The following is a 144179-nucleotide window of genomic DNA, read 5'->3' on the forward strand; positions in this document are numbered from 1 at the left end:
TGTAAAGGGAGGAACTAATGAGGGAAGTGACAACAGGTGAGGTGGCTGCAGAACTGATGGGACAGGTGAATGCAATCAGGCCAGGAAGTGAAGTGGGCAGCAAGGAGAGGAGAGGAGAGTGACAAAATAAAACAGGAAACAGATCAAAACACAACCAGATCGTGACAATAATACCAATAATATGAGTGTATTCTAATCTATATCTGCAACTGTGTGAAATACCGGGTTTCTGGGTCAGGTCGTGCATGCTGAGAGAGTTACCGGAGCGAAAAAGGAGCTGGAGATAAGGCGACGCTTCGATCCGTAAGGGACCTTAAAGCTCATTTTCATGTGCAGTGATATGCTAATATCACAGGTTGTGATCTGATGACAGAGATGCTTTTCAAGTAAACAAAATTCTAAGTTTTGAACAAAACACTTCTCTGTGCTCAGCTTTGAAATTAAAACATGATTTTCCTCTTCGGCGCTCATGTGGTAACAGACGAAGGCTGAATTGATATTTGTGTTAAACCCCGGCCTGGAAATGCTCATGCTGAACAGCAGTGTTCACTTGCAGATGACAGTGAACTAAACGTCTTGAGGTGGATCATTACATGCTGGCATCTGAACACACCACACCGTAATGACCCCCCCCAGGATACACATCTGATACTGTTGGTTGGTGCATGTTTCCCTCACAGTGAACTGAGGATGTTTTCCAATAAGAAATCTTGTGGAAATCAGCAGATCCTGAGGGTTGTGCAATTCACTGCAAGGCTGGAGCTAATTCTGAAATCACATTCAATTTATGTTTTCGGTCTAAATAAGCTCTTTCAGAGGTACTGGCAACAAACAAAACAAAACAAAGGAATCTGTTATCAGTTGTTTTATTGAGAAGCCACTGTTTTCCGTCAGGGTTCCCGTAAACCTCATTATATACTCCAATCGTCCAAAAAAAGCAATTTATCTCAAACTGATGGACACGTGGAATTTGGTTTTAAATTCCTGGAAGTATGACATTCTCTAGATCAGTGCTTCCCAAACTTTCTGTGGCCAAGGCACACCAAAGACCAAGCCAAAATCTCAAGGCACACCAAAGACAGAGCCAAAATCTCAAGGCACACCAAAGACCAAGCTAAAATCTCAAGGCACACCAAAGACAGAGCCAAAATCTCAAGGCACACCAAAGACAGAGCCAAAATCTCAAGGCACACCAAAGACAGAGCCAAAATCTCAAGGCACACCAAAGACAGAGCCAAAATCTCAAGGCACATCAAAGACAGAGCCAAAATCTCAAGGCACACCAAAGACAGAGACAAAATCTCAAGGCACACCAAAGACAGAGCTAAAATCTCAAGGCACACCAAAGACAGAGACAAAATCTCAAGGCACACCAAAGACAGAGCCAAAATCTCAAGGCACACCAAAGACAGAGCCAAAATCTCAAGGCACATCAAAGACAGAGCCAAAATCTCAAGGCACACCAAAGACAGAGACAAAATCTCAAGGCACACCAAAGACAGAGCTAAAATCTCAAGGCACACCAAAGACCAAGGCAAAATCTCAAGGCACATCAAAGACAGAGACAAAATCTCAAGGCACATCAAAGACAGAGCCAAAATCTCAAGGCACACCAAATACCAAGCTAAAATCTCAAGGCACACCTGAGTTCATATCCGGGCAAAATCCCCTCTGTAACACATAGTACCTCTGTTATCACTCTGTGAACATTTATTTAGCTTAGTCCTTGTAAACTAGCTATTCTCCTTCACACTAGCAGAGAGCCTTTGATGTGTCACACTCTAATATTTCCCACCATGCGCAAATGGCAGATTTCTTTTTTTAATGATTGTTTATTTATATTTAGGCCAAAGCATATACGATCTATTGTTTCTATATTGTGAAATAAGTGTGTAGGACAAAGTACCGATAAAGTACAGTGTTTCCCTGCGCTTTATATACATATATATATATATTCACAACTCACTTTTCACATTGAACAGGTGCTCTTTTATTAAATAAACTAAACACTTATGTCATTTATCTCAGTTATGTGCACGTTTCAGTTGCTTTGCGTATTTACATTCTCTCCTCTGTCAGAGACAGAGCGGAGGAAAGGTAAGGAGAGAATTTTAAAAATATGCGCCACGCACGGACCTGATCCAGCCCAGGCAGCACACCGCAGAGCAGTAAACCTAGGGGAAACACTGAAGTAAATAAAAAATCATTCATAACCTTGTGTACAGTTAAATGGCCTAATTGTTTCAAAATCTCACGGCACACCAGGATTTGTCTCACGGCATTAACAAAACATTAATGTAGCATTCCTGAGTTACTAATTCATCCCAGGACATCCATTGCACCAATGAGCACACCCTATGTGATAGATGCCTGCATCAACCCAAATGAGCTGTTATCCAAGCTGTGTATGTAGGAGAGCAGAGGATTAGCATTGGAAAGACGCTATTGCCTTTTATGGTTTTGAACAAGACTCGATTTGCTCTGGACTCAGGCTTGACTGCCTTTCACTTGGTCTGGACTCGGACTCGATTGGACCTGGTCTTGGACGTGATGAAGTTGGTCTCGACTGCTCCGAGTCCCACCTGTCAGTCACGGTTGAGAATGGCTGCTCTGGAGGTGATTTGTCACTTTTTAAAAGGCACTTGCTGAAACGTGATTTTGAAGATTACAGAACTCAAATGATACTTTCCAACACACCTGTATCTGAGATCATTGGATGTGGGAATATTCCCTTTCAAACGATTACAAACAAAAACATATCTTTTAAAGTTCAATGTGACATGTTCAGCTGCATTGTGGGAAAACTGGAGCGCTTTAGGATGATCAGCTCTCTCACAACCTCTTAGCCTTAAAACAAAAAAACGTGTCCTAACACCACAGGAAGTTAGATCTCCCATCATTAAAGGTTTTATGGGTATAAATAGAGAATTTTTGGAATTTCTGTCACCATATTTTTGGATAACCGCACTGAGGTTCCACCGCGGCCTGGTGTTTAATTCCCAGAGACAGAGGTTCATGATATTCCAGGAAGTTACAGTGTAGTATGAAAGGAATTATAATTACCAAATTTTATCATGGTATGCACGCAGAGCTTGGAAAATTCAAACATGTTTGTTTCCTGTTGAGGGGAGCCTACGAAAGACACCATTTTTGTGTGGAGGACATGAAAGGCCGTGTGGCAAGTGGGGGGTTAATCGTGTGGCCCCTGTACTATTCAGGGACCAAATTGAGTCACAGATCCTGTTGTTAGTCCTGATTGCTGCTGTTTTTCAGAATCCATAATGAACAATTCCCTGTAGTCACGTCTCAGGTTCAGCTCATTTATTTATTTGTGCTCAAGAGACGTAAGGATACAAGGAAAGGGAAGGCGGAGGAGGAGGCAGAAAGAGATCTGGTTCAATTACAGAACACCGTGTTTCGTTAACACGTCCGGACTTAAGTGATCCGCTGCTAAGTGGCTGCACACTGGTAGCCCAGCTGTGAAGTGCACTGTGGATGAAAAACATAAAGGCTGCATTTGATCAGGCTATTTATCCTCTCACCGGTGCTCCCACATACTTCAGGCCTCTGTGTCGGTTCTCGTGTACGCGCCGGCTTCTCCTGTTCCACGCATTGTTTCCACAGGGAAGGATAAGGCCCAGAGTAATTACTGCAATTTATGATCAAAGCCAGAACAATGTCCAAGACAAATATAATCGTGGCATCGGATAGCAGTGCATCTGATGATACGGGGGAACTTGAGAGTGCCTGAGTGAGCCGTGCCAGGGAGAAGCTGAAACCACACCACACGGTTTCGCAGGCAAAAGCGGCTGGAAGTCAATCACAGGTGCTCATTATGTCTTCATGTGTGAGTCGACCTCATGAACTCACAGCGAACTGCATTATGATTTATGATTCACATAATAAAAGAGGGGTCAACAGCATATGATAAAAACCGGCTGCCATCTAATGTTTGATTATAGAAAATATGAATAGAAACTGTGGTACGCTACTGATCTGTCTGCTTGTTAAGTCTGTGTTTTTATTTATTTTAAAAACAGAAATGTCCTTAAAATACTTACATTTTATAAATATTCCGTAAGTGGTAGTAATATCTTTGCTTAGCATGACCCTGCATGTTATGTCTATATTACAGTCATCAGTAGACAAGAAATGCAACAACACATGTATCACATACTGTACCTTTAAGACAGGTGCATATGAAGAATTACGTTTTTGCTGCACTTCTATGTAGTTAGCTCAAAATATACTTTTCAATCACAGAAAGAAACACATAAAGAAGAATATAAAGAGTAAAGAATATACTGAACACCTGAAATAAGTGAAAGAAGAGGAAGGGCATCCCAAAATATATCTATAACTGGAAAAGTGCCCTCAGCACAGTGCAGATCTCCACCTTCTCTTCATCATTTTAAACAACCGTCCTTTATTCTTACTGCTTTTTATGAACAGGCTATGTTGTTAAACCAAATAAAAGTTAGTTTATGTAATGAATTCATAAATAACATGTTAAAGGCTGGTCTTTAGCGTTGTTTCAGTAAATCTACGTAAAAACAAAAGTAATGTTTGTGTGGATAAAACAGCAGATTTGCCTTTGTGTCTTATTTACTCTGATCCCAGCACGATACCATGTGATGAGGTCAGAAATCATAATTTGTGTTTTCTTTCAATAAATAGCTGATAAAAGCATTAGCTGTATGCACGGACATATTAAAACAACAACATAAGAAACAAAATGAATCACAAATTGGGTTCAGTAGCGAATATATTTCCCAAAAGGAGACGCCAGTTTGTTTTGACTTATGTGCTTACTTTTGGAACAATACGGCACAAAGACATGGAATACATAACAACACCATAAACAACACGCAGGGAGCATGTAAATCTAGAGATAAACACAGTCTAAGGTTTATGCAACTGAGGAAAACAAAAGCAGGTGGAGGCTGTGGTGAAGGAGGCTCCTGCCAACAGCAACGAGCAAACATCATTATACAGAGTTAGACAGTGTGAGGTCTGCCAGATCACCACCGTGACATTTGACGGGTGTGGCAGGCTAGCTGTCAGCTGACTCAGCACAATGTGATGCTCGAATTTATTTCCTGCCAAAACTAATTAATTTAGTGCTGATTCACTCATAAAATGCCCCCCCCCCCCCCTCCCTCCCTGACAATCACTGTATAATTTAAACATTGGAATTTACAATGTATGTAGTATTTGTGTGTAACATTTTCAAAAGTGGTACATAAAAACGAATTTCAGAGCATATCTAAGAGGGATCGCCTCCACACGGCTCTTAGCTAGCAGCTAACGGAGCTAACAGCAGTGATTGTGCAAACAATGGCAACAGAGCTGACAGAGCTAACAGTGTTAACCTCAGGGGGAACCGGAGGGTGTTCGTTACGTTACAAGCCAGTGGGGCGGGACGTCGTTATCAAAGTAACGGTGCACATCGGCGGCCTTAGCTAGCCGGTGGGACACACACACACACGCACGCGCGGCCGGCCCAGCTAGCGACACAGCTTAAATCTACCCAGTGGTCTGACCTCCTCATGCCTCTCTGCCTTGACATACGTTCAGGCTAATTATTATTTATTATTGTTTGTTGGTTTCTCCTTTACTGGCTCGTTTATACAACCACAAGTTCCATTATGTAATTTGTTCAGAAACCCTTTTGGTACAACCTGAAGTATTCATCCCACACTCTGTAAGCCCTGGGTAGGAGGCGCAGCCCTCCCTGAAGCTTTTTGGGAAAACGTGCACTGGTTTCCATGTCCAGATGCTGCCATGCACTCCCTGCGCATTGTGATTCATCTGCTGAGCAGCTCACCCTCGTTTCACTTGTTTTCAAAAGGACAAAACAACTTTTTATCTGTTGCATCCTGAAATAGGGCGGTTATTTTAAGTTTGCCGTCGCCCACATCAATCAGACAAAATAATTATCTCAACGTTATAATTAAACTTTCTTTATTGTGTGGACACTATTTGCCCATGTGCTATGTGAAGAGACTGTTTTGATGCACAAGAGGAAACTGTAAAAGCAATATGTTTGGCAAAACCTCACTGTAACCTGACAACTAAGCACATAGGAGGACCGTCTATTGTCATATGGATGTTATATGATATATATCATAAATCTGTCATATGTAAAGAGCAGCGAGACTTCTGGGATCTTTAAGGAGATCTCTAAGAATCTTAAATCCCTTAATAATAATACTACGTTTCCTCACCTGAAGCTTCCACAATAATCTCTGACGACCACATGGAATATGTTTTTATAAGATTGTTAGGGGACTAGTTGCTTATAGTGTAATTAGTTGTTATTCAATAAAGTTAATTGAATATTAAATCTGCTCTATAAGGCATTTCGTTGTTCGGATCCCTGTAACTTTTCAGTGCCAGCAGGGTCACTGAGTAATGATAATGTGATCCACAGCAAAGAAAAATCCACATTTTTTCAATGTGCCTGTGGTGGATTCGCACTGCATGTTTCCCAAATTTCATTCACTTTGAGACATGACAGGCTCACCGCATGTCTCAAAGTGCACATCTCCTTTCCTTCCATGCACCTAAACCTCCGGTTTGGCTCTGCTACCTCGTACCCCTGGCAGTGGTCGGGGGGTTACACTCTCTGTCAACTTATGAGGACTTTGCAGTCTCAAATCGAGAAATGCTCTGCTGCATATCCAACAATCCCAGAGCCGACAATGTGATCTGCAGAGTGGGATGTTTCATGCCAGCTGTGATCTCCTTCTTCCATTGAATTCAACCTGTGGACACACATATCACAGAGCATTGGATGGAAAACAAGATTGGTATATAGCAGAAACATGCTGACTGTTGTAAACTGTCCAGGATCAATAAACTGTTGAATGCAACCATTGGATTCCAATTAGGAATTGGCATGAATGACTAAATAAGAGAGACTCATGTTGAAAGGGCCTGCAGAGGGTTAGTCAGTTTTAAATATATCCAAAAAACCACCTAAAACGGAAAGTTTCTCCAATATTCAATCCCATCAAGTCTGTTCCAATGTTTGTTAAATGTTAAACACAGTGTCCCAAAGATAGAAACCAGAGTAACTGAGATGACAGTCTGTGACACAGTCAAGAGACGAAACCTTGAACTGCTTCATAACAATGAACTTGGAAAACAGATTGAAATGTCTGGATACATAAATAAAGAAATATGTGACTCTGACTCTAATGCAAAGATTATTGATTGATGTTTAATCACTTAAAGTCTGAATCGTCTTTAAAGGTAATCTGCTATGTATCAACCATGATGCAAAAAGAAAACATTGCAATAATATATTTTAATAAACAGTTAAAGATTCAGTTATCTATAATTTTATATAGACGTTTTTATGTGCTTCAAAGACTTCTTCTTCTTCTTCTTCTTCTTCTTCTTCTTCTTCTTCTTCTTCTTCTTCACACAGTGTAAACAGTTTTTTAAACGTTTTTTTGTTTCGTATTAAAAAGAAAATGCTGGACACTGAAAGAAAAGAAAAGGTTATTCCGATGCAAAACATATATAATAATATTGATATAATAGACATGACAAAAATGGACAAAAAAAAGGCTACAGCAATAACTGCTTTTATTTGTTTGTTTACAATCTGTGCATATACAAATAAATACTCATAGAGAACATGGGACATGCATTCATATACTGCACATATATTGTTTTACCTCTTGCAGCTTTCGTCCTGATTGGCCTGATTTCTGCTCGTTTATTTAAATCTTGGTAAATTGGTCCTATGATCAAGAAATTCACTTTTCTTTTGTTTCTATTTTTCACGTTTTGTCAACTTTTGCACATGTAATAAATCTATTTATTTGTTGTATCTACATTCCCCTACATTTAAAAAATAAATAAGCTAAGTAATTAAGCTCTGTCTTAAAAAAAACTACTTAGAACAACTCTTAAAGAATCCTATACAAGCTACAAAGTACATTTCATTTTGAGATATGTATATATATATATATATATATATATCGAACTTTGGATTGTACTCCACTAAATGTATTATAGTTACTTGTTACTCAGCAGATTAGGATTTTAAATGGATTACATGGATTAATGGGAAACCCCTCTTGTTCTTCAACATAAGTTCCTTGCGGAGTTCCTCAAGGTGCACATTTAGACCCCCTCCTGTTTTCCATTTAACATGCCTCCAGTTGGATACAACCTTAAACCACACTCAAATGTAGTTGCCAGTTTATTTCTGACTCCTCTGTTCCCAAGTTTCCCACTAAATCAATTGTTTTTAACGTCTACTTATCACACTGGTAACAAAAGAAGAAGAATTTTAAAATCCTCTTTACTCATGGCCGGTCAAGCAGTCTGTCATTTCTATCTGTTGACGTTGTACATATCCAGCCTCTTTGTTGGTGACAGGTACAGATATACTGTTTCCTCTTTCTCAGCAGTTGTATCCCGTACTGTAGGTGGGACCCTCACGGAGGATGCTATGAGTTTACAGCCCACCGTTTGTGCCTGTCAGTGTGTCTGTTTGATAAGAGCCTGGAGTTCTTCCTTTCCAGACTCCTCCAAGTTTACGAAACACATGCTCTCCTTTGATGTGCTCACAAATCATCATTTGGTGCATAATCTCTCTCTGTCTGCGTGATCTCTTTATGTTGAGCCTCTGGCTCTTGAGGTAATGTTCCCGAGGCGGTCTAGCCTCATTCTGACATGGTGCATTGACAAGAGAATCAAAAAGCAGAAGGATTTATCAGGCTCTGGTAATCTTGTAGTAATGAGTGTCTCCTAAATCCTATATCAAAGGCATGTGTGATTAGGAAGTACAACATTATGATGGTGGCATGATGAGAAGCTCTTCTCTGGCTACCATCATGTGCTATATGTAAACATCAAAGGAGTGTTTGTCCTGTGTACTCTCACCATCACAACATGAGCCAACCATATTATCAGATTGTTAGAATTTATTGATTTGACCACATTTTATAATAATGAAAATGTCATTTTATGGTAATTCAGTAAATGATACTAAATGTATTTTTATAAGCAACTAAAATAATATATTTCATAATTTGGGTCAAGATTTCGGCGTAGGATTCATTCACCAGATGGGATTTTTTTTTACCAATCTAAAGAAAATACCCAGACAGAGGCTGCATTTCTTCTTCATAGGAGCAATGTATTTCAAGGATACAATTGTCCCTAACAGTACAGTACGTTAACCATATGTCAGACCTTAAAAACACCAAATCTTCACTGCTGATGAGCACTGACTCAGAGCCTTCACTGAGGGACACAGTTGTCCTTTGGATGGTTGGATGTCCCGTATAACTGTATTGCATTTTGCAAAGTAAATCCTGTTTTTATCATGACTGGCTTTGAATGAAACTCAAACCAGATGGAAGGAAATTGGAGATAAATGCAGCTGGAGTCCATGTAAGAGCAGAACGTTTCGGTGCTGCGGGATGAGACAGCGATGATATCATTACATGTACGACGTAGCATGCATGTAGAGCGGCGTGTGTGTGTGTGTGTGTAGAGGAGAGACGCTTCACTTTGGTTATACTTTACAATGAATCTTGCAATAATGTCAAGAGTATTTCCCATAAAGGATTTTGTTATTTGGTGCTAATTGTACAAAAGATAGAGGAAATATTCTGAGTCCGTACACATAGTAAGTCAAGTGCAACCTCTGGGTTTTTAAGTAAGAACCAGGAAATGATTGGAATTATGACAAATTTCAATTTCACATTGAGTTACGAAGAATTCATAAACTGTTCGTAAACAAAAACAGGTTTAAAACTATGCATTGGTGTAATTAAAACTACTGAAAATATGATCGACCTAAGTCACAACTCTTACATTACATTACAGGTCATTTAGCAGACGCTCTTATCCAGAGCGACTTACAGTGAGCTAACTACAGGGACAGTCTCCCTGGAGCAGCTCAGGGTTAAGTACCTTGCTCAGGGGTACAATGGTGGCAGCCTGGTATTGCACTCACCTGGTAGCGTACCACCAGACCACTAGGCTATCACCACCGTGATTCTTTGCACCTTCAAGCTTCTCCCCGTGGCAGGGAGCCACCGTGTAACAACACTCTCCGACAGAAGAAGACTTTCAAAGCGAGATCAGAAGAAGCTGAAAAAGGACCCAGAAGTACTTTGTGCATGCAACACGTGAGATAACATCAAGAGGTTAAGGATAAACATAGTAACAGACACCTGCATTACCCACAGAGCATCGGATCTCCTCCAGACAGTTTAAAGAACAACAGGAATCACAAGGAAACCTCTACCAAACTCATTTGATCATTTTCTGCGTGAATTCTTCTTTTGAAGTTGTGCTTGAAGACCCAGCTCGATTACCATTTGAGATTGAACACGATCTGGGGAAAAGGTAGAAATATTGCTGCTGGCAGGACCTCTTCAATACATCTTGGGGGTTGGATTAGATTAAGTATCCTGGGTATTTCTCTTCTTTTAACCCTGAACGTTCCACTTTCACTGCAGCGCTGCATCTGGGAGCCAGCTGCGGCTCTCTCTCTCTCTCTCTCTGTATACAGTGTGCGAGTGTGTCTGAGTCTGATTGGGGTCACTAGAGTGTCTGTCTCATTCAATATGCAGCTGATTGACCAACTGGGAGGTCACAAAAGCTCCAACAGGCAGAGGCTACGAAATCCTAGAGAGTTTGAAGTGCGCTCTTTTCATCTAGATGACAAAATGCACTTGAAACAAAGTAAGTCACAAAGACATGAAGAGATTTGGAGCTATTAAGTTCTCACAGGCAGCTAGAAGTTGATGACGTCTCATCAATGTTGTCGAGCTTGCTAGAATACATGAAATTCATCGTTGACATTTAAAATCAAGTGGGATTGCCGGAGAATATGTTATGTATTTAAAACTCTTTGGTGTGCTGAAGAAGAAGAAGATTACAGAAAGAGGAAAAGTAAACATTGTTCTTTTTTTTTCTAAAAATGGTTTATTGGACAAGGAAGATTACAAATCTGATCCCTTGGTGGTAACCATCAACCATCTGATTATACAGGCCAACTCTTAAAAGAGAATTACCATATGGAAAATATTAGCAACCCATGAGAGGGGAAAAAAAAAAAAAACACAATCATGATGATGAAAACGTAACAAATTATCAGGACTGTTGAGAGACGAGTATAAAAGCACAAAAGCTACATGCACAACAGTTAAAAAGGAGAGAACAGAATGTTAGGACAGAATAAATAAGGACTAAAATATGAGAAATTAAAATGTTTTCTAGAAGTTTGGGAAGCGTCGGGTTGCAAATCCCAATTAAAACATCTTTAATATTGAAATGTTTTGCAGGACATTTCTTTCAGTGTAGCATAAAGACAGGGGAGACGAGAAGCAGGTGTGTGTGTGTGTGTGTGTGTGTGTGAGTGTGTCCCAATTCAAACAAGACATCATGTGAATTCACTTTCAGAAAACCAAGGCACTCGACTTTTACATCAAATACACCAAATCTGGAGCAATCGCCAGCGCCACATGCAAACATACAGTACAAAGTCACCTGTTTGGGTTTCAGTCGTGACTTAAGTAACTTTCTTTCTTTCTTTTTTTATTCATGAATACGCAACATTCATCCGCACCTATTCAAATACTGGTCAACAGTACTTTCCATATCTTGATCGTTACATTTTAGTTTTTTTTTTACACAATACTTTTGTAACCAGTGATCAGAATATACAGTTAGAAAGTGAGTGGGAAACTCACACATCTATTTTAAAAGAAATGTTTTTGTTCGTTTGCTTGAAATATCAACTCAACGGTTTACTGGCCTCTATATTTCATACTCAGAGGGAGTTTACAGTTAAAACACTAAAATGTCGTAAGACTAAAAACCAACTGAGACCAGATTCATGATTGACAGTTGAGCGTGAAAGTGACAGACAGAAGCCAGAGCGTGGTTTTTTTTTTTTTTTTTTGACAGAAGAAAGAGTGGTCCCCACATTAATCCTGTTACACATCGCTGTGTTTCCATGTTTCATCCGGGACTCCACCTTTAATCCTTCTCCAGTGACTTGTAGTATTCCTTCAGCACAGCCCAAGCCTTCTGTGCCATGAAGCCGTCAGGAGGATTCTCTCCCTCGCGAGCCATCTTACGCATTCGTGTGCCGGAGATGAACTCGTAGTCTCGATGGCTGCAGTTTAAAAAGAAAAAGAAAAAGTTTTGAGTAACAGACATATTTCAATCAATGCTCATCGTAGCACAGGAAACGTGGGCCAACAATAACTGCGAGCTGCTTTGGGAATTAAGTGCAACAAGGCGTAGGAGCTTTTCTGCAAACACAATCCTTTAATCTTTGCTATGATATAAATAAAAGTTTAACTGTGACACGAGATCGCTCTATTGGAAGCACAAAGACCCTCCCGGTTGTACAGTAGTGTTACTCTTTAGTTCATCAGGTCCCTCACAGAGTAACTGTGATTGGCAGCAGATCACTAGCAGACGGAGATAAAACAGTAAAGATCGTCGTGACTGTCGCTCATACTGATCCTTTAAAACATGCCCAGATTTAAAAGATACCGGCTCGGGAGACCTCTACATCCTACCCAGTAGAGTGAGACCTGGTGACCGTTTGAGTGTGAGAATATCTACAGTTCCTATGCTGAGCATTTGTGGCAGCTGCTTTATGAGTAATTCTTCCCAGCTGACCCTCGACACTTGTGAAATCTTCAAGTTCAGAAGAAGTTGGGAGTGGATGTCTGAATTTTATGCCTGTGTTTAATATAATTTATGGGTCTTTATTACGCATTGCTTTCTGCCGCAGAATGTTTTAGTTACTACCACTGCGAGCAGACAAAGACAGAATGTTGGAAACGCACATGCAGAGGCTTCGAGTAACGCACGAGCAACGCACGTGTTGAATACGCAGCGGCGCAGGAGGACGAGTCGGAACGCCTCGGTGGAGTTTGGTTTTTGATATTGGAGCAGGAATGTTTACGTGTGTGCAGTCGGTGATACAACCAACCGTAAATAAACAAATGATATCAGGAGTCTCTTACACTCACTGGTGCTCTTAGAGGAGGAAAGAAGTCATTTTAAAAATAAATGTTTTATGACATTATCCCTTATCTATTAAAGTGTTTTCTATTTTTAAAACCATCTGGAAATACAATATATATGCTTCTCCCTACTTATAATAATAATAATAATAATAATAATAATAATAATAATAATAATAAGCTTTATTTGTATAGCACCTTTCATACAAGAATTGCAGCCCAAAGTGCTTCACAGCAAAAACATAACAATTAGTACAAAATTAGACAGAATAAGAGCATTTACAGTACAATAATCAGTGTTGATGTAAATGTGAAATAGTATTAAAAATAGTATTAAATAGTATTAAAAATAGTATTAAATAGCAGAATAAAAAAATAGTAAATAGTATTAAAAATAGTATTAAATAGCAGAATAAAAAAATAGTAAATAGTATTAAATAGTATTAAATAGCAGAATAAAAATAGTAAATAGTATTAATAATAGTATTAAATAGCAGAATAAAAACATAGTAAATAGTATTAAATAGTATTAAAAATAGTATTAAATAGCAGAATAAAAATAGTAAATAGTATTAAATAGTATTAAATAGTATTAAAAATAGTATTAAATAGCAGAATAAAAATAGTAAATAGTATTAAAAATAGTATTAAATAGCAGAATAAAAATAGTAAATAGTATTAAAATAGTATTAAATAGCAGAATAAAAATAGTAAATAGTATTAAATAGTATTAAAAATAGTATTAAATAGCAGAATAAAAATAGTAAATAGTATTAAAAATAGTATTAAATAGCAGAATAAAAATAGTCAATAGCATTAAAAAATAGTATTAAATAGCAGAATAAGCTTTAATAAAAGCATTTAAATGAGTTTAAAGTGGCAGCATTAAAGATTGTATAAAGTATCACCATTAAAAGGCTAAAGTGAAGAGATATATCTTTAGTTTACTTTTGAAGACACAGAGCTTGCCTCCCTGATGTCTGCAGGTAAAGTGTTCCATAGCTTTGGTGCATAATTGTAAAAGTCTGCAAAATAACCTGCATCATCACTTTTGCGTATCACACACTCTACTGTCAGACATCCCCACCCCCGAGCTCTCCGTCTGCGTGGAGGAATGTAGTCGCGTTACGCTTCAAATTAAATACCGATCGGAAAATCAAATACTGTCAGAAAGCTTCCTTTCAGAAATCCGATCGTAGATTTCCCTTCGTCCAAACATTTTTCAAACGGTCTGATGGCTACTCCATCGTCCCTCTATGACAGACTGCTTCTCGCTGCACGTTCACTTCAGACAATATATGAACATCTTCGTTTGAAGTGAGCAGCCAAGGACAGTCTGCAGAGTGCTGAGCAGAATACTGGCACAGTGTCATCACATCTTCACTGGCTTCGTTGATACCAGACATTTACGCTCGTCTCCACTGAGCCGACAGTCAGAGAGGGTCTCGCCATCTGCGAAGTCACATTTCTAACCGCCGTCACATGACAGAGCTCATCGTGTTGCGCAGGGGGGGGGGGTAACAAGACCTAGCAGTCCACATGGGCGTGAGGTAGAAGAGCTGCGGGCAAATTCCTCCGAGAACATTTTCATACAGTGTCAAATTAGAAACAGCTTGCTGTGATCTGAGCCATCTCACGTCGGAGGAAGACTGAGGGGTATCGATGGTGATTAGGATAAGCAGCCATGGTCCTCCTGAAATTTGGCAAAGCGCTGTCAGCGTGCATGAGAGAAAGGAATGCCATAAATCTAACAGAGTGATGACTACAGACATTGGAAATCCAGTAACCATCTCGCATTTCTTTCTCGAGCTTTAGCCTTCAGATGATATCAAGCCATTGGATCAATGAGACTCTATTAAAAAGAAAAAGAAAAATACAGAAGAGTGTATTTTACTGGAGGTAGAGCGGGTACACCAATCGACGGGTTCGGTCTCCGGGCACGATACTGAACCCCAAATTGCTCCAGTGTGAGTACATGTGTGAACGAGAACTTGATGAGCCCGTTGGCACTCACATTCATCAGTGTATGGGTGAACGCTGACATGTACCGTGTTGAACGCTTCGAGTGGTCAGAAGACTAGAAACGTTCAAACTCAGAGCAGGAAACGTTTTTTTTTTTTCCCTTATCTGGACATTTCAAAATGTCAAAGTGAAGGAAAGCTAAACAAACGGACGCCCATCTTTCAAACCGTACCATTTGTAGCAGCACCAAAAGAACTAGATGTTCCCGATCAACAGTTCAGTTTGGACTCAACGTCATGAATTATGCATCATGGAAAACTAAGCAAATCTTTTGATTAGTCTGGCCATATTTAGTTTTAACATTCCTCTCCAAAACACATCCTCCCTGCATGTTGCATACCCTGCATCAAATCCGGACAAGAGGCAGTGAGATTGCATGATTTGTGTTAGTCATCATGTGCAGTGTCTGTATACAGACTTTAATGAATGGCAGGTCTTTGTAATTTTTGAGCAACATCAAAGCTCGCACTAATTCACAAAACCTTTAAACTGAATGAGAAAGGAAAACAATTCCTGTTATTCTTGGCTCGGTGTTTTACTGTTGATAGAAGAAGGAAAGAAAATGAATGAAAGGTTCTTACAAGCCTAATGAGTATTTCATTTAGAGAATGTAATCTGGAGTTTAGGCTGCTGGTTCTAATTGGCCTAAATGTGAGGTATTCCTCTAAATCTACAAATAAGCCGTTTCATGTAGTGCGAGTGAGCGGAGCCGCTTCAGCCTCGAACCGTTTCTGTATTCCGTCACGCCTGATGAACTTAAAGAACATGGGAAACAATTACAACACAGACAGGTACTCACTTTTTGGAGTCATAAAAGTCCATCGCTTTTTTGACCTTGTTGTAAGCGGCGACCTTGAAGGGTACAATCTCCAGGGTGATGAGGCCTGGAGCCATGGTGAGGACCTTGGCGCCATGACTGGGCTCGTACAGGTCCTTCCCTGTGTCGGGGTGGGGCATGCCTGCAGGGTCACGGCCCACGATGTAGAAGTTGGCTCCGGCCACCATTCGAGCTCTGCAGTGCCACTGAACCTAAAGTATAAGAGAAACAAACACGTTGGAAAACGTTTGGCATTTGGCAGATTTTCAAGTTAATGTCAGAAAACCTTCAGGGGAAATCTACGATGGGAACTGTGGAAATGTCGACTTCTCGGTACAAATGGAACGCACCATTACTTAAGTAAGTAAATTGTGTTTGGTAAAAGTCTTTCAGCTGAAAACGAAAAATGTAATGGCAGTTTAAAAAAACTAACTCGCAGCTACCTTTCCCATTTTCAGCAGACCTCAGCTACCTGCAGCCAGCCTCTCTTAGGAATTTGCACTCCCTAAAAAGCGCTTTCTCGTCTTCAGTAACTGCAGAAATCGCCACATTACTCCTGGACAGTTACTAATACTACTGGCATTAGGTTCTTACCCGTGTAGTTTGTATATTTTACGATCAAAGAGTTTCAGATTAAGCTGAAGTGGAAGGTATTCAGTGTCTCGCTAAAGAACTTTCTGGCAAGATGTGACTGGAGAGGTAGTTTTATTCTTTGAGTAGCTTTTGGCGGGCAGACTGAGGGTGATAAATGTTGTCTTTATTGGGTAACCAGGGTCAGAACAACGATACCAAGGCTGAGTCTGGCTCTCGAAACCTCCTATTCAGAATAAAAAACGGAATAAATCCACTGTCTGACATCCACCAGCCTCCAATCTGCTCTCAATAATTTGCGCTGTAACTTTCCAATTATCCTAAGTGAATGATTAAAAGATTCCCAACTACACAGCTCCGCTCAGTCACACGAAGAGGTTTCTTTTTTGTATGGCAAGGAAACACTTAACAGAGCGCCTCGAGAGAATTGCAAATCCCATTTCCTGCCATATTTCACTCTCAAAAATGTACAGACACCAAGTAAACGACAGCCCGTCCTCGCCGTGTGTTGTCATAATCAGCGCTGCAGTCAGTTTGGAGGAAGGCATTATGACTTCTTCCTTTTCTTTTTTCTTTTTTAAGCATGCAACCGCAAATACAACATTCTTGATCATCTTTACCTCAGTCGGCCCGGCGTACATCATAGGCGAAGGGAAGATGGCCACGATGGTAGAGTCTGGATTCAGGATGCCCTCGTCCAGCACGGCGGCGTGCTGCTTCATTCGCCAGGGCAGCGGCACGTCGTCGTCCTTGGTCCAACCTCCCAGCGGATGGAGCAGCAGAACGGGCCGGCGGTAGCCTCGCTCGAGGAGACGCTTGTGGGTGTCCTGCATCAGAAGAGCGTGGCCGTTGTGGACCGGGTTGCGGAGCTGGAAGGCAAATACGGCATCTAAATAGAGAGAGAGAGGGAGAGAGAGAGAGGAGGGTGAAGAAGGGGTTTCGTTAAACTGTGAGCAAACACATCTGCAGAAAACAAACAAAAGGCCACAATGCACCCAGAGATAATCAAGCAGTTCAACGCCTACTGAACTACTGAAACCACATACAGTGAAGGACTAAATGACACCAGAGATACTCTACCACCACTTTCCTCCTCTGTGTCCCTTCTGTCCCCAAGAAACTAAACTAAACTGTTGCATGTTATACATATCGTGGCACTACTGTATCTCTACAAGTTCTGAGAGAAGATAAACAACCACCAACAGATCTTGGGCCCGTACCTGCATTCATTTCTTTGAACTTCTGTTTTAGCTCAGTGGGCGTCAGTCGGTACTTATCCAGTTCGTCGTTCCAGTAGATCTTGTCCAGAACCTGCAGGTCTCCCCCGACCAGCCATTCCCCACTTTCCATCACCATCTGAAATAGGAGTCCCAATGATCATGTCAGGGAGTACGACTCAAAACACAAACCAGACTTAAAGTCACTGTGGTCCGTGAAAAGCTTCACTGTGCTGGAACCAGGCCATCGTGAATTCTAATAAAACAACCTCCCGAGTTATAACTCAGTTGCGGCGAGGACACGCCGGCATAAATCAACGTCGCTTTGTGTCGTTAAACAGTCAACAAAACTCTGGCGTGCCCGCTCTGCTGCGCTCGGCCACGTCGTCTACCTTCATTTCAATAACAGAGCGGAGACAAAATCAGATTGTATTCCACAATAAATAGAAACCTGGTGATGAGCCTCGCGGCCACACTGGAGAGGTTCCCCCCCCCCCCCCCTCGAGATGAATCCGACAATGTCACAGATGTGCTCAGGAAGGCTGCCATTGTTTCAGGCCATATCTCTCTTATGGCATTTATGAGAGTGTAGCTAGAGTTACTGAAAAGAGCGGCCTGCGCGATGTTAATGTGATGCAAAGTGACAATTCTTTACAGGCTGGGTAATAAAACAAGCACAGCTCCAGCACTGAGACGGAGGAGAGAACTCAAAACAAATGCCACAAATGAAACATGAAGTGTGTAAGCATTACGAGAAACAAAAAAAAAATGTTTTGTAAGTTGATAAATGACATGTTAAATGAAATAAGTGACAACTAAAAAGAAAAGACCTCTTTGATATCCACGCTTGGATCCAAAGATGCGGACAGAATGATTCCAGTTTGATCTGGCGAGCTTTACATTAAAGAAAAAGAAAAATTTGTCAGCAGCAGAGGTGTCCATGTGATGCGATCAATAACAACTTGGCTCCGTCGTAATACGTTTTCAGCAACGTGCAGTGATTTGTTTTCCACACTCCAATTAATCCAGCCTGTCCACTGCTGGCCTGAGAAGAGTCGTGAAAGATGCTTATCAGTCTTATTCTTTGGCGTGATTTTCAGCATAGACAAGCTGCAATATATCCCCCCCCCCCCCGACGTAAGTGAATGGAAAATATAATGGAGCGTGGATACATCAAAAGAGCAGGTCTACACGTCACACATGTGCTCTGTTTAACCGTTAGAAGTGCCCCGGGACTTCACATGTGAAAATAAACACACTACACCAAGGTTTACGATGAAGGGGGCTCCTGTCTGACTGACAGACAGGTAAACAGGAAAAAGTGGATTAACTACATGTAATATGGAGCAGGTCGTTTCTGGGCGGAAAGAGACGGGATAAAAAGAATTAAAAAAAAAAAAAGTTGTAGCTTCCAGGGCAGACGTGTGCTGACAGACTGGCTCCGGCGCAGGGAGTTAGACACACACTTATATACACACACACACACACACACACACACACACACACACACTCTTTAATGAGTGACACCTTAATCATGACAAGCTGAACACACATGTTCAGCTGTGACAGGTTAAGAGCCGATAAAGATTGAAAGTTGTGGAGCTACAGAGTTTAAAGCCAGCGCTGAAGCATCAGGTGTTGACGCTGGAGAGTTATGCTCCCAATTTATGAAACTGGCAGCCTCCTGCATCCTACAACACATTACCGCGCTGGATTTAATCACAAACAAGGTGAGACACAGGACATGTGCTGAGGTGAAAATTAACTACCAAGCACGCTGAAATATTGAGACAGCTGCAGCCTGGTGCTCCAGTTAATCTCCATTCAGGATTTCTAGCAGCACAGGGCTTTAAAGTGAGCCAATGAGGTTAACAGTAAATCTGACTGCAGGGAGTGAAATCACTGAATACCACAAAGGCTGCCATCAGTGTCGTCTTGCACTTCTGCCAGTATGCAACTGACAAGCCGACTGCATTGATCCTGTAAAACAATGAGATTTAAAATTAGCCAGACAGACGAGCAACTTTTAAAAAGTAACCTTCAAACTCCCGGCCCGTCGAGATGGATTATATAAAAAGTCAATGTGACAACTATATTTGTCTGTAACGCCACACTGTTCCGTTCTTTTCCGGCTACGAGCCAGTGACACTTTCCGCAGGCTGAGCAGGATCATTTCAGGACGTTGTTTCGCCACAGAGTCCACCTGAGCCCCCGCGGCAGTCGATAGGAGACAGATGGAAACAATTCCCCGGGTATATATTTGGAGAGGGGTCGGGTGAGCGGAAAGGTGGAAGCTGGCAGGGATTGCACGGCCCGTTGAGCTGAGCAGAACAATCTCAAAACACTTTTGGTGGAGGCCGAGCGAGAGACGAAGCATCCAAATATAACACCTGCAAAATGAGGGTGGACCAAAAAGATCAAGTGATCACACTGGGCGTCCTGACAGACTGTGAGAAAAGCTCCACTTCTCCCACCTATTCAGTCTTTCCATAAGCAACGTGAAGAGGCCAGCTCGGATCTGTGTTCTATCAGTGTCGAAGCCAGGGAGGCACTTTGCTTTCGCGTGCAGAGTGTTCATCACAGAGCTCCCCGAGACAGACCGTCTGCAGCTCTGCGATGCAGCTCTGCGATGCAGCTCTGCGATGCAGCTCTGCGATGCAGCTCTGCGATGCAGCTCTGCGATGCAGCTCTGCGATGCAGCTCTGCGATGCAGCTCTGCGATGCAGCTCTGCGATGCAGCTCTGCGATGCAGCTCTGCGATGCAGCTCTGCGATGCAGCTCTGCGATGCAGCTCTGCGATGCAGCTCTGCGATGCAGCTCTGCGATGCAGCTCTGCGATGCAGCTCTGCGATGCAGCTCTGCGATGCAGCTCTGCGATGCAGCTCTGCGATGCAGCTCTGCGATGCAGCTCATTGCTTTGAACCGCGGTTCACACATTAGCCTGTATTGTAAACTTAAAGGTTTTTCAGAGAATTAAAATTGACCTTGATGTAGGGGTGGTCCTTGCAGGTGGTGCCCCACTGGCGAGCACATCGTTCTTCTTTGCGGTGTTCATAAAACTCGGGGTTGCGAAGGATGGCGACTCGTCTGCGCTCGTAGACCAAGGCCATAGCCGTCACGCCATCTAAACGCTCTTTATCTGCAGCGGACACGGGCAGCACCACCGGCACCGACAGGTTGATGACGCCACCTATGAATACGGAACATGTTTATGAGGGGGGGGGAAGGAGACAGAATACGTTAGGTCTGCAATTTACTATCGTTTTCATTATCAAGTCATCTGCACGTCATTTGTTTGAATAATCAATTCACCGTTTGATCTAAAAACTAAAAAAAAAGGTCATTAGTGCCAAAGCTCATGGTAACAAACGTGAAAACCCAAAAGATATTCAGATTACTAATCAAGGATATCAGGCTTAAGTATGAAGTATGTAAAGCCCTCACGTATACGGACATTTCTTTCACAGTTTAAAATACTTTCAAAGAATCGGCTTCGTGGAAATGTGAGGAAGGAAATTCATTCAAAGCAATTGTTTGACCTTAAGAAGGATGGAAACAATGTGTTTTAATTGGAAACACTGAATGTAAACAGCACTTTTGTTTATTTACAAGAAACCTCAGCAGGGCACCTTTTATAGTGGATAACCAGCCAAGAAAAACTCTGCAAAAAAAAAGAAAAGGATCCCAATGCAAAGCACCGGGAACACTAACAACACATATCCTATAGAAGAAGGCAGGTCAGGACGCTGGAAAGGTCAGTTTACTCAACTATTCTGATCGAGTTTCCATCCTGTACCCCTTCAGGCTACAAGGGGGATGTACAGCTAAACCACGGGTTGAAGTGAGTCTTCAAGGCTGCAATTTAAGAAGCAAGAGGAGAAAAGAATCCCCTCTTAAGCTAAGCTGGAGCTTGACCCTTTCTCTTTCTATCATTTGAGCTGTGCAGTGACAGCGTTCTGCTGGAGGGTTCATTTTGCCTTCCAGGTTAATGAAAACGTTTGGACGGGCACGCTTTTCACATCACATCACATCAAATCCCCTCTGCCACAGCGTCGAGCTTACAGCTGCTTCCAATAAAGCACATGCGCGAGGCTGCCAAACGTCCGAGCGAGAGAGAGACACGAGCTTGTATTTGGTTCTGTGTTTATTTTTGCAGACTATTTGATTAGTCAAACATGCAGCGTTCTGCTTCCCAACCCCGTTGCAGTGTTATAGTTTGGCCGATCAATCCCTTTCACTGCGATATCGTTCTGTCACTGTCCAATCCCTGCGAGGAAGTGAAAGTGGACAAATGGTGGTGTACGGTGTCAATCAATACAGAAGCCTCTTCCTCCGTGTCCCTCTCCCTCCGGACAAACTGGAAAAGTGGAATCAAGACTTTTCACGTCGATATATATTTTTGCCTCGGTCTGTCTACACGGCTCAGTTTCAGTCTCAGTTGAAAAGGAAATGTAGGCTGTGTGTGTGTGTGTGTGTGTGTGTGTGTGTGTGTGTGTGTGTGTGTCGTTCCAACACACGACTGAGGTTTGAGTGGCAATAAAAGTAAATAAGACTTTCTCTTGGCATTTCAAACAATACAAAGGAAATTGCTGTAATTACACTAAGAGACTCAATCGCACCGAGTGTACCAATGTGTCATTCTGCCACCTAATGGAGCACATCTTGAGCACGTCAGCCAGCGACAAGAAAAACAACTAATTCAAGCCTCTTGGCACATCCAACAGTACAACATATGCATTGCACTTTGCAGGGACACATGGACGGATTATTTGTTAAATCTAATTTAACGCTGCAGTTAATCAAGCGTGGTGAAGTTTAATGGGAGTAAAGTACAAAATGTGCAAAGGGAACGCAAAGAGCTACAGCTGACAGACGTTTGAGGTTCAACTGAGGAAAATGAAATACTGAACTCACAGAGTGAATGAAGCCCTGTGGGTTAGAGCTCAAACTAAAAAGGACAGGTGAACAGAGAGTCTTCAGTGTTCAATTTCTAGTACATATGAAGGTATAGTAGTGTGTGTGCTGGTGTCGCCATTCGCTATTTCTGAGTAATCCATTTTGTGAGCACTCATCTCCATCTAGTGCCTCTCTCCAGTATAGCAATACTGCATTTTTACAATGCAATATCAACATGTTTAAAACACAAATGACATCTTACCATCCAGCAGACAGTCAAAGTGAAGACACTGCAAATACTCTCTCTCTCTCATGAAGCCGTTGAGAGGAGTGGCCCAGCCTTCGGCCAGCACCTGCACCCACTGCATGTCCACCTGAAGATCACACACACCGTCACACACACACACACACACACACACACACACACACACACACACACACAACTTATTATATGCAATTCAAAGGAAAAGGGTCAAAAAAGGTAAATGTATCGGTGGATATTTACAGTACATATAAAGGCTATCAATAGTAATTTAGCTTCGTTAATTCATTAAGTCAAAAAAAGAAAATCAAAAAGCACCTTCCCAATCTGCACATCAGGCAGAGTCTCTGCATCAGCCTTAGCCAGGTCCAGTTTGTTCTCCTGAACATACAGCTCTTTCACTTCGTAAGATGCATCAATGGGAACTATATCCTGCAGAAGACAATGTGAAATCAATAACAACAAATAAATCATCCTGCCTAATCAAGACTTTGCTAAACATTTACTATTTCACCCAAGAAATATTGATTTACATGATGCTGTGTGGACGCAGGCACGTCAACATTGATTCAAATATGAGGCTTTACTGCCCCCTGGTGGCTAACAGAGTAATGACGGGGCACTTTTATGAATCATGTCTGAACTTCAAGCCTGTAGTTGTCTCTGTGATGGTCCAAAAATATTCTTTAAAAGGGGGACAGTCAATAAGAACTAACAGCAGCTTATTCTAAACTTGATTCATATATTTTTTACTTTTCAAAGCAGGATGTTTCCTCCCCTCACCTTCTCCTGAAGCAGGTCAACAAGCTGTTGTATGCACTCGTTCACATTGCAGGAGTCGGTCTTCAGCACCAGATCTGGGGCCTCCGGCTTCTCGTACTCCGAGTCAATCCCTGTGAAACCTGATCAAACAAAGAGAAATAAATGCACAGCCTGAGCTTTGTCTTCTATGCAAAAATGTACAACACATGTACACATTGTAGTTTTCCATTATTGTACGGATTTGAAATAAACACTGTATGGAATAGATATCCTATCACAATGCTTAAACAACAAACCTTTCCTCCTAACATACCCTTTAATCAAGCACATCATCATGATGAATAGCAGCTTCTCTCCATACTCTAGTAGCCGTGGGATTTGGAAACAATTAGGCCTATGTATGCTTTTGGCCTGAATATAAATAAAACAATCATAAAAAAAGAAATCTGTCAAAGCGAACCCCGTTTTAGCCATTTGCGCATGGTGAGAAATATTAGAGTGTGACACATCAAAGGCTCTCTGCTCGTGTGAAGGAGAATAGAAGGACTAGGCTACATAAACATCTCTCACAAGAAGTTTGAAAACCACTGCTCTAGTATCAAGAACTACGACACGAGTGGGTTTCGCAGAGTGCGGTGCCAGGAAATAACCATCGATTACAAAACAGTTATTCATGTTCGTAGGGGATTAAAGTGGAGTTACAGAGAACAGATTAGGGCGGAATTCCATCTCAATAACAAACAATGTCTCAACTATACCGAGGACGGACGAGAGGCCAATCTGATCGACAGATACGACACAACACTCAGGAAATTAGCTTGAGATCTGCCCGCCTGCAGAAAAGCCAACACGCTGCACCACAATGTGATAAGAAACACTTCCTCCGACAGTGATGCGTCAGTTTTATTGTCACCGTCATGTCGTTTATGTGTAATTTGACTCGATAAGCATTCGGAAGGTGTATGTTACAAACAATAGCAGAAGTCCCTCTGATGAAAATGTAAAAGCATTGTAGATGTGACAACAGAGTAATCTTCTACATTTACTTTGCTTTCTCAACAAAGTATCATAAGGAATTACAATTAGACTGAGTCTCTTTAAGGTCAAAGTACCATGTAACAGATGTCAAAGTGTGAACTCTGACTTGATCAGACACAATAATCAACTGTATTAAACCACACTACACCTCTTATCTCCCCCGCTCTGGCTCTCTTGTACAGCCCCTTCACGTCCCTCTGCTCACAGACATCCAGTGGAGCGTCGACAAACACCTCAAAGAAAGGCAGCCCCGCTACCTCGTGGATCTTCCTGGCGTTGAGGCGATCCTGACAGACAACAATTAAATACACAGAGAGGTACATGCATGATTTAATCAAACAGTTAGTGAAAGGGAGCATGTTGATGAGGCTCGTCAGGTTTGGTTTTTACAACAACAACAAAACAAGGATGTTTGTTTTTCTGCTCCAAGAGCACATCACAGTAAATTAACTTGTACTGAAGCAAGCACACAAGGACAATTAAACTGTTGTTGCACTGCAGGATTATTATCATATATTATTTATTCAAATGTAACGTTGATTAATTCTACTTATTCTATAATTCTAATACTGAGCCTGGCATGTTTAAAAACCAGAGCAGGAGCGTATGATATCCTGCCTTTAAAAGCTCTTCCAGATCTATTGTTAGAACTGGCATCCCCCGATTCAGCAGGATGATGATGCTGATCAGTGATATCAACATTATTAATATCAGCGAGGTCATCAGTTTCTCTCATTCAATCGCTGATGCTCTCTCTGGAGAGTCACTCACTCTGCCGTAGGGAGAGATGAAGCTGGCGATGCAGACCAGCCCAGCATCAGCAAAAAGCCGAGCCACCTCAGCGATGCGTCTGATGTTCTCTTCACGGTCCACCGGGGTGAAGCCTAGGTTTTTGTTCAAACCCTGACGGATGTTGTCCCCGTCGAGTGTGTAGCAGGGGATACCGTGACACACCAGGTACTCCTCCAGAGCCATGCTCACTGTGGTCTTCCCTGCACCGGACAAACCTTGGCATAGAAGAAAACATCAGCATTACAAAACATGCTATGGAGATGATATACAGGCGCAGAAAGAACAGCTTGATAATAAGACAACTTACCACTCAGCCAGACGGTGCATCCTCTGAACCCTCCTCTCGTGCCAACAACCTGCCCACGCTTGTTTCGACTGACATGATGAGCTTGATAGGTGACATTAGTTGCGCGTTGCATTCCCTGAAATGATACAGATTTAAGTGTTAATTCAGCCGTCCAATTATACAAGTCTAGAATAAATTTGGTTAATCGACTAATTGTTTTGTCTGGTGTTATAGTTTGTGTGCTTTGGGTTATGTTTGAGGACCACAATGTATGAATGTTACATGTTTTTTCTGTAAAAAACATGTAACATTTCAGTGTACTTCTCAAGTTTTAAGTAATTGAATTGAAGTCATATAAAGAAGCTGAAGCAGTCGTTCAGGCTAACTCTCAATATGCATCAAAGAAAATCACACAAGTTAAAAACAAAATCACAATCTAAGACGTAAAAATAGTGCAGAAGTTAACATCCTGTACATACAATATGTGCAAGACTGTATACGTAATATATATATATATATATATATATATATATATATATATATATATATATATATATATATATATATAACACAACGTTTTACATTTCTATCCTTGATGACTTTAAATACTGCGGTTCAGAGAGATAACCTAGCATAACAGTGTACTGTTAATCACTAAACAGGAATGCAGCAGTAGGTTAAAGTTATCTGGAATAAGCAATAAAAAACACACAAAAAAAGTGTTGACACCGATACGGGAACCACAAAGTGTAGTTGATGTTATCAGCATTAAATTAAATTAAACTAGCAGTTGATGCCTTCCCCTTAACTGTATTAGCTAGCAGTTAGCCACTTTACAGTCTCAGCGTTGCTAGCAACAAGGCTTTAAATGTAGCGCTAGCATTACTGTAACTATAGCAGTTTATCGTTAAGCAAGTTAACTAGCTAGTTGTCTGACCAGTTAGCCTGTTAACTTATTAATAGTTGGTTAGTGAATCGCTGTGTTCAACTTGGCAAAGCAGAATAAACTCACCCAGCTCTCGGCAGCGTTGCCTAGCTTCTGCTTCTTGTTCGTGTTACTACACGTCTCCATGGCTGGCAGCAGTCAACGGCTGATTCTACCGGATACTTATTTCTTTTAAAACACACACAAAACGACAAAGTGCTCGACTCTTTAATGGCAAGCACGGGGATTTGTTTTATTTTTTTGTCACAGGTATCTCCAGTGAATGGAGGAGCCCGGTGGAGTTTAGCACAACTACCGGGAAGCGCTTCCCCGGGAGCCACGTCAACGTCGACGGAGTGACGTATTTTCCTCAGGTCATGACGCGGGGGAGGGAAAACTGATCTGGCGTCAGTTTTGCTGCGTGATCGTCTCTCGGCACAGCAACTGGCTAAAGAACTCAACTGATCTACAATCAGTAGTTACAAAGCAAAGAGCCCGTACATACAAGGGAGGGAATCACATTCTCATTTAGATATATTAAGATTTAATTATTTAGAATATATATATTTTATATGAAGTGAAAACTGGATATTTATTATTACTAATATGGTTAGAAATATGTGAAGTGAATAAAAAAATTAATGGGAATGACTCATGGCTAAACAAGCAAGGACACATTTTATTTAATTAATTTTAATGGATAAAATAATCCCTATTTTACGCTTACATTTCATAAAATGGTAACAAATAATAATCTTAAATCCCGACAATTAAAATACGACAATTCTAAAAACAACAACAAAAACACCGTGCTTACTCCACCTAACTGCTTTAAGATGTGGAACTTGCAGAGTTACAGGGCGATGCTTGTGCTGATTACAGGACTCTTGCACTGAATTAAAGGGGATGCGAGGCAGGAGGCTGAGTACAGAGGCTGGGTGGATGTGAGGATATGTGGGGCTTCGGGGAGGAGCGCTCCCTCAAAAGCAAGCGGCACCGTCGGGTTATGTAGCAGTCCAGCCCGAGCAGAGCAGAGCAGCGACCAGGCAAGCAGGGCGCAGCATCAGTGATTCAAGGAACTGCAACTACAGGAAGAGGCGCTAGGAGGCCCGAGCAAAGCAGGTAGGATGCTATAAACTGTGCAACATGTGAATCTAAACACAGATCGTTCTCTTCTCCTCGGCATGAGTATGGATGTCATGTCTTTAAATGCGGCATTAATGTGTGATCTTCAATAGGATGGTATAGCCGGACTGTATTTCATAGGCTACGAGCTCCTGACATTCAACTTTTTTTTTTTGTATCAGTGTTGCTTACAGATAGAGAAATACACTGTGGATATGAATTCTAGGAGACATAATCAATCTTTGCATTTGCATTTGTAGAATAAGACTCACGTGTCACGCATAAATTCATGCAAAAAGTTTTATTCGGGGGATCAGTAGACATGAGCTGGGTGACTCGCCTACGTCTACGATGATGTCAATACACTGAATTTTATCTGGATATTTTTCAGCAGCATCTCTTGACACACAGAGATAAACAGGCAAGTTGTCGCATAAACTTAAAAACATTATTTCTGATATAAATGCTACCCAGCACTGTGTATGCGTGTGATGCATCTGTTTAAATCCTAATTTAATAATACAGTTGTCAGTTTCCAATTGCTTTGACTGAAAAGGAGAGGGCTTAATTACAGGATACGCAATGACCTGTTGCCCCACCCAGTAGCCTCATATGGAACATGGTGTTTAACACTGTCTGTGGGGCCACTGTGCTACACCCCAAAAGTAAACTTCAAAACTGGCTGTGCTGAACACATCACATGTGACAGACTGCTGCCCTGTAATAACTGGGAGTCATGGGAGACACCCAGTCCTGGACCTCACATTACCACCAGTATCCACCCCAACATGTGGTTATGGCAGCCAGAGAAGTAGGGACGGCTCTAAGCTCAGAGTGACCATTTTGGCTTGTACGCTGTAAAAGTGGATGTCTTTTTTAGAAATACAACAAATTTGATTTGTTCTGTCTGCAAAGAATATGTAATTTGGTGTTTTGATGAGCATCTTTGCACAGGGAACTCAAGTTATACAGTAGCCATGGCATCCAGTACAGGAAGTGAACAACCTACTACTACTATTACTGCTAATTAGTACACACTAAAAGTACTTTTACTTAAACACTCTACTTAAGTTGAACTTTGACATACTTTCACTTATTTCCATTGGATGCTACTTTATTCTTTATTCTACTACTTTTTGGAGGGAAACATTGTACTATTGCTGTAGGCTACATTTAGTTGGCAGCTATAAATACTTTTGAGATTAAGAGTAGATCCAGTATGAAGTAGTGAGAAGCTCAACCTGAACCAGCTACAACAGTGAAAGACTGATTAGTACATCAGTATTAACAATCCAATAATATAATACATAATATTACAAGACTTTTGCTCCCAAATACTATCTTTACTTATAGTAAGTAACATTTTCAAAGCCGGGGTTGTACTTTAAGTTCAGTATTGTATTATTGTACAGTTTTTACTGAAGTATATGATCTGAACTACTGATAAAAACATTTTTTAAAGCACATCTATCTTGTAACTTCTTAAAGCACAAATAAAGATTTTCTTTAGTTTTCTTTTTTTTTTTAATAAAATGAATAGATGTATAGAATAAAATGTAAAAATTTGTCAAATACTTTTAATTGAAGCATCCGTTTCTGAAATGAAACAAAACATGTGGTGACGAAACTAAAACCTAAACATGCAGTTTCCAGGCTTGATTTACAGCAAGTACATTTGAGAACATTATAGTGGACTCCTCTCTGTATGTTACCAGATCCCAGAGGGCTGGGCCACCTCTGGTGAGACTTATTTTTAACACTCCCTTTGATGAAGACAATCCTCCCGATGTAAAGAAGAAAATGAGTGGACAGCAATAGTAGCATGTTATTATGGAGGTCCCAAAATGGAGTCAAACCCTTGGTTCCCCTGGAGTAAAATACAGCCTTCAAGGCAGCTGGGTGGCTTCTCTTGAAATAGCTTGAGCGAGGGGAGGCAGCCAAGTTATCCATTTGGTCCTGTGACCATGTGGAATAGGTTTTTCTGCCAGTTTTCCGTCACCACCCATCCCTTTAGACTACCGGGTGCTCTGGCTGGTGGGAAAACAGTGTGTACACTGGGGATGAAGGGACTACTGGAAAAGTATCTGATGGAGACACTCTGCTGACCTCCCCTGTGCAGTACACATAGTGCAATCTCACAGTGAGCACTGGAAAATACTTCTTTGTAGTGACTGTCACACTGATTTGTATGCACAGATGCAAAAAAACAGAAAAAGTCCTCGCCGACACAGAAAGTATTGTGCCTCTCCAACCATTTTGGACAGTAAAGTCAATATTTACAACAACTACGCCCTCCATAAACCGAAAATTAGAGGCCAATCCTCACCATAAAAACACCATTGGTCATCTGTTCAAATATTAAATCTAAAATATCCTTATGTTTTCCTAACAAGTGCCCTCATGCAGCTGGATGAATAATAACCACAACTGACCTTGACACCAGAGACCGCTTTATATTTCGTCTCCTGCCAACATTCAAAGTTGGCTTCTGTTAACCATAACCACAGTCTTTTAGTAACCATAACACATTATGCAAAAAGTTTATTCTTGACCTTTGAAATTGTAGTCAAGGTCCGCTCACTGGTTTTTTCCAGACCTTTCAATCTTATCACACAGTGGTGAGGCGTCAAGTGCGTTGCACCTCTCACCACGACCAAAAGTGCTGTCAGGCACTGATGTCATGCGCCGTCATAGCGTTTCATTAATCACAGTCTGTGGAGCAGCAGCAGGATTTGTCTCTAGATGACATTGTCCCCACAGTCTGGGTCTCTGATGTTTATCTTAAGTACAGACGTCTTCAAATTCACAAGTTTAAACTGAGCTGGTTAAGATTAGAGAAGTAGTTCTTTCAAAAACACAAAAAGGACACATTCACAATTTCTTACATTCATGTACCATTTTTTATTGTAGATATTTTAAGCAGCACCAGACTGACTGCATGAATACATAAACGTCTTTGACATATAGGATCACAATTTACAGGATAACTAACCGCAGAGCTGCAACATAATCTCACAAATAGCATGCGGATCATGGCATTGTAATTGGCTTATATTGTCTGTCTGCTCTTGTTGATCTTATTTGCCATCTTGGTCAGTATTTATAAATCTTATGACCTCTTTAACTCCCTCAAAGTCTGTCAGAATTTGTGTTCTGTAGCTATACATCAGTTGCAAAACAGAGGCTGGATCTGCTATGGGTTAGTCAGAGGCCATTCTGCAAAAATCCTTTCTCCGCTGTAATAATATTTTCCCAAAAATTGATTCAGAGTAAACTGATACTTTCAGCAGCTATCTTGTATCAAAGCATACTCCATTTATATCTCCTCTTTTGTCCTAGTGCCAGGATTGTTTCCAAGTAAGCTTGCCGTTTCGTATGTATCCCCGATGACATTTATTGTGATGCATTTCAGGGCTGATGGGAGAATCCTCAAATCCATTAATGGGGCTGTTAAAGGGACTAGAAGCCTTTTAGACATGAAAGAATGAAAATGGTCATTGCTGTAGTGCTCTCTCAAGTCATTAACTGAAAAGAGCTCAACAACAAACATTTCACTAGCTACTCCAACCGTGTTTGTGTAAATACAAATAATTCACCTCTGGCTCCCAATAATTCACTCGTTATTTTTATTTAATTGTATTTAATTGTATTTAATTGTATTTAATTTTATTTAATTTTATTTAATTTTATTTAATTTTATTTATTTTATTATTTTATTATTTTATTATTATTATTATTATTATTATTATTTTTATTTTTTTAATTTATTATCGTTATTTTTTTATTGTCGTAACAATCTCACCACAAGGCCCATTTAATAGCTGGAGCTTTCAATCGTATCACAATCTTCTTCAGCAGATGGAGTTTGCCCTGTTGCTGGACTTTTAAACCACCATGGACAACAAGTCCTTAAAGTGCTCAGAAATATGTTTGGTTTTAATGCATGACACCTGAGCAAACTCCTGTGCAGAGACACATGGCGTGGCGTGATTGAGAGCTCCAGAACAGCTACTAAATGCAGATTGTTTTGCAAACCACAGTTTCCAAAGTCAAGAATGAACTGGTTCATTAAGTTTTGCATTCATACGACTTGAAACTTTTAGAATGAGAATGCAAATTCCTCTGTTGTTTCACCATTAAAACCGCTGAAGTGACCATAGTAGCTGCTGGTTGAGAAAACCAAAGCGGTGTGGCGGAAAGGCTTTGGAAGGCCCAAAAATAAGATTTTGACTTGAACGTCCAAACTGAAAACTGTCACAGTGGTTCTGGTGAATGTCCAGGGAAAGGAAAATGTATCTCACGGCGTGAACTCATATAACCACTTCTTTAATAGTTGGATGCTATTAACTCAAAAATAGTTTTTCAGTGGAATCAAGAACTGTGCATCAATAAAAGCTCCATTTCTTGCTAATCCTTAGGATTAAGGAAGCGTGGAAACAAAAGTAAACCAGCGTTCATCTCCTCCCTGTTTCTCATCATGGGATTTAACATCCTTAGTTAAGGAGTACCTGTTATGGTACTGTTCTATCTTACAATTAACAATAATGTGCTTGATCTAGTCAGTTTCCAACCTTTTGTTTTCTTTTATAGCCGTTAAAAAGCCTCCACCAAGAGAAGCGGTGCCTGTGGATGGACAGTGCAGGCACCCATGGCGTCACAGGAGCTTGTAGGTGCGAGAGACTCTTCCGCTGATAATCTGAACCTGGGAATGGAGGGTGGTGCTGCGCCCAGCAACGGTAAAAACTGTCCTCTCCACACACCGGGCGGAGAGGATACGAAGAGGGGCTTTCGTAAAGGCATAGGGAGGCATAATGACTACGTGAAGATTTCCGTGCCGGAGTCCAAGGCCAATCGCCTGCCCATGGAGTGGTGGAAGACAGCAATAACCTTCTTTTACGCCGGCTTTAACTTGGTCCTGACGACAGTTGTCATCACTATAGTCCACGAGAGGGTCCCGCCCAAAGAAAGCAGTCCGCCTCTTCCCGATAAGTTTTTTGACTATATTGACAGGGTCAAATGGGCATTTACAGTGACAGAGATAAATGGCATGGTGCTGCTGGCAATATGGATGATCCAGTTGTTCTTCTTCAGATACAGGTAAGAACCTTTGGTACTCTCGAGTGCACACGTAGTTTTCTTTCTTATTGTCAACAATGAACTCGTCCTAATTATAGGTATTGTAATAATAAGTAAAAACCCGACTAAGCTTTTATTTTCCTTCATTGTTGTCCAAAAACTTTGAAAAAACACAGAATTGTTTTTTCCACAAGATTTGTTGACAAAAAATAAAAATACAGAACAACACGGAGCTCATGTCAGAGTGAAGGGAAGATTCAAAGAGGAACATTTAACTGCAGGAAAGGTTATATACAGTAGGCTGGTTATTTGCGCAATGAAATAGTTAATTGTTGTGTGGTTAGGTGTTGTAACAGATCTGTAAGTCTCTTCCTGTTTCTCAGAACATGCACAGAACATTATAGTCTATTAATGCAGCCAGCATTTCTTTCTTTACCACCAATGAGCTTTCCCTGCATGTTCAACATGAATAGTTTAGAAAGCAGCCTTTGCTCTAAAAACCAGACCCTTACTAATGAAGGTTTACTGTCAACAGCTGAAAATGTTTAATTTAATTCAACTTTCGACGTTATGTTTTCCACATTTGGCCAAGATACAGAAACCTACATCTGACAATAAAATGGGCTCAGCAGTGCAAGAAAAAAGTCAATAAGATACTTAACACTGTTACAGCATCGAGGATTAACATTGTCATTATGTGGTCTGGTTAATACAACTCAATGTGACTTGCTGAGCAGGAAGTTGAGTCATCATCACACTTCTCAGATCAAATCTCCAGAATTGAGTAGATTTAAGAAGATGTTTTAAAAATAAAAACCAATATTTCTGCACTCACTCCATTGTGGCTCTTACATTGTGTATTTGCAGGGCAATAGCATGCAGGCGGTTCTTTTTCCTCATTGGCACCCTGTACTTGTACCGATGTGTCACCATGTACATCACCACCCTGCCTGTGCCTGGCATGCATATGACTTGTGCTCCTAAGGTGAGTAGCATGAAAACATCAGAACGGGCATCAGCTGTCGTTGCTCAGCTGCGTACTCTCGTGCAATCTCTGGGACTCATTGTGCACAGCCACACAAGCGAGGCAGCTATAAAAAAAATAACATTTTGACTTTTTACTGCCTCAGGACATCAACAATATTGAGATGCATCAGTGTTTGATCAAAAACAGGTGCTCCAGGCTGCTGTTTGGTATGTTGTGTTGTGCAAAATGGATCAGAGGTTGGACAGTTTCAAAGTTGTTTTGTTCTCAAGAATTTGAAAATGTTTTGGACAGTGTTTAAAAGAAACCTTCAGCTACTAAGAAGTGAGTTATCCACAGTAATGTGAGCAGCAGAAGCATAAGATGTAGTTGAACTATCTTGTTTGACCACATGTTTCTCGTCCCTGTCAACGAGCAATTCCAATTATGTTGCCTCAAGTTGATCGACAGACCTTTTGGGAAATACTTATTGGCTTATAGTGAATTAGAAGAGAAGATTGATACCACTGAGGTGTCTGTACGGAAAATATGACGCTAAGCATAGCTTGACTTAGCTTAACTTAGCTTAGCTTAATTTAGCTGGATTTAGTTTGATTTAGCTTGACTTAGTTTAGCTTGATTTAGCTTAACTTAGCTTAGCTTAGCTTGATTTAGCTTAACTTAGCTTAGCTTAGCTTGATTTAGCTTGACTTAGCTTAGCTTAGCATAAAGACTGGAAACAAAAAGAGCTAGCCTGGCTCTGTCCCAGTGCGTTTTTACTGGGGGTTTTCAGCAAAACTATGGTTTTTATCTGGGCTATTCCTTTAAGTTTGATGAAGCATGATTCTTACAATTTATTGGCTTGTACCCACATGGTTGACTGCACTTATTGTAAGTTTCATGTAATGTAATCTATTATTAATTGACAACTGTTTTGATAATCAATTAGGCCTAATTGTTAGGATTAGTAGATGTGCTTCTTTACTTTGTTTTACATCACTGTAGATTTAAAGTAGTTGACTTTTTAACTTGTTTTGACATTTTGTGGAGTAAACAAATTGCTTATTTAGAAAAGAGTATAGTGAAAATACTCTGAAAATAATCATTAGTTTCCATCTTAAGGTGTTTGTCTGCTTCTCCCTGTTCTCTATCAGCTCCACGGAGACTCCCAGGCAAAAATCCAGCGAATTCTGCGGCTGATTTCAGGTGGAGGTCTGTCCATTACAAACTCCCAACTCTTGTGTGGAGACTTCCTCTACAGTGGACACACTGTGATGCTTACCCTCACCTACCTATTCATCAAGGAGTGTGAGTACTCAAAGCATCACTTGTTTGTGAGCTTTGTTTTGAATAATTTATTGGAATTTCCCATGAATAATATATGATTTTTATATTGTCTGTTTCCATTCTCATCCTATAGTGCGCACAGTATTTTCTCATACAGCTACACATAGACCTTCCAGGAACTAACGGGATACAAATAACTGACATGTGCTGCCTCTCTTATTATTTTTCTTTTAACATTCAATTATTCAAAGTTTGACAGCAGATATGTCTATGTATGTTGTCATGTAAAGCTATATATTTCTTGATTTATGTTTTAGAAAAAAGGCCAAAGTGCATATGAAAGAGTTGCAAAAATATTTTGTGAGGCTGAGATATTCTTTGCAGTAGCCCGGCTTGTATGTGTTTTACAGTGAACACATAAAAGAACAGACCACACATGGATGTTGTCATAAATAATGCCAACACCCTTTCCTTCCCTCTCTCCAAAGACTCGCCGCGGTCGTTTTGGTGGTACCATCTGATGTGCTGGCTGCTGAGTGCCGTGGGTGTGGTGTGCATCTTGGTGGCACATGAGCACTACAGTGTGGACGTAGTCGTGGCCTATTTTATCACCTCCCGCCTGTTCTGGTGGTACCACACCATGGCCAACTTACAGGTCTGAACACAGAGCTGAACTGGGTGGCTGCTTATTTGCATGTTGGAGTGACAGTTCAAAATGCTGATGGTTTCCCTCTCATTGAACCTTGTCCCACATTAATCATTATGCTTGGAGGGCTTTACTGTCACATGGCTGTATTTTGTTTACAGAGTTTACCTCAAGTGTACCAGATAAGAGTTACATGCCAGCACAATAATCTATTACAGTTTATGTTTAAAGGAAACGGTCAATACATTACATGTAATTATATATTTAGAGTAATTACACTTATATTTTTAGGCTGTTTGTCAGAACTGGATGTCTAACAGTCAGTATCTGGCTTCTCAACATGGTGAGTTACGCCCTCTACTGGGCAGAACATAGACTTATTTTTCAAGGTACATTTTAAATATTAATCACATGGTTTACATGCCTCACATATAATTAAAAAGATAATTACAACCTTGACTGCTGACTTCAATACAAATATATGGTGTTATTTTTCAGTTGATTTATTCAGATTATTTTAGTTTTTATGTATCTATGTATGTTTTAAACAAATGTGTTTATATAGATAAAGCGGTTAGTAGGTAGAATTAGAAAAACTAAAGAATACTACGAAAAAGAAAGAAGTCTGGAGAGAGAGGCATTCTAATGAAAACCCCTATATGACATAATTGATGGATTAACATACAACTTTAGTCGCATAAAGAGAAAGTCATGAACAAATGGCAATAGGAACTTTAGATATTAACTTCAAATAAACTTCAGAATATATTTTTGCAGGACTGTGAAGTTTGTGCCCCATCTCTAATGGACGCATGTTAGGAAGATATCTTCTAATTGTCAGTATAAACAGGAGGAATGATTTTTACTGTTACAGTTTTAAGACAAACTAGAAACATATCCTTTGATATTAGTAACAAAATTATCAGATGTTCTTTTCTGGTGTAACTTTTACACTCAAAGATTCACATGCAATCACACCAAAAGTAACTTTTTACTTATAATAAGTCACGTTATGTATAAAGAAATAGTGTTTGGTCTGTTCATCAGCAGCACTTGTATAGAAAGTATTATATAACCAACAACTTTTAATATTTCTGACATTATTCTAAAGGATGACTTTTATTTTCTTGACAGACTCTGAAATGCTCGCCCAACAACTACCTCACCAACACCTGGTGGAACCCACTGTTCAACTTCATGGAGAGGAACGTCCAAACCTCGGTGCCATGCTCTTACAGCTGGCCCTTCACCTGGCCTCCTGCCTGCCTTAAGAACCCCTGCAAGAAGTACTCCATGGTACAGAGCACACGAGAGGAGTGACACGACCCCGATGCCCCCTGTCTACCGGACAGGAACACAATGATACCAAATGCATAGCCATGAAAGAAAGTGTTTCCGCAAAAATTAAGGATAATCATAATGTCTCTGTTTGTTCTTTATAATTTATTTATGAGATAAAGTCAGTTTGTTTGCAACAGACTCACATGTTTGTTGCAGTATTTGCAAGACTTGATTTTAGGAATGCTACCTAAGCTCTTTAATAATGTGTTGACGGGGTTTACCTCAATATGATATCAATGTCCTCAAGTCACAAGGTGCCTTAGTGTGTTTACCATAATAGGTGTACCAAAACTTCCACTATGAGTCTTGGTGTATTTGTTTTTTTCTATAGTATTTTATTATTATTATTATTATTATTATTATTATTATTATTATTATTATTATTCATTTTGTATTAATTTGATTAGCCTTTAGCGTGTATATCCAAGCTGTAGTATAAACATTGTACAATTGTATTAAAGTTAAACCATACTAAGGCTTGTGTTTCTTTTATTTAATTAAATCATCAGTCAAAGTCATAATTATGCTGTATACTACAATTGTCTCAAGAATTAATTTTATACATGAAAATAAAGTGACATTACCCGCCATACGGACAATAATACAGGGCTGTGTATAGCTCTGAATGTGTATAGTAGCCTATAGATCAAACTTTTCATTATCAGGCATCCTGCATATGGTGCAATCAAAGTAAAGCAAGATTTTAAAAATTAACAAATTAATAAATACAATAAAAAATCAATATGAAGGATGATGTGTGTTGAATGTAATGGAATGAAGTTAAGTGTAAATCGTTACTTACATTACTTATATTTTAGTGTTGGTGGGGGGGTTTGGAGGATTGTGGAGAGGTGTGTTCATTGCTATTGTTCTGTATGTATTTCTTTCTCTCTGGGATGGTGTTGAATCCGGACACACTGTGGGGTTAACGGGTGCTGATGTCCTGTGGAAGTCGGTATGCCATTTTTAAAGCCTTGTTTTGGCTGATCGCTCTTTAAGGGCGGAGCAGTCTGTGTCGTCACTGTCGAAGTGCACCAATCACAGCAGGTCACAGCGCTGTCAGCCAATAGGAAGCCTATGACAGTGCAACGTTGACACCAGCAGTTTCCCAACAACACAGGAAGCGCGTGAAATCAGCATTTAAAACACACGTTTCGTCAAGTTGGCATTGTATTAATGATTGTCCTCGGACTTTATGAATACTCCTAAACATGGGATAGCATGGTGAACTGATTTCACTTTACTTTAACCTTGACGCCATGATTTCGCTGTCATGGATGGAGCATCTGAGCAGCTGCTGTGTCCTGTCGCATGTAAACATTGCAGCTTTGCTAGTGTTCTCGCTCGTGTTTTATTTAGTTCATGTTTATCACAAACGACGGGACCTCTTTGCAAATATCCCACCAGGTCCGAAGCCGTGGCCGGTCGTCGGCAACTTCGGCCACTTGCTCATCCCCTCTTTCATCCGGAGGAGGTTTGGACAGCAACAGGACAGCACCGACAGAAACGCTATGGCTGTGTTAACGGAACAAGCCAACACTTATGGGAACGTGTATAGCATCTTTGTAGGGACTCAGTTGATGGTTGTGCTTAATGGCTATGAAGTGGTGAAGGATGCACTCTCAAACCATCCCGAGGTGTTCTCCGACAGACCAGATATCCCCGCTATCACCATCATGACGAAACGCAAAGGTAAACAGCTGTTTTCATTAGACTACACTTTTATTGATTTTCATCTTGTTGAGTTATTAAGCATGCACTAATGTATTACATAGGTACATCTAGATGAAACAAATGCAGTCTAATACGTCCTGCAATAAATTGTTTTGTTTTTTATTCAACTTTATTGCCCTATGTCTAATATTAGTCTAGTTTAATTGATTTAACAAATAGGGTGCACATAATGTTACAGACACATCAGTATAACCACAGCCAGATTAAAGGATCTTAATACAATAATCAAATGTGTGTATTTACAATTATGTTTGAAAGAGTTTTAGGTTGCTCTAGCTCAGATCTTTAAACCTCCAAGGGCAAACTTGAGTTGCAGGCCCTATATAATACTGTGTTAGACTGGTGTACAGTAGTGATACAATACATATATAAGTAGTGTGCAGGTATAAACAGGGTAGTAAAAGTCGCCTACTGTAACTGTGTTTATGGTTAAGTTATAGTTTGACAGGTTCATATAGATAAAAATGAAAACGGACTAAATATGCCATCCCCCTTTCTGGTTTAATTTAACTTTAGGAATAGTCTTTGCACCTTATGGGCCAGTGTGGAGAAAGCAGCGCAAGTTCTGCCACAGCACACTCCGAAAGTTTGGCCTGGGGAAGCTGAGCCTGGAGCCTTGCATCCTGCAGGGCCTGGCTACCATCAAAACAGAGCTGCTGCAACTGAACAAGGAGTCCGGTGCTGATGCCGCTGTGGACCTGGCCCCGCTGATCAGCAACGCCGTGTCAAATGTCATCTGCTCGCTCATCCTGGGACAGCGTTTCAATCACGAAGACCGCGAGTTCCGCAACCTGCTGGACCTGATGGATCGTGGGCTGGAGATCTGTGTGAACAGCTCTGCAGTGCTCATCAACATCTTCCCACTGCTGTACTACTGGCCTTTTGGGGTCTTCAAGGAGTTACGGCAGGTGGAAGGAGACATCACAGGTGTTCCTGAAGAGGATTATCGCAAAGCACCATGAAACATTAGATCCGGACCACCCGAGGGATCTTGTAGACATATACTTGCTGGAGATGTTGGCCCAGCAAGCTGCTGGAGAGCAGGACAGCAGCTTCACAGAAGACTATCTCTTTTATATAGTAGGAGATCTCTTCATCGCGGGCACTGACACCACCACTAATTCTGTTTTGTGGATTCTGCTCTACATGGCCTTACACCCTGATGTCCAAGGTAAAAGTAACAATAGTCCTTTTCAGACTGCTTACGTGCACTTTGTAGGAGAGGGAAGCTGTGGGATCGTCACCTGCGATATCTCAAATATCTCCAGTCTGTCTGATTTTAATAAAGTTATAAAGTAATGAAGTAATTATCTCTTTCTAGAAAACAACCTCTGCTCAGAATTCACATGGTAGATTTACAATGGAATATTAATATCATATTATTAATATGATAAATATGATATGCACACACAAATCAACACAATTTTTATATATATATATATATATATATATATATATATATATATATATATATATATATATTAGTGTGTGTGTATGTGTGTGTGTGTGTATATATATATATATATATATATATATAGTGTGTGTGTGTGTGTGTGTGTGTATGTGTGTGTGTGTGTGTGTGTGTGTGTGTGTGTGTGTGTGTGTGTGTGTATATATATATATATATGTTTTCTACATAAATGAAAAACTCTTTAGGAAGAAAAAGGAATTGTAAATCTGCTGTGGGAACCCACATCTCAAACACTTCCTGGTTTTAGGACAACAAAATGTTTGTGGTCGATTATTATGCATTCAAACACTTCTCCAACTCTTTCACAACCACATTTAACAGCACATCAAAACATGCATTTGACTACTGCTTTCTACACACTTTACTTGCTTAATTTTGCTTAACTTTTACCATTTTGATTACAGACAAGGTCCAGGCAGAGATTGATGAAGTGGTCGGCACACATCGCGTCTTGTCTTTGACTGATAAGGGAACTTTGCCTTTTACTGAAGCCACCATCATGGAGGTGCAGAGACTGACTGTGGCGGTTCCTCTGGCCATTCCTCACATGGCCTCCGAGACAACGGGTAAACTTAAATACCGCCTATGACCCCTCGTCTATCAGTGAATCCTCTGTTTGTAATTAACTTCTTTCAGAGTCTCAGACAATAATTGTATTTAATAAAGACATACAGAGCTGAATTTATTTAGTTTTTTTACTGAGGTTGTGGCTTTGAAATGTGTTTTTTTGCCCCTTTTTCAGAGTTCAGAGGCTACACTATTCCCAAAGGAACTGTTATTGTGCCCAACCTGTGGTCTGTCCATAGAGATCCCACTCAGTGGGACGACCCAGACAGGTTCAACCCAGCACGCTTCTTGGACGATGAGGGGAATTTGCTCAGGAAAGAGTGCTTTATACCATTCGGGATTGGTATATGCCTTTCTCATTTGGACCAAATAACTGAAACACTCATCTATAAATGTGTTTTTATTGTCCGTACACCAGGCGCTAATGATTTACCTCTCTGTGTCCTGCAGGTCGCAGGGTGTGCATGGGGGAACAGCTGGCGAAGATGGAGCTGTTCCTGACAGGTGACCAGTTTACTGCAGGCCTTCAAATTCAGACTCCCAGAGGGAACGCCTCCTCCTTCCCTGCGTGGACGATTCGGCCTGACGCTGGCACCCTGCCCATACACTGTGTGTGTGAGCCCTCGTAGATGAAACAGTGGAATATTTTTGTAAATCCAATTACCTTTACCGACGAAGCTGTGGGTAAAGGTCGCCTGGAGAGACAATGTGTCAACACTTCCTTAACAACTGGTTGCTTTCCAAACACTCTTAAAGAGGCAGGAGAGAACCCTCTTCTAAAGACACCCACACTCGACCCTGAACAACCCGCTCCTGCAGACACACTCTGTACAACATCAGGAGGATACGTCCCGTATTGACTCAGAAGGCGACGCAGGTTCTTGTCCAGGCTCTCTTTGGATTATTTGAATCTGTTGTACTGCACTTAAGATGATTTCATCTATTTGAAGCTAATGTACTTGCAAGACATTTCGGAGTAATATCCTTGTGATTGTTTGCACCCTTTTGAAAGTCGCTTTGGAGAAAAGCTTAATGAAATGTAATCTAAAAGCTGGAACCAGAAAATGTTTCATATATTTACTTGATAATCAAGTAATTATTATCAAAATGATTTTTTCTAATCAGCTCAACTCTGGTTAATAAGGTCAGTATTATATGCTAGATGGCTTTAATTTTGAAAGATACCTCCTCGAAATCTGTATTTTATGACGCATGCTTTATGGAAGTTAGCACATTGCATAATGTTCATGAATATATACATATATTTTTGATTTTATGTTTTTACTTTTTTCAATGTTTTTGTTTAAAATTGTTGACATTGTAGCCCTGTAAAAAAAAAGTATTATTTTTATCACGACAGTGGAAGGAATGTTAGAAACTTGAATACTGACACAAATGTTAAACTATCATAATTTAAATCACTTTTTCTTTTATTCTGAAAGAACAAACTAATTACAAAATCAAGATAATTTTGTCATTTGTAATTCTGAAAAAGATATTTGGAAAAAAATACACACACAGTCCAAATGGTTTTATGATATATAATAATATAACTATGGCATGAGCCATTCAACATGAATATGTACTAGTTTCCCTAGGTAATAATTAAAATATTATATTAAATGCAGGACTTTTTTTATTTTTACATGGACTCTATTCTTCTCCGGAGTTGCCCAAGGTGTGAGGCGTCGGGCGGGTGTGGGGATACTCACAAGTCCCCCGGCTGAGCTGTTCTAACATTTTGTTTTGTTTTAGGGAGAAGGAGACTGAGGCAGAAGAGAGAAGAGGATGGACAGACTCTTCTCTCTGCTGGAGAAACTTGTTGACAAATGAAATGTACATTAATTTAAATAAATAATATATATAATGATGAATATATTGTGTATTTAATTTAAATGAAAATGAATGAAAATTTAATTGATTTCAAGGTTCAAAAATGATTTATTTTGTACATATGATTTATTAATTTAGAAAAGGGATTATTTAATTCAGATTACAAACAACTACATACAATTAATGATCGAACAAAGAAAAATATTATAAAACAATATAACATTTACAGTATATACAGATAAAGTTTGCTGCTGGACTTGGATGGGCTGCCGGTGATAAAGCATGTCTTCAATCAAGAGGAAAAATAAAAAAATAAAAGTATTATCTGTTTTTAAAAGTTAAAGTAAGTCGTCAACTGCGCTTGATAACTTCTGAGAGTTGCTAGGCGACGGGAGCGGCAAAACGTAGGGGCGTGAACAGCTGATGACGTACCAGGAAGTAGACTGGACCGTCTCATTTTGCAGACTGCTCGGTTCAGACTACAAAGGCTACGTCCTCCGAAGGCTTCAGGACTTTAGAAACAGCTACTACTGTTTCTGAAGTCCTGAAGCAGACTGACACAACATGGCTTTCTTCACTCACCACGTCTGCAGGGCTCTGTCGTCTTCGGCTGTGAGGAATGTTGTCATTAAGCATGTAACGATCATCGGAGGGGGGCAGATGGGTGCAGGCATTGCACAGGTAAGGAACATTAGTTGTCCTTGGTTTACATACAGCTAGCATGTAGCTTCCTTATAGTTAGTGAAGGCGCAGCTGCTAATGCATGAGGGACGGTGATCCAGGCGTGCGTTTGACAAACTAACCAGTTCATCTTCATCATTGAAGTCTTCTCTCTTGTTAAACTGGAAAAAGAAACTCTTACAGTAAAGCACATGTGTGTCGACGCTTGAATTAGCTTCCGATTCAGAGGAAAGTTAAGGGGATTTGAATATCCATATCATATACAAATGAACCAAAGTCAATTGCATTCAATCTTCTAAAACTGTATTTCTCATCATGTCAGATGTATATTTAAATATAAATTATTATATAATTTATATGCAGTGTTTCTCCTACCATTGTCTTGGAGGGGCTTCATTTTTACTTTTTTTGATTCACAACTAACTTTTCACATTGACAGGTGCTCTTTTATTAAATAAACTAAACGCTTATGCTATCGATCTAATTTATGTGCACGTTTCACAGACCTCACCCAGAATGACTCACAATTCCCACAACACACACTTTCTGCAGTTCTTATACAAACACAGAATGTTGTTGCTGTTGATCTTGAAAACGAGTTTTGCAACAGCACACAGATAGAAATGAAGACGATAGTAAAAAGATCTTTCTTCAGCTGGTAGTGACTTTTCTAGTGTGAACACACTGCATCTTTTTTTTTTTTGGGATATATTTGACAGGACAACTGAACATAACATTCAAAAGACATGTTCACTGTCCCTCCTTCAAACATTTCTCAATAAATAACCATGGACAACACAAAATAACTCCAGTAAAGACAAAAAAACTAACAAAAACAACGTACCTTGATTGGACCAGTTACATCTGAATGTATCAATTCATTACATCAGGTGCAAGTCACCAAGAGTCAAACGTTCCCTCTCTTAGGGACAGAGAAGAGCCTCAGGTTAATAGCTTCTCTCCCTTTTACTCTGTATGTTACCACACTGCATCCTAAACAACACATAGAGTGAAATGTGTAGTACGGGCTTTACAGTTTCTCTGTACATTTGCTCCCACCTCAACATCACCGACATTGACGGTTGTGTGTTTCCAGTAATCCTGAACTAATTTCTTTCCCGCAGGTTGCTGCATCCACTGGCCATTCGGTGACGCTGGTGGACACAAATACCGACATCCTTAAGGCGGCCGTCAAAGGAATCGAAGGGAACCTTAAAAGAATGGTGAAGAAAAAGTTTGCTGATAAACCAGAGGTGAGACGAAGTAGATTACAAGACGCAAAACCGTGAGAGTGATGTCATTAAATAATGAGATTTTGCGTTTTTGTTTTGTGTCAGGCAGGGGAAGAGTTCATCCAGAAAGCCTTGCAGAACGTGTCCACCTCGACAGATGCTGGATCTGTCGTCCAGGGCTCGGATCTTGTGTTGGAGGCCATTGTGGAAAACCTAAAAGTCAAACAGGATCTCTTTAGTGGGCTCGACAAGCTGGCACCAGCGTAAGCATCGTCCCCTTTTCTGTATATACCGTTCTATTCTTTTATCTTTAACTGCTGTCCATATTCTGTTCTTTGTACTATCTATGTTTTTTTTAGACACACCATCTTTGCCAGCAACACATCCTCCCTGTCCATCGCTGACATCGCCAGCTCCACCAACAGGCTGGATAGATTCGGCGGCCTTCACTTCTTCAACCCAGTCCCCTTGATGAGGCTTGTGGAGGTAAAAATCATTGTGTCTTTGTTTCCTAGAGAATAGGGTTTAAAAAAAAAAAGGGTTGTTCTAAGAGTGCATGTGCACGGCAAAGACCTGAGGAGAGGAGAAAGCAACAGTTCAGTGGGATGAAAACATGATCTAGGCTTAGATGTGCATTAGGTTTGGGTGATTTGATGAAAATATCGCAGACTGGCTGAGTGCATCACATTTATTTTGTCATTTTTGTCATTTTATTTTGATAATTTCATGCTTTTAGCCCGTTATTTGGGGGACATTATCCAGCAGTGTACGGAGGAGGTTATAGAATATACGGATTCAATTTGTGAGTTGGGCTATTGTCTCCATTTTTCTCTTTCAGCTTTATGAGGGAAGGGAAATACAGAGAATTGAAATATGCCCTCCCCCACATAATAATGAAATAATGTGTTGCAGTCCATCCATCCATCATCTACCACTTATCCGGGGTCGGGTCACGGGGGCAGCAGTAAGGAACCCCAATCTTCCCTTCTCCGGGCCACATCCGCCAGCTCCGACTGGAGGATCCCGAGGCGTTCCCAGGCCAGTGAGGAGATATAATCTCTTCCCCGGGGTCTCTTCCCAGCTGGACGTGCCTGGAACACCTCCCTAGGGAGGCGGCCAGGTGACATCCTTACTATCCGGCATTGTTCCTCTTCAATCAGAGGTTGGACTATCGGTCGAACCCTCCTTTCTAGCACCTTGGAGTAGACTTTACCAGGGAGGCTGAGAAGTGTGATACCCCTGTAGTTGGTAAACACTCTCTGGTCCCCCTTTTTAAATAGGGGAACCACCACCCCGGTCTGCCACCCCCTAGGCACTGTCCCAGACTTCCACGCAATGTTAGCGAAGGCGTGTTAACCAAGACAGCCCCTCAACACCCAAAGCCTTCAGCATTTCTGGACGGATCTCATCAACCCGGCTTTGCCACTGTGGAGTTGTTTGACTACCTCAGTGACTTCCATCAGGGAAATTGACGATGATCCCCCATCAGCTTCCAGCTCTGCCTCAACCATAGAGGGCGTGTTAGTCAGATTCAGGAGTTCCTCAAAGTGCTCCTTCCACCGCCCGATAACCTTCTCCATAGCTTCTCCGAACTTCTCCCACACCTGCTGCTTTGCCTCTGCCACGGTAGATTCTGCCGCCCTTCTAGTCCTTCGGTACCCTGCAACTGTTTCCAGAGTCCTCCCGGATAACATAACCCAGAAGGACTCCTTCTTCAGTCGGACGGCTTCCCTGACCACCGGGGTCCACCACGGTGTTCGAGGGTTACCGCCCCTGGAGGCACTTAAGACCTTGAGACCACAGCTCCTCACCGCAGCTTCAGCAATAGAGGTTTTGAACATCGCCCACTCAGGTTCAATGCCCCCAACCTCCACAGGGATGTCTGAAATGCTCCGCCGGAGGTGTGAGTTGAAGATCTCCCGGACAGGGTCTTCCTCCAGACGTTCCCAGTTACACCCGCACTACCCGTTTGGGCTTACCTGGTCTGTCCAGAGTCTTCCCCCACGCCTTGATCCAACTCACTACCAGATGGTGATCAGTCGACAGCTCCGCCCCTCTCTTCACCCGAGTGTCCAAAACATGCGGCCTCAGATCAGATGATACGATCACAAAATCGATCATTGACCTTTGGCCTAGCGTGCTCTGGTACCACGTGCACTTATGAGCATCCTTATGTTCGAACATGGTGTTTGTTATGGCCATTCCATGACTAACACAGGAGTCCAACAACAAACGACCGTTCGGGTTTAGATCAGGGAGGCCGTTCCTCCCAATCACGCCTCTCCAGGTGTCTCCATCGTTTCCCACGTGCGCATTAAAGTCTCCCAGCAAAACTACGGAGTCCCCCTGCAGGGCTCCATTCAGTGTCTCCAAGAAGGCTGGATACTCCAAACAGCTGTTTGGGGCATAGGCACAAACAACAGTAAGAGTTTTCCCCCCCCATAACCCGAAGGCGTAGAACTCCAAACTCAGCCGGGGGCTTGTGAGTACTAGATGCTAGTAAGACTTTATTAGAATCAAAGTTGCTTAAGTGTTAATCTTTCGCAGGTCATTGCAACCTCGGCAACAAGCCAAGAGACGTTCGATTCCCTCATGAACTTCAGCAAAATGCTCGGCAAAACATCGGTGTCCTGCAAGGTGAGATGTTCTGTCCGATGACATTATAGCCGGAGTTTATTAAAACACGTATTTAACAGCTTCCGACGTGTCTTTTACTCAGGACACACCAGGATTCATTGTGAACCGCCTGCTTCTGCCTTACATCATGGAGGCCTTCCGGATGTATGAGAGAGGTTTGTATGCTGCGCCTGCAAACGTCTGTAACTGTGTTTCGTTGGGATGTTAAGTGGAAACACAAGACGGTAAAGGAATTGAAAGGAAGCTTTTCTTTGGTGTAATGTAGCAGAAATCAAATATTACATCAGAGACTTGAGTTTTAAATGAACACGCCAGCAGTTTATAACAAAACATACACTTACTGCGCTGGCTTACAGACGGCATCAAACATGGAGGTTCTGACTCAGCATCCTTAAACACGATGTTCTAGTTTGTGATGTCTGCAGCTTTGTTACCGTTTGTTTCCTCTGTCCCGCAGGGGACGGATCTAAAGAGGACATCGATGTTGCCATGAAACTTGGCTGTGGTTATCCCATGGGACCCTTTGAGCTGTCGGACTACGTAGGACTGGACACCATGAAGTTCATCATGGACGGTGAGTGAACTGTGTGGAAAATAATCAAATGTATTGTACTACAGGTTTAAGGTACTTGTTCTTTACTGGGGTCACGCCACTTACAACTTCAACACTACATTTCAGAGGGAAAAACTACTTTTAGTTATTCAAATGTTGTATACAAAACATATGTAAGTTGTTTAGTCGATTGATTAACTAATTAATCGTTTAAGTTCATGTTTCAGCTTCACGATTTTGCTGCTTTTCCTTTTTAATTTAAATTTAAATGTAATCATTTTGAGGTGTGGACTGAAACAAAGCCTTGTCAAGGTGTTATTTTGAGTAATTTTGACGCATTTTCACTATTTTCAGATTAATTTTTTTACAAACAATCAATCGGTTAATGGATAAAATAATCCATAATGAAAATAATCATTAGTTGCTGTCCTGTACAAAATAATTAGAACTGAGCTCCATCAACTACAACAGTCAAATCCTGCTTCTACATAAATGCATGAGTCACAATAATCTAATATATAATGATGTATAATAATAGACAGCATTGTCTGCATAGAGTACATGTTCCTGGTTATATTTACAACATTTTCAACAGAGTACTTTTACATTGTGGTGTTAATACTTTTACTTAATTTAGCGAAAGAGAAACGAAGCTGATTGAGACAAACTGATATATGGAATGTAAAACAATCCCTTTGTGTCATTGCGTATCTTCAGGTTGGTCTGCAGATAATCCCGACAACCCGATCTTTGCTCAGAGCGAGATGCTGAACAAGATGATCGCAGAGGGGAAACTGGGCAAAAAGACCGGAGAAGGATTCTACAAGTACAAGTGATTCCCTCACGCCACCGGGGAAACTAGTCAGAACTTAATAAAGCTGAACAATGACTCAATTATAAAAGGTGCCTGTGCCTTCTGTAATGAAGGGGGACTTTAGTCTGTCGGTCTCTTATGGACGTCCACTGAATGACATCTTTGCGTGTGTGTGTGTGTGTGTGTGTGTGTGTGGTGTGTGTGTGTGTGTGTGTGTGTGTGTGAAGAGATCAAATCTGATTAAAATAGATATTTTCATTACTTGGTGTCTTTTCTTAAAGTGATTTCCTCTCATATCTGCGAGCGTTAGTCAAATGAATAACTGCGATATTCTTCTTTTTTTTATTAAACATTTTAAAACCTTTTTATAGGAAATATCCAGCAGCTGGCAGTCTTCTTCTTCTTCCCGGCCTTTGCCGGCACACTGCTGCTCCTTTTAGCGCGTTACTGCCACCTGTTGGTTTATCTGAAGCTGATAAATCAGGTGAATATCAAGTTTGTCTTTTCAGTGCAAAGTTCTTAGTTTTTGTTGCCGTCCTTTCACTGCAGCAGGCACAGAGTGAGAGTTATGTACAGCTGAAGCCTCGTGTTAGTTTAATATAAACTTTTGAAATACATTTTTGCACAAAACAAGGATTTTGTCCCTCGTCATTTACATTTAAAGCCAAAGTGATCTTTTTAATGGCCGGTATGAACAGAAACACTTACAGCAAGCAAGTTGTGAACATATCCTTTAAAGTTCCTTTCCAGACGTTTCTTAAATCACGTAACAACAATAATAACGTGTCTTATTGTTGGCCTTCAAAACAGTTTGATTGCCTTCTTAACATTCTTAAGATTATATCTGCCAATGTTATTTGTTACTGTGTACCTGCCCTCCTGGTCCGTATTCTGAATTTCTATCTGAATTTTTATCAAGTTTAGTCCTTAAAACAGATAAAGTAATTATTGTAGGTGACTTTAATATTCATGTGGATGTTGATAGTGACAGCCTTAATCATGCATTTATCTCAATATTAGATTCAATTGGGTTCAGTCAGAATGTACATGAACCAACTCACTGTTTAAACCACACTCTGGACCTTGTTCTGGGATATGGTGTTGAAATTGAAAGTTTATCAGTGTGTCCACATAATCCTCTTTTATCAGACCATTTTTTAATAACTTTTGAAGTCCTGTTACTGGACTACAAGCAAAATATCCTACGCTCGATGTTTATCTGAAAGTGCTGTGACTAAATTTATGGAAACTGGGAACGCCTCGGGATCCCCCAGTCGGAGCTGGAGGATGTGGCCCGGAGAAGGGAAATTTGGTGGTCCTTACTGGATCTGCTGCCCCCGCGACCCGACCCTGGATAAGCGGTAGACGATGGATGGATGAAGCTAATGTACTTCAAAAACATTTCGGAGTAATATCCTCGTGATTGTTTGCACCCTTTTGAAAGTCAGCTTTGGCCAAAAGCTTAATGAAATATAATCTAAGCTGGAACCAGAAAATGTTTCATATAATTACTTGATAATCAAGTAATTATTATCAAAATGAAGTTGATCTATTTTTTTCTAATCAGCTCAACTCTGGTTAATAAGGTCAGTATTATATGCTAGATGGCTTTAATTTTGAAAGATACCTCCTCGATATCTGTATTTTATGACGCATGCTAATGCTTTATGGAAGGTAGCACATTACATAATGTTCATGAATATATACATATATTTTTGATTCTATGTTTTTACTTTTTTCAGTGTTTTTGTTTAAAATTATTGACATAGGATTGGCTTGTTTTAGCCCTGTAAAATAGTATTATTTTTATCACGACAGTGGAAGGAATGTTAGAAACTAGTTAAAAGCATGCAAATATTTAATTTAAAGATTTAGAGGACTGCTGACTGCCACTACTTTTACAGGGAGAAATATTGTACTTTTTATGGCACTACATGTTTTAATTTACTAGTTACTTTTTACATTGCTCTTACATGCATGTGTTAGTGATGAAAAGAAAGAATATTATAATATTCTATAATAATAATAATAATAATAATAACACTGTGAAAAGTGCCATTCTTCATAACAAGTACTTTTACTTTTGATAGTAAGTTAGTACATTTTGCTGATAATACTTCTAATACTTACTTCTACTTAAGTAACATTTTTAATTCAGTATTTTTACTTGTAATTGAGTATTTTATACTGTGGTATTTCTACTTATTCCACCACTAGTTAAGTGGTTTTATAATATATAATAATATAACTATTCAACATGCATATGTCATTTTAATACATACATTTTGCTGACAGTGTTATAGTTTATAGTGAGGTAATAATTCAAATAATATTCTAAATGCAGGACTTTTTTTATTTTTACATTCTGTATTGCAAACTCAAAATATTTGCACGTAAATACTGTAGAGGGATTTTCAACATTGCAACACTTAAAGTAACATTTGTAGGCTACACGTGTACTTTTCTTAGTCGATATGTAATGACACCTTTAGTAACTGTGCGAAAGTTCGTGGAAGTGCGAGCGTCGTCACGTGACCGTCCCTGCTGACCTTCCTGCTACTGCTGTTTCTGAAGTCCTGAAGCAGACTGACACAACATGGCTTTCTTCACTCACCACGTCTGCAGGGCTCTGTCGTCTTCGGCTGTGAGGAATGTTGTCATTAAGCATGTAACGATCATCGGAGGGGGGCAGATGGGTGCAGGCATTGCACAGGTAAGGAACATTAGTTGTCCTTGGTTTACATACAGCTAGCATGTAGCTTCCTTATAGTTAGTGAAGGCGCAGCTGCTAATGCATGAGGGACGGTGATCCAGGCGTGCGTTTGACAAACTAACCAGTTCATCTTCATCATTGAAGTCTTCTCTCTTGTTAAACTGGAAAAAGAAAGTCTTACAGTAAAGCACATGTGTGTCGACGCTTGAATTAGCTTCCGATTCAGAGGAAGTTAAGGGGAAAGTTAAGGGCATCTTCTCATCATGTCAGATGTATATTTGAAAAGTATAAACAAATACCGTATGCATACTTTTCCTACTGTAAGTAATACATATACATAACTGTTTCTTTCATTTGCCAGGTATTAAAAATGATTAATAATTTAAAGAGAGGGCAAAGACTTTGCTGTCCAGACTTATGCATGCAGGCAGTAAGAGTCAGCTTTTTGGAAATCTTTGCAAAAGTCCAAGCTCACATATCACATATTCCTGCATCGATACACTGCGAGCTGTTTCTGAAACTGCAAGCCTCAAAAGGTCAAAACAGATTTCAGTTGGCCGATGATCCAAGCAGCTGTTCAGGCCTTCAACCCCCCCCCCCCATCAGTGTTCAGAAATACTTGCTGTCAGGTGTGCAAAGAGACAGTGAGACACCAGTTAGTGTAGCTGCATCCCATGTAGCTTTACACATCTGCCATGTGTAGTAGTAGTACTATGAGCGGGGCCTGGGTACGTTTTTAAATGAATGGCTATTACCTGTACTTATAAATGACTGTTCTTACAACCTTTGTGTTTTCTTTCTAAAATGTAAATAACCTCCAATAGATTTATCTAAATGTACATTAAAGTTTTATGCCGTCCTTGGTAGTTTGTGGTACGCTGTATCTCGCTTTTACGAACCATTTAAAACACTTATTACAAATACAGTGATGAAATATGACACAACTTTAAATGCAATTAGACCAAATTTAGTTAAATGTTACGTCAGATACACAATTCAGACAGCATTATAGTTATATTACACAACAGTAAGGTGCAAAAAAGGAAGCCCCTTACTGTCCCAATCAGAAGCTTCACTAACCAGATGAACATTTGTCAAACCAGTTAGTTTTCATTCTTCAATCTCTTTTTGCCACCAAGCACTTTAGTGTTACGAGCAAGTTGTTCTGTATCAGATTTCAAAATAAAAGCCTGTAGTTGCCATTAAGGTTTGTTTTTCTTGTCTTACAGCACAATCGCTCATTCATCCCATAAGGAAGTTGTGAAGTAGTTCAGTTGTCATTCATTAAACAGTTGTTTTCTCTGTGGTGTGACTGAACTCGGCTGAACTGCAAGAAACACATTTTGCCACAAGGTGTCGCTCTCTGTGTTTGGTCTCCAGTAAACTGCAATTGGAAGTACAAGCCAGGCCTACACACTGAATTTAAACAGTCTCACAATACACACTTTCTGCAGTTCTGATACAAAAACTGAATGTTGTTGCTGTTCAACATAAACACGAGTTTTGCCCTCATAACATAACATTCAAAAGACATGTTCACTGTCCCCCTTTAAAAAGTAATAAACAATAATATACACAACCAAAACCCTTTGAAACAAACCAGAGGGGAGTATAACGTCTACAAATGCAAACATGTATCTCACTCACGTACCTTGATTGGACCAGTTACGTCTGAATGTATCAATTCATTACATCAGGTGCAAGTCACCAAGAGTCAAACGTTCCCTCTCTTAGGGACAGAGAAGAGCCTCAGGTTAATAGCTTCTCTCCCTTTTACTCTGTATGTTACCACACTGCATCCTAAACAACACATAGAGTGAAATGTGTAGTACGGGCTTTACAGTTTCTCTGTACATTTGCTCCCACCTCAACATCACCGACATTGACGGTTGTGTGTTTCCAGTAATCCTGAACTCATTTCTTTCCCGCAGGTTGCTGCATCCACTGGCCATTCGGTGACGCTGGTGGACACAAATACCGACATCCTTAAGGCGGCCGTCAAAGGAATCGAAGGGAACCTTAAAAGAATGGTGAAGAAGAAGTTTGCTGATAAACCAGAGGTGAGACGAAGTAGATTACAAGACGCAAAACCGTGAGAGTGAAATGTGTGTCATTAAATAAGGAGATTTTGCGTTTTTGTTTTGTGTCAGGCAGGGGAAGAGTTCATCCAGAAAGCCTTGCAGAACGTGTCCACCTCGACAGATGCTGGATCTGTCGTCCAGGGCTCGGATCTTGTGTTGGAGGCCATTGTGGAAAACCTAAAAGTCAAACAGGATCTCTTTAGTGGGCTCGACAAGCTGGCACCAGCGTAAGCATCGTCCCCTTTTCTGTATATACCGTTCTATTCTTTTATCTTTAACTGCTGTCCATATTCTGTTCTTTGTACTATCTATGTTTTTTTTAGACACACCATCTTTGCCAGCAACACATCCTCCCTGTCCATCACTGACATCGCCAGCTCCACCAACAGGCTGGATAGATTCGGCGGCCTTCACTTCTTCAACCCAGTCCCCTTGATGAGGCTTGTGGAGGTAAAAATCATTGTGTCTTTGTTTCCTAGAGAATAGGGTTTAAAAAAAAGGGTTGTTCTAAGAGTGCATGTGCACGGCAAAGACCTGAGGAGAGGAGAAAGCAACAGTTCAGTGGGATGAAAACATGATCTAGGCTTAGATGTGCATTAGGTTTGGGTGATTTGATGAAAATATCGCAGACTGGCTGAGTGCATCACATTTATTTTGTCATTTTATTTTGATAATTTCATGCTTTTAGCCCGTTATTTGGGGGACATTATCCAGCAGTGTACGGAGGAGGTTTATAGAATATACGGATTCAATTTGTGAGTTGGGCTATTGTCTCCATTTTTCTCTTTCAGCTTTATGAGGGAAGGGAAATACAGAGAATTGAAATATGCCCTCCCCCACATAATAATGAAATAATGTGTTACAGTGAGGTTCTTAATTATTTTAGTCTGACTTAATACTAGTAAGACTTTATTGGAGTCAAAGTTGCTTAAGTGTTAATCTTTCGCAGGTCATTGCAACCTCGGCAACAAGCCAGGAGACGTTCGATTCCCTCATGAACTTCAGCAAAATGCTCGGCAAAACATCGGTGTCCTGCAAGGTGAGATGTTCTGTCCGATGACATTATAGCCGGAGTTTATTAAAACACGTATTTAACAGCTTCCGACGTGTCTTTTACTCAGGACACACCAGGATTCATTGTGAACCGCCTGCTTCTGCCTTACATCATGGAGGCCTTCCGGATGTATGAGAGAGGTTTGTATGCTGCGCCTGCAAACGTCTGTAACTGTGTTTCGTTGGGATGTTAAGTGGAAACACAAGACGGTAAAGGAATTGAAAGGAAGCTTTTCTTTGGTGTAATGTAGCAGAAATCAAATATTACACCAGAGACTTGAGTTTTAAATGAACACGCCAGCAGTTTATAACAAAACATACACTTACTAGCGCTGGCTTACAGACGGCATCAAACATGGAGGTTCTGACTCAGCATCCTTAAACACGATGTTCTAGTTTGTGATGTCTGCAGCTTTGTTACCGTTTGTTTCCTCTGTCTGTCCCGCAGGGGACGGATCTAAAGAGGACATCGATGTTGCCATGAAACTTGGCTGTGGTTATCCCATGGGACCCTTTGAGCTGTCGGACTACGTAGGACTGGACACCATGAAGTTCATCATGGACGGTGAGTGAACTGTGTGGAAAATAATCAAATGTATTGTACTACAGGTTTAAGGTACTTGTTCTTTACTGGGGTCACGCCACTTACAACTTCAAAAACTACTTTTAGTACTTTGTACTGCACTGCAATTATTAAAATGTTGTATACAAAACATATGTAAGTTGGGTTAGGGTTAGGGTTTAGGGTTAGGGTTTCACAATTTGGCTGCTTTTCCTTTTTAATTATTTAAATGTAAATGTAATAATTTTGAGGTGTGGACTGAAACAAAGCCTTGTCAAGGTGTTCTCACTATTTTCAGATTTATTTTTTACAAACAATCAAGAGTACATGTTCCTGGTTATATTTACATACTTTTACTAAAGTAACATTTTACTTAATTTAAGGATCTGAACACTTCTTCCACCACTTGATATGAGTTTAATTAAAAAGTGTGGCTGCCGATATGAAACTGCTGCAGAAAGAGAAACGAAGCTGATTGAGACAAACTGATATATGGAATGTAAAACAATCCCTTTGTGTCATTGCGTATCTTCAGGTTGGTCTGCAGATAATCCCGACAACCCGATCTTTGCTCAGAGCGAGATGCTGAACAAGATGATCGCAGAGGGGAAACTGGGCAAAAAGACCGGAGAAGGATTCTACAAGTACAAGTGATTCCCTCACGCCACCGGGGAAACTAGTCAGAACTTAATAAAGCTGAACAATGACTCATTATAAAAGGTGCCTGTGCCTTCTGTAATGAAGGGGGACTTTAGTCTGTCGGTCTCTTATGGACGTCCACTGAATGACATCTTTGTGTGTGTGTGTGTGTGTGTGTGTGTGTGTGTGTGTGTGTGTGTGTGTGTGTGTGTGTGTGTGTGTGTGTAGAGATCAAATCTGATTAAAATAGATTTTTTCATTACTTGGTGTCTTTTCTTAAAGTGATTTCCTCTCATATCTGCGAGCGTTAGTCAAATGAATAACTGCGATATTCTTCTTTTTTTTATTAAACATTTTAAAACCTTTTATAGGAAACATCCAGCAGCTGGCAGTCTTCTTCTTCTTCCCGGCCTTTGCTGGCACACTGCTGCTCCTTTTAGCGCGTTACTGCCACCTGTTGGTTTATCTGAAGCTGATAATCAGGCTTCAGCTCTGCAAGGAGACAAATCAAAGTGGATATCTTCCAACGTTTGTCTTTTCAGTGCAAAGTTCTTAGTTTTTGTTGCCGTCCTTTCACTGCAGCAGGCACAGAGTGAGAGTTATGTACAGCTGAAGCCTCGTATTAGTTTAATATAAACTTTTGAAATACACTTTTTGCACAAAACAAGGATTTTGTCCCTCGTCATTTACATTTAAAGCCAAAGTGATCTTTTTAATGGCCGGTATGAACAGAAACACTTACAGCAAGATTTGGCGTTTAATAATTCAAATGGATTTGACTGATTTGTCAGATGTTTTGGGATTTTTAAACCTCTTATAAAATAAACGTGCCGTCAGCCCCACAGGAACACAAGGTGGCGCTGTTTTACTTGAAATGAAAACATTCAAGATTCAATTCAGTTTGGTCTATAAATAGATTTTCCCTTTGATCTTAGTTCTTTAATCAAAAATGTTGTTTACTCCCAAAAATGTAATTGTTACCTTACGAGCTTTTACAGAACATAGAGAGGAGAAATCTCACCCTTTAAATTGACCCAATTAATAAATGTTTTTGTACTCCATAATGTTATAAATAAAGTTTCTCCTTTCAGTCACAATTTTAATGCTTTTGGAGCTTGATTGCTGTTTTTTAAAAGTTTCCACAAATACTAAAAACATGTTATATTTAATGCGTTTCACGTGCTTCCCACCATCGATACGTACGCGACACTAACGCGTATGCATTCCTGCATTATAAAATCACCAAGGATGACACACAGACTGCTACATCTGGCACTTCCAGCTCTGGTCTTTCCACCGCACAAGTGATCAAATGAGCCAATGGTGCCTTTTTATTTTTCTTACAAAAAAAAACATGTTGAAACAGTTCAAATATGACCACTTGGGAAGCAAAATGCTATACCAAGATGACAGTGACCCAAAATATGATAATAAAAAAAGGAATTCATCAAGTAATACTAAAATAGAGCATTAAAATCAAAATGTTACAGAGATGCTTGCATGGAATAAACAACATGGCTAAAGACCACACTATTAGCTACCAGAGAGAAAAGACAAAGGTCCATTGCAATAAAAGAAAGACTGCCAAGTGCTGGGGTAAATATATATATCTGCTTCATTTGTCATGTTTTAGAACAATAAAATATAGGCCTCTGAGCCGTCACTCTCGCCTTTGTCCTAATGTTGCCTGCAAAAATACCAAGAAAATTGACATATCCTGACAGTTTTAAAAAGTACACATACTGAGCATTATTTTACATCTGAGCAAGACTCGAGGTCACTATTTGTTACAAATAGTTATCAAAAGAAGCCTTAAGTTTCAATTTTCTGCAAGATGCTTCAACAAGAAAAATGGCTTTCCTGTGTCCAAAGCTTATTTTCATATATACCACTATATAAAAAAACAAAACATAAAAGAAAAAGAAAGAAAATCACTAAAAATATACACCGAGAAAGTGAAACAAGGATTCAAGATACAAAAAAAAAAAGCATTCAAAATAAAATTCAGTCTAAAGTGAAAAAGCAAATCAAAAAATGTTGATCCATTTTCGCACCAACTGGTCAGCGACAAAGTAAAATGGCGTCTTGAGGACGTTTCGTAGACGAGATGAGAATCCTCCGGCTTCCTTAGTGCAGTCTAAAAAGAGGTGTTTGGTCGGTCGGGCGAAACCTCAAAAGGTCTCAAAAATCCAGGGAGAGAGAGAAAGAGAGAGAGTATGGGGGGGGGTCGGTGGTGGTGGTGGTGGGGGAGTGAATGTCGGCCTAATGAACTATACAAAGGAACCGAGGTGACAAATAACTTACAGTAACTTAGAAACAGGTGTTTGGAGTGTTTGGGGCGGTGCGGTGAAGAAGTTTGTGCGTACATCAAGATCGCTGCTGTTTCTCAGTGCAGTGCCTCGGGGGGAGGGGGAGGTGGGGGGGGGGGGGGGGGGGGGACGATTGCAGTGAAGCTGATTGTAAAAGGAAACTGACAAAACACAGACGTCAAATTGATGCAGTTTTCTTTTTCTTTTTTCTTTCGGTGAAGAGAACGTGGGTTTTGTGTGAGTTGTGCTCCTACTAATCAGGATTGTCTTGTTCAGTTCAGTGTCTCTACAGCAGGCGCTTCAGGACGGGAGTAGAGTCAAACAGTGAAGGGTTGGTGGTGGTGGCATGTGACTGTGTTGAAGGAAAGGGGAGTAGGGTTTAGGTGGGGTTGGGGGGAGGTTGGGGTCCTCTGAGAACTGGAGGCTTCAGTTTGGATATTTAAGGGTCTTCATGAAATCTAACAGGCCTCCATCTCTAGCAGAGGGCCCGTAGCTGCTGCCTTCGCTTTGCATGTGGAGAAATTGTTCCGTTTTCCCCCTGGAGAGAAAAAACAAAAACAAAAACAAAGAAAAGGAATCAATCAACCCCAACTATGAGGTAACTGCATCTGTGCACCAAACAAGAGAAGTAAAAATAAAATTAGAAACACATCAGTGACTCTCACCAAAACAAGGGTCACATTCACGTCACATTAACCAAAACCAGACATACCGAGATGACTCAGAGTGACTCGAAAGTGTCTCACCATGCAGGCACGCCTCCCCGGCTCAGGGAGGGACAAATTACCTGTCATTACCATCCACACCATCAATCATCGTTTCTCTCTTGGTAGGGTTACAGCTGATTGAATGGAAGCCTTTGCAGCGGTGTTGAGCCAAAGCGCTGAACTACAGAGGGGTTATAGGTCAGTGACAGGATGTGGGCCGGTCTAGCTTTGATCTACTCCGACATGGGGGTTGCCGTGACCCAGCTGGCAGGGCTACACTCTTCTTTGCCCTCCCCTGACTGACTCATTCCTCCTCTCACTCTCTCAAGGCGAGCATCCAATTGTGTAGCTTCTGGTTGACATTTAAGCCGCCGCTGCAGGTGGGCGATGGGAAAACAAGACAAGGAAATGCTCTCCACGCAGGAGGATCTCCGCATTGACGCAGTTGGTTAAAAAACTAGCGGAGTTCATGGAGCTACGTTGGTAATTATCTGAACCAACACGGTTCAGGAGCAGATTAACGCTGCCGTGTAAAAATGTTACAATCCACTTCACAGGACTCTCGCAAAATTGGCCTCTTTCCCCGACGGGAAAATTGTTTGTCGGGCTGCAAAAGTGTTCTTTTCCCTCTCGTGAGCCGGGCTTGAGCTAACATAACAGAGTTAGCTTGAGTTATTGACAAGCCAAGGAGAGTTATTTTAGACCCGAGCAGCATCAAATAGAATCTGTGATCAAAGTGGAGAGGCAGAGACAGAGGTGGATGGATGCCTCCTGCGACTAAAAAGATGGATGTTTTGTGAAGACGAAAAAAGGGAAAAGAAACGGTATTAGTTTGCTTTTCCCTTGTGGCAAAGCAATGGGTGTGTTTTTGTAGGAGAGAAGTCAGCTGAGCCCTGCTGCTCGCTGCATCTTAAAACTCAGCCTTAACACACACACACACACAAACACACACACACACACACACACACACCACCCTGCAGACTGCTTTACCACATGTGGATAAAAGGGAACAGGACAGAGGCCACCTTTCCCGAGGAGAGCTGACCCTGAGTAGAGACTGAAAGGATCGCAGCGCTGGGAGAGAAAGAGAGAGCCCCTGTCGCTTTTATTTACCTCCGCCGCCCTCTCTCTTTTCATCCAAGGATCTCAAAGCGGGCCCGCACGGCCCGGCACTGCACCCTGTTTCCTGGGGAGCATTTTTCCTTCCCCCACCACAGACATGAAAAGCTCTGGCCTTCCTGCCCGGGGAAGAGGCCTGAGGGGCTGCGGGCGAGAAGTGTGTGCATGTGTGTGTGCACGCTGCTTTTTAAAAAAGGTTGGTGGTAACAGCAGGGGTGTGTACTTGCGTGGTGGTTGGTTGTAGGGGGGCACCGGGCCAGCTCTTCACAAGGTCCAGCCGACACAAACACTGTGATTCAGGAGCAACTTGACCCCTCCTCTCCCCTCACCTCCCTCCACCTCCTCCCTCCATCTCCTCCTCCTCCAACATTAGTGCTCAGGAATGCCGGCTGGACTTTTTTTGCAGGAAATGAAACGCTCCTCTGTTCAGAGGGCTAGCAAAGGTTTAGTCTCCCCCCGTTCTCTCTCCCCCAATTCCTTTCCCTCTACGGGACGGAGGGAGGGAGGGAAGGAGTCGGACAAGCTCTCGCCCAGCTTTTGAAGTGTGGGAGGTTAAGATAACTGGACCAACCTCGCGTCTCAATCGGCGCTTTCACCTCCCAGGCCAAATCAAAGCGGCCGCAGCTGGGGCCCGTCTGCCTTATAGCCCCCTAACCTCCAAACCCACCGACCCACACACCTCCTCAGCTCCCTCTCTCGCTACACGCAGCTCTGGGGTTTCTTTTGGTGCCATTAAAAAGGAAAACACCGCCGACAAATTACTCTAAAAATAAGCCATGGTGAGAGGGGTGTCTCCAGCGCAGGCTGTACCATGAGAGAGGGAAGGACTGAAGACAGAGAGCAAAGCAAGTAAAGAAAGATGCGTCAAGAGGCATCTTAAAAGATTAATCCAGTTCATTACACATCTTCGGTCTCATTATCATGTGTGATAACATCGTTAAGATCTGGGATCACGCTGACATCGCTGACAGGGTAAGAAATAAGTGCAGTCACATGATTAGACGGGTTCAGTCAGATTATCTAAACTGAAATGTATCACATCTCAGCGAAGAGCCTAGTGAGTCCGATCTGACCGTTACCGAGAGGAAAGTGAAACTAAAGTTGTAATAAAACCCGAAACTTCCCACAATCGTCAGGAATCAAATATATGGCTGCAAATAATTACTATTTTTATGACCCATTAATCTTTTGATTGTCTAAAGATTGTCAGAGTAAAGCCACATTGTATACCACCATTTTCCAAAGCAACAAAGAGCTTGTTTTATTTGAACAACAGTCAAAACCCCAAATCCAGTCGTTTACAAAGAAACATTGTTGGCAATTCATGTTTTTGATGACTGAAGTACAGTCAGCACTAGTGACAACCACCATCACTGAGACAAAACCAACATTTCTGTCATTGTCTTTCAGATTTGACACGAGTGCCGAAGCATCTTCCCCCCCCCTTTTACCCTCAACCTGAGATCCAGCAAACCCTCCGTGCCAACCCTCTGTTACATCATCCACCGAGGTCAGTTCAGTCTGCCTCACGCTCGCGCACTTTGCGAGCTCTGAGTATAATTGTCCACACATTTAGATTAGAGTCTGCTGCGTTGGCGTGTCTCGGCAGTGACCTTGGCCCGCGTCGTACAGCTGGCTTTGGTGACACCTTTCTGAATAAGCCTCTCCTCTACACATTTGTGGCAGCGCCGCTCTTAAAAGCCACGAGGGGAAAAATAAAACGAGCAGGGCAATAAAAAAAACAAAAACACCTGGAAGACAAAAGATGTGTGAGAAACAGAACGCTCTGCACGGTCAGCACTTTCGTCGGCTCGGAGACATTCCACATAAAAGAAATCGGCTCTTTTAACTTTTAAATGTTTAACCTCCAATCAAAACGGGCTGGAACTAAGAGGCTGAAGAGAAACAAGAGGAAAGATGGTGTCTGTGTTAAATATTGGAGAGAAGGGAAGGGTGGGGTCTGGTTGTGGTCAAAAGGGGAAAAGGGGAGGGGGAGTCACCCAAACCCCAAACCTCAGGCATGTGTGGGTGAGACTATGGGAGTACAGAAGGGTGTGGGAGGAGGGGGGAGGCGTTGCCCACATCTAAGGCGGCATCGCTGGGGGCCCGGGCAGCTGAAGTCTGGCCGTGTGCCCCCGCACAGCTCAGTCTGAGCCGCTGCAGGCCGGGGGATGTCGGGAGGGAGGGGGGGAGCTGCACATTTAAAGAGTCGGCACAATGACTGCTCCCCTCTGCTGTGGTCTCGCTTCAAAGGCCTCCGCCGCCACTTATATTCACCGACAGCACAGAGGAGCCGGAAAAGGAGGAGCAAAGAAAGAGGGAAGTAAAGAGCCAGAAGAAGAGTTTGGGGTTTGCCTCCTCTGGACCGGACCGGACTAGAGAAGACAAATAAAACACCTTCACGGCCCACTCCCCGTCTGCGCCCCCTGTGTAACCTTTCATTCAGAGATAAGCATCTCACGAGGCGAGCGTTTTATAAAAGTTACACTTCTCCTGTTCCCAAAAAGAGCTGCAGTGCCTCAAGGAGCCACGTGGAGGAGGGGGGGGGGGGGGGGGGGGAGGGGGGACAGACGGAGAGAGAAAGAGAGGAAGTGGAGAAGACATCACAAAAAAAGCCAGGAGACTGGACCCTCATACTGTGACTGCAGCTGGCCAAACCACAACACAATAGAACCGTGACTCAATCAAAACAAATCTCAAGCCCCAGTCTAAACAATGGCAGCACTATAGCTGCATTTACTTACATGTAACTGAAGACCTTTAAGAGGGTTATACCCCCCACCCTCTGAAGTGTCACATAAGGTTGCTAGACCAGGATAAGGACAACTATGTCAGTGTAAAAGATTTGTACTTCTAAGCTAAAACCACATATGCACACTTAAATTACATGGGAGTTTGACATACTGCCACCCTCTGGAAGTTCATATACTAAGTGCTGAGGGGGTCACTTTTCTTCACAGAGTAAGCTTTGTGGAGGTCAGGACGGGAGGGCTGTGGGGTGGGGACATTTCCGATTCTATTTCCTCCCCACAGAAACATTAGCCGGGGCGTCGCTGTGATTTAAACCCAAATCTCTCTCCTCCACTAATAACTTTTTTTTTTTTTTTTTTTGAGTGCGAGTGTGTGTGAAAAAGTACAGTTTCAAAAAACATCCTATCATCTCCTGTGCGCAGCTCAAAGCGAGACCCAGAGTCAGTTTTGCAATCCGGATTCCTTCCCCAATTATCCCAGGTCACTAATAAGGCGGAGTGTGGAGGCACTGGGCTGTGCCGCAGTGGCCTAGAGGCTCGGTGCCAAATTGAAACGACTCGGGAAATGGAGGCAGACGCTGAATCTTGCCTAATTGCAGCCGGAGTGTGTGGCTGGCTGCTCAGATGTGTGTGTGTGTGTGTGTGTGAGAGAGAGAAATGTGCAGAGAGTGATGAGGATCTGAGAGAGAGAAAAGATGAGAGGCAACAAATAAGAGAGAGAGAAAAGGGAAAGAAATGGGGGATGGAGACTGAAGGATGAGTGGCAGTTGAGAGAGATTGCGTAAAGTCAGAACTCGAGAGAATGAGGGATTTTCTTCTGGCCCTTTTCTTACCCTCCCTTTCCCCCCCTAACACACTCACACCCTCCTCTCTCCTCTTCTTCCCTCCTCGCTCATCAAAGTCTTTTGACAGCTGACTTCTGGCTGCACACATCAGAGGGAGTGGAGCCGGGCCACGACAGAGAGAGAGAGAGAGAGAGAGAGAGAGAGAGAGAGAGAGAGAGCGGCCACCAAAGCTCTCGCTTGAACAACACTTTCTTTCATGTTTCTGGACCAGGACATGTGGTTAGAAATGCCCCTGGATGCACTTACTAGACTTTAATTATTGTAAAGCATCATTTGAAAAAAAGATATCTTGGATCATGTCATTAAAAATACAAACTCTTGCACAAGCTCATGGGCGCCTTTGGCTTGTAAAGACCATCCATTTTGCTGGTCAATAAAAGAGCCCCCTACATGACACTGAATGAGAGTAATCTCGCTCAGTTTGCAAGTGTTTGCGACCCCGAGGCCCTCGCTAGCCAGATTAGCAGGCCACCTTTGTTAAGTGTCTCCCCTCCCCTGTGAAAGAAATGTGCAGTGGCTGAAACGGGAGAAAGCGTCGAGGGCACGTACGAGTCTCGGCCAGATAACCATCTCAAAAAAAAGCTGTGAATCAGCAGGCTTAGTCGGACAAAAGGCTAACGGCACAAGAGGAAGCAAGTAAGAGAGAAACTAAATTAAGAAGGGAGCAGAAACTGAGAGGAAAGGTGGAGTAAAACTGCACATTTCCAGTCAGTGTGACAAAAAAAAGGGGGGATAGGGCATGGAGTGACGAGGGGAAGCAACCCTAATTTTACTTGGTCAGAGTAATGACTTCTTAGAGTGCTGCTCCACTGTGGTGAGAGCCAGCTGTGTGGCCGCCCCAGTGTTTGACATGCTAAAGATAACAAAGAACCAACGTCAAGCCATAAAACACTGCTCCACTACTCAACTCTTTGCCTCACAGGCAGAAAAACTCAGCAGAAGCCATAAAATATGTTAATATGAAAACGTATTCAAGTCAATTTTCCCCCTCATAAACAAAAACCTAGCTAGACTGAAGCCTTTCACTTTGTTGTGCTGGATAATCGTCATTATGACGGTACAAGCGCTATAAATAAAATCTAACGGAGCAAATGTTTACTGCGTTTGAACCATCGTACAAAAAAAAAAAAAGGTGTTCAAGTTGTGTCTTCAAAATTAACTCATTAACACATTTCCTTTTGGATCGTTCACGTGGAGGACAGACAGATGGGGTAGAGGCTAAGGGAGATGAAAAGAAATAGACAAACGAGTTCATTTAAAAATGTTTTTTGGGCGTCTACTCCAAGCTAACCTCAATCCAGCTCTTTGGGATCTGCATAAATTGAGGGCTTGGGGAGTTGTGGCAGTATCCTTGGTATTATGCATATTAGTTTAAGGCTGTCACTGAGAATCAGCAAGGGTGTCCATCCCGCTGCGGCTAGGCGCTGCTAATTATTGGATCAGAGATAAAGTGCTTTTTAGCAGCTCGCTCTCTCTGGGCTTTGAAAACCGGCTGTGGCGAAAAAAAATAAGAAAAAAAAAAATGAAAAGAAGCCCAATTTTGGGTTCAGAGAGCCACCGGGTCAGGAATCGATCAAGTGGAAAACCTTTGTCTGGTTGGGGTGATTTCAACGTAAGACCAGATTTGTCACATCTGCGCGGCTTCTTCTGCTGCCGAAAGGAAGCGGAACAACAGGATGCTGCCAGACTCACAGGGGGGGGGGGGGGGGGAGGAAGGGAAGGAGAGAGATGGAAAGCAACAAGATCCAGAGAGAGTAAGAAGGACTGAAAATAGAGTTGCCTTTACCACATATTGAGAACGTTAATCCTTCTCTCGACAAAGAAAGGGATAGGTGGCAGTTCAGTGAGGGTTTGACAAGTCATCTGAATCAATATATCGCAGCGTATCATTCACATGTTCAAAAAAAAGACTGCTGAGTGCCTTTGTTATGAAGGCATTATATAAAGCCTGAAACCCCAGATACCATGAAATCGTATTAAAGGTATAGCATCTCATTAGGTTCCTGCCAAATAAGCGGCTGGATCCTGCTTTGCTTCACAAAGATACAGAGAGAGACAACACATGTAGTCCATATGGGGCTGAGCTGACGTCTTAGCCTCCACCGGCAGTAAAAAAAAAAAAAAAAAAAAACTTGGCTTGCAAAATTGTTTTCAGATGTATTATTTACTCAATGTTTAGAAAACACTGAGTGTATGCGCCGTCTGATTTATTAAGCACTATTTGGACATTTTTATACTGCATGTTGGAAGAAAAAATAAGCCACAAACTGCTGACACAACAAATGACCTTTAATCCAACCAGTGCTCAAACACAAAAACATTGGATTGACCGATTCAACACACACACACACACACACACACACACACACACACACACACACACACACACACACACACACACACAGAGAAAATCCAATGGCTATTGTGCTGAGGGGCTTTGAACAAACTGCACACACAAAGCACAATCCCTCTTCAGGCCTTAACACCACTGACACAATGACTATGGCGAGGTTAGGGTGGACCTTTTCAGGATTAGTCTGTGAGTACATACTCAAGTCAGTGTTTAGCAGTTTAAAAGATTCAACATGTATTGAACTGATCAGACAGTGACGGGGATAGAGGGTTTGTCTTACCATATTCTCAGATGTACGCCGTTTTCATTCTCTGGCCTGTACCTGCAGAAAATTGCATCTTTTTTTAAAAATTTGACGTATCTGGTCGGCATAGAGCTTTACCGTCCATTTGGCCTACACAGTGTACAGACCCCCCCCCCCCCCCCCAAAAAAAAATAAAAAAATAAAAATACTGACATTTTATACTTAAAATGTAATTCTCAATGGATTACAATTGCAATGCTGAGAGGAGGCTCATAAGCGCAGCTAAACAAGGTCAGCAGAAAGACACACTGTAGTGCAGCAGGCAAACAAATAGCGCAAAGCCCAGAGTCGGTAAGTAGTCGTATAGAATGGACAGACTAATCCCAAAGTAGGTGTAGTTTGTGAAGATGGGGATGAGAGAGGGGCGAGGGACGAATGGATGGTGGGATGTATGCAAAGGAAAAGTCTTTAAGGAACTATGCTGCCTGCACAGAATCAAGCCAGTCTACTGAAGCCAGAATGAGGATCGTAGGTGGCATCAGTTTTGTACGCGTGTACCTCTGCATCAGTTTTACGGGCCTGTGTCCCTGTCTACTGGGGGATAAGCTGTTCATTTTACAGCTTTACAGAGTGTGCATTAGTAGAAATGTGGTGGTATACTATAAAAAGATGATGTGTAGGAAAGATGGAGTAACTCACAACACAACAGACAAAAATAAAAAAACAGAGAGAGAGAGAGAGAGAGAGAGAGAGAGAGAGAGAGAGAGAGAGAGAGAGAGAGAGAGAGAGAGAGAGAGAAGGAACGGGAGGGGCCAGTGCTTACCTGGGGCTGATTCCTGCATCTTTTCCCTCTTCCGCTTCTTCTTCTTTCCCTAAAAAATATACAGAGGAACACATAAAGTGTGGCTCCAGCACTCACGCTCACTAGACCACTCTGATATCCTGCTGCTGTCTGCCATGTTCACTCATCCCCTGCTGGGCATCCAACCAGCATCCCCCGGACTCCGGACTCCACCGCAAACTGCCACGCTGAGAGGGACGGACCACGCAAGAGTGCGAGCTAATGCCAAGTGGAGTGTGCTCTACCTGCTTTCAGCTGCTTTTAAATGAGTTACTTTCTATATGTACATATATTTTTTAAAGTTGTGACCAGCCTAACAGCATCGAGGCCACCTGTCCTTCTGTGGTGGCATATTCCCACTGCCTTTCAAGTCCCTCTAATGACAAATATTAACATGAAGTGCAATTAAAAATGCTCACTGTAATTAGGCTAGCGTAGCTCAATGACTGTGAAGAGCGCCACTCTTTTCCCAGTGAGGTGGTGGGAGTGTGTAAGGATTTATAGCTTATGCTAAATCCCCAGGGGGGAGACTATAGGTATAGATAGCAGCGTAGAGTCGTTCTAGTCAAATATGAGCAGCACTTTGGTTTCCTGCTGCAAAGTCTGCTAATCCACTTATTCATGAGCTAATCTGCCTTCTACTGCTGCGGCAGACAGGGAAGAAGACAGACTAAGTGAGAGAAAGGATGAGAGAGAGGGGTGCACAGCAAAACTATCAACTGCTGCACGCTCTCCACGCCAGTGCGTTACCTATTTCTGGTGTTTCCAGGTACGATGGTGCTGCCTGCGTACAGCTGAAGATCTTATTTGTGGGAGGGGGTCGCAGAGTAGTGCTCTCAGGGATATGAAATTTGCGTTAAACATATCGTTTCCCTTTATCTCTTTGGTGTGCCAGCTAGAAAGCCATTCCTCTACTTCATACGTCAAATATGTTTGTAAATAACAAAGCTGGAAATTAAATGGGAACTGGGCTGACTGTCACTAGCTGATGCTGTGTATCTTTTACGCTTCCCTTTTATGCTTCCCTGGGAGCAGAGCCGTGGAACTGTCTCCCCCTCAGCGAGGCATTTTGGCAGCGGAGCCGTGGAGGCAGAAGGAGGGGGGATGCTGTCGGTGTCCGAGGGGAGGCAGATAAACACCACAAAGCACTTTGGTGGTGGAGTGAATGTGAGTGCCGGAGCCACACTTTTAAAAAAGGCTGGTGCTCTCTCTCTCACAAATTCATACACGCCACATACTCTCAGACAAGATTTGACAAGCGAATACAAAAAAAGAAATAACACCGAATACACACCGAAAACAGACTGCATCTTAAATCCAGCTGAACCTCCCACGTTCACAAACAAAATGGGCAGCTAGAGGAGCAAAGGTGGCTGCTGCTGAATGCTGTATGTATGATGCAGCCACCTCGACTCCATCTAACAGGTGCTTTTTACATCCAAAGCTCCACGCTGATGTGGAACATCAAAGACTAGCATAACCATTACCAGGCAGTTTTCCCTCACTGTGGCGATAATAATGTCCATGATACTACAATCCATTTCACTGCAGATGGTAATATAATCACACCGGTATGAATTACACATTAGGCTGAAACAAAAGGGCCACAAATGGACCCCATTAGCATGGAGCTGGCTAGTGTGAATTAGCGTGCGTGTCATTATTGTGTGCCATTTAAAGAACAGGTCATGTAACGGCGACATAAACAAACAACATCAATCAACATACACACACACGCACGCACGCGCACCTTTGCCAATCTGTTCTGTTGATACTTACATAGTTGTCTCGAGCAGACCAGCCTGGGTAGAGCTGCATGTGGAGCTGCCGTTCCTTGCGGGCTAACTCATAATACTTAGCTTGCTCTTCCCGAGATAAAGCATGCCACTGTTTCAGTACAAAGGAGATTAGAGGGAAAATAGCATACAGTCAATTACTGGCATGCACTTGCATGTTCCCTGCATTTTAGAAGTGTGCTGGTGTTTTGGTAAAAGGAAAAGAAGAAAAGAACTTCTTTTCAACTTCCAAACGTTCGGTGTAGGAAAAAGGGGGATAACAGAAAGAAAGAAAGAGAGAGAGAGAGAGAGAGAGAGAGAGAGAGAGAGAGAGAGAGAGAGAGAGAGATGTGAGAGAGAGATGTGAGAGAGAGAGAGTAGAGAGAGAGAGAGAGAGAGAGAGAGAGAGAGAGAGAGAGAGGGAGAGAGAGAGACAGAGAGGGAGAGACAGAGAGAGAGAGAGAGAGAGAGAGAGAGAGAGAGAGAGAGGGAGAGAGAGAGACAGAGAGGGAGAGAGAGATGTGAGACAGAGAGATGTGAGAGAGAGAGAGAGAGAGAGAGAGAGAGAGAGAGAGACAGAGAGGGAGAGAGAGAGACAGAGAGGGAGAGAGAGAGAGAGAGAGAGAGAGAGAGAGAGAGAGAGAGAGAGAGAGAGAGACAGAGAGGGAGAGAGAGAGATGTGAGACAGAGAGATGTGAGAGAGACCGAGACCAAGAGAGACAGAGAGAGATGTGAGAGAGAGATGTGAGAGAGAGAGAGAGATGTGAGAGAGAGAGAGAGAGAGAGAGAGAGATAGAGAGAGCGAGAGACAGAGAGAGAGAGAGAGAGAGAGACAGAGAGAGAGAGAGAGATATGTGAGAGAGATGTGAGAGAGAGAGAGAGAGGAGACAGAGAGAGAGATGTGAGACAGAGATGTTGAGAGAGACCGAGACCAGAGAGACAGAGAGAGAGAGATGTGTGAGAGAGAGAGGAGAGAGAGAGAGAGAGAGATGTGTGAGAGAGAGTGTGTGAGAGAGAGAGATGTGTGAGAGAGAGAGAGAGAGGAGAGAGAGAGAGAGAGATGTGTGAGAGAGCGAGAGAGAGAGAGAGAGCGAGAGAGAGAGAGAGGGAGAGAGAGCGATGTGAGAGAGAGACATGATGAAGAGATTAACATGCACAACAGTCAGAGGGAGAGAAGAGAAGGAAAAAAATAAACTTTGATTTCATATCAAAACACTGGTTCCAATTTAGCAGCGCTTTTTATTCAAACTATGTCAGCGAGCAATTACCCTATGCAGGCCGCAAACTAGGCTTTGCTGTGGCTGGCTGCCTCAACCGCTAGGCCTATTCGTTAAGGCTTTTAACATGGCTCTGTGGTTCCACTCTTTTCCCAATCCTCAAAAGGAACAAATTTTGTCATTTCCAACCGTGCCATTATCCAGGCATATTTTATTAAAGCCAATTTGATTAAATGTCAGTTAGATAGACAGTCTGTATCTGTGCTTCTGAGAGGGAAGTAATTGGCCGGGGCAATCATTATGACAATAATCACAACTAGTTCATAAAAGGCTGTATGCTAATAGAGAGAGGAATCTTTGTACTTTTAAATCTAATTGGGCCTGGGAAGTCCGTCCGTGCAGACTCTTTAGAGCCGCGCACTGAACTGCGATCTCCTGGTGATTTAACTCAAATTAAAAAAGACAAACTACAGTGACAAAAAGAACGGGGTCGGTGCACCAGGGCACACGGACTATTTAAACTTACCCTTCGTCCCAGGATCTGATTGATGGCAGCGCTCTCCTTCAGCGTGCACTCTGCGACCACATTCGCACGCATTTCTTTCATGTAGAGCATGAAGGCGTTTAGCGGCTTCTTGATGTGCGGTCTTTTGGGCTCCTGCTCCTTTCTCTGTTCATGCTGGGGTTTCCTGTAAAGAAACAACAACAACATGAGTTGGGGAGGGGGGGGGGGGGGGCAAGAAGGAAAGCAGGAAACAAAGTTGTCGGAAAAATGAGAGAATGAAAGAACAAAAGCAACAGAGGAGGGAAATTGTGGTGCCGCCATGGCGACAAAAGCAACGAGGGTCTGGTTGCTCCCCGCCAATGATGAGGCAGCGTGAGAGGGGTTGCCACGCCATGGGCCCCTGCCGCTTTAATCATGTGCAGTCGCACAGTCCCTTCATGCGGAGAGATTACTTCACCAGTAATGGCAACCAAACCTTTTTGTCCGCAGCACATTGGCAATCGCTTAAAACCAAATGCTCAAACTTGCGCACTCAAAGACACCCTGCTCCCACTTCTGACTTACTTTCTAACAAGCTTTTTGATACTAGTACAATCTCGGTGCTGGGATGGCCATGAATAATGGAAATGCCAGTGATAACCACTTCAGGGTGCTCACAGCACTTCCCACTGCAAACACTGGGGATGTGAATTCATTTCATCCCAGCACTAATCTAGGACCTGTATCTGTTGCTGGCTAAGTGTGTTGTGATCCCCGAGGCCAAACGAAGCATAGGCCTGTTATCAGTAGAGCGCGGGCCCTCGCTGCTTATCTGCTCACATCAAGGGAATGAGAACAAGGCTCTGACAGAGGGTTTGTTCAGCGACGGCCTACCGTAGTGGCGGTGTGCACAAATACCTGGAAGTATGTCGTCTCAGGAAAACCGAGTTTAAGTATGTAGTTTTAAAGTGTGTGAGAGTGTTTGACGAAGGTAATTTGTGTTTGCAGGACTCACATGTGCATGATGTCTGTTTCATGCGGAGGCTCGTGTTTGACCTGATGGTTGACGATGGCCGGGTGGGGGATCCCTGTGGCGTGGGGACCTTGGGGGCCGGGCACCATGTGGTGTGAGAACCTGCAATAACAGCAGACAGCAGGCTTTGGTCAATTAAAAGAGGACGAAGAAGGACAGTAGCATGGAAAGGGTCCTCTAAAATGTCAGGTGATAGTAGGTGCACACGTGCAACAGCGTACACAAAACAAGGAAAGAAATCCATCTACACATTTGTTTTCTTGATGTTTTTATTCATTTCATTATCGATTATCTACCTTTTGTCAGACCAGAAGATCTTCAGTAAATATGATATAAAGAGAGAAAAGCTGGAAACAGCATTTTCTGCATGAAGAAATGACGAGTTGGCGATTATTTTTCTTTCGCTCAACTAATCGATAAGTTGTCTAATCGTTGCAGCTCTACTTCCTATTAAGGGATCACAATTTAAAGATTGGTTTATAAAGGTAAAGGAATGTACATGTTTGTTACACATCTATACTAAATGCAAGAAACTATAGTGACTAATAAAGTTGGGAACTACAAGTTTCCATGCCTTGTGCTTGAGTCTGCCTTCTCACTGCACCTCAAGAACGCTCTCGAATATTTAAAAAAAAAGAAAAATCGGTTTCAATTTTTATATCCAATATCCATTTCTGCTGAACATCAGAAAATCTTTGAGACTCTTCTCATGAAATAATAAATAGTAGATTTTGTTTCTTGGCATCAGATGGTAATTGGGTCCATAATGTTTGCGTCTCCATTCCGTTCCATTTGTTTCGGCACTTCCTCGAGCTGCGGTCGTGTTTTTTAATCAGCCGGTTGCCGTTTTTCACAAAAAAAAAGTTTGTTATAGAAACAAAGATTCCTGTGGAGCATGAAATGTACCGATCAGCAATGTTTAGTACTGCAAACACAATGCTTCCTCATCCCAGGGGACTCGTGGAGGGGTACAAACTGTGACCAGGGAGCCAACAATTAGGAATAGGTTCCTCAGGTGGAAAAGTTTCTAAATTTGGAAAAAAAGTGCAAATTTACCTTAGGTCAGGGGTATTCCAACGGTTAGTGACCCCTGCTGTAGGTATTCGGATTTAAGGAGGAAAATAAAAAAGCAGAAGACTGTGTGAGCTTCGACTGTCGCCTGATCCTGCACCTTACATCTGGCTTCACTCAGTGTATGCCTAAAGCTGCGTCTTTACAAACATCACGCTGACAGAGAAAGAGATAGTGAGGAAGAAGAAAGGAATGTAAGATGTGTCGAGAACAGGGAAAAAAGTAAAAGAATTAAATTAAAAAACACTAAAATAAAAGTGCTCAGAAGGAGAAATGCTTCCAGGAAGCTTTGATGGGGGTTAAGCAGCCATATGGTTATGCAGGGGCATGTATGCGGTGATGTGTTTGACATGTGCTGGGCACACAGAGGAGCGGTGTGGCTGAAGCCGCAGCAGGAACAGCAGGAACAGCCAGAGGCAGACCTCCCTGTGCAGGGCGGCTGCTGCAGGCCAGCCTCCCTCCATTCAGTGCACAGAGCTAGCACAGTGTCGGTGTGCATCTCATGCGAGGAGACACCATAGTAATTGCTCCTTGTTTGCATAAAGCGACTGTGCATGCTTTTGTCCGTCTGACTCACCAGCCCAGCGGTGGCGTGATCTGCCCGACTCCTCCGGGAGACAGGGAGTAGAAGTTGGGCATTTCTTGTCCGGGGTGATGCCTCTGCATTCCTAAACACACAACACATGGCACACAACTGTTAGAAAGTATTCAGGTCCAACTCGTACGTGCGGAGCCAAGCGCCGATGAAAATGTGCCCGTAGCATTGAGAGTCGGAGACAAGTGACAAAAGTTGCAGCAACTCTCGTAGTACAAAGAACAACTTTATTGTGGGACCAACACGTTTGGGCTTATTAAAAAAAAACATTTAAAGAGGAAGGAAAATACACGTAAGTGATGTAAAACACACACAGTACAAAGTACCAAAAGTTTGCAATAACTTTGTATTGTAGAGCGTAATGAAGTTACTTTTTTCTTCTTAGAATCCATCACTCCTTCCCATCCGGCTTCAATACAAGTCAAGGACAGTGCACGTCGGGGCTTCTTGACCTCACAATATCAACCTGTCAGAAAGGGATAATATTTCCCCCGCTTAGCTGGAGTCATTCAAGTGTGTTTCAGCGTCTTTAAGCTGGTTAATTGAGGCTTCCTCTTTGTGGCTGCGGCTTTCCCTGTAGACACGGGATTGACTTGGACTAACTGTCGGTGGATCTTCAGGACTAAGCTCTTCCATCTCCAGCTCCTACTGGGTTTCAAGGTCGAGAGGGCCCTTTTTCGTAGGAAGACATAACCGGGAACGGGGCTGAAACTTGACGGCTTTTCTGCAACGACTCGTGTCTTCTTGTTTGTTTTTTCACTTTAGAGCAGAAGAAGTAATGAAACGATTGAAAGTCTGTAGATATCAAGAAAATACTGTACGCACACACACACACACACACACACACACACCCACCCACACACACACACGCAAAGAAAAGAGGCCAAATGCCTCCAGATTAGCACCATCTTCTAATCCCTGCTGGAGCCAGCCTTTTCTCCTTGCCTCTATCTTTTCTCTTCTCCTTTCTCTCTCTGCCGGCTGTGGTCTGGAGGGGCCTCCCTCCTCGGAGAGGAGCGAGCGAGGGGCTTATATCTCCAAAGCCAATGTTGCAGCGCTGGATTCATAGCACGCATAGCACTACCCCCTGCCAACTAATCCACCACCTAACACTCCTGAGGGCCCTCCTGAGGGCAGAAGGGAAGGAGGCAAGGGGTGAGGCGGTGAGGGAGGCGGAGAGAGCCCCAGCGTGTTAACCTTGTCACTCACACCCCTAAGGTGCCTAATTACTCACTCCCCTATTCACACGTTCCCGTTGACACCCAACAAGGCTTCACACGCGCATTTCCTCTCAAAACAAGCAACACTAACGGGCTTCTGATTGTAAAACCTGGAAATAATCTATATTCAATTAGTGTTCCCAAGTTAGAGTTCCTTTTTTCTTTAAAACAGTATACACATAGAGTGTAAATGTAAACTATTCAAACACCCGTCCCCCCCCCCCCCTCCGCTCGACCTTCCATCCTGCATTGCGGCCCTGCTCATATTAGAGCTCATAATGAGAAAATCCATGATTGTTTTTCATAATTAACGAGCAGATCAAAGTCTGAGCCCACTAAGGAAGGCAGAGCAGCAATTGGTCGATATGAGAGAGCGAGAAAGAAAGAGAGAGAGGGACAGCAAGAAAGAGAATAAGAGAGGTTTCGTTTTAAGCATCTTCAGCTTAGCTCAACACACACACACACACACACACATACACACACACACACACACACACACACACACACACACACACACACACACCTAGGGAAATCATGTGCAGCCAATTCTGCAACAGGATCTCTTGGACATGGATTCCTGCTGGTCTGTGAGTGCAAAGATCAAATATTCTAAAAAATAATAATAATTAAAACTCTGCTCTTCTCTGCTCTTCAGTGTTTGTCTCAGTGGATCTCAGTGGACTGGCAGGACCAACATGAACAGTAAAATGGAGAGCAGTACTTCCTAAATTGTACAACATGACAACACATTTCTGAAATCTAATGTGCGCACTTGTGTATTTATTGCTCAATTCCATGTCCCCACAATTATATCTCGTTTCCTTTAGAAAATCATTGAACAGAAATGTGTCTGATGCACGATTCCTCTGACATATGTGGAGCACAGCTTCTTTCTACGTCTCACTCCCTTCATCTTACTACGCTGTGTACTCTTGAGCTCGCTTCTACATTGTTATTTATAGCCAGTTCCTCAGAACCTCCTAGCCTCATCATCTTCATCTTCGCCTACATCCCGTCTGATCCCTCTCCTCCTTTTCAACTGGCAGCCGCAGGAGAAGAAAGCCAGGAGAAGAAGAAGAAGAAGAGAAAAAAGGTGCGGGACAAAACTATGGCGGGGCCCACGTCTTTTTGCATTCGTGAGAAGCTGCCAAAGTCTCCAGCTGCGCGGGGCAGAGCTCGTCCAAACTGCCGAGGAGCTCCTCTGCAGCTGTCAGAGCCGTAGCTTGATGTTGCTGCTGAGATGCAGAGAGTGCAGAGCGAGAGGGCAGCAGAGCTCAGCGCGCTGTCCCACAGGCCGCTTCAAATGAGTTCATGCTCAGAGCTGATAGAGAAGGATGACTTTGCTGGGACACGTTTTGGTTGGTGTGGCTCTATTGATTCTCCACAGTGTTGGCACAAAGGGACGTAAACATTCAAAAAAAGAAACGCTCAGATAGTGTTCATCAATCATTTGAATAAAATCACACTATTTCTGAATCTTAAACCAGGGCGCTATAAACCCTGTTCAACCCGTTTCTAAAGGGTGTAAGACTTTAAGCCTTTTGAATGATTTTTCCAATTAAAGCCGTACTGCGGAGTAATACATCCAGCCCATCAATATAACATTACTGCTCTTAATAGCGACAAACAGGGTCATTAACGTACTTTGAACAATATTATTAAGTTGTTACTGACGTTATCGAAGTTTGAGCGACATCATCTCTGCAGATAACACTCTTATTAAGAAGGGGATCGGCCGTCACGTGACCTATTACATGAAACACAGATTTCTTCTTTGGTGTTATCATGAAATGCAGTGCTACCACGACGAGTTGGCAGCCTGACATGACTGTATGAACATAAGGACGTTTTTAGCGTGGCGTCATGTTAACACAGATAAAGATGATCCACGCAGGGGAGGCATACAGAGCCTAAATTTGGGGGAAAGAAAGCACTGGTGTCGGATCTGTATTTGTGTCGCCATATAACCTGAGTGGAGGTATCAGAATCTGCGCACCTCTAATAAGTAGTCCTGCTTTTTCTTACTAAAGTAGTTCAGATGTGCAGCCGCACAGTTGTCGAACAGGATGCGAGTTCTGCGTCAGCTTCGGATCTGTTTGCTTGCTCTCTACCTTGTTTGTTGAGATCCTGGGGGTGAGGACCAGAATGGGATCCTGGGGCGAAGTGCTCGTCGCTGTACGTGATCAGCGGGGTGAGTGGGTGGACTGCATGGGACGGCTGCACCACGGGGACTTTGTTGGACTGTGGAGACAAATACAAGAAGATTTAAAAAAAAAAACAACAATATGAAATGAGGGATGACATTATACATGATCTTCAACTGCGTTATTCCAATGCGCAATATGGCCCCCGTTCCCTGCCACGTGATCTGGCGACTGGTATTGCATATATAGTGCGGGTGGTCTGCCTCCATGCGGGTGAAGCTGAGGCCAAGAAAGAAAGTAACTAAAAATGATTTCTTCAATTTTCTTCTCTTTTTAGTAGCCTGAGACTAGCACCTCAAAAACTTTGTTTAGCCTAGGTCAGCAGGACTGAAAACCCTATTCCCTGAAGGAAGGAGGGAAAAAAACAAGTCAAAAATGAAGTGCATGAGCATGTTTGAGACAGCAAAAGAGAGGAATGGAGCGAATAGGAGCGAGCAAGCGATAGAGCAAAGAGAGGGGAGAGAAAAAGAGAGATTCGCAGGGTAGAGTTAGAGCAGAGGTCTTAGGCGGGAGATCAAAGGCAGTCATTAGCTGGTGAATAAGGGGAGTTCATTACAGAGCAAGAGCCGGGGGAAGGAGAGATGAGGGATGGAGGAGGAGGAGAAGGGGGATGGCTAAGGAGAGAGAGCACGAGTGAGACAGATGTCTGCAGCGGTACTTAATGCAGGGGTAATCACGTCGAGAGAGGACTGACCACAGGACCCCCATCCCCGACTGACTCAGAGACCTGCCCTCTGAAAAACAAAAAAAAAGAAAGGCAGAGCCAGGCCTAAAAAATCCCGGCCCCAACCCCCAGCCAATAGTGCTTACATGCTTCAGCAGCAATGAACACATGGCAATGCTTAGCCATGCTAAATCTACTATTCACAATCTGAGCCCGGAGCTGGAGTCAAAATATCGCCTCCACAGGATATATGGCTAATCGGAGAGACACCCATTCACTGTTGTGCGAGACACGTCTTCCACCAAATGGCTCCCACAAGCTTTTGAATCAAAGTAGTTTCTCGAAAGAATTGTAATCAGATGCTTTCACAGTAAGAGTCACCTGATTAATAATGTTGTTGGAGCCACGCGTCTAAACTTAGTACGAGCCTAAATGTCTGGAGAGACGCTATAATCGAGGGAGTGTTCTTTATTAGCGCTCGCTTCGTTGTCCTAGTGAGGTGTCTGCCAAGGTGACATTCCTGCAGTGCTAAGGGGCGATTGGTGGACACAGACACACACACACACACACACACACACACAACTCCTTGGACACAAGGGTGGCTGGAATGTCTGCGTTTCCCCCGAACCTCTCGCAGACTGGCACCGGTCTCAACTTAAGTCCCCCCTCTCCCTCTCCCCACCTTCTGGGAACGTCCTAACCGGGAACACAAAGGGTGGTGTGTGTGTGTGTGTGTGTGTGTGTGTGTGTGTGTGTGTGTGTGTGTGTGTGTGTGTGTGAAGAAAGATCTCAGTATCCTCAACCACATGACACATCATCTACATCAGAATCCTTATCGGTACGGGCATCTCATCTCCCAGGGCAAATATCTTTCCCAGATCTTCTGTTGATAGCAGCCTCAGGCGACATCATGCAGCACAGTCCACATTGTAGACTTTGAGATTGCAACAAACGAGACAAATCCCGCCTGAAAACTAATTCAGCCTTGATGCAGAGGCTTTTCACATTAGCCCAGGTGAGTGTGGTTCTTTGACCCCTGTCAACAAGAGTCAAAGGTGACGGGATAATCTGTGTGTGCAGGAGTGTCAGACTTCATCCTACTGACGGGAGGGCTTATTAGTGAGGCCAACGAACCCTAAAGGAGGGCTAACCAGGACCAGGGTGGCTGGGACATGCCTACACCAGGGGCTAAATGATAGCATTCTCGCCCATATTATTTTACGCCTCTCCACTCCCATTTGTTATCCGGTGGGAATGAGATAAGAACCTGAGGGATTATCATTTCAGCTGGAAGGTCTTCTCCAACTTGTAGCACAGAGAAAAAGTGAGCAAAAACAAAAGTTTGTTCACACACACACACATATAAAACTAAATTAAAAACTAGCACTAGCACCCAAGAAAGCTAGATGCTTCGGCTATATACAAGAAGCCCCCTTTTGTGATTTTCCCAGTTACAGCTGTCAAATCCTATTTCTCTCAACTTCTTAATAAACTGCCTCCATTGTGGATAAAATCCACCGGAGAAAAACCTGCAGGCCTCTGTGACCAATACACAATTTATGGCTATTTGGGGTAACATTTACATAAACCGCATGCCATCACCAACCAAGGTTTACTTTTGGATGAGAGGACGAGCAATGAATGGACATTTAGCCATCTTACATCTTCACATCTCTCTCTTTATACAGTACGATGGGGGAAAACTGTATCAGGGTTAATGAAAAGTCCTCACACATTGGACCGTCAAGTCACGGTCTTCACACTCTCACAGCCGTCATGGAGCCACCATCTAATTCCTCCAGGTGGAGACTTGTTGGCTTGCTTCTTGGCAAGTTTACACACAAAAAGCACAACACCCGTTTACCAATTTCCTGGAGGAAGTAGTTGGAGACACTCAAGTGACCACAACCATGAGGGTCACGGTACGTCACTGCAATTTGACCCACTCTCATCCCCCATCCTGACAACTACTAAAAAGCCTTTAGCAGCAGCAGCAGCAGCAGCAGCAGCAGCAGCAGCAGCAGTGTTGGGATGGAGGGCGGCCATATTGGAGGTCCCCTTTATTGTATAGGAGAAATAATAGGCTTAGGATCTTTCTATTCATATTTTTCAGGGAGAGTGAAAGAGGAGAGGCGGCGAGGATTGAAAAGAAAACGTTCCATTTGGAATTTCATATCCAGGCTTGGCCGGCCCTTCTAAAGAACCCCTCAGATGTGGTTTTAAGAGAAATTCATTGTGCGGAACTGGAGCTGGCAGGAAGCCCTCCATGGAGGAGACACTCCAGTGTGTTTCAGCACGGGCAGCTAGTGACTTGGCGTGCGGTCTGAAATTGGGGGTGGGGAAGGGAAACAGGACGTTTCTTTTTTGTTTTTGCTTTTTCAGAGGGAGGATTTCTTCTGACGGCACGCCTCTGAGCTTGTATTCTGTCAGATTCCTCCAGTATCCTGCCACGGTTTTCAGTGTGTGTGTGTGTGTGTGTGTGTACGTGTGTCTATGTGGTATATGCAATATCTACCCCCTGCAATATTGCCTTTTCAGCATCTCTCTGCCTCTCTTCCCCTCACAGCACGGCTTTTGTACTCCACTCAATTATACCACTTCTGCAGAGTGGAGTGGGAAAAAGGGAAAGCAGGGAATTTTATAATAATCACTTCCCACTTCTGTAATTTATATGCAATGAGGACTCTTCGCGCCTGCAGCTACAATCAAGTGTGTAGAAACCATGTGAGGTGTTTCACAAACAGCTGGGGAGATGGCAGCTCAAGTGGAAGCTATGGATTCCCATGCTGCTAAATCTTTTCACTAAAAAGCCCTTCTCACCCCAAAAGAAACTAAACCACACCTCTTCACACGATCTTTACTCAAATTGTTCTGTGATTACAACCAGAATCATCAAGACTTTGCTGTAAATTTGCAATAAAATTATGATTGCCATCCCCTGAGGGAATCATAAATAACTGTGAATCCCTGGCAGAGAGCACACACCCACCTCTGACTGTTTGAATATCGTCTTTGGCTACTGTTTCCACTGACAATGAAAGCCTAAAAAAGAGAAGATTACAAATGGAAAGCCTCTGTAAATGCCGAAAGCTGTATGAAGCAAGGGTGTGCCCGGTACAGAGATTTTACAGAGTCACCCTCAGACCAGGTGTTCCCTCTCAGGTGTGTTTGTGTGCGATCTGTCCGACCTTCTCCCAACAAAAGTGAGCAAACATTCTCCCATAGTAGCTTCACAGTGCAGAAAAGAAACGGGACCTCCCTCCCTCCCTCTCTCTCTTTACCAAAACCAGTGGAGACCAACCTGAGGAAGCTTAAATAAATAACCAATTACCATTCGCAGAGTGGGTTGAACCCCACCAGCTTCGAGTGGAGTGCTAAAAATGGAATGTTTTATTGGCAGGATGGCCCCTCGGCCAGGGGGCTTAATGTAACGAAACCCAATTAATGGAGAAGAAAGCTGGCCCGCCAGCAAGCGAAGGAGCGGCACGCGCCCGGGGTAATGAGACGAACAAGCGAAGCCAACCACAGGGACAGGAGTGGAGGAGGCTGCGAATAACAGGAAAAGCCTACCCTGGAGAGACATTTACATCTGTGAAGACCCCCCCCCCCCCCTCCATCCCTCTCTCTGTCTCTCGCAATCTCTCCTTTTATTTCAATCAGAAATCCTGCGTTCTAGTCAAAGTCCAACAGTTGAACAGAAGCGGTGACACTGAAAGGTAGAGGCCAGTTGATAAATAACGCCCCCAAGTTTGTGTTTGGTTGAATTACATAGATGACAGAAATAGACATGTACCACATAAGCAATGTTATGGTTTAAGTAGCTAAGTTGCAGCACTAATTTATCGTGCGAGGAAACTTGTCACGCTGTCCTCTAAATACCACCGTTACACCCACACAAGCCACACTTTAACCACACATGACCAACACGTGCCACTGTATTAACATGGGATCCACACACACACACACACAGACTCAAAAGGCGCATAGACATGCTGTAAGATACGGTCATTGTACACGGTGAAGGGATCAGAGACTGCAATAACCACGCGCTTAATGAATTTAAACACATACATGCTACATATGAACACAAAAGGAGCTATTAACAGCTGACTGTCTTCTTCTCCTCCACCAACACCGAGCACAACCGAATAGAACGAGGTGGATTACCCATCATCCTTCAGTTGGCACGAAGAGCGTGTGCTCCGAGCAAACCGATCGCGCTAGCTCTCATAGTGACATTCTCAATGTGCAAAGGAGATAATTTGTGTGAAATATGCCTGCCCCAGATGAAAAGACTTTATCCGCTTTTTAAAAGTGTTCAACTCTTAATTTCTATATGTTGTGGAGCTATTAAAAAAAAAACTGAGGGAAGAGCGACGGTGCATTAGAGACGATCCGGCTGCTTTTTCTCTTCCCTGTTAAGACGAAACAGTAGAGTGCTTTTAAAGAGGCCTTTAAAGAAAGGTTGTGCAAGAGGTCATGAAGGTGAGACGCTGCAACAAGAGTCATTTTCTATGTTGAATCATGTCGATAATAATAATAATAACCCATTTCTTAATCTTTATATCCATCTTATTTAAAAAAGGCTAATTGTAGTTTTTTTTACACATACAGCAGCAGAACAGTGAATGTTGGATTTACTCAATAAACTACAATTCCCATGTTCATTGTGACGCCGCTTTGGCATTTAGGCATCTGTATCGGCTCACTGATGTGTTTTTAATCCGTCTTTGGCACAGAGAGAAAAGATATATCCGGCTTTGGCTACACAGGAAATGCTTGTTAGTGGGATCAACTCATTGTTGGTTTTAGTCTTATTGTGTCGATTTATTAAAGAGGAAAAATATAAAATACCTTCTTTATTACTATGTCATGTTGCATACGTATTCCATAGTGTAATATATTCCAAAGCGTGATGTTGATCATCATATTCAGCTATATTGCCATATGTAATGTGGCATGTACAGTGAGTATACATGCAGGCTGTGCCACATTGTCGTCGTTTTCACCCTATCCAAGCACTTTGTGGAAGTTGATCAGCTCTGAGTGGTGGTCGGCTCCTCCACGGTTGTATTCGCAGAGAGTTATGTGTGCGTGTTGTGTGTGGCGAAGGAGTGGTGGGGGTTGGGCCGCTGCTCTGGCAGAGCCCTGGGCGAACTGCAGGATGTTCACCTTGCGGCGGGGCACAGGGCTCATTATCACAGCAGGACCTGGTCACATCAAAGGACTGAGGAAAGGGCAAACATTCTGCTGAAGTGCCACTGTCAGCAGGCCTGCGAGCACACATGCAAACACATACACAAAAGGAAGACCGCACACACACACACACACACACACTTGAGCACCCACTAGGCATCTGTGCCACCACAAAAGAACATGGCTGCTCTCTGCAGCTCCATCACTTGCCTTGGATCTATTGAGACAGGTAAACAGAAAATCCCCAAACCTTAGATGATACAAGTTTTGTAGAATTGTGTCATTGCAGCACAAAAAAGAGAGAGCTACCTGGTATATCTGGACTCTGTCAATGTGTCTAACTATAATACAACCTGAGTCATGAAGCCTTTAGCTGCGTCATTTACCTGATCAGCTGTGTTTCAAACCGGGGGGCAATGTTAATCTTTGGGGCCCCATGTTTGAACCCAGCTGTTAAAAGCTGACCACAAGCAGAAAATGTTTGGAGCACATTTTATTTTTCTCCCTGAATCAATCGTCATCCCTCTCCAGCAACTATTTATAGCACCCCCGCTGCTGCATTAACACACTGCATGATTTATCATTAGAAGCCAGCTCTGGTCTGCTGAGTAGCTACATTCATGCCAGGCAGCACGGTGGTGCCAACATCCACATTCAACAACAACACTCGAAGGCCCTGAGAGATGTACACAAATAAAATCGCAGCACAAGCTAACTTTGTGTGGCAAGCCCGCTAAAACCTTAGCCTCCGCACAATAACCAGAGACGGGGAGAAAAGGGAGAGAAAATGCACTGCAGAATGAGGGAAAAGTGCTGATGAGTTGCCTTATGCTGGAGCTTCATAGAGCCGTCGAACAAGAGCGGATTTGCCTGCTATACCTAGATAGTGTTCCCCCCCTCAGCTTTCGCCCAGGTATTCTGGGCATGAATGGCTGTCAGTTTGGATTTGGGAGCTCAGCGTTGAGGGGGAAAATAGAGTCTAGTGGGGGTCTTTGTGTGTCTCTACCTGTGGAGACGAGAGCTAGAGACAGTACTCTTCTCTCTAAGCCCCAGCTAGCTCCAGTGCAACGTTGCACATTACATCAATGGAAAGGAAGAGGTAAATATTAGCATCGCAAGCTAGCCACGGAGAGATGGACGAGGGAAGGCAGACGGCTGCAGAGGCGCTGCCGTGTTTTTTTTTTTGCGGGGAAGGTTTTCAATGGCACACACTAGGAAAATGTGGATGGGGAGGTGGTTTGAATGAGAGCTGCTTCTGCCTGAGCTGTAGAGAGTATTGACCTAGTTTTCTCTCTGTATTCCACTCCGACTGATGCACACCCACCGACACAACATGCAAGAATACAAAGAATACAAATATTGACGGTTAGTGAGCCTGTGCCATTGACGGATTAAAAATGGTACAATACAAATTAAATCCACCCAGAAAATACCTGAATTTTGTAAACGGACTGGATTTCTTGCGAAAGGGTTAAATATGTAGGTTATGTAATGCTTTGAAAAGAGAAGCCCCATCGCCTCAGGTGTCATGACACCTGTGTGCTGGCCTTAAATTGAACTGCCGAGCCCCAGAGTCACGTGATCGACGCTCTTTTATTCACTGATCAAAGCGAAAGGATACACGTTCTGTATCCTTTCACTTCCAAATTGTTTTTTGTTGTTTAGATAATTGGACCAGCACCCAGACAAAGCTGTGTTTTTCCATTATGGTACAAATCAAATGACCGGTCCTGGTTATAATGACGGCAGGTCCACGCCACAGTGCTTTAGAAGCATTCATGGCTGTGGATCACCTTTCGGCTCCTTCACATTATAGACCGTACAACAATACCAGCAGCCCACTGTTTGGGTGTGATTCCACGTTTTAAGGGATTAACTGGTAAAGACTACCAACAACTGCCTTTCAGCCGGGAATTAGTCATTAATCAAACCACACATTTTAGGGTTTCTTTCCAGCCAGGCGCACACGCCCCTGTTAAGATCTGAATGAAAAGCACAAAGCTATTCAAATCTGATCCCCTCCGAACAAATGGCTTTTCTCCATCCCCGCAGAAGCAGGGAACACTTCAAGATCCTCTCCAAGGATCTGAACGGTCACATGAAAACTCCGCCCCATCAATTAGCTCTGTGGCAGGGTTTGTGTGGGCTTTAGTAACAAACAAAACAATGACCATGTACGACATGGCAACCGACAACATCTGCTTATCCCTTGATACCTCTAAAGAAATGGTAATAGTGCATTTCTGGAGCACAAAAGGGGCTCCTTAGGCTCAGGGAATATGGTTACAGCAACATTACGGGGTACACTCGTGCACCTGACGCCTACAGAAAAACAGAATGATAAGCCATACAATGAACACGCCGTGGTTGTGATTCAGCTCTTAGCTGGATTTATTCATAGTGGACTGCTCATACGTTTTAATATAATCTCATTATTAAGAAAGCAATGTAAGATTGGATGATATATAACTCGGGATCATTATATCCGATTTGATTTGAAAATCACGTTTTAGATATTTGAGAAAATACTAAAAAAGTAGGCTTCAGTACGAAGTACGACATCTTTAATGTCTTGGAATCGTATCGAACCAAAGCAAGTACAAATGTTGGATATTCTGTCATGAGGGGGAAAAAGTCTTGAGCCGTTCAGAGAACTGCTACAAGTTACTACAATGAACTTGTGTCTGATCGAATTAAGCTTCCTTTCCTTTCCTGCGTCATTGTGCACAATCACGTTCACACACATCTCCGCGGTCACGTGCAGCAAGAGTTTAAGAAGAACTCATATCTACTGTAGTAGAGTTGGGACTGTAACAACCCGTTTTAAGCCTCTCATAACAAAAGCGGGCAAAACTGAGTGGGTTTGTGATCCCAGGTCAGGAAGCCGCCTGTGAACTTTTCAAATAAAAGTCAAGCAAGACCTTTTTACGACACCATCGCTTCAGTACGGAGTGTCAATGTTTGCCAAAGGAGAAAATGGAAAAGTAGATTTGTGGAGTGTGTGTGTGGAGGGGGGGGGGGGGCACTTCCACCCCCCTCCACACACATCTTTCATTTCAAAAGATAGATATAGTGGGGGTGGATTGATTTGATGTTTTGATGCATTGTTTGATGACGGGCAGCTCAAAGTGGAGGATGCCTCTGTGATGTCTCTCCATTGGAGGACATGAAAAGCGTCACCTGGCCCCTGAGCTGAGGGGTTATGGCTGCTAGTGGATTTAAGGGCTCCTGCTGAGCTGGACGGTGGCTCCATTGATGCCACATAATCCATTCAGCGTGACCTTTATATTTTTAGAGTCAGCTCCACTTCCCCCGTCAGCCTGCCTTGTTAAAACCATCGCAAGACATCAAGGTCCCGATCATCTACGTTCTATCATTACAGGACGCTATACGTAATTTATTCGATGTGTACATCCCACGAGAAAAATAAAGTGCCTTCAATCACCGAGCGACTAGTCAGATGATCAAAAGAAACATTGAGCACAAGGCAAGCTCATCAGATGAACAAACACATTCTTGCTCGATATCTTTGTGGGTTTCATCATACGGCATCAAGTGACTGCCGAGGAAAAAAAACAAAGCCTTGTTCTCATCCCTGTGACATCAGCTGTTACAGACCGAGCGCAGGGGAAGAATAAAAGCCATGGCAATCATATATTTCCAATTAAAAACACAAATAATGTGAAGCTGCACTTTTCCCCTTCTGCCTTCTACCCAACCTCCAATTAATTGTTTCTAATGCCCACATGCAAATATCATAGGCTCTAAAAAAATAATGTCGTAACGTACGCTAGGTGGTATTAGTCATGAGCATCAAACTCCTACCACGTTCTAGATTTGCCTAAACTAGGAGCAAACATAATTGGGATAAATCTCCTCAGTAAGCCACATAAAAAGAGAAGAAGCAGAAGGGTGTAAATTGTTACACTGCTGCGTGTTAAGACACTGAAACAGTTGCACAGATCAGACGAACTGCAGCAGCAGGGAAAGAGCCGCATTCAGCTCTGTGACTCGGGGGCCACTGAGTTTTTCTCCAGCCATAGTAAATTGGGCGCCTGGGGCAGGAGCCTTGGCCAAGCTTGCATTTCAGAGCCTACTGTGGAGGGCATGAGGGATAGAGATATGGCACTGGAGGGGGGACGGGGGGGGGTGGGGGGGGGGGGACGACAGGGGCGGTGGATGGCGGGGGAGGACTGGAAGCGCAGTGGAGGTGACATTACGCGCATGTTTTAACACAAAAGAGAGCTTGCTAGTTAGCACACTAACTAGCAAGCTCCATGGCAATCATTATTTCTTTTCTCTCTCCATCCACCTCATCGTAAATATGGCTACATCTGCAAGTGTAATCACTCCATTGTACTCAGATTTTCTGCTCTGCTGGACAACAGCATGGCAGCCTGCTTTTCAGCACCTCTCCCCTCCCTCTCCCCTCAAGTGCCCTCGCCTGTTCCTGGCTACTCCTCTGCTGGTGAGGCCGGTGTGTCTCACAGATTACAGAGCTCCGGTCGCTCAGGTAACAAGAGTCACTAATCTGGCTGGCGTTGAATTACACATAATTGCCTCGGCACCGTGATTGATTTCAGCCCTGGAAAGGAAAAGACGACGACTGCTCCCCGCCCCTCCCCTCACTACCCCCCCCTCCCCTCGAAAAAAACACCCCCACCTCCACTCCCTGCCTCTCTCCAGCGCTCACGAGCGGCAGCCAAGACTCTCCATCTAGTAGGAGGCAGGAGGCTTTGAAGAGATCAAAGCCAAGGCCGGGAGCAGTTGCGCGCCCTGGGAATACGGGAGAGAGGCTTTCTGCTCCTCAGCCCTATTTTCTAGCGTCATGTCGGATTGCAGCTGTATTGCATTTCGCCAGTTTTCTTAATGCTCTTGGTTTTGACTTTGACATCAGTGATCCCCCTCGGTTTCTTCAAAAACAAGGGGGGATGAGAAAAAAAAGTGACTGGGGAGGGAGAGGGGGGGGGTGAGAGAGAGAGAGAGAGAGAGAGAGAGAGAGAGAGAGAGAGAGAGAGAGACTGATTTTTATTTTCACAACTCCATAATTGCCCAGTTCAAAGGAGAGGAGGGGAGAATGTAGCATTTGTTTTCAATTCTGCAGCCGATATGAAAGGAGCGACAAACTTTTATGGGTTTCCCAAAAATTAAAGACAGGCTTTTTTTCACAGTCAAAGAACAGCGTGTTTTTTATGGCCGAGACCACACAAAATGAACTGATAGCAAAGCCCTCCTCTTTGTCCTCCCACAGAAAGCTCAACAGTGTAGCTCTTACACTTCAGTGTGTGTGTGTGTGTGTGTGTGTGTGTGTGTGTGTGTGTGTGTGTCTCCATCGAATACCCGTTGAATGTACGTGTTGCAAATAGTTAGAAGAAGAGAAAGTGGACTGATGTTTTGCGCAACAAACACAAAAGGGAGACATGAAGAAAGCTATATCCATCCATTCATTTAACAGCTCTGCTAATAAAGCCTGGTGGCGAGGAGGCACCCTTTGTACTGTAACTATGCAGGCCCTATACCAACCTCCTACACTGGGGACCATTAATATTTCAGCGCTGTCAGATACACATTGCATGTGAGCCTCTTTAGCACTCACACCCACAGCAGAACGAAATAATGAGCTTCTGAAAAATATGAAACAGCAACGAGAAGGAGGGGGGGGGAGAAGAGCGCGCGCCAGAGACTGACCAACTTCATACAAAACAGAGCAGCTATTGATCATAGCTCTATTTCTTAGCTGGACAAAGTGAGGGCTGTTTGAGCTTCTCTGAAGTCTGGACCCGGCCGGCAGGATTTGCACCAATGTTTCACTCCTGTGGTCCTATTGTTCCCCGTGCTGCAGTTTACTAGCTGGAACACTGCTCGCCTCTATATAGACCTACAAGCTGTCAGGAAGAAGTCAATAAAGCTATTCATGTTTTTACTCACTTTATGACTGTATCAGGGAACAGTGAGGTAACTGTGATCAGCTTTGAGGGACTACTGTCACTTCAATCACGGCTTAAAAGGAACGTGTGCTGTCGGGGCATATTAAACTTTCTTTTTTTTTTTATGCAACAAAAAACAACTATAAAACTTTCTTCAAAGCCAATACATTTTTTTTGCCAACCACTTCACCCACTGTCCCATTTAACTGAGCACAATCATAACACTACCAACAGTTACGTCAGTTGCACAACAAATTGACGCTCCACATATGGGCACACACACACACACACACACACACACACACACACACACACACACACACACACACACACAGACACCGCCTTCTAGTCTCCATTTCTGATCCACCCTTTTACAGGAAGTCCACACCCAGGCCATTCAAAAACAGAATTGGGCATAAGGGACAACCTTGGCGAGGCCCACCACTGACCCCTGGAGATCAGTGGCAGACTGCTGGTGAAGAGTGAAGTCCTCTGAGCAGGTGTTGTGGGTTTTGAGCGGCGGTCTGTCCGTCGCAGCCTGACTGGCTGGCTCCAGGCAGCACCGCTTGATTGGTTAAGCTTCATCCAATTCAGTGGGAGGATGGGGAGTGAAGAAAGTGTCATCATCTACGAGCGCTTCGCTTTGAGCAGTAACACATGCCCAAAATAAACATCAACTGGGGTTAAGTGTGCGCCTGCATGTCATGCTCACGACCATGACACTCCCAATTGCCTTTCTCACACACAAACACACACACATATATATAGAAACACACATTTTCAGCACTAAATGATTTTAACTTCCGTCTATAGCTGACTTTAAGGTTTCTGATTGTATCAAATTGTTTTAATCATTTTAATGGAGTATAAACATATAAAAATGTCTTTATACTGAAATCAAATCAGCAGCCTCGCACCATCAAGAACAATACATCCAACAGAAACTTAAACCTTGATTGCCCCATTGCTGGTTCTCTTCTTACACAACAACGCATATCTCTTGGTCCTGGTGGACACATCGCTCTGCCGAGCTCCCTTTAACAAGATGAAACGCACTGATAAAAGGCGATTGCAACCACATGGCGTCATTAGCACCGTGCATATGGAGCAAATGTGTCAACCGGCATCACCGTGCAGCCGTGGACGAGAAGAAACCTTGGCGTTAATGGTGCTGTTTATAAAACACCACGACCCAGCGGCACTACAAAGACTCCGACACGCCAAGTGTTTCTTCTGTGTGAGGTCCCTGCTGCTGTCCTTCATGTGCACACACACACATTTCATCGTTTGACAGAGCTGCACAGCAGATGACACGAATGTCAGCGTAACTTTTTAGTATGCACTGATTTGGTATATGCTGCATTAAATGAGGCGATCATACGTCAGTCTTTTGACGGTTACTATGTTTTCCTAATTTGTTTTTGGATTAAAATACACATATACAGAAGAGTCCAGCTTTAAGACAAAATGCTGCATTCAGCTGTGGTAAACTTCACACATCTACACAAGGTGCCAAAAGCTTCCATCTAGAACATTATGTGTGGACATGGAAGGCTGCTGGTAACTGTAGTGTCCTCTTTAACAGGGATCTTCCACGGTAGTGCTGGGGGCATGAGCTCAGGACACACATGGCACTGAGGGACACCAGAGCGGTCCTACCAAATCCCGTTAGGTAAGCCTGGGTTAGTGATTCCACGCTGCGAGACACTGGCTAGCAGATCCGTCACGTTCCCACTACATCAAAGGAAAGTACAGCGCTGCACCCCCTCCACACCCCCTCTTTCTCACCATGAGGATCTGCAATTGAGAGTCCAAAGGGAAAAAAAAAAAAGAGTGCACAGCAGAAGGAGAGGGAGCTCTCTTAACTTCCCCCCCCCCCCCCCCCCCCCCCCCAACCTCAGCAGCAAAATACAAGAAATCAGCGATTCTATCCGTTCCTCTCTTCAAGCTGTTGCCTGAGACCTATGAGGCCATTTCAACACAGCTGGAGATCACCAACACATCTTCACAGTCAGGTGAAAACCCTTGTAGTGCGTCTCCGCACCATCAACATGTCAGAAGCAGGAACACGCAGTTGTGTCTTTATCTCGTCAGCCATGCATTTATGAGATGTTATAGGCCAAGCGGTTGTAGGGTTCCTTTAAACCCATAGAGGAGCATGTAAGACAGGAGCTTTTTGTGATTTTAACAAAAAGGGGCGATGTTTATGTGACAACAGCAGCAGAATCTGAGAATAGATTTCAGGTCATTTAAAAATATGTACCGTCCATCACGTGCATTTTGGTCTTTATTTAGAAGCTCTCATTTTCAGTTTAGGGACAGCAGGACAACTTGTTTAAAAAGATGAGACAAAAGCAAAACACACAGACAGAACGTGTGTTCTTCCACACATCAAACCTGGAGCGATGACATCCTAAAGACTTTGAAGATTTTGTACTTGACAACACTGATCATCAACACCATAAGGGGGTATAATTCTGATACCCCATAATGTTTCATTCCTCAATACAAGACTTAAGTGTCTCCAATCCTTCCTGCTTTCACACACCAGAAGTTATAAACACCACAAGTATGAATCGTTACATGTAGACAAGTCTCTTCACATTATCTGATGCATCTGAAAACGCCGTGAGAGAGAAATACTGACGCTGATCATAACATCATTTAAATAAGCAAACCAGTTCCTTTAAATAAGAAACTAAAACTCAAAAAACGAGATTTAATCTTGAGAACAACAAACACGCAATGCCCTTTTTCACCTCACGTGACGATCTCGACTCGCTACACACTTTTTGCTCAGGATACGCCGCAGACTCCACATCCTAAAACAGCTATAGGTTTACGTAAACATGACGGTATCCATAACACACCACTGACTCTTTGAAGTGGTCAGCGTGTATATGCAACTGAACACCACGAGGCATCTCGACACCAAAGTCTCAGCTCTCGTGGTGGAGGCGACCCATCAAGCTAGAAGCCCTAAAAAAATCTGCTGACAATCAGCTACTCCCAACAGCTCCATCATGACTGAACTGCATGTGCAGGAATGTCATGGTCAATGGAAATCAATCTAAACTACTGGGATTGGGGGGGGGGGGGGGGGCGGCGTTGGGGCTGGGGATGGAAGAGAATGAAAGGGAGAATGTGCCTTTGATCTCAGTGAAAACCGATCCCAGGCCTGCAGATACTGTGGCTGTGGTGGCCGGCAGCAGAGGCAGCAAGCTGACATCAGTTAGAGAGCCAGAAGACTCATGTTCCATGATCCTTCCACCAAGCCTTGGCTCTCTTTATTGGATAAGTGAGAGAAACCTATATAAAATGACTACCGTTTTATTGAAGACAGGGTGAGGGGGAAAATTGGTCGAAAAAAAAATAAAAAAGCAGCCATGGTAAATGAAATGAAAGCGGGGCTTTAAAAGTGTTGGCAGCCAGTACGCTGCCTAACTGCCTGGCCTAATTCATCTGCAGTGAGGGGTAATTTCCTCTCATACAGTCAGCTGGTCTCCACACCGACCCTGTACGGGTTTGTTAGTTATTACGATGGAATTATGGATAAAAATTGACCAGAAAACAAGCCTTAAAAAGTGAATTTGGAAAGCACCATACCCCCATTTCATGAACCACTCTATTTGTAAACTGAAGAGGGCAAATCATGAGGTAATCACATTTCCTCTACAATGTCACACACTTCCACCCTCTGCAACTTTGGCAGAGGGAAAAGCAATGCAATTTTAACATCATCCTGTGATAGAGTTGCGTGTGAATGAAGTTCCTTTACACACAGCATGTGGCGTTTGCCCCCGACAATCACATCTGCCTCTCAAAGCCGATTCTTATAATAACGCAGAGCTCACATTTCACAACTTATACCCTGATGAAACTAACGTGTGTGTGTGTGTGTGTGTGTGTGTGCGCTGCAAAAGCACAAACAACCCGGGGATTGTGCGAGTGCTTCCTGTGTGGAGGCACCAAACCGTGGCCAGACTGAGGCTGGTTGTCTTCCCGAGTGTGATGCAGAGACATGGACAAAACAGGATTAAAGTGGACAGCTGCTGGGGTGCCCTGCGTTTTTATGTCTGTCTTGAGAGGAGAAATTTGCAAACGGGACAGACACAGGAAACCGCCAGTGAGAGACCTGCAGCTGGCCTGAAATTAATACCATTACAGGGGCGATATCTGCAACACACACACACACACACACACACACACACACACACACACTCCTGGACTGTACCATGAAGTCCTCTGCAGGGCAGCATCAGAGACGTGGTGTTGCCTCCTCAGTCATGCTGGGCTTATTAGAGGGCTTACTTGGGTCAAGGAGACATGCATCACTTAAGATTTTAACAAGATGAGAAATACTGTATATCTCATGTTAATCTCCTGGAAAGTATGACAGGCATTCAGTTTCCACGGGTCACATATGATCGTCAAGGGGACGGGTGTCAACAATGCCAGGAGGTACGGGTAAATACTGTACAGAGACAACAACAACAACAACAACAACAACGTGGACATTTCGGGTTTTATTATGAGCTTTTAAATTAGTTTTTTTGTAAATCAAGAAAATTTCAATTTTAATCCCTAATTCATATTTGTGTCGGTAACTTTTTATGATTTATGAGTTACACAGGGATGTTTTCTCATTAAACTAAACACGTCGGTATGATAGTGAATTCAAAGCAACTGATTCATTAACACAAAATGTTTATTTTCTATTCGATGATACATAAAGGAGCTTGAGAACAGCAGATTTCTACTTTGTGAGTAACAAAGAATCAACATTAGAGGCAGAAATCGATGCACATTTTGCAAGAACGTATAATTTCTTAAGTTGTAATGTTTTACAAGCGAGGCAACAAGTTGCTTCCCTTCTTCGTCTGCTCCACGTGGCGTTACTATGACCGAGTGTACGAACAAGCTAACTCCTGCTCGTGTTTTAAAAAGTGCGATATCTGAAAGCCTGAGCAACATGAAGTTAAATCTCTGCAGGTCTATCATCAGTCTCCATGTTTGTTTTTGCTATCTCTCCCACAAGCAGCATCACCGCCAACTTCTAACAGCGTGACAGAAAGCACAAACCTTTAACCCACCACATACAACACCAACCGCTAATTAAAGTTGTCGATTTAAATGTCTAACTCTACATCCTTGCCACGCAGCACGAGTTAAAGCTGATATCTTTGTGCACTTTATGGCGAGGTGTTCAGCTGTGTTGCTCATTTTTAGTTTGGTCTGCGTCAAGGAAAAAGTGGTTTTGACATGTTTGTTCTTTGTCCCAACAACACGATGCCACGACATCACACGACTTAAACTCATTAACGGACGTGTAAATAAATATAAAAAAAGAGATTTGGTACTGACCGTTCTGGGCATGGGTGGCGACAGGGAGCCATTGGTCATGTAGGAGTCGTTCATGTTGCTCATCATGATGTAGCCTGGGTAGCCCTGGTACGGATGGCCTTTACTGTACAGGTCTTGGAGTTTTCCTGATTAAAACAATCAACAAAAGGTTAAAAAGTGACAATACTCTCTGTTTGCTATTAGAATTATTTTATTCATCAACAACAACACTCTTAGATTTCTCTCAACACTGGAGCTTTAAGCACATAAACAAATCTTACCGGCGCGTCATTCAATAAATCAAGGTAATAACGATAAAGCTGAAAGCAAAGTTCGCCCGCCTGTTTGGATGCTGTCGTGATATCACTTTCCATCGCTTTAACCCGTGCCCCATTTCACCTCGGCCTTTTGTTTGTGCCCTTTCTTCCCGTCTTGGAGAGGAGGGTCATATTATACAGAGGAACAATGGAGCCCCTCTGTGCCAATTAGCACCAATTAGAAGAACATACAGACTGTGTCAAAACAGGAGACGCCCCAACTGTTCCACCATGCCTTTGACCCGAGAGAGGGAGCTTTATACAAGAGGCCTCAACGCAGCGCCACTCAACTGCGCGCGGCCTAATAGGGCCGGGGGAGTGTTTGTGGTATATTGCCTGATGGCAACATGGATCTTGTTGTAAAGAAAGCCCGTGTTTGGTTTGAGGGGATGCTATTCAGGAATGAAAAGGGAACAAAGAGGAGACACACTCCTCCTCAACGCCCTAATGATGACCTGCAGCAGCAGAGGTCAGACTACAATACCAAGAGAGCAAAGAGCTCCGAGCGGCAGCGACATGTTGCATGCGCCAGTGCGATTGGGGTAATTGCATAATAAGAAACACAAGAGATAGAAATGTGATTCTGAGTTATCCTCAATTGTAGGCTTGTGCCATAAAGATCATTCTGAGAATGGAAGGATGGGCATGATGGGCATCCTCCTTTCAATTCAAGGATTCTTTGGTTGTGCAGGCACCTTCATCGACGAGGTAGGTGACAGGTGTCCTGACTAGACTTGGATCAGAGATGATCTGTCCGAGAGCAGCTCTGATAAGGAGAGGGCCAACAGTGCAAGAGTGTGACTGATCACTTCTGTGTGGAGGGGGGAGGGTGAGGGGGGGGGACAAGGTGGCACTTTTTCCACACAGTCCCCTCCAAACCTCAACTTCTCAAGCTGCAGCGAATTGTTCTGAAGATCGTGGACTTTATTGCGGCTAAATGGCATGCTGGCTGTCCAATAAAGCCTGCTGATTTAACAAGCTCTTGCTCAAGGCGGTGTCACTTACCATCTTCCGAATGGTCTCTGTGTTTTTCATGATATGAATCTTGCGGTATTTGGGACTGTCTAACTGCCTGTAAAACAAAAAGAAGGAGGAATTAAACATTTGAAATGATGGTGAATCAATTAGGAGGGCCTTCAAACGCAGTTGCACATACAAACATGCTGATGCGGTCAGACACCCACAAACACTGCTGGGACAAATGCTGTCCCTTTTGACAGAACGAGCTTGCATACACACACAAACACACACACACACACACACACACTAGCATCTACAGAGAGGTGATGGAGCAGCCTGCATCAAAGCTTCAAAAGAACCACTTAATTAAGCTTCATGTCCTTAAGGGGATTACAAATTAACTTGTTTTCAATACCATAGGTCCACTTTCAATTTCATCTCTCAGCTTAAGCCTTCTTCTAAATTCAAATAAATGGAGTGTATTTGTGTTACAAATTAAAAGCCTCTGTGCAAAGTGAAATAAAATCATCTCATGAAAAGAGAAAATGGTGGAGAAAGAAAAAATACCCCGCTATTTGCACATCCATTTTTTTTTTTTCTCTCTCTTCTCTCTCTCTTTCCGAATCAGAATTGGGAAGAGGACCTCTTTTTGGAGTTCAGACCCCTCAGGATGGCTTCAAGCTGAGCGAGGGAACTTCACTGGATTCCTAATTAACATTCAGCCTCTGTCTCGTGCGTCTCTAGGACATTCGGTGGTGAATGTGTACAGACTCGTTAGGATGTGCCCAAAATTTCATTAACACCGCGGTTAATGACAAAAACATCCGGCTAACTTTGTGATGGCGAAGCTGCAGCCTGCATCCTGAGGACGGGTGCACGGGGTAGACGGATGCAGACAAGAATTAAAAACTCGTTTTTTTAACTGGGATGTTTCACGACTTCTCTGTGCGGTAATAAAATGGCATCTTGCAAGTACGGAATATAAAAGCTTGAGTGTAATAATTTTAGAGACATTAACAATTCATCATTAATATTTCTTCCTTTGAGATTCTATAAGCATTTACATACAAAATGGTTTTCTTCTGATTTGCCTCCTTTTAAAAAATCGGATCAATAAGCAACGGGCAACAACAAATGCAGCTTTAAATATGTGTAATTTTTATATTAATATTAAAATATTTTTGGGCCCCATTAAAAGATCAAGACAATAACGAAATGAGAGAATGACTAGAAATAGATTAACGTCCCTGTAACAAAATAATTGTTCTTTTGCTTAGGTTGTATTTTATACGCTGCGACCTTTGAAATAAATTAATCAGTTTGTTTATTAATAGGTTTTAAGTGTGCTAAGCAGATTCATGTGCTGGTGTCTGCAGCTGCTGAAGGTTATAGTGTACCCCTGCACACACACAGCGTTTAGCCTACAATGTCACAGGCTGCACACAAGGCCCCAATATTTTCTTATTTTTTTGTTTCCACATTTCCCTACACAATAATGAAGTGTGCATTCAGGCCTATGGTGTTTCCAAAAAGAAGACTATTGGGTACATGTAGGGTAGAGGAGGTTTCTGGAGGAGAAGCTGGTCCACCTGAGTCTGCATCACCCAAGATATATATTTTCTTTATTTTTTTAAATGAAACAGAGAGGCTATAAATGCACCTTTTTTTAATCAGAGATAAATCTTTATGATAAAAATGCTTGACATACATAAAACTGAGCACAGAAGGAAATTAATTATAGGCCTATATTGTCAATTTGCTCTTTAAAGCATTCCTCATTGTTTAAGCTGTCACGTCATTCAGGCAAACTCAAGAGTACTAATTAATAAAAAGTAAACGAAAACCAGGTATTTTAAAGATGAATAGGATAAAACTTTGTTTACAAGCTTGATGCAGGCCGTTTCTCCTGCTCAGAGTTCAGAGTTGATGCCCACCTTCCTCTCTTCCTCATCATTCATCAACACACAACATTACTCACGTCGTGGCTGTGACTGTGACTGTGGCTGTGGCTGTTGGGGCTGCTCTCTGACTCGTTGACCAGAGATGACTTGATGTCTGCCAGGTCTCCCTCTTCCTCCGAGTGGCTGAGCTCGGCGAAGATCTGCTCCTTATGCGGGTCTCCTTCGTCTTTGAACGCTATCATTTCGTCTGTGGCGCACAGCTCCGGGTCTCCGCCGCCGCCTGATAACTGTGGCATTTTTTTAAAAATTGTTTTTTTTTAAACTCTGTTTCACCAAGAAAAAACTGAAAGACAAACACGCCAGCACTGTCCGAACCTACAGAGGGGAAAACTCCCACTAAAAATCCCCCCCCGAAGTCGCCCTCTTTAACCGGAGCGTCGACCGTGAGTCACTCGGAGAGGAAGCGGCGCGCGGACACGCTGCCGGTGTGTTCACACTGAAGCAACAGGAGGAGTGTGTGGCTGCTTGTCGGCGTCCTTTTCAGGCTAAACTCAAAAAAGACTGACACTCAGACCCGAAAAAACTTGAGTCGTAAAGGCTCAGAATGAGAGTCCGGTGCACGCCTCAATGTCATGAGGAAAAAATAAAAAAGGAAAGACAAACCACGAGTTAAAATCTCATCACTAGTTAGTCAACACACACACACACACACACACACACACTCACTCACATACAACCGACGACGGATATGGTCCAGTAAAAAAAATGTCTCAACGTTAAAAAGTGCATTTATAAAAGAGAGAAATAATATTTCCTCGTTGGTCCAGTGAAGAAGCTTCGTGTCCGTCCTTGAAAAACGTGTGGAGGGAAGAAGAAGAAAAAAAAAGTAGGCTAACAAAACCAAAACACCGTCAGGAGGTGAAAAGGTAACGATGGAGGTGCAACTAGGAAGAAAACACAATTTTGACACTTAGATAAGACAACAAGCAACGCAGTACGCCGCTTTCATGCTTCAAAATACATCCTCAACGCACGAGGGATAAAAGCAAAAGTCATAAAACAATCAGAAAAAGAAGGTAGAGAGGAAAACGCCGTAGACCGACTTCCCACTGCTCCCGCACTGCTTCCACAGTGTAATGTAACCAGTGTGTGTTTGTGTGTGTTGGTAATGTAGCTGTGCTCCCTCCTCCTCCTCCTCTTTCTCTCTCTTCAGTCATTGGGAGGAAGGAGAGATGAAAGGGAAGCCGAGGCTCTGATTGACACCGCACCGATTGACACTCCTCCTGAGAGAGAGGTTTATACACAGCTCACAACAAATGGGCAGACAGGAGAAGAAGAAGAAGAAGAAGAAGAAGACGAAGAAGAGGCTGACACACGGTGTTGTGTGTGATGGGCTAAAACAACCTTGATAAATAAAAATGATAAAATAAAAAGAGGAAAAACAAGACGAGCTTAAGCTTGTTTGACAGTCAGAAGAGGTCAAATTTAATCTAAACGCAAGAATTGGCAATAGCGTTACTTTCTGTAGAAACAGGCCTACCCACCCAACAACCTGGGTTCCCACGTTAGAAGAAGAAAACAAATATGCATGGCTTGTTACATGTGTACAAATCTATATGTGGCTATATATTCTCCCCCCCCCCCCCCCCAACCTATTAAAAGGGTGATATAGATTTATTAGTGTATTTATTCAACAACATTTGTGTTTATTTTGTAGCTCTCTTTAAATTGCTTTACTTTGGTAACATTAAGGACATGCTTGCAGTTTTCTAGTGCTTTCCATGTTTTATAACAACATGTGCAAATATTACATTTATGCTATTGCTATCCAATAAAATAATGTTGTATTTAAGTATCTCACAGTGGCGAGATGATAACAAAATGTGATGAAATGGTCAAACGAAATAACAGGCCATGTTAGCGACCCCTCATTAGCCTACATAACGTCTGATCCTTTATCATATATATTTAAAAGATGGTAAGGGTGACATATTTGATCAGATATTATTATTAGCACATTAGCTGATGATTTGGCACAGCAGAACTCTACTGTTATTGAAATCATTCCAAACACACAAAATAATAATATGTTGTGTTATTAATTAAAAATGACAGATATACAAAAAAAAAAACAAGCAACAAACATGAGGGAGAAATTATAAAAAAAATAAAGGAAGAATTTGAGTCTTTGAGACTCGAATGTTTAATATGAGAAATATAAAATAAACACACACAAACAGCAGTAGAAGTGGTGCTTTCTGTGTCTGTCTGAGCAGTGAGAGATTGCGTGAGAATCAAAGTTGGGATGGGGAGGCAGATCTTTATAAAGCGCGGAGGTGGGGTTAGCGGGGCGGAGCCGCGGCTCCCTTTGATCTGGCGGCGGCTGGCTCTTTCATCCCCGACTCCCCCCGCCCGATTTCCCCCACCACCACCACCACCACCTCCCTCTTCCACCCCTTCCACCCTCCTCCCCATCTCTCCCTCGCCTTTGTATGACTAAATTTGGTCCGAGTGTGGAGCCGGGCCAACATTTCCACGTGTGCGTTCATCCCAGCTGAGAGAGAGAGAGAGAGAGAGAGAGAGAGAGAGAGAGAGAGAGAGAGAGAGAGAGAGAGAGAAGGGGTTCTCTTCCGGGTAAGGAGACAGCAAAAAAAAAAAAAAAAGATCAAAGGCTTTTGGGTTTTGGAAGCAGAGTGTGGATTCAAAAGAGCCGAGACTGGCTGCATTCCAGAGTATAGCGGAAAGAGCGCGCACCCACACTCACACATACACGAGCACGCGAGTGCGCACGCGGGATACGGGCACCAACACGCGCGTAAATACAGCACTGAAAGAGAGAGAGAGAGAGAGTTAATTAGAAAGATTTCACAGTCAGACCCGAACAACCAAACCTTTCATTAAAAAAAAAAACCTTTAACATTATATTTCTTGTTTCAAGCCAAAGAATTAGAGGAAGAAAAATGTGATACAAGGTATAAACTCTGGCTGTTTCCCTTCCCACTCTGTGGAAAGTGTCGGTTCTACTTAATTACAGTACTTCTTTAATTTAATTATCCGCCACCTTTTTCTGGCACGATCTGAAATGATGCTACCTTCATCCACCACCACCCTTAAACCACGCTAGGAACAACCTCATTGCTTTGAAATATATTTTTATTCCGTGTCTTTTACAGCATTCACCTTTGATATGGTTTTAATCATACAATTTGGTGAAAAGGGGAAAAACGATTTTTGGTAGGCCTATTAAGATACTAAAAAGAGACAGTGCAGGCCTGCAGGGCCTGAGGTAAGAGGTGAAGAGATCCAAAAAATGAAACAGATTAAATTAATCAGGACTAAATGATTCATTTTTGGTTTTTGGCTTTGGTTTATTGGCACTGTAAGATATTATAAAATACAACATATAGGCCTAAGAATTTGTTAAGGATACGACCTTAATCCTAATTGTTCTGTTTGCGGTCCTTGAGACCTCGGGCCCTCTTTAACAGCTCCATAAACACACTTACGTTGATACTTCATGACGTTTCCTTTGACAATTGATTATAAATATGATTTTGAACTGACTTTTTGGGGTTTCGGAGACGCCAGCTGTAAAACAAATGCAAAAGGATTTTTCACAAGATGTATTGATGTATGACAGGTAATGACTTTTATGCAGACGTACCGCTTCCTAATCCCTAAGAAGAATTTGGGGATTTCTGTAATTGAAGTTTTGATCTGACCCCAAAACATAAGTAATGTCACCATTTAAGTAAAACACACTGAAAGACTTTTTCACAAGCAAACAAAGGAAATATACATTTCTTAATGTGTAATCCATATAATATATTAATCATCTCTTTCTTTTTTGTGTAATAACAATGTTTTATGGTCTTTTCTGTCCATTCTGCCCAAATGGAGGTTTTACCACTTTAATTGTAATATTTTTTTAATGGGTTTATTTTGCTGTTATAATTATTCCTTCGCACACAGCAGTAGGGAATTTTCTTCTGTACAAATAAATGTTAGAAATGAATAAAAGCTGAAAGTTGACTATTTGTTAAGAAGCAGATAAGTTAGCAGGTGTGCCAGACCCCCTCAACAAGCCTTAAAGTCAGTTGGATAACAATATTCAAAGGTGCAAACATTAGATAATTAAGAAGCAGTGCACATATTTGACTAACTTTTTCAAACTATAGCATGTTATTGCGCATGTTACATAATGCCGTATTGTAGGATGTGTATAAGCCTTTGAAGGAACAAGAAGAAAAAAAAACCATAGGGTATCAATTTAATTGTTTCCTGCAAGGAACATTTCATAAAGTAACCATAACAAAATAACCATAATATAATTTCATATTCTGGTCTTGCAAAGGGAAAGCATATTTTGCAGAAGTCTTGGGTGAGTGAGAGATTCATTATTTAATGCCCTCTGCTGAATGATCAGAGAACGCTGCAGAGAAGTAAGAAGGGGTCATTTGTTCACCAGGAAACTACACTGATGGACATATTTCAATGAAGAAATATAGATTTTCTTTTTCTGTTTGCAGCGGTAGAATAAGTGCATCAGTGGTAACCCAGCAGAGATAAAGATAAGGCTTTGTTTGCTGTGTAATAATTCTAGTTTAGCGACTTGATGACAAGTCGGCGAATGACAGCCTCTCTAACGAAGACGCTGTCACAGCCACCTTACACACTTTCTCTTGACATCAAAACACATTATGTATTCTGCAGCGAGGCTCGGTGTATCGCACCCCTGGTTGTTAAAATAACCAGGAAAGTTGAAGTGGAGAGAAAAGAGAGAGAAGGAAGAAGCGGAGGAAGAAGAAAAAACAGAGCTCCATTAGCATTTCTCTCCTAATGAGTTCATAAGAGTGACCCCTCTGGATCTCACATGAAAAGGAAGATTTCCTGCTGCGCTGTGACCTGAATTCAGTATTCTCTCACTTTAGATACTACATTCTGCATGTTATATAAGGAAGGAATATATCAATACACACGGCATAATTTATCACCAGAGGATTTCGATTCCTTATCTAAAAACCAGTAGTCAATCTGAAGAAGAAATGAATATATTAATGGCTGACACATCGTGCTGCGATGCAAAGTGTTGATGAACATAATGCATATTAAGCATATTTTGTTAATATGCTGTTTCTTCCCGCTCTTAAAAAGTTGTGAGAGCATATCAGTTTAGCAGACAATATGAATTGTGTCAAACAAAATGCTCTTTGTTGGAACAACATTCAGTCAAGGTCCTCTTTAGATCTATTATTGTCTCGTCTTTTTATCTGTTCTATTTTCATTGCAATGCACAATACTTCAAACAGAAATTACCCTAATTATCTCCCGTTCGCGCTTTGTGCTGTGTATGTGTGTGTGTGTGTGTGTGTTTCTGTGTCTGCACGTGTGAGCGTCCGCCTGTTCAGCGTGATGATATGTCAATACCAGTTCCTAAATTCACCTGCCAGGTGAGTTCAGTGGTGAAATCCCTTCTCTGCTGTCTATTCCACCTGCTAGTCATTCATAACAACTTCCTTGATGTACAAATTATAGCCCTTGCGCTCGCAGCCATCTCCTAGAAAACGACAGGAAACAAACATCAAAATTATGATGAAAAGAGCTTGCAATTAAAGCAGAGAAAAGACACTATTTATCAAACGTGCAAATCAAAAACGGGGGAGGTCCAAGGTGAGTGATTATTTGTGCTGCTCTTTGATTGGTGGAGGATGAGTCACCTTCTTGAAGGGGAGGAAAGTGTCTTCGGGGTAAGGTGAGGAAGAGAGGGGCAGACGTGTGATCTGTTGATTTATGGCAACGCTGTCAGGAGGCTGTCTCAGACAAACTGTCATTAAAATGAAATTATCTCCTTGATGGAAAAGGAGGGGAATTTGTCATGCGTGTATATATTTTGGATGTGTCCAATTTGACAAGGAGAGGTGCGAGTGTATAAAGAGAACGCAGTGAAGAAGGCATGCAAACATGAAACTCCTGTGAAATACATAAAAAAAAAGGAAGAGTCCACAGCTGTGCTAACCATGCTAACATATTAGATTAGCTTGTTAGCATGCTAACATTAGCTAATTAGCACTAAACACAAAGTATAGTTGAGGCTGAAAGTCATTAGATTCAGAAGTATTCATGACTTATGTGAGAAATTTGTATTCATGATGTCATGAGAGCGCCAAATTAAAAGGTTGGGGATTACCAAAAGTTGTTACGATCCATCCTGAGGGGGACATGACCATTTGTACCAAATCTCATGGCAATCCATTCAATTGCTGTTGTGAAATTTCACTCAAAACCACAAACGTCGACCTCATGGAGACGCTAGATGAAACACCAAAGTCATTAGGATTCATCATCGGGGAGCTGAACATATCTGTGCGAGATATTGTGCTAATCCATGTGGTAACGTGGAGATATCTTACTGGATAAGTAAACACTTTGATCTGCTGGTGGTGCTAGAGGAAACGTCAGGGGATTCATCCTCTGAGGAGCATGATATGTACAAATAGTCACGGCAATCCATCCAATAGTTGTGGAGATATTGGTGGTGGACTAACCAACCGGCCGATATCGCCATCCGTAGAGCTGCAGCATTACTACATTTGAAACAATGTACTTGAAAAACAAGATTCCTCATGAGGATGCACTCCTCCACACACTGTACAGATTACCAAATCCAATCAGCAGACTCCTCTTTTGTCTCACAGAGATAAAGAATGATTCACACCAAGTGGCACCTGACTCCACCCTTCTTTCCTTGCCAGCCAGTGAAGCTGACAGAAAAGAGAGAAGCACTGAGTAAGCTCCTCAGAGAAAGAGAGAGTTAGAGATCACTTTTCCCCCTCAGACTTGGCTCACTCTCACAAGCGAGACGGTATTAATTTACATTCTCCAAGCTATAAAAACCTGAGAGCTTGCATGCCGCCATCGTGGACAACATAGAACAGACATGCACAGACACAATCTTTATCTCTTCTCTGACTTTACACCGACTGATCAATAACTGCAAGTGTTGCCTCAGTGCAGCCAAAAGAAAATCCTCTGGGGCAATAATATCATGACAGGCAGTCTTTCTCCTCTGTGTGTGCACACGCAGCCCTGTCCCGCTGTCACTCCTGAAGACTAATGGGCAGATTAACACTTGGCTGACCCAGGTGCCTTGAGGGAAACTAATGGTGAGGGTGTTTACCTACAAACTTTACCCAGCTGGGACGGCCACCTTCTCTGCAGAGGACTGTCAGTTTGCAGGAATCTGCTGAGCTTGCCCATTGGCACCATGGGTTTCTATTGTTGATAGGGGCCGTTGTTTGACTCTGTGTGCTGTAAGGATGATCTGCAATGACTTGTTACACAATGCAACACAGCGGTTACTGAAATATTTAACAGAAGACCAGAAGAAAAGCACAGCTTTTGCACTTCTTTGTCCTCTTCTAAGTGACAGTTTAGAGGTTTTTCCTTCAGTTACGCTGTGGGAAAGGGCAAGGTCTCGACTGGTGTAATTGATCAGGTTAGAGAGGCATGACAAGGCTCCTTTTTATTGCACAGGGCCTGCATATGTCCAGAGGCTGGCCAAGCTTCACCACCAGCCGTCCTCCACTGTGCGCTGCAGTGTTGCGCTACATTCTTCAGGTCCAAAGGGGAAGTGGTCCAGTCCTCTCAGCGCACACAGCTACTCCTTTCATCCCACTGTGTTATTGGAGAAAGCATTGAGCACTGCATCAGGGCCTGCTGGGTCAGGGTCAGGGTTCAGCGCTGACCTGCTAAGAGGTCGCGGGGCCCCCATCCAGTCTGTAATCAAGCACACAGCACACCTCGCTGACCCCGCTCCGCCGTCTGTGCCCGTCGCCGAGCCTCAGCCGGCCTTGGCTGCCTGAGATCAAACACGGAGCGGCAGAACCTCTGGCCCTGTGTTATCAGCCTGGGTGTCTCATCACATCAACACGCAGGGCTAAACAGTAAACACAGCCAGCCTGGTTTTGCTCTGGTTTTGTGTGTGTGTGTGTGGTTAAGCTTGAGTACATATCAGTATGAAAGCCGGTGCGTGACTGCACCTGGGTGTGAGAAGGTTAGGGTTAGGTATTGTTAAGATTTTATAAAGAGTTTTTAAATGATGTTTAACATTACTGGTTCTGATTCTGAAGTACAGCGACAAACATATGTAAAAACAAATAATATCGATATTTCCAGCTCATTCTTACCTGCGATAATGGATTTTTGTTTTGGGCTCAACATGCTGTAAACATATTATCACCGTATAACTTTGATGTTTCATGTCAGTGTCATGTTGTCATTTGAAATCGTGTTTCACGCGACTTGACGATTTCAAGTCCAGTATCAATTCTTCTTTTAGCTCCGTTTTTGTTCTCCACCAACTCCGATCTCTTTTACGTTCTCATTTGACCCATTGTTAGTATAAAAACTATGGATTAGAGCAGATTCTAGTTGTCATAACCAGTAATTTGTCATATATTATGAGATATTTTGTTATTTTTGTTGGAAAGGTAAAGTAAAGAAAATACGCCATGAGCAAGTTTAATCTTGGCTTCGACCTGAGACATAAATAACACCGTTTCACAGCTTCGTACCTTACAATAGACACGTGGAGGGAGCGAATTAAAAAAAGCTTCTTCTTATAAATGTGGAACAGTTAAGATTTTAATGGGTTTTCTACACAGCTGAAGAGCGCCTGTGTAAAGAGCCCAAGCTAACAATATTTAACCAGGTTGGTAGCTGATTTCCTGTGTGCACCCGCCTGAACCATCAGGATATTAACTGTTAAAACCACTGGAGTGTGTTTCTCGCTCGTGCCGATTGATTTCTTCGAGTCTCACAGCAGAAAAGTCCACAATTCCCGGGAGTTGTTACTAGAGAGGAAAGCATTTCCAGACACAGGCACATGCTGCCAATTTGACAGGTTTAGTTAGGCACCTTGGCTCCACTCCTTTGTTATATTTAAAAAGCATCAGATGAATTTTAGTCTGGCTGTGTTTGAGAGTGGGGAAACAACTCATTTCATTCCTTTGTCTGAGGGTTTTCCCCCCACGTCTCCCAACATGAAGAAATTGTTGCAAATGAGTCATTTCTTCTTGGCAGGCCTCGGGCGAGGGAGAAAAAAGAATAGCCATGCTCCCAAGTAGACAAAAGTGATTTACTTATCCTGTCACTGCTTAATTGCTTCTGATAGAAGTGGTGATTACTTATATTGAAATGTATTTTTTTCTTCTTCTATGGTATCTTAAATTACATCTTTGAAAAAAAAAGTTATATCCGTAAAAACGTGATCTGGTTTCACACACACACACATGCAAACACTAATTTCCAAAGTTCTGACTGGGATTGTGTGCGAGTGTGTGTGAGTGTGTGTGTGTGTGTGTGTAAGGAAAAAAAATATTTTGGAAAATGTGTGTCGAGGTTTCTGTTTATGTGCATGCATGACTCCATGTGTTGGTAAATGATTGTGTTATTGTTCTTGTCGGTCTGGGAGGGGAGATCAAAGGCAGACCGCGCGTCTCCATAACGGGCCTTCATTTCTGAGCCGACTCTGAAACTGAAAATGTCATTTCCCCCTGCACGTTTCTTTGAGCTCCAACATGTGGTTGCAGGTAATATTTCTGAAGTGTGATACATACAGTATGTGGGGCCAGAGACGCACAGTCTACTGTAAAGCTGCAGCCTGTTTAGTCTTGTCGCTAATTTTATTACAGCTGAAATATGCGGCCAGGAGAACGTTTGAACTTTTGGCCCTCAGTCTCGCCCAAGTCGTGGCCCAATTTGAGCCAAATTTGAAACAGTAAAATCCCAGAGGACGTATAGTAAAGTGGCCGTGCCAAAAAAACCTTCGTGCCCTGCCTCGCCCTGCCATCTGCTTCATAAAGTGCAGGCACGAAAAAAAAAAAAAAAAAAAAGGCCTACCAGAGTGATATTTAGTGCCACCGCACCTTAAAGAATGTTCTGTAAACATTCATACTATCTTTCCAAATTTCCTTGCACGAAATGTATCATGAAGACATTTCATTCCGGGCGTGGTGACCAGTGTTTGTGCCATCCCACTGCTGTTTATGTCATTCGCCCTGTTCTGAATCACTCGACTTGCCCCGGCTTTCACTTGGAGGGATGCTCATAAACAAGCCGCCCCCTTTGCATTTCTAACGTCTTCATCTCCATCCAGTACGTTCAACACGGAGACGCTTGATTAGTCTGCGAATGCCAGTGCTGGAGGGGACACACACACACACACACACTTTCTCAGGCAAAGATGCAAAAACAAAGACACACACATGGAGGCGAGAGAGAAAGCAATGATATAAGAGAGGCCAATCCACCGGAGATGACACTTAAAATGTTCACACATTTCCGTAGATAGAAATCCCTCCCACCGCAACCACATAAAACATGTGAAAGTTTCCTCTCTTTGTAGAACACCACTGGTCCAGGTTCAGACTTAAAAGGCATTCCCAACCTCTTTATCGAGCCTTTGAGCCTTCGTTTTATATCGTTCCTTTGCTTTAATCCAACACATTCAAAGGCTTGTTGTCAGGTTATGAGAATTCCTCAGGTCAATGACAAAACAACTGATATGGAAAACTCTAGTTTATCATCAAACTATTAAAGGGGAAGATGTTCAACGTCACTTCAGCAGGCAACATAGGAGAGTTTATGGCAAATGAAAGTCATTGCAGACGTTTTCCTTCCACAATTTCTGTAAAAAAATGAAGTAAGTGGTGTCCATCGTGGTATTTAAAGGAGTAGTTCAACATTTTAGGAAGTTTCTAGTGGAGAGACAATACCTTCTGTTGTGTTAGCAGGTTAAATATAAAAAGTACATCCAGCAGCCGGCACAAAACCCCCACGTAAAACGGCAAACGTTTGTTTCCACACTTCAGTTTTCATCTAGATTAAATAAAGCAGATATATCTTGTTAATAAGTGAGCGTTAGAGGTGCTGACAGATTTAGTTACCTTTTGACCTTTTGTTTTCCCCAGTTGCCCAGTCTTTAAAGTGAGCTAAACTATCAGGCTGCTGGCTGGTTTACATTTAACAGACGGCGATTAAGTGAATTTCGCAAAAACAAATCTTAAACTATTCCTTTAAGATCCAGTAGACACCCGGAGAAAGTGTAACATCCTATCAGAGAGACATAGCGCTATAATATCAATATGTTTTTGAGGTTATTGGCACCTGTGCTGTCGACCCTTTGATCCTCGTCATGTGGAATAACATGAACCAAGACAGAAGAAGATATGTTTAAGTTCCTCTGATAGAGAGAACGCGGTGCACCTTGTTTGGAATTCAGTGTTGTTTACTGGCCAAACTACGTGAATGGAGATTATTAGTTACAGTCTGTAGCCAGCGCTACGACCAGGCAGGTCCGTGCTGGCGTCCCAGCATGAGTTGGAGAAGCGAATATGTGTTTTAGGCACCCTGAGTGCTGCTTGGCTTCGGTGCATTAGCGGATCCAGCCAGATGCTCAGCATGATCCGTCAGAGGGGAGCGGGGCCGGACTCACAGTGGGTGAAAATGAAATTAATCTGGAGTCCAACACAACTTCGCACAACTGTTTCTTCTCAATTATGTGAGAAATCATTATTTAAGAGAAAGGAAACTATGCGAATTGCGGTTGTTTGATGGTGTGAGAGTGATGGGTGGTGGGGGGGGGGGGGGGGGGGGGGGGGGTTCTTTGTTCTCGCAATTAAGATCAAATGTAATGATTTCTCAGACAAAAACATATTTTCAACAGATGCCGAAGATCAAAACATGGAGTGAAATTCTCCTGAAAAGTCCAATTAAAACACACCTTTTTGATTCATAATTAAAAACTGCTTAATAGATAATACAACCTTTCATTTGTAATCCTCTGACACTCAAAGATTATTTAAGATTATTTAAAGGAAAGGGAACAAAACATGGGAAAATAAAACATAAAGCGTTTGTATTTATTGATTACGGACTTTTGTACGTTATCTGTATTTACGCTTTTAATGTACGACTGCTTCCCTAAAAGTGTGTTTACGGGCGCATCATGCACAAAACAAAACAACTACATGTTGTAAAAGTAAGACGAACACTAAGAATACTCATCGTGAGTGGACACGATGTGAAAGATGCTCCTCAAAAACAAAGCCCCGCATCGTTCCCTTCCTACTTTGAGCAGACGACACTGCCTTAGCATACATTACACACGCATATTATCTTGACTAATCACACTATTTGTGGGCCTGATTGCGGTGTTGCTTAAGACGGGGTGAGCAGGGGAGATCCTTTGTGTCGGAGCTAATGATGTCCCTTTGTGATAGGGCTGGGTGTGAGGGTTGAGGACACTGGAATAGACTCCGAAGAGCTGCTGTGTGGGTCTTAGTGTGACTGGCAGCTGCAGTAATCCGCCCTTTGTGTCTTCAACAGGGCCCCACTGAGCTCCCCTGACAGGGACCGATGTTTCCAACTCCACCAGACAGCCCAGATGGGCCGAGTGACACGGAGGGAGCGAAGGAGGGAGGGAGCCAGAATGCAACCGCGATGGATGTGGAGCGGGAGTCAAAAGAGGAGAGGGAAGTAAAAAGGCAGGAGAGGATAAAAAAAATTGGGGTTAAAAACAAAATCCATGGAGGAAAATCTAAAAGGGGAAAGCGTGAAGGAATGGGGGGGGGGGGTCTGTTCCAAAAAGCCTCTTGACAGCTCTGTTGCTGCTACGACAGGACTGGCTCAGTAGCTTCTCATCAGGGCTGGTTTGTTTGCCCAGCATTTGTTTTTTGCTCCTTTGAGGTCACCCTGAAGTGTGCCAGAGAAAGGAATCTGATTGGTGGAGGCAGTCTGGGTGCAGCATAATTAAAATCCATGGTTGCACACGATTACAGCAATACACTCTCTCTCTCTCTTTCCATCACACACACACACACACACAAGTCACTGTTTGTTTACATTGAGCGGCCTCGTCATGACATCTGACAGGACTTAAGGTTTTCTTTCTGTTGCTGCTGGTGGTTTGTGTTTGTCTCATCTCATTACTCTCATGTGGTGGTGTGTGGGTTTCCTCCACGGCTTTTTACATGCGTAATATAAGTGAAGACTCACGCAATACGCTCCTGTAACACTTCGCACATCTGCCACGACCACATCCTGCTCCTCGACGTCACAAGAGTTCTCACTAAAATGGGTCACCTGGTATAATTTAGCATTTAAATGCACTGTTGGAAGGCTATTTTCTGTGCAACTATTTATTTAAAAGGGGGAAAACATATAAACTTCTATCAATTTTCAATGCAGGAAGAGGAGCGATTGCAAAAACTGTGGAGGGTGCGCGAGAAAAGTTTTCTTCACGAACTAGAAAAGGTAACACAGGGTGAGTAATAGATATGCAAATGATCATTTTGTGGGTGAAGTCTTGCTTTAAGACAGGGGTCTTCAACGTTTTTCAGGCCTAGGACCCCCAAACTGGTGTAGCATGGAGCAGGGACCCCCTACTGTATATATTGGTGGTGGTGGAGGGGGGGGGGGGGTCTTTTAGTTCACCCCTCTCCTTTCCTCCACTCTGTCTCTGACTGTAGGTGTGTGTCGGGAGCAAAGTCCCACCCACAGCGGAGGAGGGAATGTGAATGCGCAAAGCAAAAAAAATTAAAACTAAAATTGCTTTATCTACAAACAATTTTGCGACCCCCCCCCCCCCCCCCCCCCCCCCCCCCCCCCCCTGCAGTACCTCCGCGGACCCCCTGTTTGAAGACCTATGCTTTAAGAAATGCGTCCGAGTGAGTCATTCAGCGGAGCATGCAATTAGTTTTAAAACAATAAGGAATTTACTTCAAACTAAACTAAACTGTGTGAGATGAGTCACTGAGCACAGATTTCCCAGGAGTCAGAAGAAGCAGTGAAGGAACGATGAATGAGCAGTCTGTGTAAAGTCATCCGTCCTTTTAATTAAGTGATTTGTAGTATTTGAAGGTACCATGTTTGCATATATGGAGTCCTGTAAGTTATAAAGGACTCCTCGTGGTGTAAAGATGTTGGTCAGCAACAGCAAAGTTTCCCCAACAGCTTGAAAACTAACCAATGCCCAAAGTCCCTGCAGCGTGATATTATCTGCTCTTACTGCAACCAAGATGACAGCTCTTTGATTTTAGTGTGAATGAGCTCTTCACTTGAGACATCAAACACAACATAAAGCATTGGGGATTTGAGAGCGATACAGACACTATTAATCTTCTGCTTTCTTCTTAATTCATATTTAACCACTGGCTTGGCACCCAACAAAAAAAAAGAAAAGATGGTGTTTATGGCCCCGTAGAATCCATCATTAATTTCTTACAGTTAAACCCAGGACAAACATTGTTGTAAATAATGGTAATCGCAGATGAAACTGCACGATTTCACCGTCAACATTTCCTCAAACAGCACTGTATTTACCCCGGCTCCCACAACAAGCTGTTGAGCCTTAAAGCCTTGGTACTACACTGCGAGTAGAAGAAGTAATTGTCTACAATGAATTGCACGAGTTCAAATGAGAACTCGCTCAAATGTGTTTGCGAGCTAATTGGGAGACGGATAACAGCAAACAGCTTTAGTGAAGGGAGCCGGGTCAATGTAAATTCAAACAACACAAATGTTGTTTAAATAATACGCAATGCATCTACAGACAAGATGGTGAACGTGTGTGTGTGTGTGTGTGTGTGTGTGTGTGTCATGGCAGCGGTAAATTAATTAATTAAACTAATTAATTTAACAATCTATGTCAAACTCTTTGCTCAGACAGGAGAAATAACTCATTTAAAGTCACCAAAGAACACGTTAAGAGCATTTTGCTTCTTTAAATTTGAAATATTTCGTACTGAAACAAAATATATTCAATATAATTTAACATGTAAAGTATTAACAAGAGATCACATGATCTGTGTGAAAGTGGTCGCTCGTAGTGATCAGCACCACAGAGCGTCACAGCGTCTTTCACTTCATTGCTTTAGTTTTCCCGCCCACAACTTTATTGTTTTGAAGAACTTTCTCTCTTGAGCAGGTAGAGACTAAAAACAGAGTTCAAAGAAGTCCAAACATTCGCCAGGTGGCCAGAAACACAACGGTTCGTGAGCATGCGAGTCGTAGGAGGGATGACGACGTTTACGCAGCACGGACTGTCACAGATCTGCAGAAATGAATTCTGTGCTTTAGATGCAAATTGTGTAAAAACCTTTTCTGGAAATTGGAATAAAACACAATTGGATCTACTTCATTTTATTCAACTCAAATTAGGATTTTGCAGAATAGTGAAATGTATTTTAATACATTCTTGGATCAATAAACAATTTAGACGCCTGCCCTCCTCTTCCCTATTATCCATGAGTGTGTGTGTGTGTGTGTGTGTGTGTGTGTGTGTGTGTGTGTGTGTGCCATTCCTGCCCGTGTGTGGTACCAGATGTGTTAAATGAAGGGCAGTGAGTGAATCAAATCTGATGCACTCTGTCTGTAGATTTCCCAGTTTGGGAGCGGATTATAAACCGGAGAGCTGCACATCCATCTTTCTATCTCTGTCTAATTGGCATGTCATAATTGCCACTCCACAAAGCCCACTGAAGTCTGGACACCAAATGACTAAAAGTAGGTGTCTTTGCAACCCCCCCCCCCCCCCCACACACACACTCTTTGGCAGCAATTTTGTGGAGGAAACGTGGTGTTTGAGGCCTGCAATTGAATAGTTCTGGAAACCAAAAAGCTCAGATCAGGGAAACAATTCAACATAATTAACATCTATTAGCATGCAGTGACTCACTTTTCCTTTTCATGAGCTAGAAACATTATGTACATGCGAGGAGATCTGAAGATCAGAACACCGACTGACAGGACTACAGACAAGCAGCGAGAGCACGGAAAAGTGGTACGCAACTATAAGGGTGCAACAAAACTTTCCAGGGAGTTTATGCTAGTTTCACATAAGTCATATTTGAGTTTGGTCTCAAGTGCTGCTTCATGAACATGATGAAATGGCCTTTTAAAGTGCTCTCAGAGCAGCCAACACTTCAAGGGGTTCTTAGAACCCGCACCACTGCCTTGTATCACCCGGGGAGAGGGAGAGAAAAGAGGGCCAAAGAGAAATAGAAAGAGAACGCAAGAGAGAGAACACTCTAAAACCGAAATGCAAAAGAGTCATAGGGGCTGAGATGAGCAGAGAAACCCTCACAGAGAAAAAGAAACTCAAAATGAAAGAGCGCAAGAGCCCAAAAAAATGTTTTTATTCTGAGCTGATCCTCAGATCAGATGAGATAAGAGCACAGTAAGTTCAGTCTCTGCTCGCAGCTGAGTTCAGACATTTCTTTTTCCAACTTACTGAATGTAGGACTAAAAGGAGGACCAAAGGAAGAAGGAGGCAGGAGCAGCACGAGCGTGCCCACTAGCTTTTAGTCAGGAAGCCTAATGAGTTCCTGTGGGATGGAGCCTGGCTGTCAATCACCCTCATTCTTTTCCAACACTATGCCGTGCCGTCCTGTACACGCAGAACCAAGGGGCATGAAATAATTAGAGATGGCCAAGCAGCCACAGTGTGACTCGGTTGTCTTAGCAGAGGAAGGAAGTCACGGCGGGTCCCTCTCCCGTGCGAGGGGACATTTGAATTTGTTGGAATACAGTTTTGGAAGACACTGTGCCCGCCTTCACGACGACGCTAAAATGTGACAATGAGGTAATAGTGTTACAGCGTGTTGCGTAATGTCGCCGTGATTCCTGACTTATTGTGAGGGTGATGAAAGAGGAAAAATGGTGAGCAATGGATTCAGCATATGATGAAAGGGAGCCCCTGCTGATAGGGCAGCTGTGAGCCTCTTTTTAAGGATGTGATAGCAGAGAATGAGACGGGAAAGAGGGAGCAATGGATGAGCGCAGAGAAAAGATATCAGGGCTATTGTTCGACTGATTTCTTTTTTGAAAAGGGAGACATGGAGCGAGAGGGGGATGCTGTACGTACAGCTACACGCCTACAATAAAATATGTATCAGTCGTCATCTATACAGTCCCCCAGAGCGTGCAGGGGTTGATTATATACACCATGCAACCAATTAGCATTTCTGTACCGTCCAAATTTGGGCTTAACCTTTTTTTTTGCCCATAAACGCAAATAAGAACACACACACACACACACACACACACACACACACACACACACACACACACACACACACACACACACACACACACACGGAGCTGCAGGAGGGGGTGGAGCCAAAATAAAATGAGCCATCCCCGGAATAAAACAAGAAGAGGATTTAGTAACATCTGCATGTGAATAGATGCTGCCGAACATCGACAGCGGCTGTAAGGGCTTTATGTAATTGCTGATGAACAATGTCGCAGAACTGGCACATTGGGGGAGGGACGGCTTAGAGAGGGGGGGGGTCACGTGATGAGAACTATCTTTATATTAGAAGCAGCGTTTGAGCCGTATGACTGTGCAAATCTAATTTTAACTGTGACACCTTCTCAGACGATTCACGGGCCTCTCAGTGAGCAAAAGGTGAACGGGAACCGTGGGTGTCGTCTGTAATGAGCTTTTATTCCCAGATACAGCATCAAATGAGGCTGCAGCTAATGATTGTTTTCATTATTGATCTGTCGGTCAATCATTTTGTCTTTGAAATGTCCGAAACTTGTGATACATGTCCATAAAAGTAATCCAAATGAAACCACAGAACATGTAGTTCGTCTAAGGACTCATACGAACTGATGTCACACAGCTACGGATAAGGTTTGGGTACAGAAGCAGCTTGGATAGGGTTCAGGAAAGATCATGGCTTGGGTTAAAAGGACTGCTTTGTAAAAGTTTGGGTACCTTCATCATCAGTGTTACAATACTTGGAACTAATCGTAGACTCCTGACACCGACGTCAAACTACTTCCTGTTTCCCTCCAGATTGACAAGTCACAACCCCTACAGTACGGTCATTAAAGTTTGGGTTGAAAAATAAATATATTATCAAAAACAGTTACAGATGCATTTTCTGTCCATCGTCTAACTGTTGCAAGTATAAACATGCATCATTTCCATCTTCAGTGTACAGTGCTGAGATCCATCCAGAAACCCGGGCAGAGTGAGCTGGCGAGCCTCAAAGGTTAATGGATGGCTTTTTCATTAGCTACGCCCCCCCCCGCTAACATTCTTAACTGTCGGCTAAACTGCCTTCAGTACCTCTCCGAGAGCCTTGACACAAAGTAAAAAAACACCCATGGTCCAAGGTTAATTACATGTCCATCTCTTAACCAAAAACACTGCACTGTGTCCTCTTTGGCTGGCGGGGAAAGGCAGGAGGGTCTGTGGCACGGGTGGTGGGCTGGGCATCTCCTCAGGGGACGGAGCGCGAGGGTGTAGAGAGCAGCCAAGGTTGACCTACGAGGCGGGGCAGGAGAATTGGCAAGGGATCTGAGGCGATAGTGTGAGGACGCTCGGGAGTTGCTCTATCTGTGGGCATCGAGCCAGCTGTGCTCTACTGTGTTTCCCCGTCAGACGGGCCAGCAACGCACTGATGCCAAGACGAGAGGAGAGGAGCGGAGCGTATTTGAAGCATACAGAGACGGGGGACGTCAGAAAGAAAAGATGTGATCATTATTAAAGGGGGGGGGGGGAGAGGCACAACACAGTGGGGCAAATGACTCCTTAATAGGCCTTTACTCCTTTGCTCTCACAGTTTATGGGATTGTTGCAGCCTGTCGTCGGCCTAATTACCAGACGCATCAGAACAATGATGTGTCTGTGACTGTCATATACAGTAGCATGACATCTACTCTGTGCTTACTGTGCAACACGTACTGCATGTGCATGTGCACGGACGCTGGAATGAGGTTCTCTTTGCTGTTGCTCCTCCATTTCAAGTTTTTTGTTCAAGTTTGAACTTATTATTGGAATCCAGGGTAGAGGGTGTCGTGAGGCGTTCAAGTCATATGCGAATGTAACTGAGACAAACGTGTCATTTTGGTCTGTAAAATTAAAATATTTATTTGCCACTGCTCACTCATAAACGTTGAACTTCAGGCGTGACAGGCTGGTCGTCCTCGTGTAGAGCGAGTGGCGCGTCAACACTGCATGTTATGTCCACGCTCCCCGAGGTTGAGACAAACTATCAGCTGCACTTTGTCTCCATCACCCAAAAGGACAAGTTCTTAAATGCTCTTGAACTTACCGCAGCTCACATTATCTCTCCTCCTCAACCAGCAACTCTCCTTCTATTTTTCTCCTCATTTCCAATTTCCCCTCTCAGCTCCTTCCCCTTCTCTTCTCCTGTCATTTTCCTCATTTCTCTATTTCTCTCCCCTTTCTCCTCGGCCTCCGCTGTCCCCAGGGGGTATGAGACAGGCTAGGAGACTCGTTGTATGTGCCGCTGTCATGGCCTGAGCTCCCTACTTGAGGATCCTTTGATGGTGTTGGGGATTATTCATCCTGTTCGTTGGGCGGTATGGCACTGTCACACACAGCAGCAGCAGCAGCAGCAGCAGCAGCATCACATGCATATACAGACATACACGCAACTGCACCAATATTTCCTGCCCGGGATTTTTTTTTACTTTTTCCATTGCAACACTTTGATGTTGGAACTGCTGTTATTATCAGGATATGTGTTAAGTTATGCAGAGTTGATGGTGCAATCATTATTTACTTTATTTTAGATTTATATTATAATGCATGAAAGTGCAGTTTGTTTTTTGGTGAAACTTAAGAGGAAGAAGTACTTAAAGCAGAATGTGCAGACGCCACTAAAATGAATCGTCTAAACCAGTGGTCTTCACTATTCTTTACGTGAGAGCTACATTGACAGGACTGAGAAGTTTTTTTGCCCGAACCAAAATCCATGCGATCTCAAAAGATGCCTCAGGTAATCGTTCAGATGTGTTAGTCGTCCTGTGTTTGAGCCTTTGTTTTCAGAAACAGAAGAAAGCTGCTCTATTCTTTTACTAATTTCTCTTCCAGGTGCGTAAATTTCGTTGAATTTTGGATGCGTTGTTTAGAAATGCGGCTCCAAATGACTTCTCTTGAAACCAGTTTGTTTGCACATTAAGCACGAAGGGTTCGACTCGAGGAGGACAAATACAAACTCCTCTGTCCACTTGTCTTGAATTTTCCTTTACTCGTCTTGTATGGCTCGTACCTTTCTTTTATAACGGGAGCAGCTGTTGTCTGTCCACAAACCACATCTCCAGCATCTTCCTCTCGATTCGAAAGAAATCGATCCATGTTACGTCTGTAGAAAGACGCGCTAACTAGCATGTAATGGTGAAACGAGTCGACCGGAGCCAAGCTAACGCGAGCATGAAGTGCCAGGTTGGTCGTAGTATCCTCCAATTTTAATGTTCAAATTTAGCGACATAAATGATTTTTTAGCAAATGTCCATATTCATAAGCATGCTTATGTTAACATATTTTTAATGAGCTTAAGTTAATTTATTTATATACTAGCCCACCACGTATCCACCCGTCCAAGAGCACATTCACCATGTAGCGCTGATAGACCGCCAAAACTGGCAACTCCGCAGTGAGTCAGTGACGGCTGAGCAAGTTTAAATATCTTGTTTCTGTCTATATTATATCTTTTATCAATTATTATTATCAATTATTTGTAGGCTAATAGAGCAGACACTGTGTTTTAATGGGTTGTATGTAATAGCCCTGCTTGTTTTTAATGAAATATCTACATCGACTCCATAATCATATCTATCACCTCTTTATTTAGCCCACTGCCATGTAGAGTATCCATTGTCGTGTACACATTAAGTTATGGTAACAATCCACAGATAAGTCTAAAGAAAAGGTGACGTGCGAAGTCTTGTTGTGGGTATAACTTTACATTACATTTCATTTAGCCGACGCTTTTGTCCAAATCGACTTACCATGAGGACACAACCTCAAAGTCTATCAGCTTCAAACGGGCCAAACCAAAGTAAGTGCTACGTACAGAAATGTGTTCATTTTTGGCCGAGGTGCAGTCGAAACACAGATGGGTTTTCTGTCTGCGACGGAAGGTGTGACGACTTTCTGCTGAGCTGATATCAACGGGGAGCTCGTTGCACCATTTTGGAGCCAAGATAGCAAACAGGTTTTTATTTGAGGGGTATCTGGGTCCCACTCGCAGCGAACCGATTGGCCGATGCAGAGCGAAGTGAGCGAGCTGGGGTGTGTGTGGTTTGGATGCACCCGATCCATTTGTTTTATTAGGAGGTAATACATGTGGTAATCCACAGCAACTGTCCAGACTCTCGCTTCTTCATTCAGAAGTATTTGTGAACTCCTCACACCTCGTGACATTGGATCAGTTTATGTCAATGAAGAGTCATTACGTGATTCTTACATCGTCGTCTCTGTGTAATGAGCACAGTTATGATCGAAAGTAGAACATTTAAATATGTGTGTGTTGGGTATAAAGAACTGCTTCTGAACTGGGATCTGTTCCAGCTGACTCCTTTATGAAGCATGCTTATTTGATTCTTGAAAGCAAAGATCGGACCGACTGTCTCCTGCTTATAAATGTGTTAACACATGTGAGCTTTTGTGTAACTATGCTTTACCAAAAACAAACGTTACACAGAAAAAACAATCAAAAGAAGTCCATCTGATCGTTAGGATTTATCTTTATTTATCTTAAGTGAATGTAAAGTGAATTCCTCTCGGTTTTGGATGGTTGGTTGGATAAAACAAGCAATTTGGAGACGTCACCTTGAACTCTTTGAATTTGTGATGGGATTAGATACTTCAGACTAAAAGATTAATTGAGAAAATAATAGAGAGATTAATTGATGATGAGATAAAGCATTAATTGCAGACCCTAGTCGTCATAATGCTCCAGAATCAGCTCATATTAGCATGTGTAACTCAAGTAAAGCATCTAAAAGGCAGTAAGCCGTGCATTTGGGTAGAGAAAATTAAAGTTTTCCAAAAATAATCACAAACTTTATGCCCACAAATTACATTTTAAATTGCTCAAAGCTGCTTAAAATCAAGGTGGCTTTCAACACACTTTGGTTTCTTTTCCTACTTAAATAACAGGCCAAGAATGAGAAGGAACCACAATGAATAAGAAAAAGAGAATCAGAAGCAGAATTCATCAAATCGAAATGACATCAGTCGCTGTTCCTGCTGAAATTTAATTAAACTTTAGTGAGGTGAACGATGCCAGCTGTCTCTGCATAGACATATGCTGCAGTTACTGCTGAGTGTTGGTCAAGAATGAGTCCGCTATGAGTGTGTGTGTGTGTGTGCGTGTGTGTGTGTGGGCTGCAGGGTGTGACTGCTGGCGACTGGAGGGGAGTTCACACCCAAACTCCTCCCGCGTGCCAATCTTGGTTTTCTTTCTAGTCTTTTCTTTCAGGCTCCCTGGAGGAATTTGGGAGCATCGCCTTAATGATCCTGAACGGTGCAGCGGTGGCAGTCTGTGGGCTGCTGGTGTGTAGGCGATGGGAGATGGAGCAGCAGAGCTCCACGGCACCTCATTAGGCCCAGGACTCCTGAGCTGGAGCCACATTAAAGAGCAGCCATGCCTTTCAACATGTGCCGGCTGGTCTCCCTTCCGCTTTCTACTCCGCTGGAGCAGTCTCTCACATATCAGATGCATCCACACATACACAAAATGTAAAGGGGAGAAGGATGATGTGGCGCAGTATGAGGAAGAGGAGAAGAAGGGGCATTGAGAAAAAAAGAGGTCATTTTAAGCCTGGCTGTTGGTGGTGTTTGGTGTGATGTTTGCTTTTGTGCTGCAGGATTTGATAAGATCCTGCAGCACACTTGCGGCCAATGATGCTCAGGTTTAAATTCTAAATGTACAAGAAAAGTGACATCGAGTAACACACTGCCAGCGACGAATCCTCCTCGTGTATCCTGACTTTGAGCGCAGACGCTCCTTTGCGCCAGCCAGGCAGGGATCACAATAATCCAGTAAAGCCCTCCACCTCTTCACACACTTAACAGAAGTGGAGGGAGCTCCTCCTCCCTCTGTGAAGTTTGACTTGGGAGGCTTCACGAGGTCAGCCCTGTTGTTATATTGATGAAACACTCATCTTGCAATCGGTTCGCAGCCCGCCCAGATTTTAGATGACAACCCGGCTCGCCTCTAAGAGGAGAAAGATTAAAGCCGCTTCCTCCACAACTGCGTTAAAAAGTAGAAAAAGGGGTGTTTGCGGAGGATTGGTATTCAAATTGCTGTGGGAATTTTGCATGCATGTGTTTGCTATCTGTGTTTACGATTCAGACAGGGTTTTTGCTGTAAACAAGCAATCGTGAGAGAGACGTTTGGATGATATGATAAAAGGCACATCTCTTTAAAGTGCTGGAATCAATATCCTACGTAATCACAAACACGAGGGCTTTCGAGAGCAGAGCTTCTTCTTTGGTTGGAAGGACATACAGTAAGTCATATTAATGCAGTTTAATTCAATTAGCTCTTTGCTGGGCGTGCCACGGAGGCCCAGAGGGATGTTGTGTTGGTGTGGAGAGAGCAAAAAGTGAGCCAAGAGAGGACAGCCGGTTAATATGATGATATGATGAGAACATTTGGTAACATAACAAGCAACACAACTGAAAAGTTTTAATTAAGGGGCAAAAACAAGCCTGCGATCTTTCACACACAAAGTTGGCTCCAGTGAGGAGCGAGAAACCCCAAAGTTTTCAAAAAGAAAAAGGGCTGAAAAAGGTTTTTAGATGGAAGAAATAATTAAAATCAGTCTGTTTCTCTGACTGACAAACAAAGAACTTGTTTTAAGGGATGAAACTCTCCCGAAAGTTCAAGAAAGAAACAGCAATCGTGACCACAATAAAAATTAAACATGCACATTTCTTTCCACAAAAGGAGAGCCCAAAGGTTTTTCCTCTCCCGCGAGTCCCTGTCACGAGTGACACAAGCAGTTATTTTCCTATTTCCAATGTATTTCATTTTCATTTTCACTCTGTGTCTTAGAAATGAATATTTGATCTTTTCCCCCTGAACCTGCCACCGACGGGCCTTTGAAGCTACGAGACACCGCATTGTGTTTGTGACACTGCGGGATATACAGGAGAAAAAGATCAAACTCCTCCGCGCAGAGAGAACATGAAATGGTAAACACTGTGTCCTGGCGGTTTACCTGTTTAGAGGCCCCTCTTTGTTTCAAATGCTCTGACCACAGATGTTTGGGGGCAACAGTGTTGTGCAATGTTTGCTTTTTCTGGAAATGATTGTCTGCTATAATTGTCTTTTCTTCTTCTTCTTCTTCTTCTTCTTCTTCTTACTTGGACTGTGTTTGTTCTGTGAATGCTGCTGTAGTGTGCAGAAAAACTTTCTCTTTGACATCTTCACAGTTCTTTATGTTCTGTTGACTTTCCTCGTGTTTTTATGCATGCATGTGTGTGTGTGTGTGTGTGTGTGTGTGTGTGTGTGTGTGTGTGTGTGTGTGTGTGTGTGTGTGTGTGTGTGTGTGCAGTAGCAGCAACAGCAGCACTGGAGGTCTGCGCAGTAGCAACTTGTGGAATTCCCCTACCTGAGATCAAATGGAGAAAAAAAAAAAAAGATGTACGTGCTCTCACTGCTCGCCAATTAATGCTTCACCTGCGTCTACGATGAGACGAAACGTGACAACGGAGACGGGGGACAGCCAGGGGTCGAGAGAAAGTGAGAAACACGGATTGGAAATCTTGAACGTGCTCTCTCACGTTGATCAGAAACATAACAAGCGTGGAGGAAATATACTCGAAGGTGTGTAACAAACATGTTGATTCTACGCTCCAGATTATAGGCCCATGTAAAAATAGAGAAAGACATGAGAAGCACGGTCTCATAGAAAAAGTGAAAATTGAGCACCCTAGTTAGTCATAATTGGCTAATTTTGTTTGTAAGGTCATGATAGCACTTGAAGCCTATCTGGATCCCTTCCCGCAGAAATGCAACATGCAACACAGGCAGCCCTTTTGTGTGCCAGCGAGCACTGATGTGCTTTCTGTTTCCATGCCAACTCACTTTCATCTTTCATCTTTCTTACCAGCTCATCCTACGCTTCAGATGAATTAGGTTTGTTGCAAATTCTTTTGAAGTGCACACACAACCCCCCCCCCCCCCCCCCCTCTATAGCACCCCACTTCAGCGAAACAAAACAAAAACACTGAGGAGCTACAAATGTAAGCCAGTAATCTTGCTCGTTTCGGCTCCTTGGCTAACCAATGGCACCACGAACAGTGTATTTCCACTTCATTTCAATTTGGAATACGTCCCTCTCGGCTTCCATTTTCTGCTGTTGTGTGTTGCTCTGCACCGCACATATCATTTCCATTATGGAGACGGTCTCTGAGAGGGTTGCATTGTGGGTTGGTAATGATCTTCAATTACACTGATGCCTGTACCTGAGGGGTAAAAGGAAGGTAGGGGTCTCTTAAGGATCAAAGGTTTGGACCTGAAGAGGACTTCTGTGTCCTCACAGATGCATTTTCTCAAGATGCTCCAGTGAATTCTGCCTCTGGACACAGAAAGGCAATTTCCAGCCCCTTGGCTGTGTGTGTCAGTAATAGAGGTGCTGGAACATCTGATATCGGCTGCAGCCCTGGCCTTTGAGATATCTGCGATAAACATGTCTTCTGCTCCGGCATGTTTTTCTATTTATTTGGTTGATAATATTAAAGTGTTGTTACTCTATATTTATATCCTAATAAAGGCTTAAATGACGATGTGCAACGGGAAACGTGTTGCTCATAGTGACAAATCACCGCAGAGCATTTTAACGTCTTTCAGCTTATTGTTTCGGTTTTTTTTTTTAAAAGTTAAAAAAAACGTCAACTTAAAAATTTCCTAAGACAGTTCGACTAATTAGAAAAGTAAAATGGAGACGGTGTTCTGAGACAGCAAACGTAGAAGAAACAGATTTCAGTTCGTAAGGAGGAACAAGTAACGTAGGATTTATGCGAACAGCTAAACGTCATTAAACGTTTAACGTATCGGAAACTTAATTTGAAACATATAATTGTATGTTTGCCACTAAATTACAAAAACACAGTCAGATTTGACATTTTTGCAAGCGCAGCTGACCTAAAAGAACTATTAGTACGTTGTGCTAACTAAACTAAAGTAAATAATAAAAGTGTTTTTCCGACCAGTGGCCAGAAGCATGACTCCCCATCAATGCTATCAATAACTAAAAGTCTATTAATACTGCTTTATGGAGAAATAATGAGTCGTACGAAACATCTTTACAGCTTTGCAAAGTGTGTTTTGAATTTCTTCAGTCAGAGTTTGATTAGGAGTAATTAAAACAGTCGACACATGCTGTTCATGGCCTGTTTGTAGATTTACAGCACCGTGACACAGAATTATCGCTTCAAGAATTGAAATATGAAACTCCGGCCGTTGCAACTGATCAAATCTGCCTTTGAAGAGGAGAAAGAAAAGTCATGGAAAACAATTAAAACAGCAATCAAAAGCCACCACGACTCAGGAGAGCTAATGCCAGAGAGCTGAAACACTCTCACAGTCTCCGTTCCCACCGGCGTCGGTCTTTCATAGAGCGACACGGTGCACGTGCAGCTTCGTCACCGTTGAATCTAAACTCATTTTAAAAACACAAAGACACTGTTGTGCCCTATATGATGAGTTGTTGTCGCCGTCATAGAGCTTTTTATCGTACCTTCTCCGAAACTTTACATCAGTCTCAGCTGCGAATATTTGTCCCTGGTGACATCAAACATCGGCGCGTTCGTTTGAAGTTCTCTCGACTCAAGGAAAAGAAGGAGATATAAATAACATGCTATCTTGAGTTGCAGCGTATCTGGACAAGATGCGGGTTTCTTTAGCTCGGAAGAAAACAAAGAAGATGCCAGCTTCTAGCAACTGGAGGAGTGAAGGAGTAAAGGAGGTCGTCAGGTCATCTCTGAGGTTCATCTCATGGTGAGCGGGAAAAGAAAAACACACAGCCGACTGTCAGAATTGTGCAGGTCAACTAATCACAAGCACTTATAAAACATTAACAGTCTCGGAGGCTTCAACCCGTTCATCGACGGCAAGTGTGGGAAAAAGCAGTTTTGCATCTTCTGTGATTTATTCCAACCCATAATGTTCAGCCTCTAATTACTTCCCTATCCGCTTTCAAACCCTGACAGCACATGGACACGACGCTGAGGCATGCAGATGAGAGAAAGGGATACATCACAGTGACACTACTGCCAAAGCACGTCAACACTCACACAAAGGGAGATGCATGTAAACCAGCATGTCGACCATGTCGTCAAAAAAAGCTCAGCCCATTTACCGCCCGGATAACGCCTGGTAGTTTGTGACAATTACAGACGCTGAGATTTCTTGGTCAGCCTTTTGAAAACGGTAATTCACTTGATTGGAATACAATTTTGAGGTTCAATTAATTCCGAGCAGATTTAGAATACATTACAGGAAGACTGATTTATTTAGGTTAAGCTTGTGTTGGTGCCGTGCGGAGAGGAGTAAGGAAGCATTAACAAAACGACGTTTCGTAGTACAGAAGTGAAAAATATTCAAGCAACCTTGAAAAAAAAAAAGGCGTTAAAAGGAGCATGAAAGGAGCCAAGGGTGATACTATACCCCTCCAACATTTGGTTAATTGGAGATTGGTCACGGGCTGTAATATTTGACTGTAATCTGAAAGGCCTGTGAAAGCAGGAGTGTGCAGTGAGAGAGAGAGATCAGCACAAGCTGTGAGGAGCAGCCAGTGATAAGATTAAACCCATTCACATCCTATAATGAAAAATGAGCAGCACTGGCTCCTTTTTTTTTTTTTTTTTTTTTTATCGGCCTCATTTCTTCCATCGTCACTCCTCTGGCTTGTTTTCATAATAATGACTAAAAGAAGAGACTCCACAACAACACGTTACATACTCGCTGCCTGGCACAACACGCACCAACATGCGTTTAATATGTTGTCGGGAGGAACCGGGAGGAACCGGGAGGTGGAGAAGTAACCGTATAAATATCATCCCTGGCCTTATTTTCTCCCCGTTCCTTCACGTAACCAAACTGACTCATTATGAACTTCAAAGACACAGATAGGAGTTTTAATTAAGAGAAATGCTGCGGAGCAGTGGAGATAAGTAACACCCCCCCCCCCCCCCCCCTCCCCTCCCACATTTCATCCCGCACCGCCCCCCCCCCCCCCCCACACACATCCCCACCCCTCAGTGCTCAGACAACATCATTAGGACAGTACAGAGGCTGGTGGTGCGCAGCAGCCAACCGTCGTCACACCGCATGAAACCAAAAGCGCAGCGTGGCTTCTATGTGGTAATCCTCACATCACAGGTCCTTTGTGCTGATGAGGAGTGACACTGTGCATGTTTCAGTATACACATGCAAACATAAACACGGGATTATCTGGCACCGGCGGGAACAGCAGCAGCAGCAGCACCGGTGCCATCAGTCAGCTGCACAGGACAGAACCAACAGGAAGTGTTGCAGAGCATCTTTCTGTTGTTGTTGTTGTTGTTGTTGTTGTTGTTGTTGTTGTTGTTAGGGGGTTATGTAACTCTGAAAAGGTCACTTCTCATCCATAACGCTAAAGTTTCCCCAAAGAAGGGGGATACAATCAGATTTCACTTGATTTTCAGCTTGTGGAAAGTTGATTATGGGATGTTAGTGACCATGAAAACAAGAGGAGAGCTGCAAAGATTTCTTTTTGTCATCTGTCATCAGATTCATTTAATATTTAATATTTACTAGAATGGAAGAATCATCATTTTTGTGGGATTTCTTTGCTTTAAAATTTTACTTAAATAATTAGTTCATTATCAAAATAGTTGCAGATTAATCTTCTGGCAATTGACAAATAAAGTCAGTTTGGGCCCGGGGAAGGTTGTGATCTCATTTAAACCTTCTACTTGTGTACATGTTTAAAACATAACAGATAACATATCCAGTACAAATACCTCCAGCTACATTTCACATTTATCTTTCATTGCTGAGGTTTGGAAACGTTGTTCCTCCATTCCTGCTGGTTCTCGTGTTGTCAGATCATCTGGAGACGAAGCGAAGAGTTGAGACATCAAACTGGAGTCGCTTGTAAAAGCCTTTTTAAAACCCATCGGATAATGTCAAAATGTATCGTCATCAAAGCACAAACCTCACACGGTTCGACTTAGATCCTAAAAAAAGAAAGAAGAAGAAGAAGAAGAAGAAGAAGTCGTGCTTTCAGAGAGAAAAAAGTTTTCACACGACAACAATGTATTTGCGGCTCACAAATAAAACTTTAAATGTAACCGAGGAAGGTCAGTTAGAAAGACGGATCGTTAGAAATGACAAATAGCTTTGAGGGGAAGAAAACGACGAGGAAAGTAAACATGTCATGATTACTTAAAGTGCTTTCTTACGCTTAATTAGCCGACGATCACAGATCATCTTACATCGCACTATCTACCCTGCCAAGCCAGGTGAGCTGTGCCGTCGCTCACGTCTCAGGTGGATCCCGTCCTGCCTGAGTAGACTGGGTGAGCTCCCAGACCGCCCACACGCCCCCGGGCCTGCTGTGCGGCGGAGATCAGTAGCAGCAGAGAGAAATCTGCCCCCTCTGGGGGAAGGCCTGATGTCGGAGAGATTAATTGCAGACTACGGAGCTGCAGCATGCTGGGAGCACACAACGCTTGCAGGCTCAAATATATTCATCTGCGTACACACACACACACACACACACACACACACACACACACACAGCCTCTCCCCCTCACAGGCAGGATCCATCAGCATGTTGAATCCCAGATGAACATCAAACCCCCCCAGAGGTGCTGCTCCTTTGTCTCCAGGTAGCGCTGCCTGGCGTTCTGCCCACCGCCTCCCGCTTTCATGTGGCCAAGGGAATTATCCTTCCTCTTGTGTGTGTGTGTGTGTGTGTGTGTGTGTGTGTGTGTGTGTGTGTGTGTGTGTGTGTGCGCGCGTGTGTTGGTGTGTATGGCTTGCACTAGAGTGTGACTCCTTCACAGGTACTAGCTTTTCATATCTGTTTTCTGTTCTGGCACCAGGCCAGCCAGCCCACCTCACACAGGTGGCTGGCTGGCTGGGTTTTCTTCTTCTTCTTCCCGGAGGCTCCTGAGCAAGGCAGCGTTGTGGCTGAGGCCGCAGCCAGCCGACGATTACGAGAAGAGCAGTCAGAGGAGGGACATAACTCTCAGACTGCAACACTCTAGTTAGTGGTAAAGGGTTAGGAAGTGGTTTGCCATGTGTGTGTAGTGTGTGTACGCGTGTACAAGAACAGTAAATCACTGAGGCTTTTCTCATGTGTACAGCGCTCCCCTGCATCCAAAAAGAGTTTTCCTGTGTGTTCACGCATGGATGAGTGTTTGAGTCTCCCCCCCCCCCCCCCATGTTTAGTTTTATTTGGACAAGGAGAAAAATTGAAGGTACAAACCCACAGTGTGCTGCGCTGCTTATTTTGGGGAAACATAACAACTGGTATTTCCCACTCTTCAAAGAAAGCTGTATAATGCTGGGTTTTTTCTGTCTTCTGAGCGTGCTTTGCGGAGATCCCCACTGTGAATCCATCTTAAATGCTTTTCCATCCCGCAAACTCCTCTCTGAGCACAGCGGCTGACTGAACCTTGAAGATGGCTCTAGAGTCTCAGCTATCTTTTCACAACAAAGATCATCGGGAGCTTTGGTCGTGCCATTAGATGTGTGTGCGAGTAAACTCTCGTCATCAGGAGCTTTAGTGTTATCTTCTACCAGTGTGTGTGTGTGTGTGTGTGTGTGTGTGTGTGTGTGTGTGTGTGTGTGTGTGTGTGTGTGTGTGTGTGTGTGTGTGTGTAGTCTCCCCACTTCTTTTAATTACTCTTTAAAACTGGTTCAGGTGATTCGTCAGACATTACTGCAAAGAGAATTGTTAGTTTTTGGAAAAGGCATCTCTTTTATTTATTTATTTATAAACTGCTCTTACAAGTTTGATTCTGTTTTCGATTCGTGCACAAATTAGAATATTAATTTGTATTTTTCCATTGCAATCTATATTGTTTTTAGTCATGATATTTTACTCTCTGTTCACTTTAACGTGGTTGTTTTTAAACGTGCTGCACAAATACACTCGACACGTTATTTGTCGTAAAATCGTTGCCATATATAAAACATGTGATGACTTGCGCTTAAATAAAACAAAGTGCTGTTTAACTGTATATGGAAAAAGGAGTAAACTACTGGGTTCAGTGTTTACTGGCAGAGTGTGTGACTCACCACAGCACCTCTCACCAGAGTCCTTTACTGGAATCCAGCGAAGCCGATACTTGTTCCGACTTAAGCTATCAGTAAAATCAGCACCTGTCAGCCTGAAGAACTGGTTCTGTGCTCCGGTCCCAAACTTGTGCAGGTATGTTTGTCCTGCAGCAGAATGGGCCTGCAGCATGAGCAGCAGGTGGCCCCCGTCTCTAGTGACTGCAGCTGCGTCCCGTTTGTTGATACTGGGCTGCAGGATCCAGACAAACTCCAAATCCCTCCACTTAAGGACGAAGTTTGAAGTGCATCTGAACTCATTCATAAATTAAGGACTGCGTGAGGATTACTGTAAAGTACATTTACCCAAGCACTAGTAAAGTAAAGAAGTAGAACAAGTAACTCTGAAAGCTATAGTCACAAGATGCAAGACACATGATCAGTGCATCAGTAATAACAATCCAGTAATAAAATATATAATGATATCATACAAACAAACTGCATAATGAGTACTTTTGCTTTTGATACTTCTGCACTTGTAATGGAGTATTTCTTTGTTGTATTACTACTTGCTAATACTTACCACTACTGCTTAAATCAGGGGTGTCAAACATGCGGCCCGGGGGCCAAAACCGGCCCGCCAGAGGGTCCAGTCCGGCCCACTTGAGATCAAATTGTGCTGCATGTGGCCCCTGAACTTAAATGAGTTTGACACCCCGGGCTTTGATGTAATGATTTGCTTCTTCTTTCAGTTATACCTCATTGTAACCATTAAATGTGGTCACGTTTGGTACAAAAGTAAGCAAGATGTCATCTTCGGCTTTGGAAACTGGACATTTTTCACAATTTCCATATAAAAAAAAAAAAGATTTAGTAAACAGATGAATTTGCAATAGATTGCATCATAATAAATATAATAATATAATTTTAAAACATTCTCCCCATCTGGTTCAGAGCATATAAAGCCATAATGAGCCCATTATTAGACGTGATCTTATATCCATCCAGGGGAAAATTGCAGAATAATGCAAAACAGATCCAAAAAGACTTCAACTACATCATGATAGTTCATGACGGTTTGATTTAGAGAAGAAAAAAAAATCCATTTTTAGATTCTGTAATATCACATAGGATACGGAAAGCTGGATGCCTCATCACTTTAGTGCCTAAAGTCAATATTTCTTCCAAAATAGAAATCCATTCTCCCACCCCCCAGCTCCCTTTGATGTGTGGGTGTCTGGGTCTTACATCAGACATCAGGGTCAAAGCCTGAAAAGGCAAGTCAATTTACAGACAGACATCAGAGGGAGAGGCTTCTCCTGCACAGGTAGGGCCAAGAGAGCCGGGGCTGCGGCTCCACAACCTCCTCATCTGTCAACTCTGAATGGAACAGACAGCTCGGACAGCTCGGCTAAAGCAGCTTCATTGTTACCTTCGTTACACACATCGATTTACGAGCAAGAGCGCAAACAGTTCAGCTCGGGCTCCTGAAGCGTGGGTTGACTACGGTGTTGTCTCCACCAGCAGCCATAAAGGTTTGTGTGTCGGTACATCAAAGCCCCCCCCCCCCCCCCCCCCGAGAGAGCACGGTCCAACAGCCAGTAAACTGCTTCACGGTATTAGCTATTTGCCCATGTGCCTTTATCTTCATGGCTCTTAAATATCACGGCGTTCATTCACAGAGGTACGACAGGAAGTGGGAGCTCGCTACAGCAGCAGCGGTTGGTCCAGAGTGGCTGATTTCTAACTTGATGTAGCGTAAGGTGCATTACACAAACAAAGCAAATCTTGTTTACATGCCTGCGGGTATATTGGAATTTGAGTTTGACCAAAGTTAAGATTGAACTTTTCTGCTTTGATCTGCGTGAGGAGTATTAAAAGCACTGTAAGCGCGAAAGAAATACATGTTTTGCTTTGAACTGCATTGAAGTCAAGTGCAATATATGTCTTTGTGTGAGTAGTTGTCAGACATCAAATAAATGCAGAAGCTAGTAATAATACTTTTTTTTTTTTTAGATCAGCTTCAGTAGAATGTTTGAATCTGAAGCCCACAGGAATGGAGTCTGTTTCAGAGGATTAATTGCTTTGACTGTTAAAAAAAGATTTAATTTCTTTACCAAAACCTCTTTGAAAATATGAAATGTGCACGCACGAAAAATCTCTGAAATGTTTGGCAATATCTCATTTCTGTGCACAATCATTTCCATTTGTTGATGCACCCAAAAAAAATGAGATTCAGTGCATGTACATGTCTTTTACTTGGAGTAAGCTGGCGTGTGAAATTTGGGGAGGGGGGGGGGGGGGGGGGGGGTCGAATGGACAAAGTTCTCTTGTAGCTGATACGAAACATGTTTTAATACCGTCTGGAGGCGTCATGAAAAGATCTATTGATTGCGGTTCACATCAACACATTACAAATCTTCTTTCGTTTGTTTTATTTCACAAATCTGACTTCTGTAGGAGGCGCATTCTTACTATATGAAGAAAGAAAAAGGAGGAGGGCAACGCATCCACTACCAAAAAGGCAAGACCTCAAATAAACAACTCTCCCTGCAATATAATGATCTGGCAGGCACAGATCAAATACAAACATGGATGAAAGACAGAGGCAAAGCACCTCCAACACGGCTCCTGTATGTGCCATTACATGCAGCAGAGTTCATTAAGCAGAGTATGTGAGGAGAGATAAAGGCCCCTGTATTGGGGGGATTTCCCCCTGCTAGCATACTGTCTGAACATGTCTTTGAATACTGTACAGATGCATGGCTGAGGGCGTATTCTCGTCAGGCCTCAGATCCCAGATCCTGTCTTCTTTCCACACACAGATGGAAGTTCCTTCTCTTTCTGTCTTTTCCCCCCTTTTTTTTTTTTTTTTACTAGCATGCTAGTTAAACGGTACATACAGAGATTGAAATATGCCTTTGATAAGGATGAAGAATTGATTTATGGCCATACTTTTATCATCGCTCGCTCATAACCTACTGCCTCCAAGCACTCTATCCTGTGGAGAGGTTTTTGGGGAGGAAACCACCTGCTTTGATTTATAACCCCCATGGATCGAAGGTTGTAGTCTGGACTGCAGTGTGTGAAATCCCTGACATTTCTTCTGGGCTCAGTCGCACTGCTGGGCTCTGGGCTGTCCACACTCTGAGCCTTGATGGTCTAAATTATGAGTGAGACTTGAATACGGACGGATGACGTGAAACTAAATCTAACAAAAAAGGAGACGACTGGTAAGAATTATGCGCGATCCACAGCGAGGAGGCAACTGGTTGTGAACAAGTGTCCACAACCTGTAAAGCGGGCGGACGAATATGAAGCGTGCCACACGGAGATACATCAGCATGATCTTTTAACCGTCTGAGGGCACACACACACACACACACAGACACAACTGTATGAGCCAGAAGCTTTGGCTATAAAACATACATGTTTCAGAAAGTGCAGTCAAAGCAGGAATACAGGAAGTCCCTGCTGTTTTGTTCACACAGATGCAGGCAGACTCTCCAGACTCCTGAAGAAACCTAACATTCAGAGACAAGTGGTAAGTTGAGACTTCTAAAAGTTGCTGCGAATATCATCTGAACTTGTATTTGTTAACATATTATGACGGGTGCAAATGACGGTCTTATAGTAAATATCTTTATCTGTGAGAACCGTTGTGCTGCACATCAGGACAGTTTGTAGACATGTCTACTGTGTGTGTGTGTGTGTGTGTGTGTGTGTGTACGCACACTGTACTGCACTTACTGTATGTATGTGCATTTGTTTTTACATTATATATGTGCATGTGCGTGCATGGACTCTTAGATGCTATGTAGCCTACAAATGTGCCTGCATTATTTTCACGCACATTTCTATTGTTCATTTCCGCCGCCCGTTCTTTAAAACATAATACTCTATGCATCATGTAATATCAATAAAATGGCTTTACGCATTGTTTTGTTTTTGTTAAGTCAACAGTTGTTTGTGATACTGAGCTACAGATGGGATTTCCTCCTGTGAAAACACACTGGCAGTAACCCGACAGGGGCTTCCGATACTCTGGGATCTGCATTGGAAATGCAGTTTGTCTCCTAGGGCTACAGGCCCTCCTCCATTGTTTCACGGCTATCTTGACACCCACTCACCAGAATGGAGGCATACCGCAATGAACCCTGGGATCTGTGATCCTGCCACCGATAGGCACAGCAGTGCCACAGATTCCATTAAGCTCCAAATTAAAGCAGGCACATCAAAGGGCCTGTGTGGAGGCAGCATGGAGATGTGACAGCGAGAGGGGGAACGAAAATGAGTGAGGGGAGAATAGAGGAAGAAGAAGCCTCATTTATGCAATCCCCGAACGTGACAGAGCCTAATCCAAATCAATATCTGTGAGTGGTAGAGTGTTGTTACAATGCTAGTGTGGAACATATTAGCGGAAGATGAAAGCATCAAAGTGGTTAGCGAGATGAAATTATGGCTTTTATATCATGAGAAATAATTGGAAGAATCTGAGAGAGCAGGCATACATTTTGGCTAACATGCAAATGTTCTTACTGTATATTCGAACGACCACATGTGAACTGGACGCAGCAGCTTCCTGTGGCTGCAGGGACATTTTTACAGCGACTGAGTCGAGCGTTCTGCCACAACAAGCGGGCGTCATGTGCAACAACAACAATGTAATGCAATGACTTGACTTAAACAAACGCCAACTCTCTCTCGCAGTTTTTGCGTCACCTACACAGCACACCCAAATGTATTTCACTGTTCATGTGATCCATCTCAGAAGCCGTCGATATCTGAGATGCTTTATCTGTGTCCTCCATGCAGAGGGTAGAGTAAAGGAGGGGGGGGGGGGGGGCACCACTGGGATCATATTGTCTCTATAGATAATCTCTATTTATTTTTCTGTCCAGGGTGGAAAATTTGCAACGAATCCCTCGGGTTTCTGTAAGTGTCTTATCACTTAGAGATTCTCCACGAGATGTTACTTGTTATTGGGGAATGGGAAGGACCCTACGTGATACCGCCCGCATAATTCCCAAGGCTTGTCCAGGAGCCTCTGCTGCTCAAACAACAACCAGGGAGCCTCGGAGCGCTCCATAAGCATCTCTCTGCTATGGCTTCGGATGGCAGAAGAAGGGCAAAGAGGGTTATTGGACAGGAGAGGTTGGAGGGGGTGGGGGGGGGGGGGGGGGTTTGCAGCCCTACAGCAGTCTGCCTGATTGCATCGCCACACAAGCGTGCCTTCAAAGCCTTCCCCTCTCCACCGCCCAGTTTGACCAGATAAGGGCCCCCTCGCGCTGTGGTTCAGCTAGGGGACAGGAAGACACACGCAGGGGTCAATGGTAGTGCCATCTGCTCCCCATGTTCAACAAATACTGTACATCTAAATCAACAAACTGTCCAAGCGCACAAAGCTTGTCCTGCATATGGACACCGGCGCCTCAGACTGCAGCTTTGATCCCTCTATAGGCTTTATATTGGGGCATTTACTGTGTAATACATTCAGGATGTTTATCTAACCGCTCATACAAGTTTCATGAGGACAATGTTGATTGAGTCAATGTGTTTGTTGCCCAAGACAAATAAAGGAGGACCGTTCTTGTGCAGCAGAGAAGGCAGGCCGTCGCCGCTACAGTGTTAACAATCTGCATTAAAAAGGGCACGCTGATGTAGGTCAGCTCGTCGTGACATCACATTCCTGCGTGTCGCTAACTGCGAGGCGCTAGGCACAAGACGTCTCATTCTTGGAGCGAGTGGCACGCTGGAATGCAATTTAATCTGCAAGTAACAATTCTAAAAATGGAGGATGGTGTATCATTTGCCTTCTGGCATTTTTGGATAAGCATACCAACCCCGACCCCACACCGCCACAACACACACACACACACACACACACACAACCATCCACACTTCTATAGTTCTTTAATGGTTCTACAACCTCTGAGTCTACACATCAAGCAGCTGTCACAGAGGACATTTCATCATATCATGTTGCACACAGGCAGCCAGGCCAGTGCCTTCAGGTTAAGTTGGCTTTGGCAACAGCTTTTCATCTTTTTCTTTTATACCTCCTTGATACGTCTGTCTATCCGTCTTTGGCTTTTATTCTCCCCGTGCTCTCCTGTGACAGGAACAGGACCAATCAGGAGATGATAACTATAATCTGCATTTATGCTTAATTAAGTCATTTCCAGTACGTTATAAACAGCACACCTCTGTTTCCCATATCCACAATCTCCCACCGCAAAACCGCTCTCTCATGACTTCACCTGAAAAAGGTGCTTTCCACTGTTTGGTAGGCAAGACCTGAGGGAGTTTGCCTCTCGACAGCCAGGGCCCCCCCAGAATCAGTGATCGTACTAAAAACTTCAATTACATTGGTGGTTCCAACAATTTGATGAATGAATGGTTTGCTTGCCGAGACAACAAAGGAGGTAGATGGATACAGTCACCACTCCGGGTAATAAAAGTGGAGAATATCAAAGTGTTTAGTCAGTTTAAAGACGAGCAGGAACTCTGGCGTGAAGTATGAGCTGTTCCCCAAGCATGACTCTCTGCAGTGAGTGAAACTGTCATGTGGGGCCTTGTCAAGGAGCCAAAGAAAACCGAATCGGTTTTGCATACACGAAAAAAAAGGTTACACAATAGAGCCTGTAATACCTGGTCAAACAAACCACGCATTACAAATGATTGATGCATTTCAGACAATGGAATAGTTCAAGAGTGAATAGGATCATGGGACTGTGACCGAATAGTCTTTAGATCATTTGGGAGAGGCCTAGCTGTGGTGAGTGCTTTACCCATTGGTAATCATGTTTTGTTTGGAAAACCCTGCCTTATATTACAGCTAATGGGAAGCAAATTGCCCAAACATGTTATCCCGTCAAACTAAGGGATTCCCTAATCCAAATCCACGACCAATAGAGAGAGAGAGAGATTTAAACCTCATAACTTCTTCTGTTGGGTTTGGTTGGGAGAGATAATGACAAGGAAGATCGACAGTACTGGTCTCCTGGCATGGGAACCCCCCCCCCCCCACCCCCAAATATGAATAAATCACATTATAATCCATGGCAGCACAAGGAGAGGAGATGAAGAAACAAGGAAGAGGGCCAAGCATATGGCTGCAAGAGAGACCGAGAGAGAGAGGAGGAAAATGAGAGAGAAAAGACTGCGAGACCACAAGCAGACAGAGTAGAACAATGAGGCTCTTTCATTGGGGTTCGATGATGAAGGGAAGATGAGAGGGAAGGGGATAGATGAGGGTGAAGTGTCAGTGCAGCTTCGACGTACAGTGCGACTAAGATCCTTGACCCCCGAGAGACGACTGCATCAATGTCAGGAATGGATTTGGAGGAAATGTTTCTGCGATCTTGTAGATCTTTGGATGTGGTGAACATATGGTGGCTATAGAGTACAATGTGCGGGGATTGATGGCAAAATTATACACAACTCTGCGAGCGTGTATGGCTATGTACGTACACACACAAGTGTGTCTGTGTGTGTGTGTGTGTGTGTGTGTGCGTGTGAGAGAGGTAGTGCATGTATGGTGAAAGGGTGGAGCATTGAACAGAGGCCCCTCTAGCCCAGACTTGAAAAGGCATTCTTTCATCATTGCTAATCTCCCAAACATAAACATGAGAGCATCCACACAGTCTCTCTCTCTCTCAGGGCCGAGGGGTGACCCTCCCATGACTGGAGATGAGGGACCGCATGAGCGCAGGACTGTGCGTGCCTCTGGCTGTTTGTGTTAAGGAGAGTTGCAGCGACTGTATCAATCAACATATCAGTTTTATTACATTTGTTTGTGAGCACGTTTTGAGATTTGTCTGCGTCTGTGTGTGTGTGTGTGTGTGTGTGTGTGTGAGTACAGTATGTGTGTTTATGACTGCAAAAGGATGCGTGTGTTCCTGTGCTGCTGAGTAAATAAGGCTCCAAACCAGGGTGCGACTCAACATGTGAGACAGTTTCATCCGTAACAAACGACAATTAGTCATTTTTCCAAAATAAGTGTGTAAACCATAATTGCGATGTGGTTTCAACAGGAAAACAATTTGTCAAAGCACAACATCCTCAGATATGGGGACAAAGAGGGGTTTGATATCTATGTCTGGCAATCGAGAACCCGCATTCCAAGAAGCAAATCGGCCACTTCGCCCAATCAAGGAAGGAGAAATGGAAAATGAATCACCTGATAATGTCAGGTTTCCGGGGAGCTCGGAGGTCTGGGATGTGACCTAGCACAAGGTGGCACTGGGCGTGCTGCTCTCTATAATAGGGACACTTATTTCTCAGGCCTGTATCGCTGGCATGAAATAAGCTCAGCTCACATGACACACACACACACACACACACACACACACACATGCGCGGCAGTGTACACACACGCATACATCCGAGCTTGTACACCGCACCATTCCGTGTACAAGCCAAAGCTGTTTTTCGCAGAGCATTTAAGAGATAAGGCCAATGAGTTAATGCAGACGTACTGCCATAATCCAGTTTTCCCCCCCTTCTGACTCTCATCCTCCCCGCTCCGCTCTCCTCTAACAGCTTCTCTGCGCTTCAGCTGCGTATCTGTGACAGATTAGGGCAGATCACCAAGGATTACCTCCACCAGACACAGCCTCTACACGCTGACCATAGACACCCCCTAAACTCCCCCATAGGGAGAGAAAGAGGGAGGGGGGGGACAGATTTAAATTTAATATTGAATAGTTAACTGTATTGATCATTGGAAGGTGTTTCTTTTTTTATCAATCCATATTTACAAAAGTAGAAAGGTTATGATATTGTTTGAAATCACATGCACTCTTCACAACCTGTAGGAAGTGCATGTGTTGCGAGGAGGGCGCACGATGCCGGGGTACCTGTCGTTCCTCTGGGATGCTGCTGCAGAGTGAATATAGGTCAGACCTCATTTTTGTTGTTATTTGCCTTTGATTGCTGGATAAAAAAGGTGTCTGCAGTTCCTGTTACTTGCTAATGATCACCCTTTACTAACAACGCCAGCAACGCTCTGTACCCAAAGCCAAATATCTGACAGAGAAATCATTACTTTATGTTCTTTGTTCCAGACTCAACAACTTCATTTCCGTGCGGCGCACATCTCAGCATCACCCAGTGGCCGGTGTGGGTACTGCACACTGGGGAAGGGGAAAGGGGGGGAAGGGGGGTGCATGCAGTGAAGGGTTTATCTCATGGATTTGATGTGACTGTGAGATAAAATGAAACTGATATCGCACCACTTTTATATGTGTTGCTTTTGGGCATTTTAAGGGCAACTTGAAATGCATTTAAAATGAAGGAAACTTTCTGCCCAACTTTCCGGAGTTGTTCACCGTTACAGACCAGAGAGAATATTTTACCCATGTCCACGAGAAGTGGGCCTGAATAAATTAGCTAAATCCTTTATCCTTCTTCATCTATGCACAGCAGTTGACAGCAGCGATCTTGTTTGTAATCAATAATATATGATTGAATTAATATGTATATATATATATATATATATATATATATTAAGTAGAGCTCATACTTACGCTATGTTACGTTATGTAATCAAGGGACTCAAAACACCTTCTTATATGTCACCGAATTAAACCAGACGATCAAACAGAATATTTAACGGTGTTATTAACATTATGGAGGGGTAAATTATTTCATGGGCAAAGTCAGATTTGGATTACAGACGCTAATCCTGATCCAGGACTGATATTTAATAAATCATTAGGAAAATGTAGACTCTTTTATCTGCAAGGTGTGTAACATGTGTGAGAGTGATGGAGCAGGTGTGTGCGAGATAGGCAGATAAGGGGGGGGGGAGGGTGAGCGGGGGGCGGGGGGGGGAGAAGGTGAGACCCCACCTGGACTCAGAACAAGCGGGGGACCAACTGGGGACGCGGACACTACACAACACACACACTACAAAGGGCTGGCGGGGCGAGGTGCACGAAACGTCATAACACAGCCATAGTCCCATTGTTCTATCTGCGTTTCATCTCCCCTCCTTCTCTCTAAATATTTGGAGGAACGCTCTGAATAACATACTGGTACTGAGAATATTGCACTCTGTATATTGTTGAAAGGAACTTAGGCAGTCGGAGTTGTTCGCTCTTCAAAGACGGTTGCTTTGTTTTGTTAGGGTTTTGTTTGCTCCTGTATTTCAATTGTGTACCGTGATTTCGTGGATATCTCATTGTTCCAGGACTTGAGATTGTTGGACAGAGAAGCACCCACTGGCTCATTTATTTTCCTTGCATCATGTGACTCATTGTAATTGCAACACACTGGGAAAGGAAAGCGGGCTGACATGATGCAAAAAACAACAACTGGCTCCTGTTTCCCACTGCCAGTACTGGGGAGCTGTTTGTGAGAGAATGTTCCTTCTCCTTCATCATTAGAGCTTCAATAAGACGGTTCCTACTTAGACTTCCAGGGTGCGCATTCCCACAACCGAGTCAATGGGAAGTCAATGATTAAAAGATACAAGACCACAGCTTTGCATCAGAGTTCAAAAACATAGGGCCGAAAGTGTGGAGCTGTGCTATTAATCATGTGATCAATGGTGGGGGGGGATGAGCGGGAAGCTCGGCGATGCGGGGTTACAGCATCGTCTTACACCGCCGTTTGATGGCCCTTTCCTGGGGACCCCAACATTGATTGGGCCCTGAGGGTGCCCTGAGGGTGCCCTGCGGCGCTGCCCGTTGCCAGGGCCTGACTGACAGCTCTAATGACGCCTGCCATCGTCGGGCAAGGGACCGCTCCAGAGCAGGCGCTGAACTTCAATCGGCCTGCGTGACGTCCAAAGAGTTTTGATTTCTCAGCAGTTGTGAGGGTGTAAAAAAGGAGACCCTGTGGGAGACGAGCAGCACCCGGCCTCCCTTTGAATATTTCTCCGTTTACCGCATGTCAGTTCTCGGTGTTGGAGATGCACAGAAGAGAGACGTAGAGGGGGGGGTAGTGAATTTTTCATAAGCGAAAAGAGAGAAGAAGAAGAAAAAGAGAGACGCGCCCCACAGACCCATGGGATTAGCTTTGGATGCTGTCCTGTCAATGCAGACTTGGTCATTATGTGCAGCTGTCAGTGTGTCGGCTTACAATAGCAGTTGTTTTGGTGGCGTAGCGGTGTGTTTCACTTGCTAAGACACAAACACGATAACTTCTTCATAGTTTAGCGAGGCTGGACGGAGAAGTTACAACTATCAGCGCTCTTCTCTCCATCTTTCTCTCACACACACCCCTTCCTGCGATGGAGGGGATGTTGAAGAGCAGTGGAACCTCAGAAGACTGATCCTCACTTTGTTCTATTATTCACCATCTCTGGCTTCAGAACTCTCTAGGATCTCCATGGGGTTACACTCTCCTATCCTGATGGAAAGACTCCTGCGCCGCTGAGAGCCCTGTTTACTCCCCGGCGAAGCGGTCCACTGGAGTATACAACCAGTTCCTTCACTTCCAACGCTCAACATCATCAGAGCCATCAAAAATAAATCAAAAACAGACTTGTGCGAGCCATTTGTTAATCTCATGTTCGATGGCACTTTTTGAAACAACTCGCTGAATCAAAAAGCGACATTTTCAAGATTGGAAGCCCACTTCAAAAATCAGCCAGCGATGATGACATTCTGGCAAGCGTCACAGAAACAATTCACTCCGCTGTACACCGTCCTTCTTTTGTTCTTTTCCCAGTCAGCGTGAATCTTTACATCTTCGCCTACTATGATACAGTACGGTCCCCTCTCAGAAAAGCTCATTTGTACCAGAATTAATAGTTATTTGAAAGATAAAAGCAAACATGTTTGTTTTTTGTTTGTGTTTTTTTCTCCCCCCCCCCCCGTTTTCTCAACTCCCCGAAGGCATTTATGAGCACTTTGGTAATAAGGACCAGAGAAGGATTTAGCTGAAGAAGAGGAGCAGAGGATGCTTTGATGTACTCTTAGATTAAGTGAAGTCTACAGCGATGTCTACAAAAATACATGCAAGTGTGTACACTGAGCTCGACTAGACAGCTTCCTCTCTGCTGGCCCCAAACCACCACAGCATGAAAGACGGTCTTGTATGCTGCGTGGTAGCAGGAGACTTGTATGGACCTTGTCGACAGCTTCAGATGAACCATTCCCCAAAGAAACACAAACTGGGGAGAGGTTTTTTTTTTTTTTTTAAACTTGTTTTTTTCCCCCTAACCCAGATATTTCCCCCAACCAAAAAAAAAAATCTAAACTTTTAAAAGACAGGGTTCAGATTTGTTTTGATTTTTTTTAATATATATATATATTGCTCCGCTTTAAAGAGATTTAGCAACTAGGCAATGCTCTGAAGATGATGCATTGCCCAAGCGACTCGACACAGAGCCAGTGTTTGAGTCTGAAGAAGACTGAGTGGGAGAGAAAGAGAAGGGGCGGGGGGGGGGGGGGGGGGGGTAACTTGTTATGAAACAGTCAACATTTTCAATTCTCAATTCATCTTCAGATTTGAAAACACTAGATTCAGTGTGATGAGCTATTCAGCCAGAGGCAACACAAGAAGTCTCAAATCAAACCTTTTCACATTTTATGTTCTCTAATTACTTGCAGAAAGCCAAAGAGCCGGCCACTTGGTTTTGCCGAGGATGTGGGATTTTCGGTAATAATATACAGTAAGCAGGTTTACAAATCAGCAAGCAGGCATTTCCTTAAGAAAACATTCCTTGGCACAGTATGACTGCTGTGACTCCCCCCGTATGCTGTGCAATTTGTATTTGTTTAGGGTGTTAATGAAAGGTTGCATGAATAATTTAACACAAACAAAGCACGCGATACCAAAATTAACTTGCAGCCATACAAAGGCATGAAGCGGCTCCACTGGTGTGTGGTGGATGTTCTGGTGATCTGATGCTGACCTCTACTGGACGCCTCTGTTACTGAAGCGTGTAACCAGACTGACACAACTTTAAGTTGTAAGGAAGTCAGATGAGAGGAAACATTAAGAGGTTGTTGTACTGAGGAAGAGCTAAGCTGAGGTCAGTATTGTTTAAATGATGATATATATAAGGGTCTTCTCTCCCTGCTGCATGAAATAACATTCATCACACCGAGTGCTAATTCTCAATATAGGAAAAGTTTCTCCGACACTACATTACATAAAACATATAGTTGGCATTTCTGTACTGCAGTTTCTTGTTATCTATTGGAGTACAACAATGATGAGACGGCCTACAGAGAGGAGGTGAAGATACTGCACAGCTGGTGTCAGGAAAATAACCTCTCTCTCCAGAGAGCATCATCACTGGCAACAGTCTCCCGGTCATTCAGGACATTTTCCACCAGCGGTGCCTCCGGAAGGCACACAGCATCATCAAGGACCACAGCCCCCCCAGCAGACTGTTCTCCCTGTTACCGTCAGGCAGACGATACAGGAGCCTGGCTTCTCAACCTCCAGAAACACAGACACACTCACTCACTTGCTGTCTGCACTACATAAATATAAGTAAATATTATTATTTATTGTACTGCACAACCCCCCTTTTTTTATTCATATATGTATATAAGGTTATTTTAAAATATTTCATATATATATATATATATATATATATATATATATATAAATTTGATTTTGCTGAGCTGACATGCTGTCTCTCTCTCTTTCGCACACATTTCATTGTACCGTTGACCCTGTGTTAACCTACATATGACAAATAAAACTTGAAACTATATGATTATACAATACATTTATTGCAGATATACAGTATATCAGCGCATATATATATATATATATATATATATATATATATATATATATACTGACTAAGTTTGCAATATATATATTCACATTTTGTGAATTTGGGCCTTTTTTGCCTTTATTGGAGCATTAAAAGTGAGAGGCAGACTGGAAGAAGGGAGAGTGAGAGAGGGGAACAACATGCAGCAAAGATCCCATGGCTGAAATCCAACAGGGACTCCCTTAAATGCAATATCAGTTGTTTTTTTATACTCCCTTCATACCATTTGCAAAACAGGTAAAGAATGAGAACCTTCATGTTACATAGGACACACACACACACACACACACACACACACACACACACACACACTTGCCCCAAAGCCTCCTCCCAATGGAACCAAAAAAAAACTTTTTCCCCTTTTTGTTGCCCTACAAGTTGAGGAAGGCCCACTTCCCATTTCCTCCCTTACTTTACCCCCCCTCTTCTACCCCCATACACATATATTCGCACACCCACCAGCGCTGCCACCGAACCGGCTCAATTAACACTGCGGGTCCAAGGGTGTGAATTATTTAGCGATGAATTATTAATAAATAATAACAAAGGGGCTCGAGGGAGACGCAGCCCAGTCAATTAGGAGAGAGCGGAAAAGTGAAGGCAGCAGCGGGAGGTGGGGGTGTGGGGGGGGGGGGGGGGGGGGGGGGGTTGGACGCAGGGGATGTGCAGCTGATCTGATCTGCGCCTCATCATTATCGCCGCCCGTCAGACACAATTACCTCTGCTCTGCACTCCCCGGCACTTCAAACAACAGCCCGTCCCTCCGACTCTGACAGCCCTCCACTTTCTCCTGCTCATCCAACACACACGATACACAATCTACCTAACTACCTTGGATATTAATCATATATTGTAACACCCCGATTGGCAGGGATCAGCTAAAAGGTAATATATCAGGAAACCTTAAACTTGAAGCCGCTCAGGTCAATAGTTCAACTACTATTATGGATGAGTACAGTGTCTATAAAACATATATATTCACCCCCTTGGAAGTTGTTCATGTTTTATTTATTTAATTGAATAAAAAAATGACATGTGTTTGTTATACTGATCAAAAGAAAATAATAATAATAAGTATTCACTCCCTTTAATTGAACACACTAAATCATCACTGCAGCCATTTAAAAGTCACCAATCTGTAAAAATGTGGATGGCGACTACACAAATACCACAGAAGAAGTAGTGTTACAGAGACACACTGTAGGCACAGAACACTGGGAGAGTATCGGTGCGTATGAAGATTGTAATAGATTTCTCTCTCCGTGTGTCTTTCCGTCTAATTAACTCAAATGGATTTGACTTGTCATGGTTCATCTATAATTTTCCACGAGCCTTTGATATTCAGTCTGCAGATATAAAAGATTCAGGGTTAACTTGTCTCTAAGCCCGTGAGCCTCGGTGTGTGGAAGAGCCTCTCAACACAGGGGTTTGGATTTGATGTTATATGCAGACAGAACCGCAGGAAACTTTTGTGGAAAATACAAGTTATCGTTTCTCTTTTTCTTTTTTTCTTTAAGTAAATTTAATTGGTTTGCAATATATCATTCTTTGAAACTGTTCACGCTCCTGAAGATGCAATATGTTTGGACATTGAGCAGTAAAAGCATACTGTTGTACACAGCCTTCACTTAGTTTACAGGGTGTTTCAGAGTCACTTCCAAACTGTTACTTAAGTGGAACATGCTCAGAGCATCCGACTGTTTGATACCACAAGATGGTGCTAAATATCCACAAAGTGTAAGCCTTATGCACAGTACTGTTAAGCTGCACAGAGAGAGTGTATTTCAGTATTCATTGTGCATTATGGTTTTGTAATGCTACTCCTGGTGCACAAGGGGGCAGCCTCTGTCTGCAGAACAAGATAGACCTCACTAAAAAAAGAAGTAAAACGAACAAACTCACCCATCGAGCTGTTTGTGTGAGCCTCGGGGGTTTTTTATCTGTCAATCACAGCAACCGTGTGGCTGAGCAGCTTCTCCAAGAGCCATCCAACCTGCAATACAACCCAGTGGAACAAATACAAAATTGTAAAATCTTCATCAAAAGAGGTACAACAGTTCTACAATCTTCAATAAAAGTATGAAAAAGGGTGTTTTTTTTCCATTCTTAATTAATATAACCCAATTAAGAAAAAACAAACACCTTAAAGTCTACAGTAACACCACACATGGTGATATAATTAAGATTCAAAGAGTTTTATGATCACTAATATAAAATTGCTGCATGCACCACGATGCTATTCGATAAATTACCTCGCAGGCAAATCTCTACGCAAGCAGATTCTGCTCTGAAAGTGCAACAACCCAAAGCACACTAGCCAACTCATTAGAACAGTTTCTTTTTGGTACACTTCCCATAGATTACTTAATTAAGCAGGAGAGCTGAATGCAGTCTTACTCAGTCAGTTTGTAGCCAATATGAGAGGATGAATACAGCAGTGGGTGATAGATAATGGCTGACTAGAAAAAAAAGAACAGCAACTGGGCAGAAGACTTCCTCTGCAATTTCATTAAGAGTGTCTCCATCAAGGGAAGCTTGCACATGATGACTGACTGTCATTCATTCTCATAATACACTTTTTTCAACTGATAATGGAACGTTTTCTTTCTGCA

General features: G+C 42.9%; 6 protein-coding genes and 1 long non-coding RNA gene across 13 annotated transcripts in view; 4 read left to right on the plus strand and 3 right to left on the minus strand.

Moving 5' to 3' along the window:
• Positions 1–11619: 11619 nt before the first annotated feature.
• On the minus strand, positions 11620–26975 carry papss1 (3'-phosphoadenosine 5'-phosphosulfate synthase 1). Its single transcript, XM_029438072.1, has 12 exons — positions 26718–26975; positions 25727–25841; positions 25399–25634; positions 24776–24914; positions 23611–23729; positions 23146–23259; positions 22828–22939; positions 20654–20859; positions 17673–17808; positions 17073–17341; positions 15844–16073; positions 11620–12157 (listed from the first exon to the last, which is right to left on the minus strand). The coding sequence occupies exons 1-12, from the start codon at positions 26775–26777 to the stop codon at positions 12019–12021; spliced, it is 1875 nt and encodes a 624-aa protein (XP_029293932.1). The 5' UTR covers positions 26778–26975; the 3' UTR covers positions 11620–12018.
• A 541-nt stretch (positions 26976–27516) lies between these two features.
• sgms2a (sphingomyelin synthase 2a) lies at positions 27517–37546 on the plus strand. Its single transcript, XM_029436062.1, has 6 exons — positions 27517–27752; positions 32346–32852; positions 33699–33816; positions 34950–35103; positions 35571–35737; positions 36863–37546. The coding sequence occupies exons 2-6, from the start codon at positions 32404–32406 to the stop codon at positions 37046–37048; spliced, it is 1074 nt and encodes a 357-aa protein (XP_029291922.1). The 5' UTR covers positions 27517–27752; positions 32346–32403; the 3' UTR covers positions 37049–37546.
• A 638-nt stretch (positions 37547–38184) lies between these two features.
• cyp2u1 (cytochrome P450, family 2, subfamily U, polypeptide 1) lies at positions 38185–42548 on the plus strand. The gene is given in 7 exon segments (XM_029434348.1): positions 38185–38761; positions 39320–39729; positions 39731–39974; positions 40679–40840; positions 41017–41184; positions 41292–41341; positions 41343–42548. Coding segments are annotated over 7 exon segments (1599 nt in total). The 5' UTR covers positions 38185–38328; the 3' UTR covers positions 41475–42548.
• A 576-nt stretch (positions 42549–43124) lies between these two features.
• Positions 43125–48809, plus strand: hadh (hydroxyacyl-CoA dehydrogenase). The gene is made up of 8 exons (XM_029434411.1): positions 43125–43355; positions 44480–44608; positions 44693–44850; positions 44947–45073; positions 47135–47224; positions 47307–47379; positions 47682–47798; positions 48495–48809. Exons 1-8 carry the CDS (start codon positions 43239–43241, stop codon positions 48611–48613), a joined length of 930 nt encoding a protein of 309 aa, XP_029290271.1. The 5' UTR covers positions 43125–43238; the 3' UTR covers positions 48614–48809.
• A 2325-nt stretch (positions 48810–51134) lies between these two features.
• LOC115010260 (hydroxyacyl-coenzyme A dehydrogenase, mitochondrial-like) lies at positions 51135–55901 on the plus strand. Its single transcript, XM_029434798.1, has 8 exons — positions 51135–51304; positions 53236–53364; positions 53455–53612; positions 53709–53835; positions 54335–54424; positions 54507–54579; positions 54887–55003; positions 55536–55901. The coding sequence occupies exons 1-8, from the start codon at positions 51188–51190 to the stop codon at positions 55652–55654; spliced, it is 930 nt and encodes a 309-aa protein (XP_029290658.1). The 5' UTR covers positions 51135–51187; the 3' UTR covers positions 55655–55901.
• A 996-nt stretch (positions 55902–56897) lies between these two features.
• lef1 (lymphoid enhancer-binding factor 1) lies at positions 56898–97843 on the minus strand. Of its 6 annotated transcripts, none has more exons than XM_029435568.1 (11): positions 96792–97843; positions 94859–94925; positions 93558–93682; positions 76314–76443; positions 72965–73055; positions 71299–71418; positions 70326–70488; positions 68587–68694; positions 66790–66829; positions 66003–66044; positions 56898–58486 (listed from the first exon to the last, which is right to left on the minus strand). In XM_029435568.1, the coding sequence occupies exons 1-10, from the start codon at positions 97008–97010 to the stop codon at positions 66010–66012; spliced, it is 1098 nt and encodes a 365-aa protein (XP_029291428.1). In that variant the 5' UTR covers positions 97011–97843; the 3' UTR covers positions 56898–58486; positions 66003–66009. The 6 variants fall into 6 exon arrangements, with proteins under 6 accessions (XP_029291428.1, XP_029291419.1, XP_029291411.1 ...); XM_029435559.1 differs by having other exon boundaries at positions 66790–66832; XM_029435551.1 differs by having other exon boundaries at positions 66790–66838.
• A 27344-nt stretch (positions 97844–125187) lies between these two features.
• The window catches only part of LOC115014039 (uncharacterized), a 20609-nt gene continuing 1617 nt past the window's right edge, over positions 125188–144179 (minus strand). For both annotated transcript variants that reach the window (XR_003832850.1, XR_003832851.1), the window contains exons 2-3: positions 143470–143560; positions 125188–125773 (exon numbers count right to left, since the gene is read on the minus strand). This is a non-coding gene — a long non-coding RNA (uncharacterized LOC115014039). The remainder of the gene's footprint in view (positions 125774–143469; positions 143561–144179) is intronic.

This window comes from Cottoperca gobio, chromosome 1, assembly GCF_900634415.1.
Source record: "Cottoperca gobio chromosome 1, fCotGob3.1, whole genome shotgun sequence".
Taxonomy (NCBI): Eukaryota; Metazoa; Chordata; class Actinopteri; order Perciformes; family Bovichtidae; genus Cottoperca; species Cottoperca gobio.

What these genes read in the sequence shown, in the direction of transcription:
- sgms2a (XM_029436062.1), top strand. Translation starts at nt 32,404, where the DNA reads ATGGCGTCACAGGAGCTTGTAGGTGCGAGAGACTCTTCCGCTGATAAT. An exon ending in ATATGACTTGTGCTCCTAAG is followed by an intron (nt 33,817 to 34,949) that starts GTGAGTAGCATG and finishes GTTCTCTATCAG; the next exon opens with CTCCACGGAGACTCCCAGGC. An exon ending in CTACCTATTCATCAAGGAGT is followed by an intron (nt 35,104 to 35,570) that starts GTGAGTACTCAA and finishes CTCTCTCCAAAG; the next exon opens with ACTCGCCGCGGTCGTTTTGG.
- hadh (XM_029434411.1), top strand. Translation starts at nt 43,239, where the DNA reads ATGGCTTTCTTCACTCACCACGTCTGCAGGGCTCTGTCGTCTTCGGCT. An exon ending in AGTTTGCTGATAAACCAGAG is followed by an intron (nt 44,609 to 44,692) that starts GTGAGACGAAGT and finishes GTTTTGTGTCAG; the next exon opens with GCAGGGGAAGAGTTCATCCA. An exon ending in CTCGACAAGCTGGCACCAGC is followed by an intron (nt 44,851 to 44,946) that starts GTAAGCATCGTC and finishes TGTTTTTTTTAG; the next exon opens with ACACACCATCTTTGCCAGCA.
- lef1 (XM_029435524.1), bottom strand. Translation starts at nt 97,010, where the DNA reads ATGCCACAGTTATCAGGCGGCGGCGGAGACCCGGAGCTGTGCGCCACA. An exon ending in GTCACAGTCACAGCCACGAC is followed by an intron (nt 94,926 to 96,791) that starts GTGAGTAATGTT and finishes TTTGTTTTACAG; the next exon opens with GCAGTTAGACAGTCCCAAAT. An exon ending in ATCAGATCCTGGGACGAAGG is followed by an intron (nt 68,695 to 70,325) that starts GTAAGTTTAAAT and finishes GTACTGAAACAG; the next exon opens with TGGCATGCTTTATCTCGGGA.
- LOC115010260 (XM_029434798.1), top strand. Translation starts at nt 51,188, where the DNA reads ATGGCTTTCTTCACTCACCACGTCTGCAGGGCTCTGTCGTCTTCGGCT. An exon ending in TGGGTGCAGGCATTGCACAG is followed by an intron (nt 51,305 to 53,235) that starts GTAAGGAACATT and finishes TCTTTCCCGCAG; the next exon opens with GTTGCTGCATCCACTGGCCA. An exon ending in CATGAAGTTCATCATGGACG is followed by an intron (nt 55,004 to 55,535) that starts GTGAGTGAACTG and finishes GCGTATCTTCAG; the next exon opens with GTTGGTCTGCAGATAATCCC.
- papss1 (XM_029438072.1), bottom strand. Translation starts at nt 26,777, where the DNA reads ATGGAGACGTGTAGTAACACGAACAAGAAGCAGAAGCTAGGCAACGCT. An exon ending in CTGATGTGCAGATTGGGAAG is followed by an intron (nt 22,940 to 23,145) that starts GTGCTTTTTGAT and finishes TGTGATCTTCAG; the next exon opens with GTGGACATGCAGTGGGTGCA. An exon ending in GTTCAAAGAAATGAATGCAG is followed by an intron (nt 17,342 to 17,672) that starts GTACGGGCCCAA and finishes CTCTCTATTTAG; the next exon opens with ATGCCGTATTTGCCTTCCAG.